General features: G+C 42.4%; 2 protein-coding genes, 1 long non-coding RNA gene and 1 other non-coding gene across 8 annotated transcripts; 1 reads left to right on the top strand and 3 right to left on the bottom strand.

The window, feature by feature from the left end:
* Window positions 1-17,771: 17,771 nt before the first annotated feature.
* SYNE3 (spectrin repeat containing nuclear envelope family member 3) lies at window positions 17,772-83,331 on the bottom strand. Of its 5 annotated transcripts, none has more exons than XM_048306341.1 (18): window positions 83,246-83,331; window positions 61,517-61,674; window positions 58,348-58,520; window positions 57,610-57,919; window positions 52,424-52,585; window positions 51,363-51,707; window positions 50,049-50,185; window positions 47,992-48,139; window positions 47,061-47,243; window positions 46,664-46,807; window positions 45,551-45,685; window positions 44,445-44,606; window positions 43,560-43,723; window positions 42,540-42,666; window positions 42,209-42,364; window positions 41,428-41,577; window positions 40,148-40,186; window positions 17,772-28,743 (listed from the first exon to the last, which is right to left on the bottom strand). In XM_048306341.1, exons 2-18 carry the CDS (start codon window positions 61,658-61,660, stop codon window positions 28,546-28,548), a joined length of 2,877 nt encoding a protein of 958 aa, XP_048162298.1. In that variant the 5' UTR covers window positions 61,661-61,674; window positions 83,246-83,331; the 3' UTR covers window positions 17,772-28,545. The 5 variants fall into 5 exon arrangements, with proteins under 5 accessions (XP_048162298.1, XP_048162297.1, XP_048162295.1 ...); XM_048306340.1 differs by lacking the exon at window positions 83,246-83,331 and adding an exon at window positions 82,802-82,971; XM_048306338.1 differs by lacking the exon at window positions 83,246-83,331 and adding an exon at window positions 81,756-82,159.
* A 7,489-nt stretch (window positions 83,332-90,820) lies between these two features.
* LOC125327489 lies at window positions 90,821-96,019 on the bottom strand. The gene is made up of 2 exons (XR_007204292.1): window positions 94,901-96,019; window positions 90,821-93,224 (listed from the first exon to the last, which is right to left on the bottom strand). It is a non-coding gene; the product is annotated as an uncharacterized LOC125327489 (long non-coding RNA).
* On the bottom strand, window positions 93,527-93,800 carry LOC125328230. The gene has a single exon (XR_007204612.1). It is a non-coding gene; the product is annotated as a small Cajal body-specific RNA 13 (non-coding RNA).
* Window positions 96,020-96,226: 207 nt separating the features above from the next.
* Window positions 96,227-103,062, top strand: GLRX5 (glutaredoxin 5). Its single transcript, XM_048306985.1, has 2 exons — window positions 96,227-96,545; window positions 101,668-103,062. The coding sequence occupies exons 1-2, from the start codon at window positions 96,242-96,244 to the stop codon at window positions 101,844-101,846; spliced, it is 483 nt and encodes a 160-aa protein (XP_048162942.1). The 5' UTR covers window positions 96,227-96,241; the 3' UTR covers window positions 101,847-103,062.
* Window positions 103,063-121,896: the final 18,834 nt, after the last annotated feature.

Raw genomic sequence — 121,896 nt, 5'->3', positions numbered from 1 at the left:
CATCTCATAGGGTTTTGCAAACCTAGTGTGGTTTGCATCTCCCTGAGGTCCTTTTCTCCCAGAGGCCCCAGTTCAACATTGCAGTTAAATGACTGAATTTCAAGCTCATGAGTAATTCCCAAGGCATTTCATATTTAATTTCAATTTAATTGTATTCTTAACTTAAATTTAATGATAAGCATAGATTTACTTGCATGTGCAGAGTTAGGTATGCGTTCATGTCCTTCTCAGGAGGAATATCACAATTGCGTGTATGGAAAAAAGTAATTGATTTTTCCTAATGGGTGATTCCGGTTATGAATTTATTTGGCTCATTAGTTGAGAGCTGATTTATTCACTCTTTCTCTTTACTGACAGCAGCAAGTTTCCTTCCACCTGGGTGTAACTCCAGGACACAGAACTTTCCACTTAACTCCCTCTGCCGATGTACTCAAACTCTTTCTTATCAGAGTTGGTCTTACAAGAGGGTTTTTGTTGCTTAAAAATTTCGAAACTCAGCAGGATCAAATGTAGGCTTTTAAATCTGCATTTGAGCTCCTCCATACACTTTGGGGGCTGTGAGCTTCCCACGTCATTGCCAGTGAGAGATAAAAAAGAAAACCTCTGAGTCTCTCCCTGTGACTGTGGGGACCAGAAGCACCAATTTGCAGCAGTCCTTTTTCCTGTCAGGCAGTGGGGTCATGGCACAATGCAGAGAACATCTCTGTAACCTTGTGAGGTCAGATGAGCACAAGTGATGCAGGGAACGATGATAATAATAGAAAAAGAAAGGTGAAAATAGTTGGGATTTAAAAGGGATTGCGAAGACACTCCTGGAATACTAAATATTGGTATTACACAATTAAGTGAAACCTTCTGCTGGTCTAAAATATATATTAAAAAAATCGGTCTGAGTTGAAATGTGATGCCATGCTGCTTACATTATATATGAATAGTAATTGGAAACAGGACATCTGCAGAAATTAACCATTAACTGTTGAGCACTAAAATCTCTAATTGAGTTTGTAAGCCCTTAATGGCACAGTTAACCTTAAACATAGCTCGGTGCACGCACTACCTGGTTAACACTGGTTAATAACTCTAACAGCTGATAATATTTCACACCCATGAGAGCACCAGATTAGCAAGAGACTTGCTGGAATGAGCTCAGCTCGCCGCTCTTTTGGACCACAGACATAACAGCTTAACCTTTCTGAGCTTAACCTTTCTGCTGTAACTGGTCTTTTTGGGTTTTCTTCCTTCCAGACCTGCGCGTGATGAGAGCACCCCTGCACGTGTGGCTTGGTGAACTGCACACACTGCTGTGTCCTTGGAGCACTTCGTGGCATAGCAGCAGATGGAAGCTGCATGGATAGTGATGGATAAATCCACCTCAGGTGGGCTGGAAGAAGCATCTATAACTTGAAGTGTCCTTGAGAGGGAGTGGCACTGTAAATTACACAAGAAGGGCAAATTCTACCCCAAAGTATCAATGAGAACTGGAGAGATCAAAGTTGTGAGGAACAGCCCACTACATGCTTGACTGGGGATTCATTCATAAATCTTAACCCCCACATCCTCTACCATTAAACCCATTGCCCAGGAAACCCTACGACTGTGCAGCCCAGGCAGAGCAGCTTGGGAAGGACAATTTCAAAAGTGTGCGTGGTTTAAAGTGACTGGTGCAAGGGGCAGAGCTGACAAGCAGGTGGAAGAACTGTTGTTGAAAAAGCACATAATTCTTTGTCAGCAATGGAAAGTAAAACTTGACAAGTGGATTCAAAGGTCTAGCACTGTTGGCTTTAGGTGGCTTGTAAACAAAAAATACTTTGTTACTGCCAACTTCCAACACATATCTAAGCAAATTAATTCTGTGGATATTCCAGAAGAAGTATGTGTATGGACATATATATATGTGTGTGTATATATATATACTTTTTTTTTTTAAGAAGCAAAACCCCTAAATGTGAATTGAATACATTTTTGAAGAGACTCACAAATCTCAGCTGCAGACTTGTGTAATTTGTAGCAAGAGCGTGTGCCACAGCTCCTCTGAGGCTGGCATTCATCTGGAGAAAACCAGGTGAGGTCTGCACCTTGGGTTGTCCTGAGGGCATCCCTGCAGAGCCCAGGCAGGACTGTCCAGCGCTGCCCTCACCCACTGTTGCTAGAACGAGGGGCAGCGATGAGAGGAGTGTATGCAGACCTGCCCCTCTGCAGCAGGGCGTGCTGGATTGCTGGCAGCAGGAGGATGTGCAGCTGAGAGGCCAGCCTGGCCCTGTCCTGTCCTGTCCCATCCTGTCCTGTCCTGTCCCATCCTGTCCTGTCCTGTCCTTTGTGCTCCTCAGGCAGCAGTGCAGCCGCGGCACAGCCCGAGATCGCAGGTCTTCGCCTTTCGACGGCAACTGCTCTTTTATGGCTGTGACCTGCAGCATGTGACTGAAGCCAGGAAATGAAAATCACCTTCTTTTCTCAATTTACTCGCCTTAAAAAATCGTGCTTGTTCTTATGAACCCTTCTTTTATATAATTTTCATTAACAGTACTTAACATGACAATGACTTTGACGATAATTACCCATTTTTCTGGCAAAACTATTATGGCTTTTGTGGTACGTGAAAATTCACAATAAGGGGGTACAGATCAAACCTTTGAGCTAGCAGATGTCTCTGAAAACAATTTTTCCTGTGCACTTATGATAGAAATTCTCTAGCATTTTTTGTACTTAACAAGAAGTTTTGCTGACCAAGATAAATAAAACAAAAACCGTAGCTCCGTGCAACGTGGGGCTTGGATTTAAAGTAAATCTTTCTCCCATGCAGAGATTTAGCCCCTCCGAGGCTGCTGTTTTGTCACCTTTTACATCCTTGTCTCCTAGGCACCCTCAGAGTTTACTGCAGCTGACATGGCTTCCTGTGGACTTTCGCCTACGCACTGCCTTTAGGTACCTGCAGGAGTTGATCACTTTGCAGCCATTACTCTTTTCCTATTTTCCCATGTGTTTTTACGGCAACTTGTGGTGATTTTCTAGACTAGCTGGGGTATCTGGGGCTTCTTTGTGCCTTTGTTAGATGTTTTGTTTTTCTTTCTTTTTCCCCAATGGCAGTTATTTTATTACATCCCAGCCTGTGTCTCCAGGCCTCACGCTCTGGGATTCTTGTTTGGTTTTCTCATGGAGCAGCCCTTTTCCCTTACCATTTCCCTGATGCCTTGTATTGCATTTTTATTACAGCAGAGGCTGTGTCTACAGGTCCTTCAGGCTATTTGTTCTGAGACTTTTATTGGATTCTCAATAAATATGTTTGCCATTGGGGGTCCTTAGCTGGTTTCCTTACCTATTTTTATTGAAGCTGTGATTCCAGACAAAATGTTAACCAGCTATTTCAACAGCAATCTGGTTTCTCTTCTGAGCCCTTGCACAGTTTCTTACATGTTTGCATTGGCTGAGCTACATCTCCTGCTTTTTTTTCCTTTTTTTTTTTTGATGTTTCCCTCATGTTAGGACCTTTTGTTGATGCAGTCTGGGTGCTTTTCTGCAGCCGTCTCCATTTTACCTGGCAGCACAACTACACCTTTGTGGCAGGCAGCAGGTGGAATGAAAACAGTTCTCTGAAAAGCTGAGAAATCCTAGGCTTTGGGTAAACAAAGACAAGCAGGTCACATTCCTGCAAAAAGCTGCTCTTTGCTAAATTGACCTGATGGTTTTTACTTGGGTAATCCATGCTTCACTGAGGTACATCAGGGTGCATCATCTTCATTAAGAGAGATGGATTTGGTGTCTTACAGGATGGTGAGTGTGTTGTCCTGGTGAGGTTTTCCTGTGAGGAAAGACTGACAAACCCTTTCAGGCATGTCACCAAAGTACTAAAGCTGGAGGCTCCCAGTCATCTCTGCCATGAGGATTTTAATCCAAATTTTCACAGAAATTCTGATCTGACATTTGGTTTTGTCCCATTTCCATGGTTATTTGTGGTATCAATACATAAAAGTTAGGGGGCAGTGGCATTCCCTGGAGAGACTGTGTGGAAAGGCTGATGTGGCAGCCTATATACACAGGGCAGGACTGGCAACTTTTCCTCCCTAAAGGCAACAGCTGCACCCCTGTCCTAGTCCTTTCAGGAATGGGGTTCGGGTACAACTGCCTGGCATTCACGTCTCAGAAACCACTGCCAGGGCTGGTGGGTTACCTTGCACCCCATCAGCGTGCTGAGCCCAGACAGCAAAACACTGATGGGTAATACTGGAGAGGGGAAAAAAAAGCCTCTCTCAGCCTAAGCCTAAGCCTTCATCTTTTAAAGTAGTTTTTGTGCATTTCATTGGTTTTCTATTTTTAACTTGGGTGAAAAGGCCTATGTGATCAATGGTTTTCTATTTTTAACTTGGGTGAAAAGGCCTGTGTGATCAACATATATGTGTGTGTTTGTGCATCTCTAACTGCTCTTCTCACAATAACTTTTGAACTTATGGGCCAGTTTCAACCAGATTTGACTGAGGAGAAATCACAAAGATAGGATGCTCCTGCAATTTCTGTCTTAAATAAACAGCTGGGTAGAGGACAGAGTATCAGAGAATCCACACAGGAAAGAGCCATTCTAAATACTTTAACTGCAGGAAAAGTTTAGATCACAGTCCATGCTTTATTGGACATAAAAATCTACCAATCATTCAGATTGTCTTTCCCAGATGAAGACCATATCCTGTGTGTAGTAAAAGGTAATTCTGATTGAGCTTTTTCTGGTGCTATGGACATTCATAAAGTCTTCTCTCACAAACACATGCTGCAGCTTTAGGCTAAAGCAGTTTTTAAAAGAGAATCAACTAATTCAAATTAATTTGAAACCAGGACCTGCTCCTTATGATACAGATAGACATAGATATATGCTTAGTGCTAGTAATAAAGCTGTTCTGTGGCATTTATTTTATCAGTACTCTAGAAAATATCAATAGATATTTTCCATTTAATGTGACACACACATTAATTGCCTTGTTTTTGAGAGGGAGTATTTATATTTTGGGACCAGAGGATTTGTCTCAGAACAGTAAGACATTGATGGCAAAGAAATTAAGACAGTCCATATCAAACAAGTCCCCTTTCTGACCTTGGAAGACCATTTCTCCTTCAGCATGAGGCTGTTTTCCAGGCATAGAGAAAGGTGGAACTATCTAATGCTACACTATATTTTACCTCAGAAAAGGAAAACTGGGACACTGTGAGACTGATAACCTTGACTTTTCTGGAGTCTACAGGTGACCTGACTGAATCATTCCCAGGTCAGCAGTAAGACTGGAAAGACCCTGGGAGTAACATCCACCCAGACGAAGCTACTGGGACATTATTAGTAGGGAAGAAGCTCATTAGAAAAACCCATTTGCCTGTTTTGGACATAAGAAGTAAAACTTGAACTGAACAACATAAATGAAAACAGAAGCTGTAAATTCTTAGTTTTTATCCACTGTTCTCAGATCAACAGGAAGAACTTCGTGATGTGCTGTTGGAGGCGCAGTGGTTCTTCAACATTTTGCCAGAAACCCTGCTCCTGCAGAAGCCATGGGGATTGCCTTCTAATTCCTTCAAGAGAGTCCAAAACCAGGTTTGTCCAAAACCAGGTTTGTTTTGCCCATGGCTGGGGGAGATGCAGGCTGCAGTGTGGTACAGGGGGCAGGAGGATTTGGCATCCAGGTGCCGTACCAGGCATCTCCCTAGAGCATGAATGGCCTGTCTCCCTGGGGCAACATTGGCTCCAAAGGGATGCTGGGCTCAGGAAAAGCTCTCCCACCCCAAAAACTGGATTTCTTTTGAAGGACCCATCACACCAGCTTGTCATTCTGAGGCCCTTGAACTGCCAGGTAACCCCCTGAAAGGCAGCCCATGGCTTCTCCTTGTCCCTCTGTAAGTGGGGACAGTGACACAATCCTTGAAGGAGATCTTCTCTCAAGTATTCATGGTTATTTCCAGGAACATAAAGAGCTAGGCATGGGTCACTCCATGTCCTGCAAAAGAACTTTCTGGCCCAATTTGCAATGAGAAGTTAAGAGAAGTCTTAATCATGCCAAAGCCTAATTATTTGCTGCTGGAGTGGACTGTTCGTCCACATCCAGCTTCATTTGTCCAGCGTGTTGAGTAACAGCCTTGACTTGTACTAAAACATGCTCAGATTTTGCCCTCTTTCCATGTGTCAAAAGGATGGGTGGGAGTTGAGGCTGGAGCTGGGAAGAGCCATGGACCTCAGCCTGGTGATGACACTGGACTTCTTAGGCCGGCAAAAGCCTGAAACATCTAATGTGAGTACATGCAAAAGCTCAGCTTTCTTTGTGCCAGAATTTGGGGAAACCACAAAATGACAGCAGTAACTGATATGACTTTCTCTGGGAGCATGGAGCTTGTGGGACAGCCATTAATGACCCTGGTGTGAATGTGGGGCACTCAGTGTTTCAGCATGATGCTGGAGAGGTGATTGTAACTCACTGTTCCCAGCAAGAAACATCTCCTTAAAAAATCAGAACATATTCCTGCATTTCTTGGACTCTTTTATTGCAAACTCTGTTTCTTTTTTTATTTTCTTTTGTTGCAAACCTGCAATTGTCTGATAGAAAATGCACCACACGTGGATGGTTGGTGTTCCATTCATGGGACTGAAAAGCCTGAATGTTTTACGGCAACAATAAAAACCTGAGTACCATTATGACTGAATAAAATTTGGGACACAATAACAGTAGCAATTTTAATTCTTTCTTAAATGAAAGCAAGTAGCAGTATTATTAAGGGCACAACTCCAATTTATGAGTTATTTTGAGCAAAAAAAAGGCTCACTCTCTTAGCCAAAATAGTGGATGCTTGCTCACTCTTAACAAAACTATAATCTTCTATTATTGTATCACTAAATGCATTATGAAGCAAAGCCCTCAAATCCAGGTTTTGACATCAGAGGCCAACATACTTACCTCAATTTGGGATTCTGAGGTGCATTTACAGTATTACTTTTTGCAGTGACCTTTCCCAGTGCATGGATAACCTGTTGGGATGGTCCATGGCCTGGCTGCAGTTGATGCCAACCAGCATCTTGTAGCTGGGCTAGAGGGAGGGCTGGTCACAACTGTCCCCAAAGGCACTGGGGTGCAGCCACCCCCTTTCAGATTGCTTCTAGCATTTGGGGGTTATTGTTTATCAGGAATTATTGTTGTCTGACTTTGGCCTAAAGTTATTCCCTATCAAAGATGCAGGTTTTCATGTTGTATGAGTTGTGTAGCAGTACAGCTGGCCAGGAGGACTTGAGCTATGATGAATTTTTAAATTAGTTTCTAACTTCTTGAAGTGCTTGTCCCAAAAGCTTACTTTCTTTTCACTGTTGATTTGTTGCAAAAAGACACTTCAGATGGTATGAATTAGAATAGCTCTGGAGAGACTTAGGCTCAAAAACTATTGTCTCATGCCTTCGTGGCCTCCATGAAATCAACAGCAAACCTCAAATGTATTTTAGTGAGAGAAGGAGCAAACCTAACACTTTCCTCACTGGGGAACAGGAAAGCAGTTCTCAAAGAACTCTAAGTTTTTCTTGCTGAAGTAAATTTGACTTGAACTACTGAACAAGCAGAGTCCTATGACTAAAGGCATCCTGAAATGTGATAAGGGAAACAGAAGAGAACTTACTGCTTTTCAAAAGAGCACACTGGAACTGCACAAGCAGAAAATGTATTACTTGATAATGGACACGCTTTTTGGCAGGAATATCTCATGAGTCTACAAGGTCATTTATGTTCTGCAATAGTTGCTTTATAATGAAGAGGGGGAAGAAAAGAGTAATTAGATCCCCACGCTTCAGGAACGCAACAGATCCCTCTTTACTGGCAGATTTCAGATTCTTTTATCCTCATGTGAGTGCCTAAAATCCTCACATTTCTTTTATATTCAGATTCTTCTCCTCATCCCTTCCACCTTTTTTCTTACAGGGAAATGAACACAGAACTTTTATCTGCTTTTGTCTGAGCTAAGCAACTTGATTTCATTTTTTGTACTACTGACAGCTGTGCGTGACACTCCATGGTTTTGGAGTGCATGGAAAACGAGGACTCCATCCCACAGATTATCTGTGACACTCTCAAGAATTAAAGTAAACACTGTTTTGCTTTGCTATTTCAAATGAAGGAAGAAATAGCAGCTGCTTTTGGCTGGTTGAAACAGAAGAGGTTTTTCACAATGTAATGGAATTTAAACACAAATGTTTCAGGCTGTGGTATAAAAGGGGCAGAGGAAATGGAGTCTGCCACCTTCCCTTGGGAAGCATGCACAGCCTCGTGTGTGCATGCACACACACATGCCCCAAAGGAGCTTCCCATAGCAACAGTGCAAATTAGAGATATAAACTAGGAACTCAATTGCATCCAAGGTCAGCACACGGGGCCTTCAAGGAAGGTCCTATCAGACAAGTCCTCCAAGCAAAAATAATTAAAAAATCAGATCATGTATTATTCTGCAGGTCATAGTCCATTCCCAGCTGCTCTCATCTGGCAGCCTTTTACTGAGTGCATGCCCAGCACTCTGGGATTACACCTCTCTGGAAGGGATCTGGGCTCCCAGGCGGGTGGCCCCAGTACACCGACCTCAGGGACTTCTCTGCTTGTGAAACTGCCTGGCTTTTCTCACTGCTGCCTGCCCAGCAGGCTCCTCATGGGTGAGATGTGACACAAATGGGTTTAAAACCAGAAGTGATCCTTTTTCTGCCAGCTGCTGGCACTCCTACCTGCACTCATCTGAGCAGGGAGCAAGCAGCATGGCATGCATGTCTGGCTGGGATTTTTGTTGGATTTTAGATATGCTTTAGGTGCCAGGAGGTAAATTCTGGCTTTCTTCTCTCTCCATTATCAATAAATTTCCACAAAAGCAGGAGCTCTCTGCACTCTAACCCAACTAGTGTCCATTTTTATGGAACCGAAGTTTTCCTCAATATAGGCAAAGACATCCAGGGCAATGTGACATCCAGACAGCAATAACATGAAACCTGTATTCATGGTAGCTACCTTGAGTTACCAGCTTGATCCAACACAGCTCTCCAGGATGTCAACTTCCATTTTCAGAGGCTGGGAAAAAGTGGCACGAAAGAAAATGCTTACATTTCTCCAGCTTATCACAAATTTTTTCCTCTTGACCCTGTTTTTGTCATAATAAATGAAACCATTTTTGCTGACCTGGAGGAATCACCCAGCAATGCACACATTGGCTGTTCCTTTCCTGCATGACCTATCTGCCAGCTCACAGGGTCATGCACTCTGCCATGTGAGGTGACTATGGGACAGCACTACCAACACACCACTGAATATTGTTCCACTGTGTCTGGTTCTTTCTAGTTGCTGCATTTGGCTCTTCCTACAGCAAAACCAAGGTGATTGACTAGTGGTTAAAATGCATAAAAATAACTCAGACAAGGCGTGGCTTTTATCAAGGACAAATACAGACCATTTGTCACTGTCTGAAAGGGCACTGCATACAAGAACAGGAATAGCTCTTTTCAAAATTTGGCCCCAGGAAGACAGCTGTGGCCAAGATTGCTCATTCTGGGGTGAAACCTCATGTTTTGGGACTGCTCTGAAGTGAAATAAGATACTCAGATTCCCCAGCTGCCCTTCCAGCACAGCAGGCAGGCACTAACTACTTTCATATAGAAATTTACCTTACTCTCCATCAAACCTTTCCCTCTAGCTTTCCTGAAGCTTTGCCTGGGGCCCTCTGGAGAGGACTGTGCTGCTGGAAGGCAGCTGTGCTGCCCAGCACTGTCAGAGGTGGCTGGAGACAGTCCAGGAGGCAGAGACACAGCCTGTGGGTGCTCTGTGGCAATGGGCATGACCAGAAGCCAATTTTGGTTGGTTTCTGCCTTCAGTATAACACTATCAAGGTGGTTTTGGAGGGGAAATGGGTGTAACTGCTGCTTATAAGGATGCCTGGCTATGGGTTAGTTCTGCCAAACATCTGATGGAGATCTGACTACTCACAGGTTCCCTGCCAGCCTGCCTGCACAAGGAGCTGGGGCCAGCTGCTGTGCAGCCTCTGGCTCCTCTGCAGGGGATTGGGCATTCCCCTGTGCCAGGAGCATTTTTTTCCCCACCAGCTGCTGTAAGAGAGCTGGAGAGCCAAGCACAGCAAGAGAGAGAAGATCAGTATGGAATTTCTTACCATAAGCAACGTGAGTCTTGACTGGAAATGTTATTAAAGAGTATGTCTAGATGTGATTATTAGCAGAAGGCATTTGGCTTTTCTGCTCAGCACCAAGGAAACAAGCTGAGGTGTGGGCAGCAGATCCCTGGCATGGCTGTGCCCCTCCGGGCTGATGGCTGTGCCCAGACTAGGTCTTCACTGCCTGAGATGCTGCCTTGCTGCCTCCTCTGCCCTTTGGAAACCCGGCATGGCTTCTGGGGTGTGAATTTCATAAGATCCATAGGCAGGTCTGACTGCAGAGCCCTGTTTATCTCCTTTTTGCAGATCAGCCCCTGGAGGTCTCACCTCAGCTGTACAGGGTGGATGGGAGTCGGCACCAGCATCCCCCAGCAGCACCAGGATGCAGCTCCCATGCTGAGTGGCTCACATGGTTGTGCCTGGGACTGCTCCTTAACTTCAGCCCTGCCTCTCGTGGGTCTCCTGCAAGTCAGGTACCCACAGCTGGTCATGGAAACATCAATTTCTCCCAATTCCTCTCCACTTATTTAAAGCCATATTCCCAAAGTGCGAAACTGCCATTGCATTGTGAAATGAAAGCAAGCCAAAGGGAGTTCTGGCTGTGATTCCTGGGGAGAGTAGGATTTGCCCCTGGTTTCCCCTGTCACCAGAAGACACCCATGACCCAGCTGGAAGCAGACAGGAACCTCAGGCCTGTCCAGTGCCTACACAAAGGGCGAGTTGTGTCTTCAGGCAGTTCTCTCTGCATCACCCTCCCACTGGACCAGCCCTGTGCTCAGTCATGTGTAGCCCTATCCTTCCTGCCCACTCCCACTCTCACTCCCACTCCCACTCCCACTCCCACTCCCACTCCCACTCCCACTCCCACTCCCTGCCAGGTCCCTCCTCTTCCTCCTGGAACAGCACTTTCATCTGCAGCTCACCCTGCTTTCCTCTTCTCTTTTTTAGAAAGCTGCCATTTTATTTGTCATTTATGGTTTTCCTTTTCCATACATAAATGATATTATTATTTGCTTTTAACCTTACTGCTGTATCTTTCCTTTATTTCCATTTTCTGGTTTAGCTTTGGACAATTTGGGTTTTGAATGATTTTTGGTTATCTTTGAATTTGATTTTAGTTTTCTGGGACCAAATTGCTGCCCTGTGTAAATTAAGTGATAATGCCAAAGCAGTCAGTCACATTTCTCCCCATTATCCTGTTTTTTGAAGAGTAGCAAGAAGGGCCGAGACAGAGAGGAGCCTACACTGGTTTCACTTACTAATCTCTTGCATAGACAAGCCTGACACTACAAATTTTGCTGATCATGGGTATCATGATATATATATATATACACAGGCACGCAAAAAAAGCCTGTTGCATAGATATAATTCCACTAATAAAAGCACATTTCTGCTGACATCTGGAAAATGCACATTTGTTGAAAAGATACAGTTCTGCTGTACCAAGTCCTGTCACTGAATGCTTTGCTAGTATTGCATTAAAAAAATACATTCAGCATTGTGGGCACACTGCAAAATATTTTATCTTCTATAGATGAGAAGCTGTGAGCAAAAAAGAAATACAATCGTCATTTCTTTATCCCTAGTGAGCTGTGATGATCAAGTTGAGAGCAGTAATGCAGCTGTATTAGCAGTATTTGGCTCACTCAGTCCCAGGCAAGCACACTTGGCTTGCTCTGCACAACTGAGGAGCTGTGACTCCTTCTCCAGAGGCTGGAAGCTGCACTGTTAATGCTCAGCTCTTCCCCAGCCCTTCCTCAGTTCAGGCCCCACAGTGCCCATGTCAGTCAGGCAAGGTGAGTGTGTTTGCCATCCTTTGAAGAAGAAGGAAAAGAAAGTGGTTGTGTGTGTCTTCTTCACTTCTGCACTAGCTCAGAAGAAAGATATTTGAGGGCCTGATGCATTAGGAGGAAAAAGTTGGTGCTCGTTCCTACAAGTGCAAGGGGCTGCAGGTGAAGGGCTCAGTGCAGCACATTACATTGATTTCAGACTGATGGCAAAGTAAGCTTCTCCTCTGGAGCCTTGCTCCTTCTCTTGCCTTCTTTCCTCTCCTCTCTGCTCCAACAGAGCCCCCCAGTTACTGCATGGAGGAGAACATTTTCCTCCTTCAGCCAGAGCTCTTGATCAGATATCTACAGAAAACAATTTTTAGAAGTTTGCAGCATTTCCCTCTTCTGCACGGTATCACTCTATGAAGAAACCCAAGACCTGGTGCAGAATGAAAACCCCTCAGTGGGTACCAACATGACCTACAGAGTAAACAAGAACCCTGCCAGCTGCCATGGACCAAATTCATTCCTGCTGCAGCTTCGGTGACATCCTTGGAATTACTCAGGGAGGAAATCTTATGCTTACAGCCACATAACCAAATGGCTGTTCATAAGGATGTGTTACTAATTACAGTTACTGAATGTTAACAGCACTACAGAAATATTGAGAGTGCCCTATATAAAAAAATATTTTTGTAGCAGCTAAAGTCATAAATGAATGTACTAATTTCAATTTAAAAGCAGAAGCCAAGGGTCTGTAAGTTCGCTGAGAGGCCTCTTGTGGTCTAACACAAATGAAGTAGGGGCTGCTGGCACTTGGAAAATAACAGATGAAGAAGAAAGGTAATTGCCAGTCCTGACCTGTCAATGCCGCTCCTTTGTGCACCAAGTCCAACTTCCCCTTACACTTCCAAGTTATCTACAGCAAATTTTCTTCCAAACTAAACAAAATCAGAGGCTTTTAGGAACTTAGAAATGTCTGCTTAATTTCAGTGTCGATAAGCCCCTGCTCCAACTCATTCTTAATGTATCAAAATTAAATGTTTTAAACACATTTATCTAGTTGCTATGGCTTTGCCTGGTGTGTCAGACACTTTATCCATCAAGTACGACAATTGAATAATATTTTTACTTTTAGATATGGATCACAGATCCTTCTCATCACACTATTCCCTTCCCCCTTTCCTGAGTTTTGAACTCACTGGAAAATCTGTTCCATAATACGGTGGGTAAATGAATTACAGTCACAGATGGCCTCGGGAGATTTCATACATGCTGCAATTCATTTATTCAGGAATGGAGGAAAAAAAAAGAGACCCTTGTCTTGTGAGGGTATTATCAGAGACAGCAGATCAGACACCGTAATGCTGCCTTGCACTCTGGATTTGACCCATTTCCTAAGCTTTTATGACTCGGCATTTACTATTCCTGGATTTGAAATTTTTTAAGAGGAACATCAAAATCCTCAATGAAAATGATTAAATGCAAGGAACTGTGGCTGTTACAAGTTACAATTTATTTTTACAGTCCTGAGTGAAACTCTTGTGTTCTGTTGTAGAGAGATGCTCAAGAACAGCAATCTTCAGCTCTGGCAATAATATTTCAGCAAAAAGAACTTAATGCACAGATGACTGTTGAGAATTAGTCAAACCTTGCAGTGGGCCTTGAGATCCTCATAAGGACAATGCTAGAAGAATAAGAAATATAATATAGGAAGCAGTATATAATGTTACTGTTTGGGTGTCTTGTTCAGTGTAAGTCATAAAGCCTATTTGCAGGCAAGCATTAGGGTCAGGCCCCAAGACTCACTTTTGCCTCTGAATTCAGGCCAGCGATTATGGGAGAAAGGGATGGGGTGGTTGATGCATCAGCCATCGGGGAAAAATTAATCCTGCAATAAATGCAAAGAATTTGCCTCAAGAGTGGATCAGACAAACTCATTTCTGTTTGTGCAATGATATAAAAATACTACTATGTGGTCAAATGTAGCATGGTGATTTAATCATCTGCACTGACACACAGCTACTCCATTGCAGGGTCAGGCTGCAACAGGCTGAAAGAAGGGACCATTTATTTTTTCTTGATATTTACTCTGCTCTTGTGAGACCCCACCTGGAGCCCTGTGTCCAGCTCTGGGGCCCCAGGATGTGGATCTTCTGGAGTGAGTCCAGAGGAGGGACGCAAAGATGATCAGAGGGCTGGAGCACTTCTCCCATGAAGACAGACTGAGAGAGTTAGGGTTGTTCAGCGTGGAGAAGAGAAGGCTCCAGGGAGACCTTTGGCACTTTCTAGTACCTAAAGGGGGCTTATAGAAAAGAGGGAAAGGGACTTCTTATATGGATAGATAGCAACAGGATAAAAGGTAATGTTTTTAAACTGGATGAGGGTAGATTAGATATTAGGAAGAAATTCTTTACTCTGAGGGTGGCAAGGCACTGGAAGAGGTTTTCCAGAGAAATTGTAGATGTCCCATCCCCAGAGGTGTTCAAGGCCAGGCCAGGTGGGGTTTTGAGCAGCCTGGTCTAGTGGAAAGTGTGCCTGCACATGGAAGGAGCAGGGGATCCTGGATCGAGATGATCTTTAAAAGCCCCTTCCAACCTGAACCATCCTATGAATCTATGAGTATTTAGCTCTTTCTGAGGGACATTTCACACTTTCATCTCACCCTGCAATTAGGTCTCACAGCTGACACAGCCCACTGGGTGCTCTAATGAGCTATTTGTCCCAACACCAGATAAACCAGCCAACGCTGCCACTCGAGTGGAACAGCATTGGCCAAGAGGCCTCGCTCTGTGCCTGGCGATGCTTTGGGTTGGAAAGAAACAGCTCAAAACCTTCTTCCAGCATGTCCACAGGCCTGAGGGGAGACTGCACATCCCAGGGTGACTCCTGACCCCCTCCCCACCTCTGCCCTGGGGATGAAGGTCCCTTTGAGGAGCTGGGTCACCTACATCCCTCTGGGACAGAGGCAGCACCTGCTGCTGGAGATGCAGAGTACCCACAGGAATGCCTTCACTCATCCACCTCAGCAGGACTTGAGGGAATCAGAAGGTTAAAATGTCAGCTGAATCCTCCCAGGGATGCCATCCCCCTCCTTGTAAAGAAGCAGCAATTTAACAGACTTTTTGCCCTGAGGTTTAATGGATGTCTCTGGCTGCAGTGCTTGGGGACCCTCTGACAGGGCGCTGTGAAATGGCAAGGGGGGACTAATAGCTGCTGTGTTTTCCAGCAGCCCCAGCCAGAGATAGCTCTGCATATAGCTGACAAGCAGTCAACGTCTGCTCCCTGTCTCTGTTTGCACTTCATCGAGTTATCTCCTTGCAAGCAAAGAAATCCCAGCTGATTGAACAGCACATTCATCATCTGGATTTCCCTCATATCTTTTCCTGTATCAATGGTGCCATAAAAAGCCCACCAGAAAAGTCAACGGAAATCTGCTCTATCTTCCATTAAAAGCTTTTGCAGAGATCTGAAGTAAAGAAAAAAATCAAAACAAACCCCAAACTTTTTTCGTCCCTGAAATGTCAATCAAGGAACATTAAACAAAAAGATTAGTTCTGCTCTTATTTGTTTGTAAAACAAAAAGCATGAAATATTTAGCAGTATTGTAATGAAAAGCAGATGGGAATAATGCCGGCTTTCAAGGCCGCTGGTAACCACCTCCTTTTCATGCCACAGCAGCAGCAGGACGAGGCAGGCAGCCCATTAGGACAATTTATGAACTGGACTTCCACAGAGGGAGTTCTAGCAAGAGGTCCACAGCTCGTACAGAGCAACCCTGATAACATCTGTTAGGGTTATTCATTGAAGAGGATTATATTACAATCCCTCTTAATACTACGAGTGCTACAGTAAAACCGGATGAGCCTTCAGTTTCATTTGCTCCAGCAATATGTGTTTATCAGAGCACTTTTCTGAAGTTGGAAACCTAGGCTGTACTCATGGTATGTCACAGAACGAAGTTTAGAAAACTTGAAATATTAACCTAGAAAAAAAACCTCAGTCTCTGCTTTTAGTCTCTCATGGCTGTATTGCTCAACTTCTATGTGCAGCATCAACACACCATCAGCCTTTTTCCATAAAAAGCCACTCCCCATTAACTCTCCAGGGCTGAGATTGATTTTATTTAAATAGTTCTCACTCGCTAACCTTGCTCCATCCTTTATTTAAGACTTTGCTAATGATGTATTTTTTTCCCCTTAATTTACCTAAGCATATAATGAATGCTCACATCCGAAATGACCTCATTATACCAGCAAGGACTTCGTGCGGATACGATTTAGTGCACAGACATAAGGCAGAGAACTCTCTAAATGGAGAGGTTTTAAACATTCTGGTAAATCCCTGTTGACTACAAGCCAGATTCTTACTGCTGTAAATTGACTTAGTTCCAACAGCTTCAATGAAGCTACACTGATTTACTCCACTTGAGGGTCTTACCCTACTATTCTTATTTATTGAACTTCCCACCTTTTGCTGCTACAACCTAAACTTTCATCCTCTAGCAGCAGGGTTGCTATCTAAAACAGGTGTTTCTCCAGTAATATATGACTTAAGAGATTTATAACTGCCTGGAGTATTTCATTGTCCCCTAAAAGTGTTCGTAATAATTCTTGTTGACTGTCCCAACTCTCACCAATCGGCTGTAGAGCTGTTGGCAGGCTGAACCTGGTCAACAAAATATCCATTCCCCATACGAGCATAAGCTGTTTTACCTGTTCATAGGCACTTTTCCTCCCTGCTGGACAAAGGTCTTTCCTGGTCTCTGTACAGTGTCTGGGACAAAATGAAGCCCCAATATTTTTGCTGGTTCCAGAAGAACCAGCAAATATACCCAAAGCAGACTACTTTTTGGCTCCACAAAAAACAAACTGCAAGATGAAAAAATGCACTGCAAAGGAAAAACAAAAACCTGTAAAACCAGAAATTTCTTTTGTGCACCAATTGTAGCCCTAACGGGAATGTCACTGTCCTGCCATCAGTCTGCTGCTCCTACAGCCCTGGGCTTGTTTTACCCCGTTCCCTCCTGGCAGGGATTCAGGCTGCTGCTCTGACCTCGACACAGCTATGATCAGCTGAAGTGTCTGCATTTGTACTTTTGGGGGCTTAGCAGGAGACAGCTCATAGGAAGGCACAAGATCACATGGTCCAAATACCTGGGAGAAGTCAAAGATCTGCATAAAGCCCAGTGTGTTCATAAAGCAACAGGGAACCTAACCCACGGATTCACCAAAAAGTTGTAGTGGTTTTCTACTTGTCCAGAAATAACTGCCTGTGGAACCCTTGGATATGAGGGATACCGGCAGACTTTGTCTCATAAAGACTCAGGAAAAAAATCAGCAATTACCTGGATGCTAATGAGAGTTGTGCATCCAAACACACGCTGCAGTGATTGCTCTTCCGAGAGATCAGCACTGGTTACACCAACAAACTGCTTGCTCACTACATGTGATTGGTGTTAACTTCCAACCCGAGGTTCTCAAAAAAACTCCCCTTTGTCTTACCAGCTTTGGGTTTGAGGAGAACCCCACAGAGAGTGTCAGGGGCCAGTGCCATAAGAAATCATACTGAATCATAATATCATTTAGCAAATTCACATTTTCTTCAGGTCCAGTAGAATTCTATTTAAACAACTTACAGAAAAGCTGACATTTTCTGTTAAATCTCAAAGGACTAGCATGAAGTAGCTACATTTAGCACAGCCATCTTCCAGTGACACCTGAGCAGAGAGGCAGGCAGCAGCAGATTTTATTCTTGCTTCACTTGTTCTGGTTTTTTCTAGGTCAGCCCAAATACTCTGATGGTAAGAAACAAGCACAGCAAAAATGTGCAACCACCACAAAAATAATCTAAAAGTCCTTAAAAAGAAATGCACGTGTTTATTTATTGCATTATAACTGCAACATCAAATACAACTATATTTTCATTTCAAAAAAGGACACATGCAATAAAATATTCTGATTTCATGATCTGATTCAACACAGTTCATTGGTAACAGTGGAGCATCACAGAACAGTCACAAGGCAAGGGCTTGGGGTGATGAATTTCCAGTCTCTTGATCCTACTTGCAAACAGCAAAGTCACATCATATTTTATTTGTCATCGAGGGATAAACTTTTGGAATAACATGGCTGGATCACAGAAGGTTCCAGCTGCCCCTTAACTTCCGGACAAGTCTTGAAGAATCAGATTTTTTTACTTGAGAAAATATTATGCTTTGACAAGAATGAGGAATAGACAGTATTTTCCAAGCAGAGAGCAGAAATCCTTCCATGTTACACCACAGCTGAGGTACAAAACAGGGGCCTCTGCTTCACAGGTGCAAAGAAGCCAAGCCTGTGAGTTACTTTAACTATTGCTCTGAGGAATGAAATCAGGCCATTTTCTGCAATATTTCACTGCAGCTTTCTATTATGTTCATCTGCTCATTGGGCTTCAATCAATTTAATCTGGCATTTCAGCTATGGAATAAATCCACAACACACAGGAGGAGTCCACAGCTCAGAAAAGAACACAAAAAGTTGTCCTGAAGTACTCAAAACATAGCCTCTTAACTACTTAAAAGGCCCTGTTCTTCATTAGAAAAGGTCCTTATTCTATCATAGCTATTCACACACCACAGGTTCTTATTTTTCATATTTCCCACGAAGTTTCATGGGACTAATTTGAAATAAGGTTCTAAACAGTGTGGAAAAACTACAGACTCAGGGCCCAAAATGGTACCATTTCTAGCAAAACTCTCCTGACTTTCAGTTGGGACTTTTTAGGAAGTGTGACATAACGCTGTCCAGCCTTTCAAAACAATGACCTGGTTTCTTTCTGTACATCTTGCGTGGCATAACACTAAGGATGACTTACTCTAACGATTTACATAAAAAACAAAGTCAGTCTTCTTATGCAGTTGCATTTTTATAGAATTTCACAGAGTCAGTATACAGAAGCTTACAGCTTTTTGAGCTAATTCTAGCAAATAGAAGGATTTATCTATGAAAACAAAGCATTCCAAAAGTACATGGAAATCTGTAGAGCAAAATATATATTTCTATATAATTTCCCAACACAAGCAATAGGCAGTTTAGAAAAATATGATTGTTACAGTCTTTCTGAACCAGAAAAGAAAGGATTTAAAAAATAAGTTCAGCTTTTCACAAAGCCATATCTTTAATAAGAAAATAGAGAGGTCTACATTTCCCTGAATAAGCCTGAAAGGTTAAAGAAAGGTCCAAGCAAGACAAGGAGTCTGACTTGGACTTGATATCAGCTATGATAACATGCACATGTACAGAGACAGCTGCTTGGCTCCAGTATTGTTTACCTTAGAAACGAGCCTAATTTATCACAATTGTATTTAAAAATCATAAATAACATGACAAAAGTGGAACTGGTCCCCGCAAGGCAAATAATTATATTCATACAAGCAAAAAATGACATCAATCCAGTTATTTTCTTGTGACAGTTAAAAGGCATTTTGTACCCAACTGTTACATTGAACAGCACATGTATAAACCCAGATTATTATTGCAGACTTTGCTATCAGCTACTATACATAAACAAGAAGAGATGTTCATGCTGTAATTGCCTCTAAGGTTTTTGTTCTACTTGAATATTAACATTTACAAGAAGCTGAGGTGGAGACCTGAATTCAAGCCAGGATTTCAACATGCAAAATGACAGGGTTCACAGGAAGGTTTCTGATCCTCCCCATTACTGACATTCAGAAGTGGATAAGAGCTCTGAAGAACTTTAAAACCATTCATAACATGAGTTTCTCTTGTGAACAGCCTTTGGTTTTCCCTGTGCCCAGAGGCGGGTGATCTAACATGGGACATGCTGATGAAATTTAGATTTACATCAATAAACCTCCTGTTAAGGAGAATACACATTTTAGTTTCAGGTCACTTCTAAAAGAAGGTGGCAAAATGTACCTCAGTATTTGCTGATTTTTAAATTAAAAGCAGAGCATAGTTTGATTGCAGAAACTTTGCTCCAGGCTGTTCTTAATAACTATTTAATTTATCAGTTAGAACTTCTTATTAATTCTGTTCAATGTGAGAGCAAATCCCTTCATTTTGTTGCAATGTTTGTGAAATATATGGGATATTTATTCACCCTATATGGGAGTCTTAGCACATTTCTTTAAACTTTCTTCTAGCTTGAAACTAAACAAAAGCACAAAAACTAATGGAAGCAAGATTGATGGAGTGTTGGTGAAGGGATCCAAAACTATTTAAAATCCATGCTTGTGAATTAAATTGGGCTCGAGACAGCCCACTGCTCTGAGGAGTGAGGACAGGTCCTCTGTAGGAACACTGGACATGGGTTATATTGCCAGTAAACAACAGTGCAGCTTCTGGGCCTCCTACCACTTTTCAGTGTCAATGGAGAGTTATGTCTTACGAAAGGCAGTGACAGAAAAATGCAACACCCACATTATTGCTTGTGTAATTGCTTCACAGTGGTCCAGTACAGTCGAGTAAACAAATGAGAAGAAGGTGTGGTGCTGGAAGGGAAGCTCTGAGGCTGGGCAGATGCAGTGTGCCCTCCTGGAATCACCCAATAAACTCAGTTAACACAAATCAAAACAGAAAAAAAAAATGGAAAGAGTCACACTGATCAAAAGGAAAACATCTACTGAGGCAAAAATTACCATCAGGGTCTTGGAGCAAGACAAAGGTGTGTCTTTTGCCTTCCAGCCAAGCCCATGTACAAAATGGAGGCTGGTGTTTGAGGACAGACACACACTTAGGATATGCAACATCCACATACCTTCAGGAACAGCCAGTGCTCAAGCAATGCCTCCTAGGTTAAATTCTTACAGGGTTTGATCTCGGAATGTGATGGAAAAATCATCTTGGGTGCTTTTTGCCCTAAAGACTGAAACCCAAACTCAAAGCTTATTAAATCTCATTAAAGCTCATTAAAACATGTACCTCTAAACTCTTCCAGCTTCCCTGTAAGACACGGTTTCTCTTAAAAGCTGCACTTGAAAGTTACATTGAAGTGGAATGCCACCTTTCTTTAAGTAGAACAATAATTATGCTCCCCATTACATATATATATACACACACACACATATATATATACATACACATATATTTCATGGCAACGGAAAGTACCATACAGAGGCATTCATTCATATCTGAAGTGAAACAAAGTCTGTGGTGTTCAATGCTTATTAGACTTGACAATAGAAATAATTTGATTTTGAAGGTGGGAGTGACTTCAGGAGAAATAACAGCTCCTACCCCTGAGTTCCAGCAGAAGGCCTCCTAGCAAAGAGCTGCTCAGGGCAGTGGCACTGCTCTCCAAACTCACCTCTCCCTTTTAACACACAGCTTTTCATGGAGCAAAAAGGAGCTAAAATAAATGGCTTGCTATAGGGCTTGATAAATGAGTTGTGAAATCAGTTTGTTAAAAGCAATCATTTTAGTTTTCTTTCTTTCTTTTTTTTTTATTTTTCCCCAGGTCAGAAAAAAGGGTTCTGGCTTATTTAGGGTGTATAACAATGACAGTGGAACACTCCTGGCAGCTCAAGGGCACAGACCCTGGCTGAGCAGCACCTGGGAGCTCTTACCCCAGTGGTGACAATGCGAGGATAACAGAGCTGCAGCTGAACCACCAGCCCTCTGCACTGACTGAGGGGCAATTTTCTGCACACGGTAATTGGATTACACATCAAAACCTGCTTAGAGAGGAGAAAAGAAAAAGGCTCTGGGCAGGCTATGAACAATGCTAATGGCGAGGCTTTCATTATTAATAATTGTTTGTTAAGTGACACCCTCACATTCCTGTCTGTGGATGTGAATATTAAGGGCAGTCTCTGAGCCAAAACTGAAGGCAGATGAGGGCAGGACATGGCCAGGAGATGGAAGAAATGGCTGGCCAGGACTGGAGTCCCCCCAGATAGTGATGAAGGTTGGTTTGACACAGGGGACAGCAGAAACAGACAGAGCATCTGCAGGAGGAACTGCAATGGGGGAAGAAATTACTGAATTTTAAACTTACTGAAACTGGACCAGATTTTTTGCTCTAGGTATTGACGAAGAACTGACACTGGAAATACTTAAGGTGATAGGAATCACCTAGGCTGTGGAAGAACTGCAACAGGAAAATAAGAATAAAAGACTGGGATAATTTACTTTGGAAAGGAAATAAAGCCAAATCTCCTCTGCTCTCGTAAAAGAAGGAAAGACAAAACGTGGCCTGGAAAGAGTAGTGCTGGTCTTTCTGCTTCCTTAGATTTAACACAAAGTGGCCAAAAGAAGGAAAATCAAACCATCCACACTCCCCAAACAAAAAATTTCTAATCCAAAATCAGTTCAGGGGAATACCTTTTTCACACAACTTGGAATATTGTGGAACTTGCTGATGGCTCTGAAGCCATAAAGCCACTAGCCTTCAGTAAGGCCCTGAATAGGCTCACCCTCAAAATCCAGAAGACTAAAGACAACACCTGACATTTACTTGAAAAGGAACAGAAAAACTCCCACTTCAGTTCTACATTGCATTTCTGCCTCCTGAGGATTGAACAGAGACCATCATAACTGGCTTTCTATCTATGATAGCATTTCCTGTATCTTTTCCTGGAGCATCAGCACCCACCACCTACCATTAACCTGTCACTGAGCAGTTTTAATTTAGCAGTTTCTTCTGTATTTAATTAAAAGAAAAAAAACCCAAACCACTTCCAGGGTTCAAATCCCAGCTTGAGTGAATCACCCCGAGGGGAGCCTCCTTCCACAGTCAGGGACATGAAACTGAACAGTGCTGATGGCCGCTGTCAAAATTTTGTCTGGCAGAGCAGGATGGCAAGCCCTTGTTCCTGTGTCATTAGTCCTGGACTGCTCTCATAATGCCAGACCTACATGCTCCCCTCTTGCACCGAGATATCAGGCTGCCTTTTGAGGCCCTAATGTCTCCTGCTGCTTCCGCTGGGATGCTGCACCTTAAGCTGTGCAGTTTCACCTTACCCACACTTGACTAGGAGAAGGGTTGTTATCTCACAGGTACAATGAGGTAAAATCTGGCAGTTGCTGAAGCAGGTTAGGGAACAGGAGTGCCATTTAGGCTACAGTTTGAACTGGCATATTCCTGATATATATTCCTTGTTTTCCAGATCGAACGACACCTCTCTAGAAGACACATATTCATATTTTAAATTGGATAGAAAAGAGAGAAAAAAAAATCCAACTGTATGACAGATTATTCCAGCCTGCTTTGTTGTTTTGTTTTGGTTTTTTCTTTAATGCAAGAATCTTTGTTTTGTTTGTTTTGCCATTTAACAAGTGCAACATGATCCCATAATTCTTAGAAAGACATGTACAAGTCAAAATGCCTTGTGCCTAAAACATGCTGCAGTTACCCAACACGTACAACTAACCTGTTTATATTCCAGTATAACCAATAGATATCTTTTTTAAATATGGCAAAAGTAATAAGACTGGTTTCTCAATGAATCATGTTGTCTGCACCAGAAATATTATCTTCAGTATTTTAATAAACTGGTTTCTGAGAGTTGTCAACAGCTGACAGATAAATTAATGCAATAAACTTGTAATGGCTCAGAGCAGGTCAATGATCTGGGAACTGCTAAGAATATCCTCAACAGCCCCCAGCAATTCTGGAAGAAGCTGATATAGGTTCTCTGGGCAAACGTGTTTTCAGCAGCAGACTAGCAAATGATACTGTCCAAGGGGTACTAAAATCTCCAAAAGCAGCTCTTACAGCCAGCTGGGTACACAACCTATGACTTGAAAGACATCTATGATGCCTGGCAAAGACATGTTTATTGGGGGTTTTATACCAGCCTTTCTTGAAAGGCAAAACTATTTTTCCAGTTTCCTATGGTGGATAATTTCATTTCAGTCTGTAATCTTTAGTTATTCCAAAAGGCTTTGTTTGCTCTGGGAATCCCTGTTGCACAGCAGTTTTGGGTTTTTTTCCTGAAAAAAAGAGGACAATGTACTCTCTTGTCGACACAAGTTAAAAAAATTATTGTACATGAACTCACTCTTCAAATCTCTTTAGTGCTAATGAGATGTGTATGCACACACATCAAAGTAAAACATTCTCTATTTAATATTGAAGAGGAGATCAGATGTAGCAAACTCCTGAGGTCTAGAGCAAGTAAAGGGAAAATACTATTTCTTCTGATGTGCAGAGATCACCACTTGTCTTATCTAGCAATGGCCATTTTTTGGAGACATTTCTTCTCTCCGAGATCTACAACTACTCCAACAAAAGGGATTAAGGAGAAGCATAAAGCCATTCTAAAAGCTCTCCAAATTATTCAGTGATCACTAGGTGGTTTTATTAGTTAGCCTAGTAGCTTTACTTACAGCCTCAAATATTTCAGTTTTTAAGCATCTCGGTCAGTACAAATAAAGTAGCACTTGGTAGAAATCATGACTGCTCTGGAGATCCAGTGCTAGCAGAGGAATACAACATTTTTAATGTATGTACTTAGAACTGAACATGTTTTTCATAACAGATTTCTGGAGAGGGCACATATAAGTAATATTTAATACCATTTAAATTGCTGGCTGGAATCAGAGAAGGGCTGTTAATAGACACGGGGCACAACAGCAATTTTCTACCTCAACGTATTGCTGTCATGGAAAATTCTCTGGAAAGCATCAGGCTTCAAAATCAATTACAGTTTACAAATGAGGCTTGCTTTCATGCCAAAGGTTGGGTTTGAAGTGTGCCTTTGGGCAATGTCTTACTGTAATGTGTGGGCAATGGAGTGCAGGATTTTGCCTTCAGCACTGCAGGGTCATTAATGTGGTCAACCAGCTCCTGGTCCAAGAGAGCAGGCAAGAGCTCGGACAGAGAGCTGTGAACAGCCTGAGTGTCTGCATGGAGCACAGGCCAGGTGGACAAACAATTCACAGCCTCAAACATATTCAATATATTTTAGAGGGTTTTAGCACGCTTTGACAGTGGCTGCATCTGGACTGGGGCAAAATGGTGCAAGTCCTCAGCTGCAGACACATCCTAGGTTCTGTGCATCCCAGATTTTGGCAAGGGAAGGCTTAAGGCAGTGGCCCCAGTCTGAACCTGAGCTGTAACACATCTCAGTTACATCTGGATGTCAGAGATGTATGAGCTGGGGACTTTATAGGCACAAAAGTGAGCATATAACCACCAAATCATCTGTGAGCAAAGATGAGGAACCATGCTCAAGATTTTAAGGACTGATTTGGAAACAGTATGATTTAGTTTGTGTTTTGAGGAATCTGAGCTTCATACAGTTTCCTGGAAGCTGGCCTGGGCAGTTTGTTTTCATTATTCCAATTACTAACTTGATTAATATTTACACACACTTCCAGGAATCAGTATCACAAGCTTTTCAGAAAAAAAACCCACAAGAGAATAAAAAAGAAAGTTAATTTTGCATTTACATCTCAAGTTCTTTTGTGGTTTTTTTACTTCTTTCTTTGCCAGAAAAATGCCACACCTGCCTTGGACAGGTGAGGTAAATGACATTATGGAAGACTTAAATTGTTTTCACTGATAGGAACATTGAAGTCCAGTGCTTTGGATAGTTTTCATTGCAAAGAAGTAGAAATATTCATCACTTCTATGAGATATTCAGATTATTTAAGTTAATGAGAATGGATTGACTGAGATTTAAAGCAAAACTTTCCAATATTACAGACAGGGGACTTACAGAATAAATTGATTGCAAACCCAGCAGCAAAAGTGTGTTTCTAATTATGTTGTTTGTTTTGGTTTCTTTTAAACCTGCCACAACACTGAAACATCAAGGTGATGATGCAGTTGTTCTCCTAAGAACCTCTGTGCAGAAATTTTTTCTCCCAGAAACTTCTTTTACACACTCCCGTGGTGTCAAATGCATTTGTGAACCTATACAAACCACCCAGATCAGAAAGGCTCAGCAGAAAGAAATCTATGTGAGATTTTGTGCTTTCATAGAAAAGCTTTTTTATCTCCCTATTGACTTCCATTTGCAGCTTTATTGTTCCTCATTATTTTTACTTTCTCACTGGTATTTTACATTCATCACCTGGAACAGCTCAGCAAAACCCAGAGAACTGCAATGTAGCTATGTCACAGAAAGGTGTGTGCACACCTACACACATCCACAACCACACAGAGCAGGATTTGTTACTGCCCCTCTTCTCCCACACTTCTTTTTTAAAGGAAGATTTAATTTGAGATGGAGATGTGTGTGATGATTAACTCCTTGCTGGGCAGCCACAGGGGTTTCTTTCCCCAGGGCTGGCAGCAATTTTTAGGGGAATGTGCATGGCACTTACACAGTTAATCAGGAGAAGAGAAGGTATGTCCTCTGCCCCCAGAAAGAATGGTTGCAAAGAAGGAATTAATTTGTCCCATTCTCTGCCAAATTCTAGCCCCTCTCACCCTCTCCATCTAGCTCCCTCATGAAAGAAATCACAGGCCTTCCTTCGCTTCCCCCACTGGAATGTCTTACTGCTCAGCACACATGGACTCTGCTCACCTTTCTGCTTCCAGTCCCTTCTGCCTGCTCTGAGAGCTCTTCTACTGCCTCCTGACAGTCAGGTTTTTAACCCACACCAGCTCAGCTCCTGCTCGTGCTCCCCTTGCACTTTGACAGATCCCTTCATCATCCCTGCTGTCTCCCCTTTAACTTCCACTCTTCTTTACACCTTACAGAATTTTGACATTTTAATCCAACGCTAGCAAACCCAGTGTAGTCAGAAGGATTATTAGGAACACAATGACAGAATCCTGGTGGTGGAAGTGTCTCCTCAGAACACTGGTAGAAGCCCTGTTTCTCAACCCATTTTAAACCTTGAAAACTGAAGAAAAGCTGTTTAATATGCAATAGAACCAATACTGTAGCAGGGAGGGGGAACCAAAAAGATTCTGAGATTTTTTCCTCTGTAGAGCCTGTACTCTTGTCGTCTGTGTTAATTGTGACTCCCTTTGTAAGGTTTTACAAATTGATGGACACCTCTCCTCTCTATGTTGAGCTGCTCCTCTTTCACACTGCCTGTTTTCCTAATCCTGTGCCTAAATTGAGCTCTGTGCTGTTATGCCTCCCCATTCTACATAAGTTTGCTTCTTTAACAGAACTTTAATGATTTTGTTAAATAAGTGACTTCCTCCTTCAGTCTCTCAGCTACTTTATTATTTTAGACCTTATTAGGAAGAAAACACCAAATACCTCATACTGATATGCAGAAGAGAAGTTCCTCCTGCAACATAGCCTGGAGAGGGAAAGTAACTGTTCCTTCTGTTAAATTTTTTTCATGATTACTACTGTAGCCAAAAACATAAGACAGTAAGGGATAGCTCTCAGAAATGGCACAAATTTTTTAGAAATTACCTTTTCTCTCAGGAATCAATTATGTAAAACACCACTAAGAATGGCTTCATCACTCTGAAGTGAGAATTGCTTTTATATTAAAAGGCAATGTTTAAATGTACATTCAAAAATTTGATAACTCAGGCATAGGGTTAGGTAAATAAATGACAAGTTGCCATAATTTTATACTACATGTTTGACTGTCTTTGATACAATCAGTGTACATAATTTCAATAAACCATTAATATAAAAGCATCCTAGATAGGAATCTTGTTTCCAGGGTGGTATTATTAAAGTACTTCCAACTTTTGCTTTACTGACACTGAACCAGGCTGCATCCCAGTGTTCAGGCTTTATGATCCGTTACCAAATGCCCCTTTATAAAGTAAAAAAACCCAACAAACCAAATCATAAAACCCCACAAACACAAAAAACCTAACAAAAAACCCACTCTTTTTTATAGACAAGATTGGTGATACAAGGTTTTGTTCAGTGCTCACAATTTTGTTCAGAAAATTATGAACTGATTTTAAAAGTTCTCCTGCTAGAGAGATGCTAAAAAAATATATTCTTTTTTTTTCTAGCTTTCTTCCTACTGTATTCCACCTCTCCTGATTCAGGTGGGCTGGAGAATACAGTAATTGGAAAAGAAATCTGGTAAAAAATAAGAACAAGAGGAGGTCCACCCCCACTCCTACTGAAGTCAGTAGAAACATTTCTATTAGCTTCTGCAATCCCTGTATCCAGATACTGAAAAAGCAGCTCAAGATTTCAAAGAGAATGGTCCAAATCTTCCTTGAGTGGAATGTCAACCACTCTACTCAAACATGATTCTGCTGTGCCTGCTCTCCAGTTTACACTCTGGTGCATGACCATATGTTGTCATACTTGCTCTGACTTCGGTTCAAACAAGAATCTGATAAAAATCACCCAGAAAATCCCACAACAACGCCATCCTTCAGTACTGCTTGCTGAAAGATAGCAGAAACATTGCAGAATTATCCTTAAACAGTGGATGAGTGGATGGTGGTTGTTAGTTTGACCACAGATATGCATATTTTTTTATATATATATATATATATATATGTACATACATACACAATCTCTATATACATATTACAAATACAATAGTAAAAAAATTGTAAAAATATTAATTTTGCTCAAATACCTGATTAAAGTGGATTAATGTCATGTTGCAATTATGTGATCTATCCAGTTGATAGGATGGCTGTGTTAGAAGCCCTACAATCTACAATAGCTGCAATTAAAAACAAAGAGTCTGCACTTCCACCAGTCACCTCGTGCCATGCCAAGAAGTTACGTTGGAGGTGGGCCCTCGTATCTCAGCATCAGCTTGAAGGAGCGAGCGAAGTTGTTGGCCAGTGTGCAGCTGTGGGTCTCTTCTGCCAGGGGCAGGAGGAAGGCCAGGAGCAGCAGGAGCAAGAGGAGCAGTTGCAGTGGCAGTGCTGCCCGGCACACGCGGTGCAGGTATGAGCACACGCCCCCAGAGCGCTTCTGAAACACACAAACCAAAGAGCAACTCAGCAAAATAAATTACTGGGGATGTCTATTTCAAACACATCCAACTGCAGGGAGAGGGTCAGAACAGCCCCTGTGGTCCTTTGCCTAGGGTCCAGCCTGGGTGCTGGGCACACTGAAACTGACTGAAGTTAAATTATGTCTTTTAAGAGAATTCTCTAGTTTCAAGAATTCACTGCTGCAAACTGTTGTCTTCTAGAAGGAAAACACTGCTGACTTTCTAGAAGGAAATGACTGCCTCCAAGTCCATTTCCAGTTACAAAGTGGTGGTTACAAATGCTCACGCCCAACTGGTCCCCTCACAGCCACCTTGTGGCACAGAAAGCCTGTGTTTGCTACTCTCCAGTCAGTAAAATGAGAGTGCTGGTGCCTGGAAGAGAGGAACAGCTTCTGCTCTCCATCAGCAGAAAGGAGCTTTGTTTGCCGCTCATCCAGCTTCTAGTCATCTGCCCTGCAGCACCATGCTTTGGCTTTGGGGTCTACAAGACTAGAGGTCAGAAAAAAGGCCCCACAGTGCAGCCTGCCTCAGTATACCTTATACCTTATCAGGCCCAGCTTAGAACTTTATGTGATGCAAAAGAGCGAGAGAAACACAACACTGATAGTTAAGGACACATTAAAGTCTCATCTATTTCTGCGCAGGTGGGGGACACACAAAGGAGTCCCATTACACCTTTCTTTATGCTGGTGCAAACCTAGAGTAGCTCAGTTAACCTCATAAATTTAATCTGGTTTAGCATGACCAGGAGAGAATATATTTAGGGCTACAGAATTCAGAAAAGATTAATTAAGAAGGGAGATTTCCACTGGCAAGACTCCTGGGTAACTCCTGCCAATGAGCTGAACTGTGTGAGTTTCCAAAAAAAAAAAAAATCAACTCTCTTGAAAAGAATTCTGATAAAAAGGGCTCAATTACCCACTTATTTCATCAAACAAGGATTTATACAACGAGCATAAATGAAGTGCTTAATGCACCAGCCTACATCACAAATGTCAGCATAGAACCTCCACTGAAGTGGGATCCACGTTTTCCACAAAAGGAAATTAATTTATTCAAGTCACAGGCAATGTCAGTCCTGCAGCAAAATTAGGGCTTCTGCCCACTACAGGGTGCTTAACAGGCAATGACTTTGTCCCACTATAGCACCACCATGAATAGTCCATGGGGAACATCAGCAGAGAAGACAAGGAGGAGATTGATGGTGGAAGAAAGTGATTATGCCTTTTGCTATTTTTAATGGTCTCTTCCGCTGCTTTCTAAATTACTCAATCCCTTCTAACTCCATATAAATGCTTACAGAATTAATTACAAAGGTAAATATACAGCTGCAGTTATACACAGCAAGACAGTCGTGCTGCAAAATCCTTCTGTTGTAGTTGGTTTGCTTCCATTATATTGTATGGCTGATGAGATGTAATTATTGTGTCAGGCAGATGTAGAGGCAGCAGAGCAACAGCTGCTTGCTCTATCATTTCTGGCCCACAGTATCTGGGTTGTAATTTGCTTGCTGTGGCCAAGGAAAACTCAGATCCCTGGACCCTGGAACTGTCAGTGGATAAAGTGTACATGCCAGGGTGTGAGTGGGACTGACTCTGGGCAAGTTCCTCAGGTACAGCAATGTCATTTACCCACAAAATCAAAGCTTCACCAACCTGGCTGCCTTGCAGAAGACATCTCCTACTGTGACCTGTTCTCAAAGTACAAGGCATAAGTAGCTGTACTAATGAGACTTTCCCTTCTCTAGTCCAGACCTGAAATCCTTCTTCCCCCCCCTGAATTTCATCTGCCTATGGGCTGAACAAAACCTGGAGGGTCTTCTATGTTAACAGTCAATGCTAAATCCATCATGCACAAGAGCAGCAGCCACAACTCTTGGTTGTGAGCTCTCTGGGCTTGTCTCTGTAATGCCACGAAACAGCCACTTCTTGGTGCGTTCTGCATAAATTAATGCACTGTCATTCACAGCTCTGTTTTCATTGAAAAGGATTTCTTAGTCTTAATTCTTCATTGCATCCAAAATATACAGCAATATGACAAATACATTTATCAGAGTGCCCCATCTATAAGGAAAAAGACCCTTGCCAGGTTCCAGAAGCCATGAGCAAGTTTGTATGTATTAACAGGTGTAGTTCTGTCAGTGGAAGATCCGATTCGAGTTAACTCTGCATTGGGACAATTCAAACCATGCTCTTTGTCCTACCACTAAGGCACAGTAAGTCTTAATGCTGATGTTGTTAAGGGGTAGGAACCTTTGAGTGACTGTTCAATAGTGCACTACAACTGGAATCCTCAAAAATATTCTCACAAACTCAAACGGGGACTTAGAAACTCACCTCTCACTGACACAGTTGTGAGGACCACCAGTCTTCCTAGCAACACCTAAAACTTTTGGTTTTACTGCTGTCAATCATTTAGAATTGGTTTTGAAAGCTACTTCAATCTGAAACTATTGTTTCATTGCCAGGCCAGCTGCAACACATCTCTTCCCTATGTGTTTCTGCCTATGAACTGGTGGAAAATGTGGGCTTTTCCAGTTGTGCCTTGTCTCTGTTCCTGCCACAGCCCAGGGAGCAGATGTCTGATAGTCACTCAAGCCTGTCGCTGGTTTTCTATGATGACCACACTGCCCATTAACCACTAATGTTTTTCCTACCCTAATTCTTTTACCAATCCAGCATTTGAGTCAGAGCAGTTCACTGACTCTGCCTTGATTTCTGTAGCAAAGACTATTAATGCAACTCAAATAACATTTCAATCTCATCCCATTTCTCAAAGTGCCTTGCTTTTATATACACTGGAAGAAGCTGTAAAATAGTAATGCTTTTCACAGCTCATCCTCCAGAAAGAATTAATGCAAAATGGATTTATTAACAAGCTCTCATTTGATCTCCTTGGAGCTTTCTGCAGAGAAAGACACTCAGGCTAATCACAGCAGATCCTAGCATTAGAAATATCTGTGAAGGGACATTTACCTTGGGGCAGAACTTCAGAGAATGAGAAATATTTTGTCTTTATCTGCTGCTTCTCCCCTACCTGCTTGCTGGGTTTATAGGTATTTGTGTTTGATGAACTTTTGTCTTTGATGCCCAGCTTCTCTGTCTTGTTTGATCACACAGCAAGGTCAGAATCTTGTATTTCTGACTCCATTTGTTGTCATGGGAATGACTCAGCTATTGCAAACATGGTATTATGATGTCTCTGCAGGACTGAAAATGAGGCCCACAGGAGCTCTAAAGGTTTGGTGTTTTCAGCAAATTTGCAATGATAAACCCTTAATAAATGAGGGCCTCAACCTGCACACACTGAAATCCATAGGAGATTCATCATTAATTTCAGTGTCTGCAGCGGGATTATGCACAGGCACAACTAAATAAAGTCATGATCAGGAACTACTTGTCTTTGGAAGTCAGCAGGTATCTTACAAATAGATTCATTACTTATATGCCCAAGTTGTTGTGACATGAAACCTACATTAGTTCCATTGCTTCGTGCTTGCTGGAAGAATTGGTGATTTCTTCTTTTATTTATTTTTTTTTTTTTGGTGATAGTACTTTGAGAGGTGTTAAAGGCTAAAAAAATTTGAAGGAGACACAGTAACTTTTAACAAGAAAGATGATACATCTGCAAAAAGCATGGAAAGTTTGAGGCACTGACTCCCTTTCTGAGTATGAAAAAACAGCACTTCAATTTTACTAAGTCAAGATATTTTTTAGATCTGTGATGTGAAAAAGAGATGCTTTCAGGATGTGGTGACCTGAGATTATGGCACCAACAGAAAATTCAGGAAGCCAAGGCTCAAACCTCTGCTCTACTGGACTCAAAGTGATCAGGGTCCTGGAGTCAGCACCATACTTCCAACCCTTTAGCACATCATTCTGGGCTAGAAAAGGACAGTCTAACATAGTTCCACCTTTGCAAGAGACAGTTTGAGTATATCATTTCATGAGATGGAAGGTTGATGATGAGAAAGATGAGAAGGTCAGAACCACAACCCTTGCTACACAGTGGAATTTCCCTTCCCCAATCACTCCAGCTACTGGCATCAGTACAGCTACTACCCAGCACCCACAGTGCCTGCAGTGCATGTGTCAGATCTAAGCTCCACTAAATATTCTGAAATCAAATCTTCCTCTGAGAAAAACTGGCAAAGCTCCAGTGAAGTCAACAGAATTTTAATTTCCACCATCTTAGAATAACAGCTGGAATACCTAGGTATTGAGCCAAAGTGTCAGAGACATTTTTGAAACACACATGGAAAAGGAATAGGTTGGCATTTAAAAAGAAAATATACTTTTAAAGTTCACCATCAAGAATAAATGTCCTCCCCCTTCTCCCTCAAAATACCAGGACAAGCAAGGACTGTCAAGGGGTGGACCGCTGTGTTTTGTGTAATGCTAAATGCATGCTTGTTCCAAATGAACTGCACTGGCTGTGAACATTCACATTTGTACTTGATTCATGTTGGGGCGTTTGAATGACAAGCATCGGTTCAGATCTAGGGAGTCCTCAGAACTTAAATCTGTTTGCAGTTAATAACTCCTTACCAAACACACCATGAAAAATCACTTGGATGGGAAACAGCAGAAAAGCACTTTAGAACTTGCTGCATAATATTCCTGTGTAAGTTGCTGAAGTGTTTTACCAAAAATCAGTGCCCCCCCGGTTTGCTATTGACCACATTCCAGGATATAAGAAAACACACAGTTAATCTAGCTATTTGAAAGAGCAGAGCAATATAGCATCTTAGACCAGACTCATTAGTGGGGTTTTGCTGCTGCTTGTATGTCACCAGCGTGCCTGACAAAAATCATACCTGCACCACTGAATCAGTGATCCAGCAGAGAAAAAATATTTAGTCTGGATTTATTCCTCTTACCTCAGAGTATTTCCTGAGAAATGCACTGCTGCCTGAAAACTCCTGCTCTCCCCAGAGGTAAAGCGACCAAAGACTTAGTGTCCTACAGACACTACACACAGACACCAGCAGCCATTCCACTTTGTGCCAGGACTGTACCCAGCCCAAGTTTCCTCTATTCTACAGCAGTTGGCACAGATGCACAGGTATTAAGGCAAGCATAAGTAATTTCTCCTTAATATTCTCACCCTTCAGCTACTTTCAGTTCAGGCAGTTTTCTGAGCCTGATGGAGCTTGTTCATCTGTTTAACATTCAGTATCTTTCTTCCAGATACTTGTCCAGTTTCCCCTCGAACCTACACAAACTATACTGAGTCCTCAATACTCTTCAGCAAGGAGTTCCAGCTGGCATGAAGAACACGTCCCTTGTGTTAGCTTTGAACCTAGCTCCTAGTTCATTCTACAAGAAGAGATGGAGAGTCAACCATCATCTACACTCTCTGCAAAATTCATGATGATGTGAAACCCTAAGTTACAAGCCCAGGCAGGATGAATCCAGGCCTACCTCCACAGTGGGTAAGTCACAACATATTGGGCTTAAACTATAGCAATAGGGACAGAGGAAGAACTTCCTAACAAGAAGAACAGATAAGCCTGGGAAAGGATCACCTACATAGGTATGGATTCTAGCACTTCCTTATTCCTCTGAGAATAAACAGAGCTGCCAGGAAGGCTGAAACAACAGCTTGCCATACATTCCTTTCATCCTGCATAGGAGTATGCCCAGATAGGAGTATTAAGCACCACCACTTGTTTTGGTGAAGCAGCTGCCTTATCAGTGGTATTTTGCCTCTGAGAGGCCCCATGTTTCTGCCACTTGAGATCTCACTGTGTACTTCTTCAGCTGTCACTCACAGAGGCAGGTTATTGACAAGAAGAAGAATTCAGTTCCAGGGGGATCATGGGCTGCTCTCTCAAACCAAAGCAGATTGGTTTTTTACCTCAATGTGAGATAGTTTGGAGCTGGGCTTCTCATCAGTTCTCATCAGGAGCCATGAGTGTCCCTCTCCAAGATAAACAACACATTGCAAATCACAGCTGGTCTTTTCAAGAGGGAAATAATTTAGGGGAGTTGGATACTACTGTCACCACAGAACTGAGTATTCAACATGCTCTTGGGCAACGCACAATCCCATAAACTACAGCAGGAACTAAGATCAGCCTCTATTGATCAGAGGTTATGTGGCCTCCGCAAAAGGACAGTGAGACACTGGGCTCAGAACTGTATTTTCCTAAAAGCAAACACTGCCCAGGGTAGGCAATCAGCAGTGAGGAATGAGTAAGGAGGGCCTGGGACCCCATTGAGTCCTGTACTTATCATTCTCCTTTGCATAAAGAACTACCAGAATGAACCACAATGCTGAAGAGAGGTTAACTGCAGTCATACAAGCAATTTTAGCTCTGACATTTTCCATCTTCAGATTGCTTGACTTTGCAACCTTAATGTTCCTTTCAATTCTGAAGTGCATAAACATATGCATGTAAATAGGTAAGTACACAGGCAAATTAAATACTGTTTTCTTCCTTAGGGAAGATTCTGGAGTACCTCAAGATGGCTGGGGGATAATCTAGAATCTTTGATGGAGGTTTCACTTACAAGAAACAGAAAACAAGGAAGAGCCAGCAGTTTGTATCTGAGGTTTCAGCAGCCACATATGATGGATATTTCAGAATTTCTGCTGCAAAGTCACTTAGAACTAAGCACTGTGCCGTATGCTACTGGGACACAAATGGATTTAAAAAGGTTAGCTTCTGTGTGCATATACAGCATGACATGTTTCTAGGAGAAGCACATCGCAGGACAAGAGCTACAGCCTGACCTGTTAAAGTAGCACTGATTTCTATAATTCTCCAGACGCAAGCAAGCAGAAAAAGACTTCAGCCTTCTATAATTATTCAGGAAGGCAGACAAGTAAAGCAACTTTTCCCAATTTCCATCTTCCACTCATCCTTACAAGTTGAAATAAACTAATTAAAATAAGCATAGTAAGAGTAAAAACTGAAAGAAAGAACGTCCTGGAACTTGTAGAAGAAGTTACTGACATCAAAAGATGGTTTATCATGTCAACAATGTATGTTTCCAGCTCCTCTGCCAGTGACTTCTCTCAAGTCAAGATCAAGCTTTTCTTAAACTTCAGCAGTCACTATACATAATTTGAATATTATTTGCATTTTATTTAGATAATTAAAAATGTGATGGCTTACTTTTAAAGAAATAATAGGTATAAAATTAGACGTAATGACTAGAAGAGCTTTTCTTACAGTATCTTTTACAGTTGTGTTAAAAACATTTTTTCAGACATATACTGAAAACTGGTTGCATTCTGCTATTGCTCAACAAATCTTTTTCTCTCTCTTTACCTTTCAGTTAGGATATAAAATTATATCTACTAAGAAAATCATTCTAGGCTGTCTTCTTGGTGAAAATCTGCAAATACCTCACAACATGGCAGGCAGCTAAAGGATCATCTCTTCACATAAAGCAGGTAGCACCGACCACATGCCTGACTAATACCACAGGAGCATGAAAAGAATGTAAGAACCAGGTGTCCTGGGAAGCAGGATGTCACCTTCTTGCACGAGCACTACTGTAGGCAGAGAGCATTGGCAGGGCACAGGTGTGGCAGGACCAGATAAACAACAAACAAAGAGCCCCAGATTTCTAACATTTGAGGGCACTGTAGATGTCCTCAAATGAAACCTACAGAAATAAGAGCAGACACGCAGGGAGTCTCACAGGTGCAGTAACACAAAGTGAGCCTGCTGGAAAAGGAAGGGGATGCTGCTGCCTGGCTCAGCGTATTTAACAGTGGTTCTGAGTTAGGAATGGGCAGTCAGGATTTTTCTGGAGGTGGGATTTTTTTGGGGTTTTTTTTGACTAGGTTTCCTTTCTGAGCAAACATCACTATTGGGAGAAAATAAGTCTATCTACTAATTTTTAATGCTAAGATGCCCTTCATCTTGTGTTTGAGTCATGGTATAATTCCAGGCTTGTACTTATACCTTATAAGTAATGGCTTATACCAGGTATAAGCCTGGTAAGCTCAGGCTTATAGGCAGAGTGATGAAAAAATATAATGGAGAGCTATTATCTTTATGTATAAAAGGGGTATTGAAAACTGAGGAAAAGGTACCTTTTTAATAAGTCTTTTTCATTTTACTAGGACTGTAATTGTACAGAAGATTTCAAGTGGGTAACACCTAGCAGAACTTGAGGAAAACAAACGGGCCACACACTTTTAATAAAGAGGCACCACTAACACACAATGCTGTGCTTTTCTGCCATGAGGAACTCCCATCATATCTGCACTTAGGCAGAGCAGACTACATTACTGTTTTCTTCCTGGCAAGCTGTGGCAGCTCTTGCTTTGCAGTTTCCTGAATGACTGCATTAATTTGATTGACTCCAGATCAATGGTGTCTCTAAATAAGATTAAATTACGTGTTCCTTCTGCCTGCATGTTACAGGAGATTACTCTCAGCAGAATCTCAAAGGAAGCAATTAGCTGACCACTGATGTAATGAATTCTAATTATTTTGTTTGTACAAACAATAAAGCCTGATTGTTTGTTTAGCAAGGAAGTGTAATTACTCTGAGCACTTGAGAAAATAAATCAAACAGCGCTACCTAGACCTGTAAATAATGAGGCTTCGACTTCGTATTTATGCTAAGAATACTCATGGAATATTTTCAGGTAGCTGGGAGCCAACCTTTGAAAGTAACATTTATCATAGTTATTATTGAGCACTTGCTTGATTATGTTCTTGAGTGTGCTAGGTACCCTGCAGAAATATCCCTCTACATTGGCTGTCACTGGCACCTGCTAAAAATTTGCTGCAGCCAGTGCAATTTCCTGCAACTGTTTTTTGTTAATCAACAAGAAGTCGCTCACATCACAATCATTAGGCTGTTCTGCTCCTAAGGGCACCAAGTGGCAGGGGCATGTCCTCAGCAATGGACGAATGACCAGAAAAAAACGCACATTCCTGTGAATGGAGCAGGCTCTATTCTGCCCAGCATTTGGCCATGTAGGCTAGAAATGGAATAAAATCAGAAGGCAATGGAATGAGAATGGTTGCAGCTGGACCTTCCCCTTCTCCCTGCTGATCTGCTGCTGCTGCAAAATATTCACAGCTCAAACGGGAGAGACAAGGAGAGTCACTAGGGACCTTGTGCTGCAAAAAGCAGAGATCAGTCCAAAAATACCTCAACTTCTGCAACTTCTGCTGATTTTGTGTGACTCAAGAGCATGAAGGAGCTGACAAATCAGAGATAACCTGATCCTATTTTATGCAAACTCACTGGTTGTTGCAAGCACAGTGATGCGGTCATTTGCATTTCCTGCAGATCCTAACTCCTCAGATCAGCTGATCTCTTCAAGGTAGTTGGCTTCCTTTACCACAGCTTTGAAAAAATATTCATGCATACAAAAATATTTTGCTTAATCTTTCTTTCATTTCTAGCCACATTTTATGTGTTAAATCTGAATTTAAAGTAAACTGCATAGACTAGAATTCTGCAGTTGGCCTGGTTTTCCTCTTTTCTTAGTCCAAACAGTGATACACCCAAAAGGGATAAACATTATTTTCTGGCTCTCTTAAGTGGTGCTCAAAAATCTTGTGGCAACACTGGCTTACATCCTGATAAAACCTGAATGAAAAAAAAAGACACTGCTGCTTACAGCACTTGGATTCTTGTTGTAGAGATACTGTTTAAACAGAGAATGAAAGCCCTGAGGTCAGCGAAATCTCACTGAAGTGAGCAGGGTGTAAATTACAGCAACATCTGTACTGGCTGAAGGGAAACTGCAAATCACTTGTTAGTGCAATGGGAGCCATTTCCCTCATGCTTATGAGGTATTTCAGTTCTTCATTCCTTTCCACCCTGAGCTGTTTCTCTTTGTTTGTGTTCAGTAGCTATTAAAAACTCACAGAGTGAGGTTTTTTTTGTGCTCTTGCTGTAGGCCTAATTGACAAATGTTTGCTGCGTGCTGTTATGTTAAGCCAGTATCTTTGAAAATTAACTGAAGACTTTAGTCTAATTTGGAGAATTTAAGGGTGAATAAATATCATGTACCCCAAGGCAGGTGAGGCAGATGAATTAAAAATGGCATCTAACTGTAGTGGAGACATGCTTATGCCTAAAGCTTTTGGGTTTTTTTTCCCTACAAACAACTTGACCCAACCAAACAACATGAAACCAGAGACTGCCTTGGACAGTCTTCTGGAATATCCCTTTGAGCCTCTTCTAGGGAAAAGCAGCACTACTAAATGTTTGGCTGCCTCTACACCAAGTATTAAAATGTCATGCTGTTTTTCCAGCCTTAAAAATTCTGGTGACCTTACTGGATGAAACAATTAATGCTGAGCCAGACAGGCAAGAACAGAAAGTCTTTGGGGGTTTTCAGGAAGGCTGAACTGCAGCCAAAACTATTGAGAAAAGTGTGAAAACTGCCTTAAAATTGGTCAGTATTTTTCTGGGTATAAATACTGGAGCTGCTACTCCACATATGAGTATTAGAGGAATATCTCATCAGAATGAGGAAAGCCTTGATTTCTGGCCATGCTTGAAGTGCACTGTACTGCCCCCTTTAAATATTGGTCTCTTGTACAGAGGTGTTGCAACAGGAGAAATCAAGGGTTTGATTTATCTTAAAATGACTACGTGATTATGATCCTGCAACAGATTATTCATCCAGTCTCTTTTGTGTTGGGCAAATAAAGCCTTATTCTGTTCCTTCTCAAAACAAATGGAAAGTGAGACGACAGTACAAAGTAGAAGAGCTTCTATAAACAAAGCAAATTGCGACAGAAAAATTTGCTGGCTTTGTGAAAATAGGATCAGAAGTGCTGCTTGGTTTAATAAGAAACTGTCAGTATTTTGTTTTCTTTTAGCTTCTCCTTATCATCTCCTGTACTGCTTCTGTTTCTTATGTCATCACTTCAAAAAGAAAATCCATCACAGGAGGAATTCTGCTGCTTAGAATAAGGATTTAGTCTAATAACATTAGACAAATCTCTTGACTTTCTCTGGCTTTCTGCATCAGAAAGAAGATGGGCTGATTGATCCAAAGCACTTTTTTTCAGAAGTGTCTAAAGAATTAGAAGTCCCATTTTCAAAATTATTTTAGGCACTTAACCACTAAATCCTTTACAGAGATATTCTGGCTCTTCCTTAGTCTCTTTTGAAAAATTAATTAAGTTTATATAGCATGTAGATATACAAAAACTGAGTTCCCCTCCTCTCCCAGGAGATGGATATTTAGCTTCTAGAGATACAGTAAGCCTAGCTCAAGAGTAAAAACTATCTAATATTTTTCCTTTTAAAAATCCGGAGAAAATCAACAACTTCCTTAAGAGTGGCTCTTAATATGCAAATTAATTTCAAGAATCTTTAGAAAAGTTTAAAATAATCTTCTGCAAAATGTCTGGTCAAACATTTTAATAAGAAGAAACTGTCATACCTTTCTGAATCTGTCTGGTTCCTCCAAAGATCCAGCACTCTGTTTAAAAGAAAAAAAAAATTTAAAAAAAAAAAAAAAAAAAAGGCATGAAGTTAACATCCCAGAGGAGCCTATAAATGAGTATTCACCACACAGGGGATGTCTCTTTCAATTCATGGTCACCTGCACAGAATGAACCAGCAGGAGATTTTTTTAATGAGCTTTTTAACAAACATTAGGCAGAAAGATGACATGTTTTTAGGTTCTTGACTATTTGAATCAGATGAGTAGTTCTCCCAGCCATAGCTTTGACTTTACTGACACCTACTGACTATACTAATGCCTACAGAAAGTTTTGGTTAACAAAGCATGAGTCATTACAATCAATGGCAAACATAGAAATATGCTCTTTATTAACAGAGGTCATGCTTACCTTCCATGCATTTTAAAAGATTCATGTTCTAAATAAGCTTTGGATTTCAAGTCAACATTTCCCAATACAGAAAATTTTAAAATGCCTCAAATTGTAGGTGTTCAAGTTCAGATACCTTTGAAAGCACTCGCATACAGAAAGTACCAAACGCAAACCTGTAAATTCTAGTCCTTTGATTATGGTATCTTGGAGTTGCTCAGATAATGTGAGTAGTTAAGCTAGAAAAATATTAATTAATAATTATATATGTTTATGCTAAGAACATGGGAAAAGCTTCAGCATGCCCTGGAATACTTTATATGTAATGATGCCATCCTTAGCATGCCTTACATATAACAACCCAGTAACTTCTTTAATAATTTGGTTGTTGCATTAAAATGCCTCCCCTTTATTTCATTCCAAATCATTAGCCTATAAAGACAGTTTCAAAAGTGACTAGGTCCTTCTGTGCACAGTTACTTTGAATCAGTTCAGTCACTGACTATTCTGTCCCACAGCAGGAGACACAAATAATGAACAGTGAACATATTCTTACTGCAGGAACAGTCAAAAAATAACTCTATGGAGAATGTTGTGTGGAGAAAGGGCAAAAACCATAAATCCATGTGCCCAGAACCAGGCATTTATCCGAACTATTCACACACACAAACACCTCTCAGTCCCCAGCTGCCTGCCTCTTTGCCAGTTGTCATTGGGGTTTGAACCTTCCATTTCAGGAAATATTTTGAGCATAGCTTACCAAGGGAAAAGCCCACAACTCTTCATTAAGCACACACACCTACACAGTTGGATTAAGCCCAGCAATGAGAAGCAACCTGAGAGTGCAATGACAGAGCTCAGCAGCTGGGGACTGTGTGTTGTCACCTACCGGAGAACTCATGGACTCTCTCAGTTTAGATTTGTAGAGCATCCATCGGTAGCGCAGGTCCTCCAGCTCCTCAGAGTTACCAATGACAGGATGAAGATGAAGGAGGTCCTCAAAGAGACGCTGACCATCAGGCACATGAGACTGCAGCTCCTACAGGCAAAGACAAGGGTCAGCAGCAACTCAGGATTCAGGAAGGCCCCACTTTTTAAATTAGCATTTGAAATAACAGTGGTTATGGAATAGCACATTTATTTTTGATACTGCTTTTTTGGCTTGAAAGGATATAAAACTCACCTGCAGGACTTCTATAGACTTAGATATTTCTGTATTTAATTTCTAACAGCATCCAATGCCACAGCATTTGGCTATACTCAACAGGAAGAGTGAGACCAAATACCAGACACTGATTTTAATCAGCTTCTTTTAATGAATACCTTTGCCATACCATACTGGAAATGTCCAGCCCAACAACTAGATGCCAGGTGCTCCCTTCCCTTCTACCACTCTGGCTCTGGGCTTCTTAGCAGAAAGGATGAAATTTGTCCTAAATTCCTGAGCTTCAGCTACTCTAGAGTCTCCTAAAGCAAAGAGCATAGTGTTTGAATTTTTTGTCTGTTTGTTCTTTGGGGATTTTTTTTTTTGTTTTTTTGGGGTGGTGAGATATTGGTTAGTTGGTGGAGTGGGTTTGTGTTTTATTGTTGCTGTTTGGGTTTTTTTTAATTCAGAAAGAATTTGCACTTATTGCGGTATTAGTATCTCCATTCACCCCCTGAAAACTAACCTCAAGTTTGCTCTGGTGTGCCTTAATTTCCTCTGTGGAAGATGGAGTCCCAGCAAGAACTTTGGTCAGTTTGGTGTTTTCTCCTTGTAGCCACTCTTCAAAGTCATGTAGGAGCTTCAAGTGGCTGCTTGTACTTTGCCCTTCTTTCATCTTCTCCTGGGACAGAGAACAACAGGGACAAAAAAGCTCTTACTGTTATGTCAGATGTTTCCTCTGAAGGCCTGATTGCAAGATCTTAACCTCCAACTTTGTAACCTGCAATATCAGATGAAGGCAATGAAATTGTTCTTGTGAAGCTGATATGAAGGCAGACACAGAGTTCCCATCTCACCTGCTTATGGTTGGGCTCTACATCAAAAAGGCGGAAAGCAGGTCTAGACATCCATCTGCTGTCCACAAATGCTCTTTTCTTCTTCTTATCAGCCACTGGTCTATTTAACTGCCACTTTTTGAGGAGGCTTGAAAACACAAAACCAGAGACATCAGTGCAGCAGACATCCACATTTTGACTGGGTCTGTGGGGGACAGCACTGGGGAAACAGCACTATTGTTGTTATTATAATATTATTATTATTACTACTAATAACACTATTACTATTAAAGTTATTCCCAACTGTGTCTCAAAGCTGCACCAGGACTCTAGTTCTAACATTTCCAAGTATTTTGTTTTCTTTTATTTAGGGGAATAAAAATATTACCTTGGCAATATACCTTCCTTTCTGGTTCCAGGAGGCAGTACAATCAAGCCTTCCTTGATTTTGTAATTTAATTTTTGTGCCTATTCTGACACTATGTATTAATACAATCATATATGCAGCACATCATTAAATATTAATACAGACTGGCAAATATGAGCAGCATTCGACACTACACAGCAGAGGCAAAATAAATTAAGTCTTCATTCCCTAGCTAAAGAGAAGATTTTTAGCTCTGCTTATACTTTCGCAGGTTTGCAAAAGGCAGAAATCCCATTGCAGATATACCCTCCTTGGAGGCATCTCCAAGGAGAACAGGAAGGTGAGACAGAACAGCACAAGTCACCCAGTCTATGCCAAATTTCTTCTGACAAAAACTGGCAGTACAAGAGTGAGCCAGGTCATAAGACACTGCCTGCTCCAACATGAGGTAAAGTAAGATTGACAGGCATTGGTGCAGAGTCTTAAAAAGGTTTCCTTGAAAATAATGATTTTCAGCTTATAAACAATTAAATAAAATCCCATCTTGCTTCTAGCATTGTGGTATGGCTGTTCACTTTCATAGCACAGAGCATAAAGCCTCAAATGTGTCTGTTCTTATTGCAGTAAAAGACTCCCCTTGAAGGGACATGAGGAAGACCTACATGAACACTTACCTAGTTGCCATCTCCTTCAGTGACTTCCATGACTCCTTCAGCTGATCCAGCTCTGCCTGGACATGGGCAGTCTCTTCTGGAGAAGAATTCTCCATGACCAGCTGGCCATGAGCTTCCACAAGGTGCAGTTGGATCTCCTTATCTGGAAACTCAGCTAGCCATCTCTGAAACGCACAGCCCTTACAATTACTCCTAGGTGTCCTGGGTAAAGCAGAGGCTATGTCAGACTGAAGGCCATGCTCAGTCCAGGACTATGCTGGTTCTGTTGGCACTAGCTAGAACACACCTAGCGGGAAAAAAATAGGCTGTGGATTCTTCCAAAGAGCCAACATAGGTCAAAGAGCTGATGGCAAAACTTAAAGGGTGCAAGCTGTCAACGCACCTCCTTCTGTAGCCTTCCCATGAAAGATTTTGGTCTCCCATAGGAAGGCAACAGCTGCCAGCTGAAGTAACCTACAGGGTGAATTTAGCATGCAAAGTACTGCTACCCAGGGAAAAGCTGGCAGCTTTGGGAACAGCTCAGTTCAACAGAGTGTAAGGCTAGCTAACATGGCAGGAATCTTCAATGTATTGATGAGTATAGACAGGCAAAGGCAGGTATTGTCCAGAGAGATCACCCTGACAGGAACAGACCACCTATCCCTGGATAACACTTAATCCATCTCAACTTCTTAGTCATTTTTCACCACTCTTGTCTGTTACGTGGCCCCACATCCCACAGCACAGGGCAAAGCAGCAAGGCAACAGCAACCAACAGTTATTGAAGGAGAAACACACCATCATTACTCTCCCAAATCAGGAAATTCTCACTAGAAACCCCCACTCTTAAAGTCTGAATGCTGCAAAGTAAATAATTAACATCTTAAACTAAGATGCTTTTCCCACCTCCAGGTCTTCCAGCCTGCCCTCAGTGTTCTGCTCTCCATCAGCATCCTGGTAGGAGTCAATCTTCTCCCTGGTTACTGAGATCCACTGCTGGAGGTCAGACAGTTTGTCATTATATGCCCAGTGCTTCTGAACGTGGTCTTCACTCTGCTGTATCATCATCTACAAATGATAAAAATATGTCAGCAACTAAAGACAGACAAAAAAGCACTTTCTTTACTGGATGGGTACAGAACCTCATGGGCAAAAAGGAAAAAAGCAGCTGTTAATGAGAGACAAAAAACCTATCCTTTTAGCATCAGTGATGTGGAAAACACCTCCAAGCTTCTGCAGGCCTGTATTCAACCACACGGGGGGGTATTAAGACTAGAACAGCTCCCTTTCTTAGCTGAAAGGGAATAGAGAATACACGTCTTGGGCTTTTGTACCCCAGTCAATATCAAATACATCTTACGCTCCCTGAATCAGAAAAGATTGTACAGACTTGTTTGGCAAAAGTCCAGTTCAGTGATAAATGGGATGATGGAGATCGAAACTAGAATTCCACAGTGCATGTTCAGGTAACACTTTAACACACATAGTTTTATAGTGAACTGCATAACTAAAGTAACTTTATGAGCTCTTCTTCTGAGATTGCTTTGGAGGTCATTTTATAGGTATGTTTGCAAGCTACAAAATGCCTCAGGACAAAACAAGTATTTATGCAATTGCAGCACTTTTCTCTCATTAACTTGTAGGACCCAAAGCCATGAAAACCCCAAACACTTTGGTACAAAACCCCTATCCAAGTAATCTGTGAAGTGCAAGCACGACCATGATAATATGAGTTCTTTTGGTCAGAAATCTCAGGCCCACTCCAGAAATTGTTTATATAGACATAAAATCTGTGTGGATGGTATTCTATCACCAAGGGAAATCACATCAGAGATAATCAGAGAATCCTGGAAGAGTTATCAAAGTCATAAGAATTCAGTGCCTTCTTCCCCTGAAATGAAAATATCTGTCACTCAAAGCATGTAATGTCATATGCCCAAAGATTTTTTAAAATATTTTTAAATAGAGGCAACTGACAACTCCCCAGGCAACTAAAAACTTTGTTATGTTACCTCCAGTGAACTCTTCAGGGCCTGAGAGTCAGATGAAAGTTGGTTCATTTCATGCCTGTGTGTGGTATTTGACTGAACAAGCTTCTCTACCTCCTCCATGTGAATTGCAAGCTCTGCCAAGTCATCTTGGATCATCTGCAGATGAAAAGACAGATTCTGTACGGGTAGTGTGCTAGGTATGGCATGGATTTTCAGAAAACATACACCAAAGGTAGCTTCATTTGACAGTGTGAGGACAAAAAGTCCCAGCAACAATCACTGTCATTAAGAAAGTGAATTGTTTCGATGCCCGGGAGTAAATGTTTCTTAAAAACATGGTTGGATGTACTTTACCTGCTACCGGGAGATAACAAAGAAGATAAGTTGAGATAAGCTCAGATAAACTGAGAGGTGCCAAAGGAGCCATAGTATAACCAGCTAAATACTGCAAAGAACTGTGGTGAAAATATCCCTGTGGTCACTGAGGATGAAGTGGCACAGTACAGCTGAACCATCATAGCTCACCGCAGCAGTCACATTCCCTCTCCCTTCTCCTCCTGCTCTTCTCTCCCCTCTCCCAGGTATGTAATCCCACTGCATGCCTTGAACAGGCTCTACTGCATGTTGGACTCTTTGCTGAACCAGTTCAAAACATTAACCAAATAAATTATCATCTTTTTCTGTTCATTTTTTTTTCTTATCTTGGCCAGCTGAATCACCCTGTGGAGTAAATCTAGCATGTGTCAAAGCTAAGTGACAAGGATAAGAGCAGAAAGAGGAGGATACAAAAGGAAGGGGAACTCTGCTGGAGGCAGTTAGATTGGTTCAGGTTATTTGCGCAGTTTCACTCCCAGTGGGAAGTGTCAAGATACATTTTCTTTAGCAATTAAACTAGCCCAAGAAGAAGGTACCACCAAGAGCTTCCAGCTGCTTCTTCCTTCCCTCAAGCTCAGTTTGCCAGTGCTTCATCTGCATTGCTTTAATTTCATTCACTCATCCTATAAACTGGACCAAATGAAATTATCTAACACACAATTGAGGGGAAAGGTACTGAATTCCCAATGCTAATAAAATATGAACAAACAGGATCACAGTTAGCTGAGGATAACAGGGCCAAACAATACTGTAATGTACCTGGAGTCTCTGGAGTTGTGTCTTTTTACCCAAGAGATCAGGCCGTGGCTCCTTCTCTAGATCTAATTTGGCTTTGATGGCAGATAATTTCTTCTGCAGTGGTGCAAAACCAGCATCAAAGTTCTTATGTTGCAATATCAAATTCTAGATGGAGAAATATGAAAACAGGTCCAGCATTCAAGATATATCCTGTGGCATTATCTTTTGTCAATACCCACTTCTTATTCAGAACAAACACTGAGCTACACTATGCAACAGACCACAAATTTATTTGAATGTATGATCAGCCTAGAGAAAGGGATTAGTACTGAATTTATATATATAAAAACTGCCTTAGTAAAGACTTGATCTTTGTCTTTATCACAGGCAAAGTCAGTATATGGGTTTTGTAGCTCACCTGGAGTTTGCTCTTGCTTTGCAGCAGACTTTTGTGGAGAACTTCTCTCTCCTTTGAAGCTTCAGCTGCTTCTTGAAGGAAAGACTCTGCTTTTTCCTCACCAAGGACATTGTTTAGCAAATCTTTCTTCAGCTGTAACATCATCAACATCTCTTTGAACTGGGAGCTTTCAGCTAGAGCAGCCTAAAGGAAGAAAGTTCTTCCAGTGAAATCATACCAAAGAAAATAATCATATAAACATATTATTCTCACACAAATTACACAAACAAAGCAGTATGACAAATTCAGGTAAAAACAGCATGCTGGGCCAACAAGGGATAACAGAAGGTACCTGGACAGTGCCCAGTTAAAGGAAAAATCTTCCTAATAATGTTAGAGGCACCAGGGCTGCATCCATTTTGTGAACAGAAATAGAAGTAAGCTGTACTATGGAAAGAGCTGTCTGTGCAGAGGAGAGGCCTAAACAACCAACAGAAAGGACAGCTTGAATGCTCATCCTGAGGATAAATTCCATCCCTGTTCACAGACACATTTATTCTGGAGATCACAGGGATGAAAAAGTAACAAACACACTTTGCTGGGCACATGCATAAATCATGCATTTTAATCCCACGTCTACATCACTACAAAATTCTTTAACAGAGTCCACAGATTTCCCATCCAGGGAGATCTGGGTTAATGCTAAACAATATTATCATTATTGTTAAAGATATCTAACATTTTAATGCAGCCTACTCAGCTGACAACTCCAGTTAACCAAATGGGGAGCAGCAAGTAAGACAATGTGCTAAAGCTGGAGCTAAGTAAAGACCTCCATCCCTACTGTGGGTTTTCCTGCCACACTGGCAGGACCTTCCCGCTGCTGCTGCCTGGCAGCTGTCTGCAGGCTTGGTCAAACCCACATTTCTGAAATTAGTAACAGCTTTGCTACCTCGATGTGAGCCAGTTCTGGCTCCGGAGTCTCCAGGAGCATCTGGACCGATGGCTTCCACTGTTCAAAACTTTGCAGGGGATTTTGGAAGATTCTCTTCAGTTGGGTTTCTGTATCAGTGCTCATTTTAGAAGTCTTGCCTCTCACACTGTAAGGATAAAGTGACAACCAAGAGAAGGATTATGAAGAAATCCAAGTCCAAACATTCTATTCTTCAAGGAACAAATTAACACAATACTCGGTGTAAATCATGTACAACACAAAAGCCTGTTTGCCTGTCTGAGCCTGGTGTTGCATACCATCAGCTGCTCTGTCAGTCAGAGACATCTGAAAAAACTTTATTTAGATGCTGTAGGACACATTTGTCTGTTGTATCAGGAACTACTTTGCTTTTCTAGTAGCCAGAAGTCTCCCTTTGTATACGATCCTTCTTGGCTGCTGTCACCAGTGTGATTTAACAAATCATATTATTGGAGCAGTCTCACTGACTGATGAGAAGAACAAGCCAAGAGTGTCTAGAATGTAACTGCAGTTGCCTGTAAAAAACAAGGTTTTGTTTCTTTAAAAAATTACATTAAAAAGTCTTTGATAACCTTATGTTAGCACAAAAAGTGAAAAAAACATTTTTATTTCAGATATAATTCTTTTAAATTTTGCAGAACCACTTGAATTTATATTAGTACATACAGGTGATTCTGATAAAAGCTTTCTATTTATGTATATGTATCCACATACATACACAGCTCTATTACTGGAAAAAAAAATTAAATCAGCAAACTTTCAATGAACATCCAGGCTTCTCTTAAAAAGGCTTATCCCAAACACAGCCGAGTGACAAGGCCCAGCAGTGACACACCCCATGCAGCTGCCTCCTGTTTTTCTCAGCTTGCCTGACCTTCCCAGTTTGCAGAATCCTGCCTGGTATGGCAAAATGCAGCCCAAACTTTATGTTCATGGGGAACAGTATCTTGCAAACTCACAAGACAGACAGATGAGAGGAATGCCAATCAGGATCAAATACTGCCTTTCTAGAGAAACAGAAACAACAATCTTACCTGTGTCACTGGGCCGTGACAGAGCTAAATAAAGGCAAGTTTGCAGAGGCCAAAAGCTCTGCAAATAGAAAGTTCTGACTTTACATGTCCACTGCCATTTGCTCTGCTGCCCCTGCCAGCAGGCTCAGTGTGAAGCTGCCAGACTTCCCAAAGCAGCTTTGGAGAGAAGCTGGCAAAGGAGCAGCTACCATTTCCTACTCAGAGGCAAGTCCCCTGCTTTCTTTGCTCCTCTTTCAACATTGTTTACTTGCTAGTTTTTAAACTGAAATCCTTTCCCAAAATGACCTATAACCCTTCCACCAGGACAGCATACTGAGCACAGAGGGTAATAAGCTGGGATACAGGAAAAGAACTGACCTTCTTTTTTCCCCTTAAAAAAATGATCCTTTCTTCTAGTTTGCAAAATTTGCTGCAGCTTCTTTACTTCCTGATTCCAGGCAGCCTGGAAACGGAAACACTGAAGTCTGGGGAGAGGCTAAACTTTCAGAGTTTCCAAACCAAGGCAAGTTGAAAACAGGAACATGCATAGAAGCTGCCAGGAGAAGGGGAATAGTCTGCCAAGTAATTGCTAAGGCTGGTGAGTCATTGCAACAAACTCAACAAGGGAGGGCCATAATTCTTCTGAACCGTTTACTACTACAGCTCCTGTCCTGATTTTCTAGTTGCTGGCATGAAAGGCAAGCAAAATACATAAATTATTATTATAAAATGCTAATAAGATCAAATTAGCTGCCAACAATCTAATTTTCTTCAAACCATACACAACATTAATGATGTAAGATCATTGCTTGAAAATGACCAGGAGCCTCCAGCTCCTAGCAAATGGCTAAAATTACAGCTTCACTGAAACATGGAGGCGGATGTAATTAGCAAAAGCTTTTTTTTCTACTCATCACTTACAACTGGACTGCATATCACTTTTTTCTTAGGCCCCTGACAATCCCTTCAGTGTCTGACAGAAGATTCCCCCCACCAGCCCACCACACTCAGACTTTCCAGTACCTTTGATACTGGTGTATTGCAGAGACAACACTCTCAGTGTGTGGCTGGACATCTTGGGAAAACCGTAGCAGCTCCTTAAGCTGGGCCTTCAGCCTCTCAATCTTTGACTCTTCTGCAGCCAGAGCTGCTTTGGTTGCCTTAATTATAGAAATAATAAACAGATCACACCTTATGTAGCATCTGGCACACAAAATGAAGAAGTAAGGCTGTGTCTCAGGGTATGCACAAATCCCCTTTGGGATTTTTTTTTTTTTGGCTTTTTTCCTGGTTATAAGGAATATGGTCTTTGCTAAGACAGAAAACATTCTCACGAACAGTTTTGTTCCAGCAGGCTCTCTCTCCTCCCCTCACACTGCCCAGCCTTTGCATCTGATCTGCAGTGTTCACTGTTTGAACAGAGTTTGAATCACAAACAGGCACAGTTTCAGTTCAGTGATTGCAGTACATAACATGAGCTGCACTTTTGGAGCAGTCTTAACGGCATCTGTTTGCATGAACAGATCTTTCTCAGAGACTCACATATAGAGAATGTTAATTCTAGGGTGACTCAGGGAAACAAAACCAACTAAAACCCATGCAAATGTAGCTGGATTGAACCAGTCTAAATTTTTTGGATCCTTTTTGCATATACTTTTCCCAGTTAGTCCTGCACGGTTCTAGACATACAAACAGCAATGACAGGCATTTTGAGAACAGATAATAAATGTAAAACCAGCCCTCGAGAGGAAATGAGCAGCAAAGATTCTTATCTATTTTATGTGTGATGAATTTTTTGCACTCATTTTTGCAGCAGATGGGTTTTGGTGTAAATACTGGATTGTTACAATCTTGGGACTTCTTAGTACTGATGATGTGTCTGCTAGTAAAGGAAGAGAGGTACCTACCTTACAGAGACAAAGGATACAATATAGCAATGGTCTTACCAAATTCCTCAGAAATATGTGTACTTGTGTCTGTGTATGCACTTGTGTCTGTGTATTTATATATACAGTGAGGCATTAGTTTCCTGCTTCTTTTTAAGTGGAGCAAATTGTGTTGTTTGCTCTGTATTGTGCTCTTTTTGCATATGATCCCTTTGAACTCTAGACACAAACTCCAGCACATCCTCCAACCCTGCTCCTTCTGCGCAGCATAAGATGGAGGTTGGGGCAGTTGATTCCATTGTTGGCAGTCACATTTTCCTCAGTCTGTTTCACACACACTCATACTCTTTCCTTATCATCTTTAACCAATGGGACGGGCATCTGTTGATGTGACTATGCATGCTCAGTCTATGGCTGCACTTGATCCTCCACACAAAGGGTAACAACTTACATTGCATTTTCTCCACAGAGTTACAAACTCATCTTCAGTCTTTTCCCCTTCCCCAGGATCCAGGTCATTTTCTAGTCTCTGTAGATCTTTTCTCAGCTTCTGGATGTCTGCTTCTAATTGTCTAGCTTGGGACTCATAGGCACTTTCAGACTGTTGGATCTTGAGCAATCTCTCCTCCTCCTCACTGCTCAGCAGTTTCAACTTCTCCAAGGCTTTTCTTAGCTCTTCAAGTTCATCTTTCAATCTTGCAGCTCCAAGTGGAGAGGTATTCTGAATCACCTCTGCACACTGATTTTCAAGGTGCTTCCACTTCTTTCCACCACTCCTAATGTCTTTGGAAATTTCCTGCAAAAAGAAGTTAAATAAAGATTATCTGCAGGAATGGGAAGCTAGGGAAAAAGCTGAAAGCAGTAGGAAAAAAGACCACCTCTCCTGGTTGTATGTATTTTGGTTTTCACTTCTTATTTCAAAATATGTCTTTTTTCAAGTGACCAGAAGCCAGGGTTAGTCATTTGACTGCCTTCTGAGTAATATTAATTGCCATTGATTCTGAAAATACTGGTTTTCATTAATGGTAATCACCTGAGATCCCTGACAAAGAAAACAGAAGCTGCAGGCACTAGATAATAGTTGGGATCTCAGAGATTTTAAGCTAAACAGTTAAAGCAGTGGCACCAAAATAAAGGATATTGTTCTCAAAACTGGTATTTTCATCACCAGCTCTTAACTCTCAAAAACTGTGAACCTTCAGGGTCCATTTGGATCATGTTTACCAAATCTGATTTATTTAAACAAGATTCTCGAAGAATCACATAATTGTTGGAGATCAGGCTGTAAGAAAAACAAACCAGACCAGTTTGTGACTCATACTGGAAGAACCATACATACAAACAGTTTCAGGACTTCATACAGATCTTCTGCCCTAGCCCATGCTAAAATCACCATCTATTTTGTACATGTAATTCTTTTCTCAAGTACACCCTTGTATGGTTTGAGCAACACATACAGGGATGAAAAATACACAGTCTTAACTCCTTGTTAGAGTTATATTGTTCAAGGACCTTCAGTGCCTTTAGCTTGTCCTCTGCTGAAGACTTGGTTGCTTCTCCAATGCAGCAGTTTAATCTCTCTGTGACACCATTCAGCCACGATTGAAACTGGTTGACATTAGCGCTGTACTGCTCATGTTCCTTGGTTATCATTTCAAGCAGTTTCACTCTGTTCTGTAACAAGAGACATGAGAAATGGTGAGGACTGTGCTTATCTGACTCTTTTTCCTTTATATTATAACCCAGAATTTATAAACAAGACTCCCTTTTCATGAGCCCCGATAACACTTGGCCTCCACAGGAATTCAAAGTTTACCTTGAGAAACAGAACACAAAAGTACACAAAGGCTTGTTCCTGTCTGGACTGTGCTGCAGGTTCTCAATGTCTAAGTCTCCAAGAACACAAACTGCAAGGCACTGTCAGATGAATTTCTGACTTTCCAAACCTTCCTACTCTCTCATTAGGAAAAGAGATAGAAGTTTGGTTCTGGTTTTCACTTTGAGAGACAAGTAGTTATGTTCCTCTTGTGGGTTAAAAATGAAGATGAGCACACCTTCCATATGTCTCAAAATGAAAATAATAGAGAATGCACTAGAGGCATGAAAATTGTTTTAAATTGTTCATTATTTAAACAGACTGCGTGGAAAATGACCATCACCTGCAATTGTGTAGTCCAGGCACTTCCCTACTTAGCAGATCACAAACTATTCTGTGGTGGTATCACAGACTCTGGAAACAAATTCAAGCCAATGGAAAGCAGACTTCATTTTCCAAGTTACTGCCTGTACACCCTGTAAGTAACAATCCCTGAATTTACAGGGGCCTGCACATCCTGAGTTGCTCCCTGCTGATCCAGTCTGGCAGTCCTCACAAGTCAGAGTCACATTTGCTCAGATTAGCCTTGTTTTGCCAGCCCAAGTTTAGGCCTGTTTGATTTTGACACAAATCACCTGCTCTGTTGTTTCACTAGTATAATATCCAACCTAAGTATTATTTTCTGCAAAACCAGACTGATTTTTTCTTGCCCTTCTCCAGCTGGCATGGAGAGCAGTTGAGGTACACCATGGTTACATTAGATAAAAAATAAATCATTCCCTGTTCAATCCATGCAGTGCTTGCAGCACGCTTGAAAGCACCCTTTGCTCTCACAGACAATGGGCCAAGTTTCATTCTGTGTAACACAGGACACACCACTGGCCTCTGAGCAGCTGCCCTCCAGGGCGACTAGAGTGACAGCTGCAATGGTGGGTAGAGCTGAAAAGTCCTCTTTGCATTTCCCTTGTCTCTGTGAGGCTCTGGACAGGTCCCCACACCTGCCAACCTGGCTGAGGTGGCAGTGAGCCCTGTCCATTCTGTCAGCCTGTTCTCCAGCCAGGCCAGCAGGAGGGTGGCATAAGCATCAGTCACCCCAGGATCTCCTGTGTACTGGAGTGGCAGTCCCTCTGGGACTTTGCCCTTCGCCTTTGGGACAGGTTATGCCCATGGTGCACTACAAAGCCACCATCCTGCAAGTGGCACACCACCAGTCTGTCTTCTCCACTGCCACTGCAGTTTCTGCTGACTTGTGCAATTCATGAGTGACTCCCCTAAAGTTAGCTAACTTGCTGTGGGACAAAAGAAGGACAGCTAAGGGACAATTGTTTCCCATGGAGGATGAAATGCTGCCCATATTAGAGCACAACCTTTAATAGCACCAGCCACATATGGCTTTGGATGAAACCAAAAGGTAGAATTATGACTGCTGACTTCTGTGGCAAAGATGCATCCAGCAGAACACTTCACTTGCTAAATCCCCATGTGTCAATTCTCAAATCTGCAGAGGCTAAACAATTCATGCCTCGACCTCATGTCAGGGACCTGAAGAAGATAACCTTATAGCAGTGTAAAAGGGCCACACCAAAGTGAGCCAAGTCAGGCCAAACTTATTGACTCCACGGAATTAGATTAGTTTGTTTAACTGGCAGAAGCTCCAAAGGGCATAAATCAGAATAACAAAGCAGAGATGTTATTAAGCTCAAAAATCTTAGGCTGATATACAGGGGATTAAAAAGGAAGTCAACAACCTACCCTTGGCCAAGGCTATTCAGCTAAAACAAAGGAATCTGCAGTTTGGGTACACTGCTGGTCTGTGAGGTCAAGGGATAGATGCCATGGATCTGGACAGACTGTGCCAGTTGTCAGACAAAAGGCTTACAAAGAGCTGGCTGAGCCCTCTCCCCCACAAGAGGTTAAGCAGGAAAACTTTCCAATGATGAAAAACAAGGTATCACTTGCTCCTGCTAGGTTAGCTGTTTGGGGAGCAGGACAGCGCAAAACTCAACATCCACATTCACTGGAGGAGACTGAAGCAAGGTCATGGCCCTGGAAAGAGTGAGAGCACCGACAGGAAAAGAATGGGTTTGCCATGGGCTGCAGAGAAAGAGATGTGTCTGGGCAGAATATGCCCAGCCCTGGGTACTCAAGGAAGGCGGACAGAGCCTTAGGAAGCCCTCTCCCCTAAGCTCCCTTCACAGTCAGTGAGGGCAAATGAGCCTCCTCTGGAAGGCAACCTAGAGCACGTAAAGGAAGTTCCTGCTTTAAATCCCTCTGCGGTGTCTCAAGGAGAGTACAGAAAGCTCCTGTAGGCATTTCTGGTGTTTTTAGTCTTAGCCCTAGGGTAACTTAGCAAACTGCTGTAATTATCTAGGTTTCAGTTAACAGAGACAGCATGGACTGAAATCAATTTGATGTGCTCAGAAGTATTTAAAATACTTCCTAAATATCAGCATACTGTATATCATAACTTTTCTTACCATCTTCAATCATCATTTATGCTAAAAGACACAACCATCTACCTATGTGTATTTTTAATTTCCTGGACAAGGAAAGTATGTAGGAAATGGCTGCCACATCTAAAGATATTCCTGTTGATGTAATTAAAAAAAAAGTATATGCTTTTAAAATTTGAGAATGTTAAAGACACATGTTAGCACTAAGAAAAAAAAACCCTCCCACCATTTGCTCATACCAGAGAAGCAATATCACAGGCAAACCATTTAAGAAGCACTGTCCAAGAGCCTGCCTTCTGACAGAGCTGGACAACTGCACAGGATCTAAAAATGCTCTTCAAATACAAGTGTAATCTACAAACACCAGCGAGCCTCCTCTGCTCAGGCATTCAGCTGGCATCTGCAAGTCACATTTAGTCTGGCCTCTCATCATGTGAGGGGCCAGAGCAATCCCCTTACAGCTCCTGTGTCTCTTTCATTCATTCCTCCTGCCCATTGGAAGAGGTGGCAGGGTTTCTCTAACTAGTGTTATACTTTCCAACACAATTTCCCAAGGTGCCAGTAACATTGGCATTAGATAATAAACTCCTCATTGACTTCAGTTGCAAAATCCAAGGCTTCCCAACTCCCTTCTTTGTTCCATACCTCCAGAAAGAAGGATTTCTTAGCTGGATTCTCTCACTCAGTCTTACTATTAAATGTGGTATTTATAACCAATGCCAAAGAAAAGCTTTTTCTAGTGTCTCAGTTGGCTGGAAACAAAAAGACATATTTTGTCTAACTAGTATGAGCCACTTCCTGATCTCATTTACACCAGCACATATCCAAGTCAGTTAGAGAAATCACACTATGTAAAATCAGTCTCAGAGAGGCCACATTCTGGCTTTGAGTATTCAAATTACTTGTTTGAAAGAACAGCTTTATTAAAATAACTAATGACTGTCTCTCACTTCAAAACCAAAGACAATTTTGGTGAGGACGGAGCAAATGATAATTTTAAATGCCAGTCTAGATAAACCCCTGAATTCCCAGGAACCTTCTTATTTGTATATCCAGATGCCTTGTAATCAAGATATCTACCTTTAAAAATAAATAATCAGTGTTGAGGCTCAAGTCTGCTGGTGGCTTCTCTGTGGCAGCTGCAGCTACGGAATTTCCAAATATACTCTAGATTTTGGAGAGACATTAGCAGTAGTTGTATATTTATGGCTAGGAAAGTATCTGAACTACATGCTCACAAAAGATGTCAGTTAAGGAGGTTTTTTGTCACTTTTGGGGCTCAGGGTATTTTACTTCAAAAGAGAAAAGGTATCTATGGAGCAAGCAGGACAATGGCACAAGCATCATAATGTTGTAGTTCTTCCAGTGTGATCTGAAGTTAGCTTTGTACAATGGCACCAGAGAGGGAAAGCATCCATCACTGTCAGGCTCCAGTTCTGCACCGGTGTGGGAATTAATAGAAGGCAGCATTGTAACAGAGGCAGACAGCAGAATCAAAGTAATGAAAATGATGTCTATTTGCACCACATAATTCCAGCCTATAAAATTCCTGGAAGTCACTATGAGCAAAAACTAGGTTTTAATTTCTGTAAGTTTGGTATAGATGTGTCTATATATATATATTTAAAATATCCCTTTGAGTATTTCTATTGATTTGGTCAGTAAGAAATTGAATTCTTCTGCCCACATGCAAATGTCTGCCCCTCAGCCATACCGCATTGTCTAATCCTGTCTTTGCATGAGTTTTAGAAGTGAAAAGTACAAGCATTTTCTGAAATCTTTACTCAGAAATAGGGTGAAAGGAAATCACTGATACTGAAAGATGAAGCAGGATGCCTTACACCAGCCTAATCTAGCAACTGTTCAAGATGGAAGATTAGTATTGGGCAAGAATTAGTATCTGTGTGCATGAAAATCTTTCAGATAGTGGAACTGGTCACTGAGCAAAGTGTTGGGCCAGAGCTGACTCCCACCTCTGTGTTTCCCAGTTCTGCAGGCAGGGAGTGCAGCTCTGGGTCTCAACTAATGCTACTTCCTCCAGCAAGGCTGTATTCATGTAATATTCCCTGGCTCCTGGAATGGGTACTCTGCATCTGGTTATACATGAACTGCTAATGTGCTGAAAGATGAGGAACAATTCAAACTTTATATAGAGATGACCTAAAGCAATATTCCTTAGGTCACAGCAAGCAGCCTGCAGTTACTTTACAACAACACACTATAAAGCATTGTGTAAGAGCATCCCAATTAACAGCTCATCTTGGGACTTGACAATTGTTTCAAACAGTCCAGTGACTGAAAGAACAGGTGTCCTCAGCTCTGTTTCCTTTTGCACTTCTACCAGGTAAGCCCCATCACTCAAGGGGCAAGTAGCAAACAATACCATAGATCAGAAGAATTTGAACACCTCCCACTCTTTATGAGTGTACCTGAGCTTCTTGTCTGATTCCTTCATATTCCACATTCATTTTCTTCTGAGCATCCTCATCAACGCTGGGGTCACCTATCCTGCTGAACAATGAAGCAGCTTCATCCAGCAGCCTTTCCAGCAGGACTGACTGATTTAGGACATCATTCTGCAAAACCTGAGCATGGCCCAGCTGCCACTGCTTCTCCTTTAAGCCAAGCTGCAACTCAATGTCAGGCTCCAAGGTCACCCTCATATTGTGAATCCATGTGTAAAACTCATCTTGGGCTTTCAGGTACTCACTCCAGTGCAGCCAGACCCACTCAATGCGGCTGTTGGGGAGAGCAAGAGAGAAGAGTTAGATGAAATGATGATGGGAGCAGTGGAGACCAACAATCTCAAAAAGCCTTCAAAACAGTGCACAAGGTTTGCAGCAATTTTAAGCTGCTCTGACTTGACAGAGTCTGGATTCACTTCCCAAGTCCTCTCTGCTTTGGGAAGGAAATACTCTGTATAAGATCCCCGTGCCTGACCAAATTCATCATTCCAGACTATGAGGTGGGTGGGCCAGGTTGTGAAGGCAGAGCACTGAGGTCTCACTGATCCTCTCTCCCCACACAGTCCCCAAAACGCTCATGGGACTGGGATTAGCAGGGAATTGCTATCTACAATCCAGGCAGCAGAGAGAAGCAGGAAGCACTTTATGAAAGCACTGGAGGAAACAGCTGCCTCAACACAACCAAGAGTGTGTTTGTCTTACCTGTGACAATGAGTAATGTATATGGCTGTCTCTTCCCACAAGGCTTTAATGTCTTTTAGTTTAGAGAGTACCTCATGCTTCTTATCCTCACCGATGCTGCGAAGAGCAGCATCTGCCTTCACAAGAACCAACTCCATTTTCAAGCTGCCTTCTGGTTCCAGTGCACGTATTTTCTATGAGAAAAACAAATGGTACTGAAAGCATGGAAAGAAAACAAGCATAACTGACAAAATGTAAACTTTGTTTTTACCCAGAAATCATGAACTCAGAATCACTTAGGTTGGAAAAGATCCTCACGATCATCGAGTCCCGTCATTAACCTGACACTACCATGGGATGGAAATGTTTCTATACAATACAGACAATTAACCCTTCCCATCTAACTCCCTGCTGCAGAGTTTCTCCTGAAAGGAAAATATGATGTTTTTTCAGACATGTTTACTTTTAAACATCCTAAAGGACTGAATTTAATTGCAAGCCATACAGCAGTTGAAAAACATTAAAGTTAGCTACAAAAAACCAGACCATCCTCTATGAAATGCCTGTGGCTGTGTTTCCATTGCTGTTATAAGGTTACAGCACTGTATTGCCACAGGCCAGCTGTTCTCCCCCACCTGCCAAAGCACAAAGAGGCAGTCTCCACAGGGTACACTGCAACCTCTCAATTTTAAGCTCTACTGTAAGAAATCATGAAGCATATTAAAAAGGCTTCCTAGCGCAAATAAAAGTTGGCTTAGAAAAGAAGCCAAGAGAAATTAACGAGTGGAATTTTCTGTCTGCTACCAAATTTTGCTTCAACCCTAAACTGCTAAGTTATGAATTGGTGAATATATGTATCTTACACAAATAGGAATGCCAGGAACTGATAGTTGAGTCATCTAATTTTAAGTATCCAGAGATGGAAAAATCAGCAAAAGTTCTGTACAATATAACAGATTAATTATGCCCCAATTCAGATGTCAGCTTTCAACATTACTTTATCCAAACTTCTGATACTATCAAATTAGCTTTTCTTACTGCTCTTCCATAAACTCCTGGCAAACTGCAGGCTTTCAAGCTTGAAGAAAAAGGCTTCTACAATGAAAACACCAAGATGTTCAAAATCAGCGATTACTTTCAGTAGAATTAGGCCTATGGCATTTGTTAAAAAAGAATCATGTCAGTTATTGCAAAGGTGAGACAAATAAAAGGCCTTTGGATTTCCAGTCTCACATTCTGGGGAAAGCCTGTTCTTTTGGCATGCAGGCAGCACACCTGCATGTGATGTACAAACAGGTGTTTGGAAAATTATTTCCTAAGAAAGGAGGGACTAATAGAATCCAGGGAAGCAGGGCAAAGGCAAGAAAATACAAGCCATAGCTATCATCCAACAGGAAACATGTAAGAGTAAAGCTGTATTCTGAGCCTGATATTTTTCCAGCAATTAGAAGCAAACAACAGCTGGAGAGAAAGGAGTTGCTGTACAGTCATTTTTCTTTTTCAAATCTGTTTTTTACATGATTTTTAGCATTGGCTGACATTTTCATTAACAAATTAACAGAAAATAAACCACAGGAAGGAAGCATGAAAAAAACTGGCAAGCCAGGTGCAAAAAAGGAACTGAAACTTGATCACTGGATTTGAAAACAGCCAATAGGTGAAGCAGTGAGCACATCATGAGGACATCCGAGCTGGAGACAGAAGCCAGGCCCAAAAGGAGGCAGGATGAAGGAGCAGGAGGCGGTTAAGGTACACACAGGAAGAAAGACACTTGTTAATCTTTAGAATGATGAATTTCCAAAGTCTGAGTTGAAAGAATCTCTTAACATGACTTTTTGCCTGTTACAGACCTCCTCTAAAGCCCACAGAAGTAAATGGGCTTCAGTTCAGGCCATATCACATCACCACGAATCTCCAGACCTTAAAACTTGTTATCTCTGCCATGAATGTTCCCCCTTTGCCAAACTACCACTCTTCTACTCGAGTTCCTGTGTTTCTTGTGTGTTTTTTGAGACTGCACATATCAAAGTTTCCCAGACAAAACAAAAGAGTGAAAATAATTTAAGGTCAGAAAAATAAAACTATAGACCAAAATAGAATGCTTCAGGTTTTTATGACTGACATGCATGTCTAGCAACCATCCGTCACTCCATGAACAGCCTCTGTATTATGCCAGAGGCAAAATCCATCCTCCAACAAACCCCAGTTAAGGAAAAAGGCTGAAGACATCACTGTAAACTACCTCATCATCCATATAAGCCTGCAACTTTTTTTGTTAAAACTTCAGAAGAGGCAGGCCAAATACAAGTAGACACACAAAAGGAGAGACTTGGGGTAAATAACAATGGGAAAGATTTTTGCCATTTAAATTAGGGAACAGATTACTTGGAATTAAAGGTAGTAAAAGTATAGAAATAGTTTTTCAATATTAGTCCTAGAAATATCACCACTCCCTCCAATCATGAATGGTACAAATGGGATAAACAGGAGTGTTTCCTTCTCTGAGATTACAAGACCTAGATAACATCTAATGAAACTGAAGTTAATGAATGTGAAATCACTGTAAGAGAGCAGTGACAATCTACAACAGGATCTCTGTGAGAAGAGTTATACAACAGATTAAATAAAACCAGGAAAAAATGAGAACTTTTACCTTTTCATTAAACAGATCATAAAGGGGATCTGTAAACCCTCCTATCATCAGGGTTTATGGAAAAGGAAAAAGCTATTACTCTAGAACAGCTCATTACCAGGACACTGCAATCTTTCTCTATCAGTGCCAGAGTCCTGGAGGAAATGGAATGCTAACGTGATCTGATTCTCTTATACTGTGTGCTGCTCGTCTGCAAATTGCTATGGTAATTGCAAGCAGCAACCAAATTGTTCCAGGCTTGAAGAGAGTGTAAACATTTTAACCTGCCAAACCTGCTGCTAGTGTTCCAAATCAATCTGAACAGCTTGGAAGCCTGTGATATCAAATTCCCATCCTCTTTTTCTACATCTGTAAACATTTTACAGATGGAAAAATTAGAAAGAATACTGATGTGAACCCCTCCACACAGGCCCAATCCTCCAACAAGCAGGGGCAGCTGACTATTTCCTAATGGAAAACTCTTGAGTTTACAGCAATAACTGCTGTAACAATGGCAGCAGTGAGAGCCACCTCTGAATTCCATCGCTGTTCCCTTACCTCAGTCTCTCTCAGTCTGGCTTCTAGGGCAGATCGAGGTCCTTTGGTGTTGTCATTGATCCTCAGTCTCTCTTGGATGGCCTTCATCCAAGCTTCTGCATTCTCCACGCTACTGTCAAATTCATCCTGTAGCTGCTGAGTCATCGCATTGGAAGAAGCTGAAAAGATAGGAAACAGAGGTAAGCAGATTTTGGGTAAGACCTAAACAGAAATGAAAAGCAATATAAAGGAGCAAGGGAGAAAAGCTAATGATATTGTGGCTTTCCTTTTGAACAATAATACCAAAACCTGCAGCATCGCTGTTCAGTTGGGCACAGAGAACACATGCACAGCAGCTTTCCCAAATGAAAATATACCAGGAAACAAAAAGAAGGTGGAGAACTGTGGGAGGCTCCATTACAGTAAACATTCAATTCAAAGCTTTTAAATTAGGTTAATTTGGTGTTTGTGGTGTATTCCAGATTAGCTACACCAAACACAAACACTTCCTGTTTCTTCCCAGAGCCATGTCAATATAAAACGCTCCCAATGCCCTTCTGGGCTCATGTGCTGACACCAGATAATGAAGTATTTTGGCACATGCTTAACTTAGAGGTTTATAAACTGCTTTTGTAGAGGTGTTAAAGCTGCTGAGAGCTGGATCAGATGCTTAGGCCCTCAGTTAACCTCTGCATGGTCTCAGCAGAAGAAGTTATCTGAATGCACATGCAGTGAGCCTGGGATACACAGACAACAGGAATTGGCCAGCAACTTCTGAGACAAACCACAAACAAGCCTTCATAGGGGAATATCAACACTGGTGGATGTCTTCTTTTGCCATCTCTTTTATTCCCTAACAGGCTCCAAGTTTTTAATTTTCCTCTCCCTCTCTCTTGTTGCCCATTCCCAATCAGCAAGAAGGTATGATGGTTGGTTGCTCTTTTGAGATCTGTTTAGAGCACAAGCTCTCCACTGCCCAGACAGCCTCCTTTGTTCCTGTACAATAGAGCAGAGCCATCCTAGGCTCACCACTAGGACTGCTGGACTAAACTTGACTAATAAGGATGAGCTGTAACAAAGCGCCCTGTAGGTCAGCTCCACTGAAGTGAACAGAACAAGAGCCACTGACATTCAATGGGTTTGGGTCACATCCTACAACTACTGCCAGCCAAGCAGCCAGTGTCCCGTGGAAAATAAAACATTCTTCCTCTTTGTTATTCATCACTGAAATATTTTTTCGGCACAAAGTTTGAGACTTAATTACTGAACCCAAGTTCATTGTGCAGAATTCAGTTCCACAGCAGCCCCACAGTCCCACAAAACGATTCATGTGGAAGAAAGCGCTCAGTGCCAGAGGCAGAGCACGGCTCCTGGTGAAGCTGGACCAATGCTGTTTTACAACCACCAGAGCTCTCAGCAGCTCAATCTTTTCAAGGGAGAGCCATCCTTCTGCTCACAAGCAGAAAGCTCCTCACCATCCTGCCAATGTTCCTTTCCATGAGGTAAAAGGATTCATGCAATATTAGAGGTCCTTCCCTGCAGCTCCCAGTGTATTTTCTTCCACATTAGACCAGATTAGACAAGATGTCCCCATTCACAACAGTCTGAATTGTTGCTTGCCAGCCATCAGCAGGCTTTCTACTCAACAGATCCCAGACCAGACCGAAAGAACTGCACTGCAGAGCAGCTACTGCACTACCCATGGGGACAGATGACAGGGTCAGACATCCATGTGCAGAGCAGCAGAGCTGCATCTGCATGAAAGAGCAATGAGACCTCTCCCTAAGTGAGACCTGTCAGACAGGACAGAATCTAAGGCTGTAGCTCTCAGAACTTGAGAGCAGCTTTAAAAAGAGTGACCTCACCTTGAAAAGATTTAAAAAGTAAACCAGGATGTACTGGATTTAATAAGGATGGTGTGGCACAGGGTTGCTACTCCCTCTCTCAAATATAAAAAATATGACAGGCTATATAATTAAAGCTAAAATCACTGACTTACATCACGAGAGTCCTAAAGATGAAGCCAGCTAATGGAGGAATGTTATTCTCAGTGGATTGCTAAGATAGCTGTGTCCTTCTCCAACTGTGACTGGTTCAGAACTGACATTATGAACTACAATAATCCAATTCTCTGAAAAGAGTACATGTTTCATTGCAGCTGAAAAATAACTCATTTTCGCATTAACATTTCTCATTATATCTTGCAGTTGTAGAGAGACTGTCCCCTAAAACTCCCCTTGTTACATACATACATTTCTAGGCAAACAGTTTCTGAATGCTCATGTATGAGCTGTGGTGAACCCAAGTTATGGTATTGTGAAACAAAAACTCACAGTGCATTTGCTGGATAGACACTGACGAGAAGTGGCATTCATTTCCTAGGAGAGGTTTCTATTCCTGGCAACATCCATATCATATTTAAAATTGGCTTCACTACTCCAGCCATGGAGTAGCCAATACAGAACATAATGTTATTCTAGTCCTAATTTTTACAAAAAGTTGAGGGCAATCTAACATGGGTAAGACTATTACAAAAAAACCTCACAATTACACAGCTCCCCCCATCCCACATACAGTCAATCCATGTAAGGAGTCAACACAGGAAACCACAAAAAAAGTTATTTCAATATTAAGATCACCAGCTTGCAAAGGAAGAGAAACACTTTTCTACTCCAACTGAAGACATAAAACATCACTGACTGATTTTGACGAAGCAGTTCCTGTATCTAGGACCACAAAGATTATTAAATTTAGCATGGACTCAATGCCCAGGTGGATTTCATAGTATTTACAACCTCCAATACCTGACATGGATTTGGGCCGCCTTTTGAGACCTCCTGCCCTCTCTCCACACAGGGCAGCCAGATGCTGGCTGAAGCAACCAGCGACAGTGCCAGCTTTTGTTCTGGAACCCTTCCCAGTCACTAACAGCATGACTGATACCTGCAAAGTAAAAGTATGATTTCTGACTTACTGTCTGCTTGGGAGGAAGAACAACTGCTGAATATTTGAGATAGGGCAAGATCTGTAACTCCTTTCCTAAGTCTTCTAAAGTTGGGATTAACGATTAGAGGATAAAAGTTAACCAATCAACAGCATTCACCCCATTTCTGTTGCATAATTGGAACTAAATGACTGAGCAATACTGCTGGACATGAAATTGAGCAATACTTCTGGACCCTGATCTGTACAAAAAGGACAAAGGAGACATAGCAGCTCCTGGAACAGACCTAAGCTGTAGAGCTGTGCAAAGCTATCATCCACACACCAACCTGTAATAGCAGCAGGCCATTAGGGCCACCTGTACGGTGGTGCAACAGCTCCTATGCCAGGCTCAGTCTCTGGGACCCACTGTGCCAGGGAAAGTCTTCCCTTAGTCACTGGTGCAATCCTCTGAGCAATTTGTACAAAATTGTTTTCATCACAGTTATTTTCAAATGCATCCAGCTGTTCAAAACTGCTTTTCATTTAATGCCATTTGAATCAGTGTATTAATTCATACTGTGGAAAGCGCATTTACACTCTAGAAATCACTTTGCATCTCTATACATGTCACTAAATGAGGGCAATAACTACGCATAAGAAATTCTGGCACAGATAATGAGATGCTGAGCAAAACCAAGTTTTATTTGTCCAGATGCAGTAACAGTTTCTTGGTAGAGGTAACAAAGAAGCATATTTCAGGGCGCTGAACAGAACTGACCCAGGACAGCTCCTGCAATATATCCACAGGTTATAAAAACCACATTTTAGGAACAGGAAAATGTAAGACAGATTAGGTGCAGAAACCTGTAGCTGAAACTCTCCCACAACACTAGTCTTCCTACCTTCTCTGAATCACCCTCCATGATCCCCAAAACACAGCTTGGCAGTGTCCGGGTAGGCACATGTGTTTCAGTGCCACAGAGGGATGATGCCTCAGCCCTTTCCCAGCTGCTCTGCCAGACTCACTGCACACCCACAGCACAACCAGGGCTTGCACTGGTTTGTCTGAGGCTCAGTTACATGCATGGGATATCTGCATCTTTGGAAGAGGAAAAGGTGAACACCTGACACAGCACACACTTGTCAGCATCACTCCTCTCCCGCTCTCTCATTCAGGCACAAAACCATTAGCAAGGAGGGAAGTCAGAGAACGGCAGCCTATCACCTCTTCCCAAAATCCTGGAGAAGAGGCAGCTGGAAGGATGCTGGGGAACACATATGCTGTACCCCCAGCTTGCCCACAGGCTGAATACCCCAACATGAACTAATGAGATCCAAAGCAACAGCAAGATGGGTTTTGCTTTTAAAATCTGTTCCATTTGTGTTGGGCTGGGCCGAAGAGATGCAGAGGCAGCTTTGTTTCAGCTGTGGTCTTGGAGCCATCTTGCTGAAAGAGCAGATAAATGAATTAGCAAACTGCTCTGCATCATAGCTCTGGGAGCCACTGCGTGGACATGTCTGGGTTTCCATGGCAGACCCTGACATAGACACAGGCAGAAGTCATCCATCATGCGACCCACGTGGCACTCGCAGGGCCAAATTTCTCTGAGCAGTTCTTCCCTAAGTACAGCCACTGCAGGAGCCTAATAACTAATCTAACTAACTAACTAACTACATCTAATAACTCTTCTGAGACACTCCAAGATTTATTTATTTAATATTTGTAATACACTACTGAGAGCTTTTGAAGTTATTTTCCAAGTCCAGTGTCTTTTTCTTAGGATTATCCTATTATTTTGCAATGTTTCCTAACATACTGTTTTCTCTCTGCCAGTCATACTGGGGTTCGGTTTTTTGTTTCTCTTCTTTTTTTAATTTAAATCTCTTAAAACGTTTCTTACAACCACTCCCATTTTACACATTCTTTTAAACCCTACATTTATAGGACACAGGCTTTTAAATGGTTTCAATATGTCTTGGATTCTTATATTCACGTACTACTTGACTAGTTTCCAGAACCCAGTTCTTACAAAAATAAAAGTACAAAAATGCTCCAGGAAAATTCAAACCACTCACCATTAGGGAGACTATTTTCCAATTATTGAAATACTTCAAACTTTTCACAACCCTTTTCACTTGGTTCTGGGATTGAATGTGGAAAAAAAAAAAGATTTTAAAAAAGCCCACTGAACTGTATCAAATTTTAGACAAATGTATGAGTGTGGAAGCAATTTTGGTTCTGGAAATTGTATCTGGGATAATTTAGTAACTTTTCAGCTTCCCTAGATACTATAAAGAGAGCTCTGAGGAGGCACAGAGCTGGGAGCTCTGACTGTCTGCTTTAGATCGGAGCAGAGGTCAGGAGCTGGCACAGACCACAGAGGCACAGAGCACTGACCCTTGTCTTTCCAAAATTGAATATTCCAGGAGGAGCTACTGTGAACTTTGAATCCAACCAGCCTTACCAGCCTTCCTGAAAGCCTCCATGATAGCAGCTGCACCTATGCACAACCCAGTTAAACTGCTCGAGTAGGTGCAGAAGCTCTCAAGGTTTCAAATAAAAGGTGTAGCTATTTCCAGCATAATGTTTTAGAAACTCAAAACATTAATCCTATCACCTTGGCCATCTTCCAACACAGTCCTCTCCTGTGTTACTGGCAGTCAATGTTTATGACAGTCAGCAATTGTTTGTTCTAGTTAATGAGCTAGAGTATGAATAGGGTTTTCTGGAATAAACACATCCATATCCTTGTTACAAGCATCCCCTTCAACTAAGGAATGCAGCATTCTGAGTACATACTGCACTCATCTATATCCTAAGCACTTCCTCTCCCTTACAAAACAATCCACAGGAAACCTATGGCACACGCAAGGCATTCTGCCACAACCTGATCAATGATCACACCTGACAATATTCTCTTTGTTACCAAAAAAAACTAAAAGCAGACACATGTTCTGTGCAGGCTAACTCTCAAAAAAATGCATGATTTTTTTCAGCCATTTGTTTAAAAATTAATTTCAGACTTTAGTGAGAGCCAGCACAAGTGGGATATCTTTTTGTTTCCTAAGACTGCTGGGGACAACATATAATTCCCAGGTCTAAAAAGCCATTTCCTTAAAAAAGGGATTGAAATTTAAAAACAGCTTTATATCCAAATGCAATCAATAGCATACAAGTGAGGCAGAATGGGGTCCCGGGGCCATCTTCCCTTCTAGGGAATGATAATCAATAGATCTGGTCACAGCATTTTTATTTTTTTATTTCAATCTTCAAGTCATTTGGAAGTAAAAAGAGTGAGGACTCTTAATTACAAATCTCTCCCCATTCCATATACTCCACACACAAACTTCTGCATTTCCAGGTCACTCTAGGAGACGGGTTGGTCTACCATGATTCCATTAGATAAGTAAAATGCAGGGCTTAGTTCTGGGCTAGAATTTTTTTTACCATCAAGGAGACAGAGTATCTGTATTAGCTGTCTGGTTTAGATTTTGATTCTCTATCCCCACACTATTGAGGTATAAACAATCTTCAGAGCATTTCAGTCAGCCCTCCTGGGAAGTAAGACTATCCTATCCCTTTTACAGATGACAGCTTGGGTTGAAAGGCACTTTGTTTCTTGCTTCTAAGCAATAAGAAAATACTTGAAAGGACAAGAACAAAGTTGAAGATTCTGTTAGTAAACGCTGCAGAGGGTGATTTTCAGCCTTTTCTAATCTGTACCACTTCAATTGTCTCTGCTGAGATGCAGATATCTTTTTAGTGACTTCAAACTGACAAGAGCCTTCATTTTCCTCATTACCATCCACAGACACTTTAGTCTGGGAAATCACAGGTTAAACACCTCTGCTCTACAACTTCAGCAGAGATTCCTCAGGTGCAGAGAATCTGATGGGGAAATTACCCCTGAAAGAGATCAGGTGTGTTTACCGCAAACTACATCTTGAGCAGCTGGGCACAAGTTCCCAAGTAGGTTTAGTTTCAGCTTTTGTCAGCTCCCCGAGTTTTACCATCAGTCAGCTAATGAAAAAGCCCTGCAAGCCAACAGCATTAGTTTCATGGTCTCTGGAGACTAGAATTTATGTATTTAATTATCTCCCACTTGTCCTCCACAGACTGTATGATCCCTCAGTACTGGGTGCCAGTCACAGCACTGATATACTGAGAAATAAACCTCTGTGGTATCTGCCCCTTGGCTAGAGATCAGTGAACAATTCAGAGTGAATAACATATCTGATAAATCATTCCTCTTTTGCTGGTCATATTATTGTGTACAGACAGCCTCATTTTCTCAAGGGTGTGGTTATCCCTAACTATTTGCCAAATACACTTTGCAAATCAGTTTTGCTCTGCAGACTATTCCCGAGAAATTCTTCTTGGCAATCCTTAATACTCTTAAGCTGTGCTGCTTAGCTTTGGTTTGGCATCACAACCCTAATGAGAAATTGCCCATCTTCCATGGCTAGCTGGGAACAGCTCTGCTTGTTTGTATGCAGTTTGTCACATGGTAGCTCCCAAGGGCCAGTGCCATAATCAGGACTCTGGAGCGCTAAGCCACGTACAATGAGTGTGCCGTCACAGCACCCTCAGTGAGCAGAAGTGCCCTACAGTTACAAGGATAACACCTCTGTCCCAAAGAGATTACAGAGGACACTTCAGAAGGGGTTTGGCAATGAAAGCAAGGCATCAGTGTGTACTCAGGGACATGGAGTGATGGAAGGAAGAAAGGGCTGTCAGAGCCTTCAGCTGCATTGCCACTGCTCTGTGAAAGCGGCAGTGTTTCCACCACCCATGTCCTCCGCCCACCCCTTGGAATCACAGATACTTAGAAAGAGATCCTCAAGCCCAGCTGGAACACATGGCCTCAGCACGGGCTGGATCTCACACCAGGAGAGGGGATTCACTGCACTGAACCACACACTGTTTGTGGGACACCCTGAGGTAGGAGCCCTGTGATTCCCCAGGGAGTCAGTGTGAGAGAGGGGCACTTCCAAGCAAGGAACCATACCAGAAGTGGGATAATTCACCTCCTTCAGGAATCCCATGTTCTCAAGAGGCCTACAGTTGTAATATGAGTGCTCAAGGGTACAGGATGTCAATCTGTCTCCAAGTCTATATTCTTTCCTATTCCACATCACTGTTTCCACATTTGGATCTAAGGAGTTTTCACATGTGCAATTTTTTCCCTTACAAGATCAGTGTTAAAATCTTATTTGACTATCATCTAACTATTTCACCTCTGAGTGATAGTGTGTAACTTGGAGTGCTAAGCACATGGCTTTTAAAGTAATAAATCTTTAAAATTAAGTATATACTGGGAATATTTCTTAGAAACAAGGTCACTTGCAAGTACTTTATAAGTATGCTCTAAGGGCACAGGTCTTTGTCCCATTTAGAACAGCTGAATGACTAACTCTACAAAACAAGATTTCTCAGATATGTCTTTCAAAACATTATCAGTTCAGTTATGCTAATGATATATTTATATGGTGAAAGTGAGACTTATGGAATTGAGAAAAGAGTAGCAAGTAGGACAATACTAATTTTAGATACCAAAGCTGTTGATTAAGAGTTATTTTCTTGGGATCAAAGCATATGGCTATGGAAAAATTAGCAGATTTTAATTTGCATGGAACAGAAAGATCTGTTTATTTAAAGAAAGATAAAAATGACCCCTGAAAAAGATGAACACTTGAAATGCTGTCAAGAACATACAGGAGGCTATACCTAAACAGTAAATAGCTATACCTAAACAGTCAGCACTCTGTACATAATTAAAAGTAATATTTGCATTAATCTGATAATGCCAGGCTTTATATTGCAAAACAGCACTGGTTTGTGTTCAGACAAACCCACAGGCAAACAAGGCCTGCCTATGTCCCAAACAAAATACACTATTGGAACAGTCAGCAACCTCATCCCCAAGCTCAGAAACAAAGCAGACCACTGCAAAATGGTGGTTATAAATTAATATTGAGTGGTTGAGAACATTTTTGGAATTGAATAAAACAGGCTGCTTTCTTGTGACTCATTTTTGCCTGAAGTATTGCAGTTTCCACATCTTCGTCACTCTCCCAAGTGTGTGCTGGCCAGGCACTGTGGGTTAAGGAGCACGGCCACATCTGGTTTCAGCTGCACAGACCCCTCCAGCAGGCTGGGAACAGCCCAGCACTGCCAGACTCCGGCACTCTGATCGCTCAGGACTTCACAACAGCGATGAAAAACGCCTTTTTAGCAGTCTTTTTAGTCTGATCAGGGACTGAAGTCCTGTAGTCTATAAACCCAGAGGGGATCTGAACCTCCTCCTACTGAGACTCATCAAACCTAAAGCAAAGAGTAAAACGGCGGCAGAGCCCAGCAGTGAGCTGCGTTTGTCAGCAGTCATCCTCCAGTGAGGAGGACCAGAGAGTTATTTAAAGCTGTGATCACAGATAATTACCGTGCTGAGCAGCACGAGTGAAGCCAATGCTTTTTCTTCTCACTCTTACGTCCTCCTCTAGCAACTGCCTTTTAGTAATGGAGTGCTACAAGAAACCAAAGCTCTTTTTTTCCCCGGAAACGTCTGAGGAGATCAGGCAGCTCTGTTCTATTCGAACCCCAAGGGGGCCTCAGGGCGTGCTGCTTCTCAGCAAGTATGAAAATGCCACCCTAAATATTATGGGACATATCCCTGGGGCTGCCGGGGAGCTAACACAGAGATACATTTACAGCAACAGGGGTCCATATCAGCCAAGGAATTGTACACACACACTGGCAGACGTGTCATAGCACTACCTATTCTCAAACACTTGAAAAAGGAAAAGGTATAAAGCTATAGATTTGTTTAACCCAAGTAACACATAATTCTTCTACAAGGAGTAATAGACATCATGGCACAAACTCAACTTTGGTCTAAAAGAAATAAAAATAATTCCCCACTAGTCTCCAAAACCATCTTCTAAAAGTAACACAAACACTTGCTGTATTTTATAGGCATTTCATATTGCTGAAATTTTTCTCCACTATTTCCCTTTCAATTTACAGATCAGGGCTCAGCAGGTACCTTGAAAAAGGTTGATTCATAAAACAGGAGAAGCCAGTTATCCTCCTGAAGAAAAATGTGTTTGACTCTAATTGCTGAACCACCACAGAGCAGAGCGTTCGATGACCTTGTCTGGGTTCAATGAGCACAATGCAAGCAACAGTGTTTGTGCAAACTATACTCCCTACTTAAAAAAAAAAATTCTGAATTTCTTTAATCCCCTTTTTTACCTTTTGCATACCTCCAGGTCATGTTTCAACAGTTATATATGCAACCTTAAACCCACACTTCAGGGAAGGGATCTCAGCAGTCCCAGTTCAGCAAACATTTTGGGGCTGTAAAAGCTGATAGCATGTCTTGAGTGCCAGCCACACTCCTGGCTCCCAACAGACACTCTCTCTCTATTAACTTCACCCACTGTCACTTATCTCCAGCCCTTCTGGTGCACACCACAGTAGGGATATTTTGGCTTCCTTTCTCCTGCCTTACATGAAGGAGTTCCCCATCCTGGCCTGCTGCTCACAAAACAATTTATCAGGCCTTATTTCATTGCACTGGGCCCTCACCCTTGGGCCCTCCCATCCTTTCCCCCAGCACCCTGTGGTGCTGGCACCAGGCAGGAGGGGAGGTGTGGGCTTGCTCCAGAGAAAAGCACGCGAATGGGCTCATCTTGGCGCCCTTCACCAGCTGGGTGCTGCCAGAACCCTCACTCATGGCTCTCCTGCAGCAGGCCACTGACTTCTATTTCCCCTTTCACTAGAATTCAAATACTTGAAATTTCAAGACACTTGATATCTTTAACACTTCCATGTCTCTGGAAAATTTCATGCAAAGCAAAAAATTAGTGCAAAAGTTCTTAGGAGCCAAAAGATACAGACACACTGCCGGTCCAACCATCTCACTACATTATGAAATAAAAGTAATGTTGTAAAAACCTTACCAAAATCCTGGGAAATCTGGTAAAAAGGGTAGGTAAAAGTCTGCGGTGATTCCATCAAAGTTCCCTGGGGGTTTGCCAGCATGGCAACCACAATCCAGCCTGGCGTCCACTGGGAGTTAGAACAGCGATTTGGCACAGTTGGCAGCACGAGCAAGTCTGGCACAAAGAGAAACCAGTGGCTTCCTCCTTACTAATGCAGGAGGAAGCACAGAACTTCCTCTCTGCCTCCTCCCATGCCGCAGGAGTGAAAGAGGAGACGACAATCCAAAGATTTATCAGTGCAGAAAAAAAAATAAAAAAAAAGAAAGAAAAGAAACCCAGAGCAGGGCATGTTGCCACTGTTTAAAATGTAGGTGAGATTTAAATAGCAATAATCCCCTGAAACTATCTAGTTCAGGTCATCAACTAACAAGCTGGTTAATACCTGTAAGGATTAATGCTTGAAATTATTATGCCTGACAGATGTTTGCTGAATGGGAATTAGTCAAGAATACAGGGGATGAAGACCAGCAAGAAGTAGAAGTGCAGACAGGTACGTTAGAGCTGAGATTTTAGAAATCATTAACTCATGCTCTAACATAATAGTAATTTTCCTTTATCTTCCACTTCGTTTTTTACTCCCAAGGTCTCTAGCAGGAGATTCCCTTCACAGACTGACACACTCATCTAGATTCTGCTCTCAGTTACAATTGTGCAAGACAAAAAGGAGGTTAGCTGATATTTTCAGGAAATACCTCTGCTGCATAATTTGGCTGAATGGAATACACTTTGTAGACACTAGCTGTCTCTTATGACGGAGCACATGAGGAATTCTTCCTTCCTAATTCCCCAAAACTATTAGAAAATATAAAGCAGCATTCTCTGTTGATTAATTAAGATCCTGCTGGGTACATCTGCTTTTAGACATTCAATAAAACACACTGGTTTGGTCTACCCACCCCACTACCATTTGCATCATCCTAATGGTGTAGATCTAATACACTCCAGGACCAAAACAGGTGCCACTTACTCAAGCTGGTGTAAATCCAAAACAAGTCCATAAGGCCAACAATCTCTCTACTTTTTCAGTAGTGTCATAACTTACACTACACTGAGCAGCATTTCTAGAATTACAACAAAAATATGGAGGAGAGGTGGAGAAATCAGGGAAAACAAAATATGAGGGGGAAAGTTGGTTCAAATTCTACCTCCAAATTAGAAGCTACAGATACAATCAGGGATAAAACTATGAGTCTCTGCACCCATTTCGGAATCAGGCAGCAAAAGGGAAGAGCATGGGGAAAAACTGAAGAGAAGAACAAAGATGGATGAAAATCTAGGTGAAAGAACAACACTGGAATAGAAAATGTTGATCAAGGTAACCCTGTGAAGTTGCTAATACATAGAATTAACTGAAGACCAGAAGCCTCAGTGAGGCTGTGACCCCCATGTGACCTCAGCACAGCCAACCAAACACAGAATTCAACCAGAATTTTGCCATCAATGGTGAAAAAAACCCCAAGGGACAGAAGAGGAGGAACATCTTAAGAGTTAGCAATGCTGATGGTACCTCTAGAGAGGGAACTGAAATACCAGCTATTTTCCAACTGTCTTGTTAGCCTTTTGCTAACATGAATAATCCTTAGAACTATATGAATATCTCAAAACACATCAGGATAAGAACATCTCAAAACACATCAGCCTGCAGACTAAACTATACCATGGCTGGGGATGTAAACTGGATATTGGACCACTTATCTGAAAGTCAGATCAGGGTTATTCTAAAACTGTGTTGTTTGAATGGGGGAGTTTTAAATGCCTGTAAGTGATCCCCTTCATCACTTTTCCCTTGTTCTCTCTCTCTTGTGGTGTATCCATAGTCACTGCAAATTTGCCACAGTCCTGCTAAAAAAATTAAATAAATAATTTTTAAAAAGCACTGAAACTAGTAGTATTGAGGAAGCAGAGCATATGTGGCTAACGTCAGCTATGCACAGCAGCTTCTAAAACAAGGTAAGAATCAGTCTCTTTGGATAACTAATCTAGAAGGCAAAGGAGCTCCCCTGGTGAGTACAGACAACCACAAGCTACAGGCAGCAATGAGGGGATCAAACTAATAGTGAAAAATGCAGCATTCCCCACAAAACTTTCTGTAAGTTAGTATCACAACATATTTAAAATATATAAATACCACATTACCACTTGGGCATAATTCCTTTTAGAGCAAACTTGATTTTATATTTTTCCATAGTTTTAAAGGAAACCAGGTTCAGCAAAATATTCCAGATGTTCCCACAACATCTGACCTGCCATTCTCTTCTTTCCCATACAAAGAAGTCCATTTCCAGTTTCAGCAAGGGATGAAAGAGTGTTTTTTCTGGCCAACTATTATTTCTGTTATGGCACTGGAAAGCATTTGAATGGCCCCTTCTTTGGGCTGACATGTCTATGCTCAAACATGGATTCAGTTACATCTGGAACTGTGGTAACATCTGTTGTAGCTGTAACTCTTGTAACATCTGCTGGATGATCTTAGATTACCTGGCAGCCATGGGCACTGCAAAGGAAACATTTCTGCAAAGCCAGTGCAGCCCAAGGAGTTAAATGACTACACTGCCCCACTGATTAACCTACTGTAAGTGATACTCTGGGCAGACTGGCCTCATTGCCCACTAATTGTCTGCATCTTCAAGCAGCCAGTGATGTATTTGTCCACTAACTGCTCAGGAGACAGATGTCATCACTGCAGCAGGGTTGCAAGGGTTATAAATTATAAAGTGTTGTCTCAGCTCTGACAAAGAGCTATGAAACCCCTCAGATATGACACAGAGCAGCAGGATAAAAATTTCTCTTCAACCATGGCAACTGTGTTATATATTCTTACTACTCTGCAGAAGCTTGGGTCCTAGGTGTAAACCAGCCCTACACCATGCTGCAGGGAGTGAACAGGCATCCCCAGTTCAGAGGGTACTGCTGAAGCAGAACAGAACAGAATATGGATACAAACAAAATATGGATATAGACAGAGGGGACACACATAGGAGCACTGAGGCAGTATTAGCATGAAAAGCCACAGGCAGAGCAGCAGCTGCCTAACCATGGCCAAATCTCATAGGCATTGCAGCAAAAACATTTTAAGGAGGAATCTGAGTGAAGGTCATGACATGGCTATGAGAAGGATTACGTGTGAGGACAAGACTGGGAGGAAAAGCATGAAAGAGCCCATGAAAGTCTGCTGAGCATTGGTGGAGGTTGGTATCACAGGCAGGCCAGAGGTGGAAGCTGCTCTCTCATTTACACAGGAAAGGCAGCCTGGGGATGTATGGGAATCAACATTTCCATTTTCTGGGGAAGATCATATTTCTAACTATATTTTAGTTGTGAATTAAAATAACATTGGATAAAGGGACTGTCTATGCAATTCCTACTCACCAAGGAATCTGGTTTGGAATTGCTGTGAAAGGACTTTTCAGAAAAGAAACACCCATCAAGAAATCAGGTTGTCCTAAGTACTGGGCTTGGAGGTACTGGCAAGGATAGCACAGACAGGTGTCAAGCTCTTGATCTCTCTTTCTGGTTTTACACAGTTTCACCCTGTGTAAATAAGGAATCATTATGCAGAACCTAATCATTATGCACAGCCTAATGATTCAAGTGTCCCACCTGGCAAGCTGAGCATCTTAAAGGTCTGGCTTAGGTCATCATTATGCTCTGTTCCATTCAGCATGGAAAAACAAAAAAAAAAGGATTTTGATTTACCAGTTAGCATGAAAAAAACAAAAACAACCCACACACCAAACCAAACTGAGAAATGTCAGATCTGATCTGAGCAAGACTAAAAGAATCAAGAAGTGGGTTAGCTGGCGATATAGTTGCTTAACTGAGAAAAACACCTATTTGCAAATCCCCAAACTAAGGTGTAACCTGCTAGTAGCAATAACAGGACTTCACAAATACCAGTGATAGCTGACATAGGAAGGGCGCTATAGAAAACAATTACCTGCGGAGCACTGAAGCACATCCAGGTAGATTGCTCAGCACTGACTAACCACAACTATTCAACAACAAAAGGACTTTAAAAAACAAAAAAGGGCTGTGACATTTTAAGTATTGGGATTAAACATGTTGATGTAATTACTTATAAAAATGGTTTTTATAAACACCTTCAGCTCTTTCATCAGACAGCAAATACTATTTCACTCTGCAGACCAGAATGACAGCACCAGCTCTCCTCCATCATGAGGTATTCACAGAATAGCTGAGCTTGGAAGGGACCACTGGAGTTCATCTAATCCAATCTCCCTGCTCAGCTCGGGTCCCCTAGTAAAGAATGTTACTCAGGACTGTGTCCAGATGGCTTTTGAGTATCTCCAGAGGAGACTCCACAGCCTCTCTGGGCAACCTGTATTATCACAATATGCAATAGCTGGACAAGCAAACACCTGAGGGGAGAAATAAAATAACATTGAAGATGAAAATACCTTTAGGGTTGCTGGTAGCTCCATCCCAGACAGGAACTTGTCTTGTAGAAAAAAACCAAACTAACCAATCAAAAGAACATCCTCCCAAAACAAGCAAGCAAACAAGAAAAACAACCCAAAGAAGCTTGAAATCTTTTCCTGTTTGTTAGGCTGCAGACATTTTCTATGGATTGGCATTTCACACCAACAGCACAACTAATGGAGTCAGCAGGTTTATAATCTGAGAATACAAAGGAAAATCCCAGGGTCTGGTAAAGCCAGGGGCAATACTGTCACAGAGCCAAGATTTCTACCTTGACTCCTGCGGACTTAAAAGACAAGGTAACAAGTAAATTCTTCCTTGGGTGCTCTCTTAATCTTGAGATCTAAATTAACGCACGTCTGTGGTGTCTACTGAGCCAGTGTTATTAGCCAGTGTTAAAGTCTTATACTTCACACAAAGCCTGTGCTTACCCTGCTGCACCTACAGACCAATTCTGCTGACTTACGTAAGAAACATCACCTACATTTGCCAACTGCTGTCATCTGCCATTCATACAAACACTACCAAAGACTCAAGTGCTCATGCAAAAACTCTTGCATTAAGAGAAATCAGTCATCTAAGCTAAAGGAAATATACAGCCTGGGGAAGAACTGACAGCTTCAATGATTTCTTTTATTTGGTCACAGAAACTTTAAGGCAGGGGTATATTTTCTCACATGCTGACTTGAAAATGCAGTGGGTACATCAGAGCTTGTACACTTTTCACCTTCAGCTCCTCTGAACTTCTTCAGGCTGCACCAACAATGGGGTACAGAGCCTGGATAAAGACCAGCTGTTGCATCTCTCAAACTGCTCCTCAGTCAGAGACAACACATGTTTTTGTGATACAATTGCCTCATTATAATGGCAGGAAAATAACACAAGCATGTAATGCTTTAAATCACATATCACTTCTATGTGAGGTGGAGAGAAAACACAGCCAAAAGTACCCCCTACACTTTTTTCACAGTTTAATTTATTATTGCTGTTGTGTCAGTCCAGATGAGTGAGTAGGCGAGTCAGTGTGTGAGATAATCTTTTAGGGTGAAAACTCCAATCTTGGTTTTTAAATAAAACCAAGTACCCAGATCCACCGTGGGTGGTTTACTCTGTTGCACCTGTGACACCCTCCCACGTGGTACCTGCAACACAGCTGCCACACACATCAAGTGTACCCTATGAGATAAGATGTTAGTGTCCCATTTCACAGATGAAGACACTGGTGCTCTCAGCAGCATCTGTGACAGACCCCACACACAAAGCATCCGACATCACTGGTCCCATTTCAAACCTCTGACTGTACACGCTCCTTCAAGATCACAGAGCAAACTTGTGGAAGCAAAGGCGCATTAAGGGAGGTTTAGACTGGATGTCAGGAAGCCCTTCCTGCCTGACAGGGTGGTCAAACACTGCAGTAGGCTTCCTAGAGAGGCGGCCAATGCCCCAAGCCTGTCAGTGTTTGAGGCGTGCAGTGCCCTTAATAATGTGCTTTAACTTTTGCTCAGCCTTGAAGTGGTCAGGCAGTTGGATCAGGTGATTGTTGTAGGTCCCTTCTACTCTTATTGTTATTATAATCATTATCAACCACAACGGGAGCAGCATGTCGCCTTATGTAAAGTGTGTCTAGGATTCCCTGGTGACAGGCACTGTATCTACTACGTGTAACAGCACAAGCTATCCCACGTGGGCCTCTCACTCAGCTTGTGCTCCCAAGTATTCCTGTCACGTTTCTCAAAAGGCTTTCTGCATAGCACAACTGTAACAGCAGTTATTTCGCCTTTCAACACCACTAAATAAACACTAATCAAGAACAAAACAAGCAAGCCACAGCTTGATACCTGAGCTCAAATCAAATTACAATCTTCTGGTTCTCCCTGTTTCCTGCTATCTCTTAATTTCTTCCAGTATGTTTTTTTATGCACCTGCTCAGTGATATCCCAAGGCTGAGACTGCCCTGTAATCCTCAGCCTGTTATAGTCAAAGCAGAAATTCCCTTGAAACCCCTTGATATGAAGGGCTTTATATCAAGTCCATGTCTTTTAAGTGTAACATAGAAAAGAAGCTTGTAACACCAGAGACATTAACAGTCAGTTGTGTCTAAGGGAAAGAAATGTTTCCACACCCCCTTGAAATCAATGCACTTTCCTTGAAATATAATTAAGCTGTGTGCACAGAGAGAGACGTCAAAGATTGCTTATTAACCTGATATGGTGTGTCAGTGAGAACCACCGCCCCTGTCAGACCTACCATCCTTTTCTCAGCATTGAGGTGGGGCCACTTCAGATACCTGAAGTTAAATTACCCAGGGCTCTACTCTCTGAGTAGTTTTTTTGTAATTCAGGCAGTATCATCCTGTGATGCAATTTATCAGCAATACAGGAACATATGATAAGCAACAGTTCATGAGACTTTAAGTCTGTGAAGCAGTGAATCCATGGCAATGGATGGCAAAGACAGCATATTGTAAAGCCATCAGTCCTTGTGGAAGGCAAGGACTGAGTTGAAGCTCCAGCTCTGCAGAAGAGTGTGTAAGGAGTGGTCCTTAGGTAAGGATCTCCACTTTCAGTTTAAAAGACTCCATTTCCCTAATACTCTGACTGTTATGCCCTCAACAAACACTAGAGAACAAACAGGAAGAGTAAACTTTCAAACAAAAGAACAAGACTGTGTTTAAGTTGAGGCTGACAACACTGCAGCTAGCCATGGAAGTATTATAAGAAAAGTCTGCATATGCCAATGTCAGCCTCAGGCAATGAAATTGTATTTCAGACCAAAATTTAAGGATGTGACACTTGGGGCCTATAACTAATCAATATCAGGCTGTTTTGAACTTTAAACGCTCCATTTGATGGCAACTGATGACACAATGACACTTTTCAGTTTTCCTTGTGTCATTTTAGACTACTTTAACCAATATTAACTAAAGGCACAATTCCTATCATTCAGTTGCTTGCAGAGCAGACTTGCATGACCAAAAGGGACCCTGACCACCTGTTTTGCATGTTTTAATTTCACAGAATTGCAGCCTGAAGAAGCTGAGACCTGAAGAAGCTACTGACCATCAGTAAGCACTACCCTAAAAGATATTTTCCTTCAGGGATAAGAGTATTCCACTTACTACGCTACAAAGACAGTGAGAAGATTTTCAGCCAGATTCAAAGAGGTATTGAAGGACCTGGTATTTATTCCTGTTGATCTCAGGTGCCTGGTACCTTTGTCTTCATACAGAGATGTACCAGCTAAAAACTCCCTTGCCAGTTAACACCCGCTGTTAACATTCCAGGAGCTCAAGAATTTTTCCTGTTACAATGTAGCTTTTTCCTTTCACATGCCTGAATTACCAGGATTCACACTTGGCCCAAAATCCTCAAGTGGACATACATGATCCAGTTATATGGGGACCCTTTCTAAGGACACCATTGCACCTGTCTATATGGCAAAACAAGTTTGAGAGGACAGGTCAAAGCTGTGCCACAAAAATCCTGCTGACAGGGACTAACAGTTAAGAAAACCCAAATCAAAACAGAAATCCAGTATCTTGTCATTATTACAAATGATCTGGGATTTGTCCCGCCAGAACACGTTATTTTGAGCCAGGATGAATGAGCACTGCTTTTGCTTGGTTTCATGGGCATTATGCATATGATGGCAATCTTGAAACTGTTAGCCAATTTTGTCAAAATAAATCTAAAGACACTAGCTGAGATCATAGCCCTTCTGTACTTGTACAAATGTGTGCCTGGCAGAACAAAGACAGGAGTTGTGCCCTGGAGATGCAGGGATGTAAAAACAAAGCACTCTGTGACCAGACCAACTCAGGAAAACAGATCTCCTAGAGAGCTGTGTTCCTTGGTTGATTAAAAGTATACACTGAACTGTATCAAGACTTTCTGTTTCCACGTTCAAAATGCAATGTATCGTATCAGCGTTATTTGTATTCTTTGAAGTTTTAAGGGAGATGCCAGTTCAGGGGCACTTACCCAGAAGATCCTTCTCCCTTGCTCTTTACAGCTTCATTTGCACCAAATATATTATTGCCAAATGGAGGCTGTCACATACAAATGTATCACCCAGTCACTGAGCTAAAAACTTGGGAAAACTAGCAAGTGTCTGATTTTAGACTTGCTTTTCCCTGTTGGCCCATTTCTACAAAATTTGCAGGAGCTTAATTACCTTGGAGCTGTTCTCCTCACGTCATACTTAGCTGAAACTGGGAAACGGCAAAAAAATATTACAAAAGAGACACATACCAAGACTCATGCGTATACACATATTAAGGGATGGCAAAAAACCTTGTTTCCAACAGAATTCTGCCAGTTATCTTTCTGAAGCTGCGATGCAGGTGTGGAGCATCCCCTCAGGCAGTGGAATTGCTCTCCAAAGTCATGTGGATGCAGGTACAGCCACATTCTGAGGCCAAGCATCCACAAGCGTATACAACAGTTTTTAGGATCATTTGTAAGCCACGGGTAAGTGGAGGAGCACAAAAAATGGCTTACTCCCAAAGAAAAGCTAGACAATCTTTTCAATGAGGTTAGTGCACAAAGGCCACACAGAGGACATATGTGCCAGGAACAGACTTGGAAGTATGGTACAAGTCTTAGCCAAGATGAGAGGGAAAGGAGGAGCAGTGAAATATGGCTGAAGGGAAGAACTGGAACTATCAGAAGGAATACAACAAGAGAGGCAAGCACCACAGTACTGCACCCTGAATGGTAGCTAATTCTGGCTTCCTTGGGAATTTGAAAGGACTCTGGATCTTATGATTCACAAACAACATGAAAACAGCACTGGGTGTAGGGGAAAGCTGCTTTTACGGAGGGACCATCGGCATTGTCAGACTCCACTTCCTGACAGCTAGTTTGTATGGAACAATGTTACTGTGACTCACCAAAACATGTTTGTTTCTTGTGGAACAAAAAGACTCCCCGGGACTGATTGCAATAAGTTACATTTCCTTGAGATCCAACTGGCTCACACATTTGGCAGCCACAGAGACTGTGCCAAGCTTATGTGCATTTCAACAACCGCAGATTTGAGACACTTTCAGGAAAAGAAGGAAAACATTTGAAGGCAACCAATCAGCTTTTAAAGTTTTGTGGCATTTTTAAAATTCTTTCCCCAGAAAACAAGCACTGTGTACAAAGATTTTCAAATTACATGCACCATGCCAAGGGCTGAAAAGTAACATCCAAAACTAGCAGCAGGGAAGTGGTAAGAGTAGCATAGTGATTTTATTTTTCATTAATGGTTCAAGACAGCCAGGCTTAGATTTGAGGCAAAGAAGACAGGCATCCTTGCTCTGATGAACTTGCAAAATAAAGCAGTGTCTTGCAACCATAATTTTCACAATTAGTCATCATATACATGCATAATTGCTGCAGATTTCAGTCTGTTAGCCTATTTGAGTAGATCTATTTCTACAAATTAAATTTTCCTGGACAAAGATCTAAACCCACTCAAGGCCAAAACAATAAGGATTTGGAAATATAAGAGAGGGCAGAAAAGAGTGTATGAGAAACCAGTCTTACCATACATTGGGGTGTGGGGGAACTTTACATACAGAAGTTGCACAGAATCTAAGTTGCTCTTATAATAGAAAAACATGAAACTTTCTATCAGTTTAGGAAGAAAATGTGAGACAAGGTCAGATCCCCTAAAGGGGAATCAGAGCCAAGCTAGGATATATCTAATAGGTTTGAAGGGGAGAGAAGTGGGAAGGGAGAAGAGGAACAAGGACCTTGCAAACCGCAGTAGAGTCCTGGCAGTAGGGACCTACAGATGAAGAAATGTGACAGTAACGCTGAGCAACCGGCTTTGGCAAGAGCCTGACATCTATCAAAGAAAGAAAAGTTGCAGAATGCAGATGAATGCTGAACCAGGCTGGCACTCGTTCGCAGATGCGATTTTCTGAGAGAAGCTAAATAAAAGGCTTACCCCGTTTAGCGTGTATTACTTCGGGAGATACGCTGCGGTTACTGCAGCTGCGATATTACGCGTATTAGGAGTAGACAGGGAGCTCTCGTAGTACCCAGGGAGCTGTCCTGGTAAGGACAAGCCCTGCCGGCGCTCCCGCTCTGCGGCCCCGGCGGTGCCGCTACCCCCGTTACACGGGCGGCCGGCCCGGGGGCCGAGCGGCACCGGGCTGTCCCGGCGGAGTTTTGCCCCGGCGCGCCGAGCAACAGGAGGCGGGTCTGGAGCCGGGCGGGCTGACAGCGAGCCCCGCCGAGCCCGACCGCCCTGAGCGCGCCGCGCTCCCGCCCGCCGGGACGGACGGGACGGTGCAGTCCCAGGCGCCGCCGCCTCGCCGCCGGTCCTTCCCGCAGCCCCCCAGCACCGGCAACAGGCCCCGAGCAGCGCCGCAGGCCCCGTCCCACTCACCGCCGCGGCACCGCCGCCGCCGCTTCCCCCGCGGGCAGCCCCAGGGCCGCGCTGTCTCTCCCCCGCCGCGCTGCGGCCGCTCGGGCGCTCGCTCAGCCTCGCTGGGGCGGCCCGGCAGCGGCACCGGCCCCGCCGCTCCGGGGGCTGCGCGGAGGGCCCGCCCTCACCGCCGCGGCCCGGCCCGGCGGGCGGTGTTATGTAACCCGGGCCGGCCCGCCCTGCGAGCGCCGCCGGCCGCGGAGCCCCCGCCGAGGGCAGCGGGGCTGGGCTGTGCTTGCGCGGCGGCAGCGGCGGGCGGGCGGCCGTGGCCGCGGGCACCAGGTGAGCACCCGCACTCTGCTATTTTTAGCCGAATAAAATGCAGCGGAAGAGGAGAAGCTGAGTTTCTCACAGTATCGTGTTCTGGGGAACTCGGAGCTCTGGGAGTCACCCAACATCAGGCGACCGGCGACAAGCCCCGGGCGATCCTTGCACGTGCCGGGAGCTCCGGCGATCCGTGCCAACACGTGGGAAAGTCTCTTGATGTTTCTTTTGAATGGCCACCAAAGCCGGCAGGCAGCCTGTATCTCAGCAGTTACACGTGCATGAAAACCCCAGCTCATCACTGGCACTGCCAACAGGCATTCATTTGGACGCATGAAGTGATATTTTGGGGAGAAAAATCAACGAAAACTTAGGAAACAAAACCTGTTTCCACTGTAGTACTGATTCAGGCACAAAGTCTATTGCATGTGCTCAATTATGGAAAAAATCAGAAGCAAAAGGAGCAGCAGTGGAGGTGCGTTGCCAACCACAGCATCGGTTCTGTAGCCCATCAAGAGAAGCCAGTCATCAACATCTTGTGCTCCATCTGCAGCATCAGAAAGTTGTAACATATGAGAGCCTGGATGCTGAGCCACAGGGAGGGAAGGAGGAAAGAATGAACAGCTTCTTCATATTTGAACAATTATACAATGTAAACAAACTGAATGAGCATGTGAAAAGCTTGTATTTCATAAAGCACCAAACCATCCTCTTTGGCAGGGGTTATATTGCTGCCTTCTGCTGCCGGGAAGTTGGGCGGTTCATCTGCCCAAAGAGCAGAAAAACGGGTTATTTGCGATAAAAATCTCTGATTACACGTAACAGTTCTGTGGCCAAGAGCCTCGAGATACATAGTTAAGAAGTGAAGAAAGGGTGAGCTCCCCCACCCTGCGAGAGGCAGGGGACGACAGCTCTCTAATGCTGGATGGGTTGGCTAACTCACACCAACCGTGTTCTCCGGCTGCAGCAGCCGCGGGAGCCTTCACGGATTCACTTCTGCCCACAGCCAGCAGGGTGATCTGCCATCCATGTGCCAACACACTCTTAACTGGAATAGCTCTGTATTTATACTGCTCCCAAAGCATCAGGAATCCCTATCCCGCACCAGCAGTGGAAAAGGTCACAGGAAATTTTGTCAGAACTTCATGGTAAGGAGTGCACTTTTACAGATGTTTCTGACATTGAAGCTTCGACTGCCCACAGTACTGTAGTGGTACAATTTGGGGCGACTATGACCTTAAATTGTCACTGAGAGGGCAACTGACTGCTGGAATCTCTTTGTGTTTCTGGACAAGCCTTTCATCTAACTTGGGAAATAATTTTTTCACTAGCTTGGCTTTGACAGATTATTTACTTGGAGGAAGTTCATAAAGACTGTAAAATTGAATCTGTGCCTATTCAGCTGCTCTTGCTCATGGTAATTCAGAGCTGATTATCTCTCAATGACCTTTGGAACAGTGTGAGGAAATGGATACAACCCAAAAGGGTTTCAATCCAAAGGAATGTGTCTAGAATAGGTAGATGACAGAGAGTATAAAATCTTGCTTGTGAATTTGCCTTGGGAAAACGGGCTCAGTTATCATGGTGGGTAGACGAACTACTGACAGCTATTAACTCCTTAGGAAACCACCCCCAGGAAGTTACTGTGCATACCTAGACCTTTTAAACTCCTTGCATTCAGAAAGCTTGCTGGTGGGGTTCAATGCTTCACTGTATCTAAAAATTGCTTGAATTAAGCTCCTTTTCTGCATTTCCCCATGTGGAGGCTTTCATTGCTCTGATTTTACTCCCTCAAACAGCTTGTACATGCTGAGTTAGAAAAATCCCTACAAACAGGCAAACAGCAGGCATTAAGTAAATGAGCATTCATTGCATTACCCAAACAATACAAAGCTGCCCACAAACCACACCTAAACGACAAAGGAGAGGTTAGAATGACTGCAAGCAGTGTGGAAGGGTGGAGGGGCTTCTGAAAAGGAAAGAACAGGAGCCCTAGCTCTCTTTCTTTGGAAGAAAGGAATATATTTTTAGAAGCGGCTGGCCCAACCTCTAAACCAAACCACAAGTATTTAGTCAGTGAATATATAGCATTTTCAGCCATTTCCTGTGATGAGCAGAATGCCCAAGAGACTGGGCGGAAAGCACCAAATACTGCAAAAGTAACAATGGTGTTGGCATGGTTTACTGCACAGGAGGGCCTGCATGACGTCTGTAGGGTATCAGAGAACCACTTAAAATGCTGCAGGGTAGCTGCTCTCTCTTGTTAGTGCAACACACCCATTTATTCATGCTCATAACCAATAACAAACAAGTATTACAAGATAGTAAGATGCTTTCCTTTATGTTTGCCTGGGTACAGCAGTACAAAATTGTTATTCAAATAATGAGTCATATGGCAGTCAGGGTGGGAGGGACAGCATTTGTTGGCAGAGGAACATTTCTGTGCAGCATACCAGTGACATGTCTTCAGCATGAGAGGTTTCAATATTGGAGCTTCTCGGCATTTTTTGTGTGTTGTTTTAATAGCTACTAGACATTGCACATTTCATGACAGCAAGCTTTTGTGGGTGGTGGTCGGAGTTGCTACAGAAGAACTCTCTCCTCAGATAGTGAGGAATCAAGAACTATAAACTCTTAAATGCTGATGCTGAAGCAGCATGTTTTCAGGAGCACTAGGCCAAGGACCACACTGGCAAACCAGGCTAACTTCCAGTCTTTTATTCACCCAGAGACCACATGGATTTAACCCAGCATTTCACAGTCTCCCTGCTGCATATGTTGGACTCTACCTTTTGTCTAATTTGGCTCCACACCTGAGCACAGACTGAGTACCTCCACAGGGGAGTGAGACTTTGTGCTACTGGATCAGTTCTGACACCCTGTCACTTTAAGAATACAGCCAATTTTTTTGTTGCATTAAATTTGGCAGAAAAATAACTCCCCTTGTATCCCAACTGGCCTCAGATATCAGAGGGGCTGGGGAAAGCTGGGCTTATTCTGAGTGATAGCCAATTCAACACTAAGGAACAGAAATGCAGGGCAAATGGGATGCTGTATTGAATTATATTCAGTAAGAACTACCACATTTTCAAATTCACAGATAGTGTGATACACTCTAAGTCTGGTCATATCCAATGAACTCTCAAGGCTGGCCTAGAAGTCCAGTCCTGTTCAATTACTCTCACAGCGAGGTGCAACACACTGTAGTTTAATGAGCAACACACAGGAAGGATCATATTGGAAGAGAAGGCTCCAGGGAGAACTTATAGCACCTTCCAGTACCTAAATGCGGCCTCTTCGATGTACTTTGACAAACTGAAGGAAGCAGCAGCAAAATGGAAGGCTGTAGGTTTAGGAGTAGGCAGTGGTAACTTTTGTAACTAACAGCAATGCCCCCACCAGCACTCAGCAAATGAGCCAGGGGAAGACAAAGCTCCATGAAAATCAGGATTTGAAACCAAATCTCCTGCGTCCAATTCCAATGGATTAAGGTTTTCTTCCTTACTACTCTCCACAAATATTTTTGGGGTTTTTTTTGGGTTTTTTTTGTTTTTTTTTTAAATTAAGAAAATATTCTCTGAAGTCCTCTGAATACAGAGCAAAGACAAATGTTGATATATGACATTCCATAATTAAAATTATTCCTTGCTTCCCTTCCACTAGTTTTGCTATAGTGATTTCCCTGAGACTCAGTAGTCTGGAGTTACTCTTTCACCTTTATTAGTCTCCCTTTTCCTAGACATGACAGGTTTGTAGAACAATTTGTTTACATCTAGTCTTTTAAGGGATGGGAAACACATGCTGCACCAAACAACTGTTGTATGCCAGTGTTTAAAAGACTGTCGATCTAGGAAGTCTTTAGTTTTACTTTCCTCCTTCCATGGCACACAGACCTTAAATCATTCACCACAGTAGTCAAGCGTGAAACTACAACAGAGCACAGATCTACTTACTCTGATTGTCTCAAACTAAAGTACAGTGACAGAAAGCAGCTGTGAGGCTGTGCTTTTGTCTCCTCCTGTCTCCCAGGGCTAGCAAGGATGGAAAATTAGTATGTGAACAAAGAGCAAAAGGGCTACTGATAGGAAAGGGAGTCCAAGGATGATTCAGAGTGATCTGAGTGCCACTGTGACAAGGAAAGTGATTGTTCTGAAACTCAGAGCTTTTCCCAGGATGAAAATGCATTTGTTTGTCTGTTTAAAATGAAGTCAAGCTGATTATAAAGCAGGCCTTTATACAAGCCCACGAACTGCTACAATTAAATGACACACAACTTTCAGGTCCAAGTTCTTTATCCTGCAAGCTGCTGGCTATGTCAAGGAGGCTGGGGAGCAATCTCAGCTGCCACGGATATTAGCAAGGGAAGAAGGCTACTATGAACTTAAGAGGAAAAGCTGAGAGTACTGCAGGATTGAAACTTCAATCACTGAATTGCAAGAAATTAACTTGAAGGGAAGCATTAGAAAGCATGCAATTATTTTAAAGGAAATTTAAGAAAGATGCATACGCTTGCATTTGTGGAGAAGCTGCCTGTTCTGCGAAAGAACTGCTTGCCCTCTAAAGTGCATAGTTAATAACCATCTCCAAAAAAACCTGTTTGTGTGATGCAGTTATGAGCAATAAAACCACTGCATGTGCACAGTGAGACTAATGAAAATCACTGTATCTATATGGAGCATTTGGAAGTACTCTTTGAAAACTCAGATTTTCAAAACATACACATTTTCATACTTCAAAAATAGAGAGTAAAAACATTTCAGAATATCAAAAAAACCCCAAACCTCCCTCATCTGTATATTATTATTTCCAGTTTTACAAGTTTTTCTTTTTAATTAACTGCAGCAATCTAAAATATCAAGTTTCTGGGCTCCCCTTTAAGAATTTGCATTTTTACCTCCCACAAGAGATACTTTGACTCTGTTCTTGATCTTTGAGTCCACACATCAGGAATACAAGTATGCCCAACACACCCACTCCTCCTCTCCCATTTTAAGTTTCTGCTACGTGTTTGGGTCTAATTTTCTTCACATCACATAAAAACTCCTCTGCAGACCAAGTGATCAAATTGATCCTACTGTACTCATGGACACTTTTAACATACACAGTTTACCTGTGACATCAGTGTCTGTGGTCAGCAGGCAGGGATGTAAACCACAGCAAGTTCAAAGCACCTGCTGATTTCACAAACTCAGTTTAAGACATCTAACTTTCCAGAATCATTTTTGCAGTACTTTGTATTTTCCAATTTCACATACTCCTTGCTTCATTGGTTCTAATTACAACTGCAAGGGCCAGCCAAGAGCTTTTCCTAGTCTGCCTTCTAACTACATTAAGATGAACACTCAGAGAGAAACGCCAGCAGTGAGCATTGTTGAGGACTGTACTTTAATTTTCCAGGTTTCCTTCCACAGTAGAGACTAAAAATGCATCTAAGGAAGGCATATAAAAGGCTTGCTGCTCTCGTCCTGCAAGCAGTTTCCTTTTGAACCTCAGGGCTCACCAAAATTAATGCCTGTGCATTGAACATGTAGGGCATCTGGGGAAAAAAAAAAAATCTCATGTCATAATGAAAACTTTGATTTGACCTGCAATGCACACAATTTTGAAAGCTGTTCAGCCTAAAACTAACATTTCTTGAGTGTCCTGTGTTGCAACTCTAAGAACATTCATTAAACAACTTAGATCCACACTTGTTCCTTAGAAGTCAATCAACACAAAACTTCACAACTCGAGTTCACATTGATCCTTGCACAAACCACCTCAGATCAGAATGTGACTCCGGTAACTTGTGCAGGGCGTGAATGTAAGATCACAAGCTTGTTGCCCTTCACCACACTGTGATCACCAAGGTGACATACAAGGCCGAGACATGCTCCCACTAAACTCTCCCCTAAAAGCTTTAAGGACTTGTTTCTATGCTCTTAGGAAAGCCTGTTTTGCATGTGCCACTAAACCTTAGCCCTTTCATTCCTATTCCCTCCATTTTCTTCATGGTACATTATTTTTTTTTACCCCAAACACTTGTACTCCCAGTTTTTTCTCTAGTGGTTTCTGCTATCTGTGCAATCAGACCTACTTGCTACAGCCTTATCCACACTCCTGGTCAGCCTGACTCCTGCTCCTGTCTCCATACTCTGTCTCAAGTGTCCCATCTAAGATTACACATCTGGTCTGAAAAGCCCCTGCTCTGAAGGGACAGAAACAATGACTGGAGTAGGCTGGGAAAGAAGACACTGCCCCATCCACCTGTAGGAGTAACCACTGCAGCTGTCTACGAAATACAGTTCCCTTCTACCTGAGTCCCAGCCTCCCACACCTTTGCACATTCTCCCCCGACTTTTGCTACTGGAAACAGGATTTAGCCCAGCCCACACAAAATCAGAAAAACAGGGACAATATCACATACACTTGGGGGAAAAAAAACCAAACCAAACAAAAAACCCCTAACAAAACAAATATACCCCCCCAAAATAAAAACAAACAACCCCCCCCCAAAACCCCTAGATACTTTCAGCTCAATTTTGTTTGTATATATACAAATAATTTTGCAGAAGCTCATACTGCAGCCAAACATGGGCAGATTTCCATACACAATTCCTGTCAAAGATCAGTTCTCAGTAAAGTTTCAAGCCCTCAAATTCCACACCACAGCTGTCTTCTGAGAGGCAATACACTTTACATCTGCCTCATCCAAATTCCAGTTCTCTTTATCAGAGCATAAACCATTGCCTACCTCCTGTGGGAAATTTTAGTCAAAACAACTCCAGTGGGCATAAAAACTGGAAAGTTTCAGTATACACAAAAAGATTTAAGCAAGGGAGATGAGGATCATTTTATTTTGCACAACACTTTGTACACCAGAGGAACATTTTTTTACAAGTATCATGGGTTGCAAAGACTACTTTCAGTTTAGCTACTCACTTTTCTTCATCCCTCCTTTCAAATATCCCCTCTGCACTTCCACAAGCATGCAGTACATAGCTAAGAATTACCCTCAACATTTTTACAGTAATGAAAGCTTATTTATATCAAATCTAATGTAAAACCACATTGAGAACAGTTGCACCAAAGACCTGGGTTTCGATTAAAAGTTTCTAGGCTCCCTGAATGACTTTTAGATTTGTCAAGTAAAGGGTAAGCAACAGCAATTCATGTGATTTAGGGTCACAACATTGGCTAGAGTATAGTGCCTTTCCAAAGGAACATTGCAGGAACTTAAAAATATGCTAAAATGTATACACACATTCCTAGAAAAAAAGAAAGACTAAAGGGTGTGTAGAGAAAAAAATCTTTATTGAAATATTGTAGTACCAAGCTTAAAAACTCTTTACAAAACACCTTATCATTAAGATTCTTCATAGCAATTCCATCTGTTTTACAAATACAGCGATGTGTGCAAAAGTCTTGAATTTTTACTTGGGGAAATAATAGCTCATACAGATGAAACTCACATGTGATGACACACTTGGTACTATCTGTCTTCTGCCACAAGAAGAGATCAAACGGCCAGTGCTATTTATTAAAGCTGAGGTGAGTTTTGGTAAAGTGGTGCATGTCTCAAAATTACACAGCAAAACACTGTAATTAGAAAAAAAAAAATATATAGAAGAGGTAAGGTAACTCAGAAGTGCTGAACAAGAAGGGATGTAACCACTCTCTGAGGCAGCAAGGTATCAGCCCTGCCCTTCCAGCGCTGCGCGTAACTCCGGGCTCGCCCAGACCGGAGCTGCCAGGGCCCCCTCGTGGTCACGACATACACGATAATCGCAGATGCTCGGCTGCCTCACGGCACCTGCACGTTTTGAAAACAAACTAAGCCAATGAAAGCTACTGTGACAGTGTGCCGGCAGACCTTAACTGGGGCACAAGAATCTTTCCTACAGGCAGTGAGTGCCCTGGGGTTCTCCCAGCCTTACTAAAGGCCGAGACACTTCCAGCACTTTAAATAAATTACAATTGTCCAAATTACCATACTCAGAGCTTAAGACTCTGTTTCTGTGACACTGGACAAGTGAGTGCACAGGAAGCAAAGAACAGGACATGTGTTTAGTTACAACCCCACTCCCTAGCCTTCTGTGGCTCAGGAATTGATACCATAATGGTGTCTTTTTATTTAGCAGATCAATTTTTTTCTTGAGTTTGGCCAGTCTTTTTCTAAGGCCCATGAAAGACTTTAGCATTCCTAACTCCTGGGTAAAAAGAGGCAAGAGGTATTCTCATTAGAGGTAGTATTTCTCAGTTCTGCATGGAAATAGATGCCTATAAAATTATGCTTCCTCCGTTATACTGAAAGACTCAAGAACCACTACCACCTGCAAATCAGAAACAAGGATCTAAAAGATTTTCATCATTCAGAACAGTTGCAAGCAACTTGCTTATCCCAAAGAATAATTCTGCTTCTCTATTACAGAGGTCGTATTACTTGTCCTTGCTTCACGACAGTGTCACAACTAACAAAGCAGAGTGAAAAGAGGTACACAGTGATATCAGTGTCATTAAGAAGTGAGCTTCAAATCTAAAGAGTGCCTCATTTAAAGATCTACAATCAAGCTTGAATGTGATCTTACATTCTTTTTGTTAAATGTGGGGCTCGGACATTTTCCCTTTGACGATTAGTATGACCCCCCTCTGCCAAAGGCATCCTTAGATAATTTAAGTCCAAAAAGTGCCTTAGGTCATGTTTATCCCCATCAGTTAAACTGACACAGGTAATTGTGTAAATATTTTTCACCTCTCTCATTTATGAAATGGACTGTTGTACTTTAAGACTAACACAAACACCATCTTGGGAATATGCCATAAATCCATAGATATTATTTCATTACCTATCCAGTTCAGAAACAAACTCACTTACAGATCTCCAGGTTAGATCCAGGACAGGAAGTTAGATACTGTTCAGATTCCAAAATGTCAATTTCCCAGTAAAACCCAGTAAAACTCCCACAGCATTTTTACATTTCTGCTGTTTGTTGCACAACTTTTTCAAACTAGTACATTTCCAAAATAACCAGGAACTTTTCACAGATGTGTTTTCAGTGTTCACAATTTAGGCAGCCCAGAACTGTAGGTACATGTTAAGCATTTGTAATGCTCTCAGAACTGAGGATATGTTGGTGCCTCCAGATGTTACCCTAATGGTGCACTGAGATGATTTACCTGGCATGCAGAACAGCTGGACCTCAAGCCATCCCACCTAAAAACTTCAATAAACAAAAAATCCCCACCTAAACAGAGCTCAATTGTTAGGGCACAATAAAGGACTTCATTTCCAGTCACTATCACAACCCAGAATGACACAGAGATATCGGACTTGAACATAAAGAAGTGTTCTGTTCCGATAAGCTGAAACAAGGCTTTCTTTCTCACTAACTACCTTAACCCTCCCCCTTTTAAAAACAAATAAAAACCTTTCTGCTGACAGTATCATTCTTGTACACCATATGAGAATAAACCACAAATTTATAAATAATAATTCTGTTCTGCAGCAGAATGCCTGAAGGTAACCCAATTTATGACTAACTGCGAGCATTTAAGCCCCGCAGCTTGAACACTGGTGCTTTTAATAATGTTTTCAAAATGAGGTGATAGGTCTTCTAACAGGAACATCAGCAAAATGTCAGGAATCTTATGGGAATCCCATTAATACTTCTTCTGAACAGATGATTTAAATCATTATCTGGAAAACACAAGAAGTTTCACTTAGACTAACGGAAGACAAGACCTGGTGACAGAATTATCTGTTTCTACAGCGTACGTGGACAAGTTGTTCTAAGTCTAATCAGTAGGTAAAAGTGTTTATCCACTAATTTAGTGCTGTATATTGCATAATTCAAAAGCATTTGACCATACTAAATATTTTATTAAAGAGCATTCTGTTAAGCTTTAGATGTCATAGGCCAATCTCATAAAACCACAGTAACTACAAATTCAGTACTTCTACTTAACCTAGTATACAGACTTCTGAGAAATTTTCCAGCATTTTATAGCAGCTTTTTCAGTGTTCAGCAGACATTACTCTATTTGCTAAACAATATCAGACTGCAGAATTGCTCTTACTGTTGATAGATCAATAATGACACGGGAAAAGTCATTATCTCCGTGGCAACAGAATGGCAGCTGTTGGAGGAATATTGCGCATGTTGCTGCTGCACCTCTGACAGTCATGCCTCGGCTTCCTCACACTGGTGCTCTCTCTGCAAGCCTGGTATGCCCAGAGTACCAACAACCAAGGGCACCTCTTGGACTACAGAGGACTAAACTACAAATGTGGTTACACAATTTCTTAAAGAACATTATCCTCACAAGGGTTTATTACACTTGAGTCTGATGTCTTTATGTTACTTATTTCTAGTGAACCATCCCTTTGCAGAAATAGCTAGAACAAAATTCAGGAAGGCAAATACCACTGTGTTCTGTGCATAGCCCAATATTTTGTTGAAAAAAAACGCACTTAGTTGTCTTTAAGACTAAAAAGGTATCTTTCTTGCCAATCAATTTTTATTAAATTCCACTTTGACCACCCAGGACCTAAAAGTGGCAGGAGTCTTTATACTTGATTAAAATGACAAAAGAACCACTTGGGCTATTACAGTTAACACTTGTTTTGTCTTTGTATATTGAAACAGTTCAACAAATAGGAAAACATACTTTTGCTCTGCATAAGTTACTGCAGTTCCATCTAGCATGAACAGGACATTTTTTTTTTTTTTCATACTGCACAACCTTCACCATGTTAATCACAACATATCAACCACAGAAAGCAAACACTTCTCTGTGTCTTGATCACCATGGCTGAGCCTGACTTGTGATGTTCTGTTGAAAGCAAAACATACCAACTCACAAAATACAGGGTGTTCATCAGCAACACAACTATGAACTTTGCCTTCAGCATAAACATGGAAAGTATTTCCTCATAAATACTTTTAAAAACTGCAGCAACATTGTACTTATTCATAACCTATGCACACGGGATGGCAAGGGGTAAGTTTGCAACAATTGTTAATAAATTTAAATAAAAGGCAACAGAAATTATCCTGAGGGTGGCTTCAAAAAAATTAAAACAAAGCTCTCTCAAGCATCAGCTGGATTCCACATAAAATAAGAATTAGGCAAGCACTCTTCTGAATGCTGAAAACAAGCTGGGCTTGTTTGCAAAGTTCTCACAAGAACGGAACTGGATGGTAAAAGCCCTTTTCATTACAAATATATGTAAGACAAATGGTCATTAATATACCAGAAGTCCAGATGCTACAGCCGCAATATAAATTAGCACTCAAAATACACTGTGACTTGTTATCTGTGAGACTGCATTTTAGCACAGAGGAAAACTCCTCAACATTTTCTTCTACTTACAGGACAGGCCCTGCTGCTTTAGGAGACCGCCACGCTCTGCGCCAGGTTCTTGGAAAGCATACGGCATCTGCCCAGGAGATCAAGCAAAGCTGCCTGCACGCACGGCCGTCTGCAGGACACGTTCCAAATCCAGCGCTTCTCTGGCTAACATCAGGCACTTCTGCCCTTGTTCCAGCACCGACTAAACCATCCTTTTGCGCAGGCAGCCAGCCCAATCTTGCTCCCATCCTTGCATCCCGCTGCCACCCTTACCCAGCTCAAGCTGGCAGGTCAAGCTGTGCAAAGCTACTCGGGTCTCCCCTCCCAGCACTAAACCCGAGCATGCAAAGCACCGCTACTTTCTCAGTGAGATAAACCGCCTGCTTTATCCCGTCAAAAACCAACCAAACCCGGACAACTGAACGCAGACAAATCGGTCCCTGAACACAGCCAAAGCCACGAAGGAAGACAGACCCATGCAGCCCTTTACCAGCTGCCCACATACAGCTCCGCTGCCTACGGAGACAAAAAGCGCCGACTGAACGGCGCTGCTTTTCTGAGAGCAGCTTCCCCGCTGCCACCTGAAAACGCTTTAGCACCGCGGCTTCACCCCGCACAGCCGCCCGACACTCCAGCGCAGCCCGGCTCCCTCAGTCCCTTCTCCACGGATTTCCCTTGGCTCTTAAACAGCCCCGGCCCGAGGGAGCTCCACCACCGCCTGCACCACCAAAGGGCCAGCGGGATAAAACCCAGATCCCGCCCGAGGGCCGGCAGCGCCGGCAGGGCCCGGGGGTGTTCGGGTCCCCCCAGGCCCGAAGGGAGAGCCTGAGCACAGTAGCGGCCACCCGGCAGGGCCCCCCCCGCCATGCTGTGCAGCCCTCCCCACGGCCCCGCGGAGGCGGCGGTGGGGGTGCGGGAGGGGAAGCGCGGCCCGTCCATCCCGGGGATGGCGCAGGGCCCAGGCGGGAGGAGCAGCAGCCCCACGAGCGCGGCCGCTACCCGGAAGCGAAAGGAAGCCCAGGCCAATCGCCGGCCCCCCCGCCCGGACATCCAGCGGAAAGCCCCGCCCCGCGGCAGCCTGGCCAATCGCATCCCCGGGGGGGCGGGATTAACAGATCCGCGTTAGATTGACAGGTCCCTCTTCCAGTGCGACCGCAGCAGCTCTGTTCCCTCCACTAGGAAGGCGAAGCACCTCAGGGTTGCTGGGCGGGACAAGTCTGGCTGTATCTCAGCGCTATTGGCTGTCGGTTCTGACTGGCGGGTGCCTGCACCTATGCGAGGGAAGCTCCCCGGCGGCCCGTTCCGCCGTGCGCCAATCGGCGGGCGGTGCGGGCGCGGTGCGGCGGTGCTGGCGGCGGGGTGATGAGCGCGGCGGTGCGGGCGGGGTGGCGGATCGGGGCCGCCGCCGCCGCTCTGCGGGGCCGGGCCGGGCGCCCGCTCAGCCAGGCGACCGGGGAGGGCGGCGGGGCTGAGGGCGGCGGCGGCTCGGGATCGCGGGAGGCGGTGGAGCGGTTGGTGCGGGAGCACCCGGTGGTGGTGTTCATGAAGGGCAGCCCGGCGCAGCCGCTCTGCGGCTTCAGCAACGCCGTGGTGCAGATCCTGCGGCTGCACGGCGTGGAGGATTATCGCGCCCACGATGTGCTACAGGACCCCGACCTCCGCCAAGGTCAGCGCCGGGCCGGGCCGGGCCGGCGTCACCTCTGGATGCCGCCTCCCCGGGGCCTGTGCAGCCCTGGGCTGCTCCTGGTGGGGGACGGAGCCGGGGCCGGTTCCCCGGTGGGAAGGGCCCTCGGGAGCTGCCGGGAGGTCGGGCTCGCCTTAACGCCGCTGACCTCGAGCACTGTGGGAGCGGCCCCTGCGTGCTTGTCCCACCTGTAACTTGCTTCTTGCTTTATCGGGTGGGCTGGGTTGGGCTCTGGGTTTTTTTAAGGAGGCCAACATCGTGGGGAGAAGAGCAGCGGAGCTGGGGAAGGGTCTGCGGCACATGTTCTGTGAGGAGCGGCTGAGGGAGTTTGGCGGTGTTTAACCTGGAGAAGAGGAGGCTCACGGGTGACCTTATCACTTTTTACAATTACATGAAAGGAGGTTGTAGCCAGGTGGGGATGGGCCTCTTCTCCAAGGCAACAAGCGATAGGATGAGAAGACAGTCTTAAGTTGTGCCAGCGGAGCTTTAGGTTCGATGCTAGGAGGAGTTTCTTCACAGAAAGGGTGATTAGACATTGGGGTGGGCTGCCCACGGAGATGTTGGAGTCACCAGCCTTGGAGATGTTTAAGGAAGGACTGGACATGGCATGTAGTGCCAGGGTCCAGTTGACAAGGTAGTGTTCAGTCATAGGTTGGACTCGATGATCTCAGAGGTCTTTCCTAACCTAATTAATTCTATGATTCTGTTTGGGTATTAGTCGAACTGGAAGTTTATTGCAGAGATGTGCCATTGAGGTTGCTATCAGTTTGTTGCTGCCCGAACGCCCTGGTTTGGTTTTTGTGACCCTCCCTGTGTCCAAGAGGTCTGTTATCAGCAGAGCACAGCTGTGTGTGCAGGGTGATGCTTGGAGATCAGGCTCTTTGTGCCACGCTGCCTTGCCTGGTTCAGAGATAGAGAGCTGCATTAAAGACCCCTGAAATTCTTTGTTATCAGGTTTTGTCTTTCCTGTGAACAGTATGGTGAAATTTCATGTATGGCTTGGACTTGTACTACTTCATTCCCAGCTGGTACTGCCTGCTGGGATTCTCTTGATAAAGTACAAAATTATGCTAGTCATTTGCATAAGAAATATTTAGTAATAGTTTCACCATTGCAGTTCAAGTGGTAGTAGCTATTCTATATTAGATTCTTTTGCCAGCTGTGGAAAGCTAGTAATCTGTTCTGGTAATGCTTTTCATCTTTCCCTCTTCAACGTGCACATCTGACTGTTGAGGTTCTATGTAGTTATTTGAGAAAGTTTTAAAACCAAAAAAAATATATACAAGTACATAATATTTAGTCTTGCAGGTGCATGGCATTAACAGTTCTTGCCCAGAATGTACTAAAATGTGCTGTAAAGGCACATGCTGGCATGTATCAGGTGACTTTGTTCTCCTTTGTTTTTGGTGTCATCTGACTGATTCTGTTTTTCATTAGCTTTTAGCTAAAAGCCTGATTTTTCCAGTCCTTGTTTGCTTTTCAATTCACAGCTACAGTTGGTATGGTATAAAAGCTTAGATACTTGAATTTCTATGTAATGACATCTTTTGTTAATGGAGGCTGGTTTTGTTCAAATAAATCTTCCTCTGCCTTTGGCAAGTGAACAAATCATGGTAATTTTCTAAAGTCTGTTTACATATCTGAATGTATTAATTGTACAGTTTACTAGAACAAACTCATAAACTAAAAAGGAGGAAACAAAACCCTGAAATCAAACCATCAGCATTACACTTTTGGTTGAGGGGCTTTTGTGAGCCTGTGAATGGGCAGTTCATTTATAAGTTAGAGTCTCTGAGGACTTGACCATGTGAATAGGTAGTGTTTTCTTCCTGTGTCACTTAAATTTTTCCTCCATATGAACTTGGGCTTGTGCTAGGTGATCAGAGAGGTTATTGCCCTCCTGGCTACCAGAGCTTTAAATTGAAATTAGTGTTTTGATCCAGCCCTCCAGTGTCTAAGCTACATAGCATGAAGTTACAGAGTGTACCCTTGCACAATATTCTGCTGGTTCTCAGGTGCTTAAAGAAGTTGTTCTGTTCCTTTCCATGCACCAGCTTTGGCACCTGTCCAACTGTGCAGAGGGCTAGCTCAATTTATTAACTGGGTCACTGGGCCTGCAAGTTGAAGTAGCAGTTTGTACTGTGAGCTGAGTGCCAGAGCCAGCATGAAGAACAGAGCCTTGAAGGCTTGGGGAGTGACACAGGTGTTCTCAAGGGCAGCAGAATTCTTGTATTCTTGTACTGCTTCAGCTGTATTACCTACTGCACACTAAAAAGCCAGGAGGTGCATGCTTCTGTGGGTGGCAATCTCTGACAGAGGAGAGGACAGGGCTGCTTGAAATTGTATTTCTCTAAGTTGCCAACTGTATTTCAGCAGTGACTGACTGAAGGCCAGATCTGGCCTCAGGTGTCAAAAAGTTAGATATGCAGCATGTGAGCCTTTCTTAGGCCCTCTCTGTGAACATAATCTGCACTGCATGTATGGGGGGGGGGCTGGGGTGTGGAACCTTTAGCTGTGAAAATACCAAGTACATGAACAAAAGACTGACCTGCAAGGAGATTGCTGTATGTGAGCTGGCCACCAGCTTTGTGTTCACCTGAACCTGACTTAAATGTTTGAATATATATGTGCTTATACATTTGTAGTAAGGGCAGGCTGTTGGAGAGAGGCATGTGCCCATCCTTCATTAGTGCTAATGCTGGCAAGAGAGGCTGAGTATTGGTAGCTGGAGCTGGGGAGAGGGGTGGGAGTGTGCTGGGCACCCGTTTCAGTAGCTCTTTGCACTGATGCTGGTTTCATAGTTACCTTTAAGTGAGCTAGCACAGCTGTCAGACTGATCCCCTGACCTGTGGAGTGTGGTTTTCCAAAGCAAACAGTAGTTCAGAGCACAGCCTGCAGCTTCTGAAGCGCAGCAAGGAACCAATCTGCAGAGAGGGAGATGGAGATCCCTTTGGATGTTGTGTACCAAAAGAATCATCACAAATGTGCATCCCAAGTGCAGCAGGTGTAGCCAGGCTAACTTGCTTTAACACCACTGCAGCAGTGTTAGTAACTGCTGCCCCGAGTAAGGCTTGGGTGGCCAGTGGAGGGAGTGTTCAGTTTGAGCCCCAGCACGGAGGCATTTAAAGCAGCTTGTCCAGCACATGAAATGCAGCACACAGAGCAACTGAGCTTGATTGTATTCTTACTTTTATCTGAAGGTGGATAGGTCATTAAAAGTACTATCAGTGCTTGTATGTGTGTGCAGTTGGGTCCTTGAAGAAAATATTTCTGTGGAAGAATTACTGGTGTAAATGTTACCTTGGAATGCTTGTTAGCGATAGGTTTATTATGCAGAGCCCTTAGTTCTCAATTCATGTTTAGCATTGCAGTATCTTAAGAAAAACAGGCACTATTTCATATCTGCAGTGGCTCTTTGACCAGGGTCATCCTTAGGCATGTCTTAATCATGGAACATAGGTTTTCATTGAAACTTTGATGGCTTAAAAGATACGTAGGACAGTTTAAGCAGTTTTGGGTACTCAAAGGCCAAAAAGCATTTAAGAAAAATTATTGTTAAATCAAGTTGACATCAAAGCTTAAAAGTTCTGCAAACTAAGGAAGAAGTTACAGGTGGTGATGATGGAGGATGGGTGGTTATGGGTTCCCTTTGACCTTGATTTATGTGCTAAACTTGCTGTTTTGGTCTTACGAAACATTGGTTGCCCATGCACAAAATCTGACATCAGAATAAAATCTCTTAGCTGATGTACTTTGTGGTTAGGAACACTTTGTCACAACAATCTTTTTTTCTAGTTTACTATTACTTTAGTGGATTTTTAAAGCATGTTATATTTTGCTAAGGGGAGTTATTAGCTATATTGCATCTTTTATACATTAAAGTAATAATCCCATTGTATATTTTTGCACTTAGACATATTTATTAAAAAAGAAAGTGGTTTAAGTTCTAATGAAGTAAGCATAATTTCCTTATATGGTTATTTTTTTAGCTTGAGTATTCTGGGTTTTGCCTTTATAGTCTCTAGAGACTAAAATGTTTTCTAAGAGGAAAACAAGTTTTCTTGTGCTGTCAGCTATTCAGGTCTAATATTTGTTGATGGAGGGTTGGCTTCCAAGGTGAGTGGGCTCTGATGTTCTGAAAAGGTACCTCTGTAGGCTTAAGTTTGCTATATGGGCTTTCGTGCCTTTGGCAGAAAAATTCCAGGCACTGCATTTTGAAAATACATAAAAATGTTGAATTCAAAACTTGTCATCCAATCAAATGCTCGTGGTTGTGTTATAAAAATAGGTAGCAGTAGGTTTTAGCTATTTCCTCTGCTACAGAAATAACGGCTTTGTGTGAAGGGTCATTTAAAAAGTGGCAAGTTAGATACAATGATTCTTCTGTGTAATTTTTTGTGTGATATCTAAGTGCAAGCTGGTTGCAGTGTGTATCAGCTGATCAGTTTATATTTTTGGGTGGTCTTACATTTGCCTTCTGTGAAATACAGTTTTAAACTTGAATTCTGTACTTAGTAATTGACTTGAACTGTGTTTTGTTAAATGAGTACTTTTAAAGAGACTTCAGTCTTTGTGCCCCTCCCATGTGCTGTAAGGTCTGGCAGTGAAAGATAAAGCAATTTAAAATTCATAAGGGCGCTGCAGGGGCAAATGTATCTTGCAATGGAAATTGCAGGAATAAGTGTAACTGTATGAGTTCAGTAAGAACATAAAATATTTTAAAGTCGCTCTGGGAAATATAACAGAAAGTAAACAGTTCTCAGTATTTTTCAGTACTTCTCATTTCTGTAATTGATTGAAAGAGTCATTTATTGTTGGGAGTGAAAAAAGATGCTGTGTTTTTCCAGTTCCTGCTTGAAGTCAGTATAGGAGCTGACTCCATATCTTTCAACCCACATCTTTGAGTTGGAGTGAGAACCAAACCTAACTCTAACATAATTTTTTCCTGATAGTGCTCATGTAACATAGATAACTTTTTTCCTTAATGGGAAAGAAATTCAAATATCAATGGTAGAGTCAGGTGGAAGCAATGCATTCCTTTTAAAATACTATTCTGTTAGGAGAGGGGGGGGAAACCTTTAATAATTTTTTTTTTCTTATTCAGGAATAAAAAACTACTCCAACTGGCCTACCATCCCACAAGTGTACCTCAATGGTGAATTTGTTGGCGGCTGTGATATACTCCTCCAGATGCATCAGAATGGAGATCTTGTAGAAGAGCTGAAGAAACTAGGAATCCGTTCAGCGCTTCTGGATGCAGAAAAAGACCAAGAGAAAAAGTAAAATGAGCAAAAAAAAAATGCTGTGACAGGAATAAAGCAAATCTTTGATAAGAACTTGTTACCCATAAAGCCTTACGTACTCTAGGTTGAAGAAGGCATCTGTTTGAACTGACACTAAGTGAATGTCTCTTAGCTCATGGTAAATGTAAAATGTCGTGATCTTGGTATTTCGATTTATGGGTATTGTGAAAATTTGAGTATAACCACTGCACTGTAAAGCAAACGTTTGTGAAAATTTGTGTTTTAAAAAAGAAAAAGTTCACTTCTAAAAGCACTCTTCTTCATTGAGGTGGGAGTAAACCAAAAGAACTAATAATATTTTTATGGATTTTACGTATGTGATTCTCTGTTCTTTGATACATGAACATATACAAACAGCATTTGCATTCCCTTGCTTCTCCTGAAAAAGCGTTTGGTAATAGTGCATCTGTTTTTCTGTTTAACTCCTGGTGATAAGACTTCTGAGAGCCTGTAAAACCTGTGTAATCACATACAATGTAGGAGAAAAACAGTTTTCCAACAATATAGGAGAAAAAAGATTATGTGAGAGTGCATGAAATATACTTTTATTCCAAAGGATAAAAATAAACAGAACTTGTACAAATACATTTATAATGGTCATTATTACTTTGTAACTTTCTGATGGCTTTTAAAACTGCTAAGAATTGTGCCTAAATATTTTATAAAACCTTTTCTACCTCTTGCAAAACAGCTTTTCCCCCTGCTTCTATACTTTGCGTATGGCAGTTCTGTGTCAGTGCTAAAATGTGGGAATTGTTTAAGGCCTCAGTATTCTAGCTTGAAATAGTACAGGAGAACAGTTATTACTGTAATGTTGTATTATTTGCTTGTTATCTTTTTGTATTTGTTGTGTTTCCAAGTGTTTTCTCCTGGCTGATGTGCTCAGGAGAATACAGTCTTTAAACATGGGATTTACAGATGAAATGTTTGTGTGGGTAAGATGAGTGCAGCACAGAGGTTACTGAATAGATAAATATTTCTTTGTGGAAAGTCTCTGAAGTGTTCAGTACCTACCTAAGCACATTTCTCTAAATGAAAACAAATTCTATTAACCAGTGTAGCTTCAGCTCTATAGCAATACTGCTAAGGTTAAAAGCTAACTAAGCTATTTCTAAATGCAGTTGAATTAATATAAACCAGTTTGCATGTGAATTAGGCAAATGGTTGGAAATAAACTGTGTTTTATGTTGATTGTCTACAGTAGTTGCTCGTTATTTTAAATGACTAATGCAACTGATACTGCTTTTGATTTGAAGCCTAACATGTTTTCCACTGCATAGGATGGAAAATGTGTTCTGGAGAAAGAAGAAATTATGAATGGTCAGTGAAAGAGAACAGGACTGGAACCTGTAGACAACATAGATTTGATGCAAGTTCTGGTTCTAAATCTCTCCTGCTCACTTGAGCAAGCAGTGGAGAAACTTTACTAGAACATTCTGCACAGGATTTGCCAAACTGTTAACAGTAAAGTTGCTGTATAGTTGTAACGCAGTCAGTATCAGCAGGATTAGATACAGTGTGTGTGTGTTGTGTGTATTCACTTGGTCACCACAGCGGCTCCCTGGAGGTCCCTGAGTGACCATGGTGTAGGAGGAAGTTCCACTCGGGGCAGTCACTTGTGGCTGTAAGGCATGGAGGTGTGAGTGCAAGATTTTCTTCTGTTCATGTGCCACATCACATTCATGCAAAGCTTAAGGTATTGATGAAGGTTTGTTCTGAGCATTTGAATTCAAATTAAATGAACTTTCTTATGGCTAATCACAGGTAGTCTTTGCCATTCTGAATGTAAAACAATGTTCAGAAAAAGAAGTAAATTTCAAAAGTCTTTGGTTATTTATGTTGACCTATTGAAATGAATGTACACAGTAAACAAAAAGGTAATGAAGAAAATTATTTTCTGCTTCACTGGCTAACTCTTAGTCTGGCTACCAAATAAATCTATTAAAAAAACAATCCCCCAAACTTGGTGTGTCATAGATCTTTAGTCTTCTGCACAAGCTGAATATTTTAAGTAGTACCTGCTAGTAATTTTAGATAAAGGGAACTTCAGCATTGTCAGGTAGTCTTTATGCAGCAAAATTTTTCTCCCAGTATGGGTTCCTGCTTTTAACAAAACATGGAAGTTTTTCTACTTTCTCTGCTTTCTACCCCTCTTTAGATTTTAATTACTCGATTAAACCTTTGCATAACATATATAGTAGTGTTTATATCAATCTCTGCATGACTGAAACATGTTATTGAGCAGGTAAAAGCAACAGTGATTCTGTAAAGTGTGTGTGACAAAGCCACAGAGTGGGGAATGAAATTGGGGCTTTTGCCTGCATTCCCCTGCAAGCCATACATTTCCTCTGTGCATGAGCAGTTGTTCTACATTTATAAAAATGATCATTTTAATCCAGCTGCAATTAAAAAATGACCATCTACTTAAATTGTAAAGCTTCAGATGCTCACAAAGAGCTTTATTTTGTTGACTGGGAGTATTTTCCCCCAGAAACTAGTTGTAGGGGACCATTTTAGAAGGTGGGCAGTATTGTGTGCTCTGCTCAACATCCTCTGCTGTCCCTCAAACTAGAGGCAAGAGGGAGCATGTGCTTCCAATCCCAAAGGGATGGCACAGGTAAACTGATTTTTTTGAGGAAGAAACCCATGCCTCTCTTGAGAGACTTACACCTGCTTTTCTCATGCTCTTAGGCAGTGAGAGAAAGCAACTGATAGTACTGGAGTGTGGGGTGGCAATCAATGAGCGAGCTGAGCTAATAGTGGGGGGCTGGTGCCAGCTGGAAGGATCCATGAGGAGTCCTTGGTCAGGAGGATGTGACAGATTCTGTGGAGGAAAGGGTGACTTTTTTTCTCCCCAGGAGGAGCAGCTTGTCATGGTAGGTGAGGGAGAGGATGGGGGTAGCTGGTACTGCTGCTAGTTCTTCCCTGATTCCTCTGCCATAAAATGAAGACCAAAGAGGTAGTAGTGGTCAAGAGCACACCATGGGAAGGCCGGCTGAAGCTGCTGGGGACAGCCAAGAGCAAAGATGGGGACGTGCCTTTGCCATCTTTGGTGAAGAGAGAGGCAAAACTGCCTGGTCTGGAGTTGGGTCTGCTGTGGTAAGGACGGGGCAGGCGGCAGGGCTGTGCAGGAGCGTTGCCACCTGCAGGGCGTCTATGGATCAAGGTTGGGTGTGTGGAGCTGCCAGTCCCTTTCCTGCTCTTTGTGTTCTTGTGTGTGGTGCCGGGCAGGAATTCCGGCTGGCTGCTCCTCTGGTGAGATGCTGCTGGATCCATCTTAGTTGGATTGCCCTGCTGAGAGCTTACAATAAGATACTTGTGAATGCATGTAAACTTATTTAGGATTATTACTCTATTATCAGGTTGTAGTATGAGTATTTGCCAAACTGGAAACCAGTACCCTAATTATTTACTTTCTGAGGATGCCCTTGGTGTTGCTGCTGTGCTAAAAGGCTGAACTGAGTGAACCAACCTATTCACCAGATCATAAATTAAGCTAATCTTTTGCATTTGCTAGCACTTCACACCTCTTAGATATAAAACAAGGTGCTTTGGTTTAAGCAAATGAGATAGTTTGTATTCCAAAGCTGATCTACTGTGTTAAACCTTCACCGAAGTTGGGGGTGGGGTGGAGTGGGATAAGGTTTCTTTGCTCCTCTTGAACTGGTTCTGGTGAGGAGCAGAAGGAGGCAGGTTACAAACACTTGCTATTGTTCTGTTAATTTTGATTTGGGAGCATTGAAATCAATTAACACGAAGGTTGTTTCCCTGAGAAAATAGCAGTTAACAACTCAGGGCATATTAATGGGTTACACATTAAATGTGTTTCTCAGCCCTAATGAGTTCCTTGCCTTAATATTGCTAGTGAATGTTTGGACACGGTCAATATTCTCCATTGCTTGTCTGCTCCAAAAAAAAAATTTTATACCATCTAAATGCCCTGAAATACCTTAGTGTCTTTATTTTAGGTCTGACAACATGTAGGTTTATTTTCGTGCTCTCGCTGAGTTCTCTAGTTCTCTTTAAAAAGTGGGCTAGAAATCTTTGACAGGACTTTTCTGGGAACCTGTCAATGTGCATAGAAAACAATCAAGCTTGGGAACATGGAATCAAAGAATTGTACCAAGGAAAATCTCTGAGCTGTCACCAAGAATCCCAGTAAGACCCTGGCAGTGCCTGCATCTAAGAAGGGCAATATTAAAAAGCAGAGCTGGCAGCCTGATCAATAAATCCTGTCTAATCTGATTTGCATGTCCCTTCTGCAGAAACGAGATCTTCTTACACAGGGGTGTTCAATATCCATATTACAGGACTGTGTAGGAGAAAACCACTCATTAGTTACAAGATACGTGTTACCTGTAAGGAGTCTGCGAGCAAAGGTGGAAAGACAATAAGCAAAGGTTAAGAGAGTGGGAAGGGTTTATGGTGTTAGGTGTTAAGGTGTTATAGTGTTAAGGTGTTAATGGTTCTGGGTGGCAGGGTGAGCTTGCTTTTTGGCTGAAGGGTTGAGAGGAACACACTGGTCTGTAAAGGGCTGTGGTTCATTTTCTGGTTCTGGCTTTCTCTTTGGAATGCTGCTTGTTTTGTTTCATAGCTTGGTCAAAGCAGTGCTGTCTCTGATGTGACCTGATCATGGCTGTAGTAAGTCCTCACTGATTTAACTACTTGAAGTTTTTCCTGGAATCTCCTAGGGAAAGCAGGCTTTAATTACACAGAAAATAGGACTAAAATAGCTAAGTGGATTCAAGTTTTATTTCCAAATTTATTTATTTTTTATCATCTGGCTTCTTGTTATGCCTTGTTTCTCTAGAAGTAAGGGAGCAGGCCAGGAGCAAAGGGTTTTAGTTAGAAAGACCTTGGTACTCCATAAAATCCATGGTTGTCATAGGGTGTAACTGAGATGAATTCGCAGTGCTGCATGCAATCAACAAGCATTTGTATCTTCCCAGTTTTGAGGATCACGTCTCAATTGGACAACAGAAATGCTGACAGAACAGCAGGCTGCTGGCTTATACTCCATTTTCAAGAAAAGCAAAACCCTTTAAGGGTGACTTTTCTTCTCAAATGACATTAATTTTTTAAGACCTTTAGAATCAAAGTAAATAAACAAACTAAACATCCTTGAGGATGGAGGGAGTCTCTAGAAACTTTTTCCTAGCTGTAGAAATACATGTTGTAATTTCCAAAGGAGCTTGTTTACCTTAAGTATGTGCAGGTGGTGATGGTTTATAATTACCTAAGAAGAATCTAAAGGCCAAGTTCAATATGAATTTTGAAACAACTTTACCACTGAAAGATGTTAATTTAGCAAACAACAGGGACAATTCTATTTTTCTTTTCACTGTTGCAGTAGTTTTACATAAAAAGCCATGAGACTACTCCTGCACAGGTGCAGGTGCATGTGTCTGTATTTATAGTTACGTGTCGTCCCTCCTAACTTAAAGGATGCACGAGGGACCTACTCGGCATTTTTTAAAGATGAGCTTCCGTAAAATTTTGCCAGGCATTTAACGGTAAACTAAGTTAAAAGGGGCTTTGGAGGAGTGTTGAATTCGAAGAAAATATCATTGACTTACACTTTTTTTGCTTGTTATATAAGTACAGCTTTCAAAGCCTGAAGGACTTTATGTACAATTTAGCCTCAAAGCAGTGGAACAAATCTTCACTTTGCAAACTAATGGAAAGTGAAATACAGAAGTGATTTGTTACTTGTATGGTAATAGCTATAGAGAGAATAAAGTTTTGGAGCCTTTAGTCTTAAGCCTATAATCGAGTGAGTGAAAACCACGTGCTTTTATGGGGGGTATCTCAACAAGCATTTTAGAGCTTTCAAATACACACTACAAGGAGTATCTTTGAAATACTACTTGTCAGATGGTATTTCCCCTTTGAATGGTAATACTATGAAATCTACCGTTTCTGCTCTTTCCCATAATTTCTCTTGTCTAAACCCTAAAAAGCTCTTCAAGTAGATTTTTTATTTTTTTTTTTTGGGAAGGAGATATAGGTAGTCTCTGAGAAGAAGCACTTTTTAAATACTTCAAAGAGGATGTGCTCCATGAAGACTGGGTACATATTTAAACCTTCACAGCTCAGGAAGAGAGCAGATTTAGGGCTGGTATTCACCAGTGTCTTGTACTGCTGATTTAAAAAATATACAGATTCTAGAATTATTCGGTATATCATTTATTTACTCATCCATCTGTAATACTTCATGAGAGGCAAGCAATAGGATGTGAAAGGAAAAAATTGCAAAAATATTGATAGTGCCTGAAAGGAAAGCAAATAAACTGAACACTTTCGTTGATGGCAGAAGAAAGCAGTGGGGGCTCTTCTCCGGGAGATGCTCGGGGATGGGCCGCCGGCAGCCGAGCGAGCGGCCGAGGTTACCCAGGAGATGGTGCTGTTGGACCGGGAAGCGGCACAGCCCTGACCCAGAAGCATCTTTCAATGCGGTCCTCCCTGTTTTCCATCTGTGTTGCATGTTACTCTTTGGGGTCCTCGTATTCTTTTGGGAGAAGAAGGTGTCGGTGCTAACCAGGCGCGCATCGCGGTCCGGTGTGCGATGCCATTCCCAGCCAGCCAGCCCTGCGCCCTCGGTGGAGATGACGGCAGTGCTTGAAGGCGATGTTTTTCGCCGGGACTGCGTGGCTGGCGAGATGGTAACGCCGAGGCGGGGAGCAGCTTCACAGCTCACTGCCCTCACCGGAGCCACCGCCTGAGCAGCGCTGTGCCCCAGCCAGGCGCTCGCCGGGCGCCCGCTGCCTCGCGTGGGGAGCAGCACGCCCGCTCCGGGGGCTCCTCGGCGACCCGCCAGCTTCCTTGCCAGCTTCCCTGCCAGCTTCCTGCCAGCTTCCTGCCAGCTTCCCTGCCAGCTTCCTGCCAGCTTCCTTGCCAGCTTCCTGCCAGCTTCCCTGCGCCATCCTCGGGGCGGCCCGTCCCGCGCACACGTGCCTGGCAAAGGTAAGCGCAGGGGCGGCTCTGCGGCCGCACGGCGGGGGCGCGCCCGGGGCGGCGCGGGGCGAGTGCGGGGCGAGTGCGGGGCGAGTGCGGGGCGAGTGCGGGGAGCAGCTCCCGGGCACCCTCTCCGTGTCTCGGCACACGGGGCACTCGCCTCCCGCCGGCACCTGGGCACCTGTGGGCCCTGCGAGTGCGAAGATCTGCGAGTAGTTCAGGGTGGGAAGATCTGAGGTGGCGAAGGGGAATTTGGGTTTCTTTCGGTCCAGAGTGTCTCAGCAGAGCAAGAGGTCAAATGGTTGTGGTGACGTTTTCTGTCGATTTGCTGTTTTAGTAGCATCCTCTCATCTCATTTGGTTCAGAGGCTTCAAATTTGGCCAGAAAAGATCAGCAAGAACTGGAACAGGTTAGTGGATGCCCTGGGAGCGACTGTAGCAACATCAAGTCACCAGACTGGGTACTTGAAGAATATTTAATGGAAGGGAACATCAAAGGCCTTTCCCAAGTTGCAGGAGGGCTTCTGTCTCTGAGTATTTCTGCGTGTGTAACCAGGCAGTGACCAGGCTTTTATACGTGATATAAATCTAATTCCCCAATTCTTCAGCCTGAGGTCTTTTCTATCTGAATGGGTATAACCAAAATAAGATCTTTCTACATGCAGGCAGAGACGCCAAAAGCAAACTTCCTGCAGGTATCTGGGTGGGTTACAAGGCTTCCCTAATTGCAGCCACCATCATGCTATGAGCCATTTTGAGTTTATTGAACCCATCTCTCTGTGACTGAAGTGAGCATGGCCAGTGGTGGAGGTGAAGTGGCTGATGAGGAAAGAGCCATCACAGAGAGGATGGCCAAGCCTCCCTTGGAGTAGATCCCCTGGGGAGGCCAGTGGCATAAGGATTTGAGAATTATGTCTGTTGTGCTGCATTTATTCTCCTGTCTTTTAAAATCATGAACAGCAATTCAGTGGCCAGTGGTAGGATTCTAATTTTTTTTTCTTAACAATAAATGTTTTAAAGATCAGCTGACACTTTGTGGGGGCTTTTGCTACATGAGCAATGATTTGGCATAAGCTGGGTAGGGAAGCAATGGAGAAACTCTGCTGTCCAGCCATGCTTAGGTATGTCAGCAGAAGGAAACCAGAAGAAAATACTAAAGAACAGCAATTCAGGAAGAAGTATAACCAGCCCAAAGCAAGCCTGTTCAAATTCCTTTGCTTTTCATGTGAACTTGAGGTACAGTTCAGCTCACTCTGCTGAACGAGTGTCAAGTTTTCAGGCAGGAGCTGGATGTTCCTTGGGCCTGAGGAGTGTACTGTGAGCAGGAAATGGCTCAGGGCTCAGGCCACAACTTTAATGTGGTCCTGCACATCTCTGTCTCAGAAAGATAAGCTCTTCCTACATACTGAAGAGGAGTCTCAGCAGGCACCAGACAGGAAGTTACATGCTTTGTTTTAGGGACCATTTTGCACTGAGCTTATGGATAAAATAAAGTACTTAGCATCAGCACACTGACTCAAACCTAGGAAACCTCTCTGCTCTAAGGCCCCAAACCAAGCAATAGTGTCTGGCCTCCTTTCACCCCAGAAGCTTTGCAGTTCTTTCTGAGACAGGAACCCCATCCCAACAAGTGGAAGAGTGTGCCCTCTTCCCTCCTAGTTCCCTGCCAGGTGGCCGAGTGCTTCGTTTGAGATGGGCAATGATGGCTTGACCTCCCTCCCATGCAGCCTTTCCATGTCTGGAGGAAAGTACTCTAGTCACTGCACTATTGCAGACACAAGCAGTTTCCAACACCACTGGTATGGATTACACACCCCAGGTTTGCCAGCTACTGTCTGATTACTGCCTCTAGAAAGTATTAAAACAGGGGGTAGGTGCCTTTTTTACCAGCTTGGGCCAGAGACAAAAGTCAGTATGAAATTTCAGATCAAAATGCTGTCTTTTCTAGATGCCTACATCCTGATAACCTGATTTTTGGTTCTTAATCGATATTCAGGAAGGAATTCAAGACAAGACTGCATCTGAGACTTCTAGCAGACATATTAATGTAATATAATCCTGTAGCTTAATGGGAAATAAAGTACAAAAAAGTGACTGAAATTTCAGAGCATCTGGGTTTTGGCTGTGTTGAGAGGATTTGTCAAGAAAGCTCCTGAGGGAAGAGTGGAGAAGATGCCATGAATTCCACTTAAGAACAATAATAGAGTCTGGAGGGCATGTATGTTGCCAACAACAGTAATACTGGGCAAGCAAAGAGGAAGTCAGTACAACTGAGTGTCAGGAAACCCTTCCAAATCTGAAAATCTAACCTTAATTTTCCAATACAGTTATTTATTAATTAGTGTAAAGATGAGATGAAAGGGAAATAAAAAGTAAGTATGGTGGACTGCAAAACACTAAAATTGTAAAATAAAAATGCTTCAGGTTTGTCAGTCAGAAGAGCAAGAATAATTAACTAGTAGTTCAGAAACAAGATCACCAAAGATTAAAGGCAGAAATTAAAGAAGATAAAGACATTGCTGAGAATCTGAATGATTTGTTTGCAGCACTCTTCAGCACAGAGAATATCAGAGCGATACCTACTGGGACTTGATCTTTTCTGGTAATCAAGATGTGTCAGAAGGAAGAGCTGGAACAAATCGATAATTTAAAAAGCAGCAAATCATCAGCTCCAGATGGTACATTGAAAAGTTTGAAGGAGCTTAGTATGAAATAGCTGATCTGCAGCAAAAATATGCCTTCTTTAATTAAAACCAGCTATTTCTCTGGAGAAGTGGAAGGTAACAGTTGTACCCAGAGTTAAAAGCAGGACTGAGATAATTTGAGGAAGCACACACTCTCTATACCCAGATATACACTTCTGTTTTATAAGCTGGTTGAAGACAGAATATAAAGTAGGAAAAGAAAAATTATAGTAGCTAAAGAGCAAGTTTCTGCAGGAAAGAGTCATGCCTCATCATTGATCTGTTTTAACTCCAACCAGGGCAGGCTTGTCATGGGCAAACAAGAAGGAACCACTGTAATTTAGAAAAACCTCAGAGGACCTTTGGCCATACAGGATACTGTGAAACAAAGAGAGGGGAGCCTGCTGGGAATGTCTTGGCTGATGAGACTGTGCCGGGGCTGCATGTCCAAAGAGCTCTGGCCATCCTTAACATGTCCGTGCTGCATCAGGCCTGTGACTTGTTCCTGCTCTGTAATGGTGCTATCCCACCCACCTGATGCCAAGCCCTGCTCTCAGCTGCCCTGGGAGGTGAGGAACCAATGAGGGGATGAGTGACCTGTTTCCAGCCTCTGAGAAAGCTTAGCAGAGGTAGTTTCAGTGTGTCTGTCAGGCTCATGAGTCTGAAAAGATGAACAACTGTTGAGAAAGCTTACACACTGCTTTTAAATTTTAAGTCCCAGAGAGGATGGAGAGATTGCTCTGGGGAACTGCAGGAAGGCAGAAACTAGGAGCTGAGGAGTATCAGTGGCAGCTGTGGTAGGAAGCTCTTCCTTGGGTACCACCAAGGTAGCAGCTTTGTGGCGAAGTCATTCATGGGGAAAGAAAAATATGACAAAAAAGTTAAGACCCTCCAACTTGTTAGGTAAAGGCAGGAGCTGACTGGCAGAATGCTTTTTACCACTGTCACTCACTAAAAGCATGTCTAGTACTACTTAAAGAAAAAAATGAATTTGGTTATAGTGAAATAGAAAATGAATATGACAAAGCATCTAATTTCAGAAGAAGAAACAAGAGGGAATGTATTAATTTTCCCTCCCAGTGCTATGCATGAATTAATTAAATACAATGTCAATGTCAACATTGTTTAACAACTCTGTATGTTTATAATGAATACTCTGGATGAGCTGAGAGGAAAATCCATACCTTTTCCCTTAGAGGGGATCCATAAGTATCCATAATTTTACCCTTAACAATGTAGCTTTTTCCTATCTTAATTTTATGCAGACTGGGACTATTTGTGGACTCCTTATTGTGTTCTTTGTTCCCCCATCCTGGTTCAGAGGTACCTCCCTGCTTCTGTGCTGTCAGTGAAGGTTGACAAACTGACAACATCACTGGAAAAAAAATTTCAGTAGGATTCTGTGGAAGAGCTTAAAAAAACCCAAACAACCAACCACCAAATCTTTAACAAGTATTTCATGTTCAGAACCCTTACTAATACAAATGTATGGTTTTCATCAACTTCAACCAGAGGTTTTTGCTCACTTAGGCAGGCAACAGAACTACCACCTTCTTCTTTCTCATTTGTTTTTGCCTGTCTCCATTTCTTCTCATCTCTTTTTCTATGTATTCTTCCCTCAGTCCTAGGCTCTTCCCTTCCCTGCCTCCCTCTCACAGGTGTATAATGCTGCTGTTGCTCGTCTTCTTCTATACCTGCTCCTGCCTCCTCACAGCCTTGTCAGCTCACAGCTGTACCAACTCTGGTGCCCAGCCAGAGTCAATTATGCCAGCCGAGCTAATTAGAAGGCACAAGATGCTGCGCCTCATTCTTGAGACTTGTACAGCTCACCATCTCAGTGTGCTCTGCTGATTAGGAAATACTGATTTATAGTAACAAAAATTATAACAAAAAAATAGTTTAAAGGCTTCTGGAATAACCCTGCTGGTTTTCTCTTTTCTCTGTTCTGTGCAATTATTTTCATAGTAATAAGCTCTAGTATACAGCACTTCTAGGGTTTCACTGGGTATTTTGTGGGGAACAGCATCAGACAGGAAATGCCTGGAGAAGTGCTGTATTTATGGATGATAAACTAGGCTGTAGATTTTAGAAAGACTGTATTTTGCCTTTTCCTTTAAGTTTTCTTATGCAGTCACATAAGGGAGGAAAGGATGGTGCAGAGGTGCCCAGGACACTTTTAAATTAGCTAATTTAGATGCAAAGTCAGTTTTGCCGTGGCAGCATGGAGCAGAGCAGCATGGCTGATTCACTCAGCTCCCCAACAGTCCTGAGGGTCCCACTGCTCAGCTTTTCCAATGCTCTTTTCTGCAAGAAAAGTCTCCCCTCTCTGATGCCATGGGATGCTGTGGTTCATGTCATCACACAGTAATTCAGCTGCTTGATGTGACAGTTTGCTGATATACAGGCTTGTGGGCTTTTCCAGATGCAAGATCCTCAGCAGAGTTGAATCGCTAATGCTTCAGGGTCAGTAGGTTTGGGTCCTTTCTTTCCATTTATGAAAACACCCATAACTGTCAAAGCTCAAGAGAACCAAGACCCTACAAAAAACCTGAACCACTTGCACATCAATGCCATCAGCAAATGTTTCTTTGAGCTGGTTTTCATGTCTGAGACCCGGACCAACATGCAGTGATCTTGTTATTTCTACATCAGCAGAAGAGCAGACAGCTCTGACATCTCTTCCCTTATCAAAAAGTACTTTGGGCTAGAAAAAACAATAAGATCTTGGTGATGGTTGCCCAGGGCAGTTCTCAAAACCACTTTATTCATCATTAAGACAAAGAAAATTGTTCTCAGTTGCAGGACTATGGAGTATGAAATAGAGATTATAGATACAGTCTGGGGGAAAAGCTTTGTGTTAATTATCATTAATGTCTTGTGAGCTCCTCTAAGATGTCTAAGTTGTAACTGTTCAGCTGGGCTCCACCTAGCAGAAAAATACATCTGTTTTCTGCTCATCCTACCAGAGTAAGGCAAATTGTAACTGTGCAGTTTGTGATTACTTTTTTCCTTCCTGTCCCCTTCCCCCATGGCTAAAGGGTCCTTAGGTTGGTGGGCAAGTTGTTTTTCCTCACAAAAAAGCTGTAAAGGGAGAGTGAGACTTCAAATCTCATGTTGAGGAGAATTTATTATATAGTTTTTTGTTTGGAGAAGCCAAAGTTAAAAGAAAATTAAATCAAATTTTTCTCAGAAGAGGCACATCATTTTGTCTGGTCAGCTATTGTGAGTTTGTTTTTCCTGAACTGCTGAGTTCAGCTGGAACTTTAGGTGCCTGGTCTCTTTGAAAATCATGCCCAGGGCTTTCAAATCCAGGCAAAGGGCCATGGTGGTTTATATAGTAACTCTGGCACAGAGGATGAAATAGAGCCTCTCTCTTTCAGAGGGACCTTCTTACTTCAAGGACTTCAGGGACTATAAGTACTGAAATCTTGCTGTTAAAAGTCCCTTCTGCTTTGAGGTGTTCCACCAGGGAGTGCAGTCTCCAAGTTCAGCACAAAATGATGCAGTCACAAATAGGACACTGCATCTGAGCCCACTCTAGATTATTATCTGACACTATTATTTTTTCTTGTGGAGATCATAAAGAGTGCATGATGGAGCCCAACAACATCTTTTTTAAAGAGTACTGGTATCCTGAGAATATGACAGGAATCTCTCAGTTTGAGGTTTAGTAGGTAGCCAAATCCATGTTTCACTGTAGTGTAGTGGGGTTAATACTGCATTCTGTTCACTATCCTGCTTTGATTGGAATTTCAAATGCTAAATCTAATCTGACCAGTGTAATTTTACCTCCTGGTTTTTATATGTCTGCTTCTAGTTGACCATTCTATGTTGCCATCTTGCTTTTTTGTTTGGATGTCACTTAGATTTTCTGAAAACAAGTTTACTCTATTCTGGCATGCAGAACTTTCCCAGCGAGTCCCAGAGATTGATTTCTGGAGACTTACTTGACTTTGAGATCACATCCTGGAGGATGGTGGTATTGAACTATAATTGGTTTCTCAGAGTTGATTTTCTCCTCCTATTAGTTCACAGAGAAGATGAGCGATTCACTCACTTAACTCTAGATTGGCTCATGAGATTGAAGAGCCCGTCCTTGCACTCATATTTTAAATATCTCCTATCATTTCTTTATAAACAGGCAGTTGAATGATACTAAGTTTGAACCCAAAGTACTTATTTGCTTTACCACAGTGATACACAGCTGAGAGCATCCAGTCTGGTGTAGCTGTTAAGAAAATATGCTGTTCCAAACGTGCTGCTTTTGCTTATGTGCCCCACTGGAGCTCAGCAAATATGTATTATTTTTATTACCATGATAATACAAGTCCATATGGTTTCTGATGAAATTTGAAGAGGCACTTACATTTCTCTTCTGCTTATAATTAGGGCAGAGCAGACAGTTCGGGAGGAGACCCTGACCTTTTACAGTAGTTTGTAGGGGGCTGTGCTCATGATGCCAGAGCAGGAATCATGAGACTCTTTAAGCTTTGTTAATGACTCTGCTGGAGTCCAGGGCTCGGGTTCTGTTTCCTTTATATCAATGACTTAACCTAATTTTTTTAATCAATGGAGTATCACTGATGAACCCCCAGAGTAGGGTTTGTCCTTGAGCCTGTTTCTGCAGTGCCAGTGAAAAGTGACCAGAGACACTAGGTTTGTTTGTGCTGTCTGCGTGTCCTCCTTGGGAAAATGGGGAGTAAGCAGTGGGACACACATGCTGAAAAGCACTTTGCTATGGTGCTGCTGTGTCCCAACCAGTGTGTAAAACCTGGGTAGGTTTAAATGTGAGTTAGGCAAACACTGGCATCTGCACGGAGTTGTCTACATGTGAAACAGCTGTCTGCGCTTGGTTTGTAGTCAATGGTGGTCGGTCAGTCCTGCCAGAGTTGTCCAGAGAGGTGTCCAAGCATCAGGGGCTCAGTTACTTAAACTGACTTGTCTGGTGTCATTTGAGATGGCCTGGAGTAAGTGGGACATCCCCAGAGAGCTGAAGATTTACCACAGGACTTTTGCTGTCCTGGAAGCTATAGGCCACACTAGACACCTCCAGCAGTCAGTTTATACAGTCAAACCTAGTTGTCTGCTTGAGGGTAGCCTGAAATGTTCTCTAGGGTCTGCTCACTGTATCAGCAAACTCTCTCAGTGATTGCAGCCTGGACACAGCACTCACATGTAGACACCTGGATGGAAGCACCTTCACCTCCATCTGCATCCAGTCCCTTATGGCTGAAGATACAGGTCTGGCTTCCAGAGACATTTAGAGTTAACTATGTAGGTAAGCAACTCCAGAGAGCAAGGTATCTGGCCTATTTTTAATGGCTACTGTAGGAGCAAAAGAAGTGCCCTCTGAAAATGCCTTTCATCAAACTGGCTTCAGAGAGACACTGGGCATGTAGCTATTTAACTTTCAGGTTTAGAAAGTGAAAAGCATCCCACCTTTAGTTCAGATGCAATCCTCTTAACACCACTGACCCAGAAACTGTTTTCTCCAGTTACCTGCAGGAAGGGCCTTACGGGAGACACAGTAATGATATTCTGAACCTCAGGAGCATCTTGAATGTTTCTCAACTTTGCAAAATGATGTTGACTTAAAGATAGTTGGAACTGAGCTGTGCACAAGCTAAAAGCTTACTGTTTTTTCCCTTCACCAGATAATACTTTGCACCTTTCAGCCCAAAAGATCTGTGGAAATGAGCATAGTTTCTCACTCTATTTCCCTGGACAATTTCAGTCTTCACCACCTGGGTGGCATTTTCTTACCCCTTCCTCCTATTTGCATTCTTTCTGAAAGATGAAAAGACCACACTTTCACTTGGGTTGTTCTGGGAGGCATACAAACCATGATGGCTGCTGTGGGATTGATGGGAGAAGTTTAGTGTGGGAGTAATGACATTCTCAAATTAAGGCTGGCTGACCCAGATGCTCTTTATAGAGGTATCTCATTTAGAAGCTTAAGTGAATTATATGGTCAAAGTTTTAAAAGGAGATGTGAGAGGAAAAACTGGGACAACTAAAAAAGTGCAGCAACAGTGAATGTCTGAGAAGTGCAGTAGAGGCTGTATAAATCCACAATTCATCACCCTGGGGACATTTGAAAGTGGAAGTAATTGTAGAAAAGTAAAAGGTAAGTCTTCAAAGGGTGTAGACTAAGTTAATTCCAGTGGGATTAATTTTACTTGCATCAATGAGAATCCAACTCTCACCAGTGTGGGCTGATGGCTCTGGTGAGAAGGTAATAGTGTCAACTTGATATATCATTAAACAATATTACTTTGCCTCTGTAATTGTCCAAAATCTAATATTTTGCAGCTGTTTTGATTAGATTTAGCTTTTTATCTGTATCTAGGTGGTGTGAATGACTGAAACTTTGAAAAGAGCCCACTTCTTTATTCTTGATTTCCATGTATGTATATATATATATATATATATATATGTATGGAAAAGTGCACATTTATATATCAAGTAGAGTCCATAGAGGTATTGGGATGACAGAGCTAAGCAGATCTTGGCAGTGAGCAGTTTCCTCATGGTCACTACTCTATGCTTAGATCCCTGCAGAGGGGCATGTGTATTTGTTTGGACTTCTAAGATCAAGCAAAAAAAGGACACTGACAATTTGATGTCTGTTTCATGTGATGCCTTGTTCCTAAAGATCCTTAATGACCTTAAAATGCATAATGAAGAGAGGGTCAAAACACATGTGATGCCAGGAACAGTACCAGGCTGCTGCAGTCCAGCATGGGCAGGGGATTTGCACAGGAGCCTGGTGGCAAAACAGGAACAGAGTTGAGATTCCTGGGTCTCGTCTCTCCACAAAGACAAGGCTCTCTGTAGCAGTCACCTACACACTCCAGTTTTCCCTTCACCCATGCTGGCTGCTGCAGTCAGGAGTGCTGCCCAAAGCCATTACCAAGGTTTGCTTTGTGCAAACAAACTGCAACGCCATCAGTGCTTGATCTGCTAGGTTGATAGGGTATGACTGCAGCATGAGCCCAAAGTGAGCGCCACTCCAATGGGGCCAGCAAGTTGCTGAGCTCGTGTCCATTTGAGGAATCGTCTCCTGTTGGATGCCATGTGCTCTTGGGAGAGGCCCTGGCACTCCGTGGTCAGCCACACCTAGTGATGGACCCAGCTGTGTTCCCTGTCTCTAATTGTCATGACCTGGAGCTTGGAACGGAGCAGAGATTATTTTGCTGGATGAATAGTATCCAGTGTTCTTTGGGGGAACACCTGGGAGGGTATTGCATTCCAGAGAAGCTGCTGATGGCAAATGCCCAGAGGAAGGCAACAGGGATAGTTTTGACAAACTGAAGTGGGAGATAACTTAAGCAGGTTTTGCAATGTAATTGAAAGTGTGATACTTCAAGTGAATTCCTCCATGAGTGTGCCTCCCTCAGCTCAGCCCTCTATACTTCTTTCTTTCTTTGAACCAGCACCAGTATCTCTTACTTGCAAATTTTCATAGGCAGAGTTTTATTGAAATAACCAGAAATCGAGGACCTCTATCTTCACATCCTCTTTTAATGCTTCTTGTAATCATTTGAGTTGATTTTTGCCCTCTCTTTGCTCCTCCAGATGCTGTCACAGTTTTACTACGTCAGTACAAAGCTTAGGCAACCTCACCAATCAGTCATCCTGCCTCGGGGCAGCAGGTGCCTCAGCAGGTGTTATTTGCTGGAAGGAGAGATTTCACTTGGGTTAGGATGATGGGAAGAACAGCTGATGTTGGCAGTGGGATTGGAGGAAAATGATGGTCCCGTGCACATTGGGGTTGGCTAATGCTGTCATAGAAAATGTCCCTCTTTTGGAATTCATCTGACTAGCAAAACCACCTTCACTATTAGTTCGGATCATGACAGGAAAAGAAACTCTCCTATATAGAAGACACTTCTTGTCCTTTGCTTATGTAAGTCAGAGCTATGGCTTCTGGGCTCTCACTGAATGCCTCCTTTTCTCTGTACTTTTACAGCTCATTTGATACAGTTTTGAATTGTGGGTTGTTGGGGTTTTTTAAGGTTTTTAAAAAAAAGATATATTAATTACACAAATGCTTGGTGGAGAGCAATGCTCATGTCAAAAGGTTTAAGCTTTGGGTTTAATTTGGATGAATGCCTGAAATTTAGCTCTGAACCAGTGGCAGTCTTCGAATTTATAAAACTAATATCCACCTGAGATTCTGGTCCAAAGCAAGAGCAAGACTTTTATTCTGTTCAGGTTCTTCATCTCTGCTTATCACCATAGTAAATTAGGCCTTTTCAGGCAAGCAACAAGTGGTATGACTAACAACCTTGTAGTGCTTATTCTTTCTTCCCAGCAGTTTCAATGAGAACAGCCAAGGTCTGGCCATTCTGGCCAAGGACTTAAAAAAGTGTTTGATATTTTTGAGGACTCTTACAAATGTTAATACAAATTATTTTTGTTTGGGAGTTTGTCTGCTCTTGGCTGGCCCAGGTTAACCAAGTATAGGGAACAGGTTCAGGATCCTTCCCATTCCCCAAAACCATGGGGTGAGTGAGTGTCCATAACAGGTATTTAGCCACAGAAGTCAGTGCCTGGGAACAGAGTGATCAAATAAGATAAATTGGAGTGATAAATCAGCTGAAGCGGTGACAACGGGATAGGAATAACACTTCAGTTATGGTGAAATTGTAGAAGTTAAAATAGTCATGCATTTAAAAAATAGGAATTTATGTTTTCTTGCCATCTTGAATAGGATTTAGAAATGACATTGAACAGTTAAATGAAACCCGGATTTAGGATTTTGTATATGATAAAGTCAGGTAAATCAGCAGGGATTTTTTCTGACTAATTGGTAGGACTGTGGGTGGAAATATCTGTGGTACTGTGTGCTGTGTAAGCAAGCACATCTGCTTGCAGCACTCTGCTCTTCCCCAAATTCATATTCTTATATGTGTGTGCTGATTCCTGTTCCAACACAGATAAAGCCATGCTGCAATCTCTTGGTAACAGGCTGTCTGGGTGGACTTGGGAATTTTTACCCTATGGTAAAGTCGGAAATGTCACCAAGGCAGGGCTTTCTGTGCTAGTTGGAGGATTCTGTTTCCAGTGTAAAGAAAGACAAGACAAACAAAATGTCACCTGTGTGACACCCACACACACTTGGTCTGAGCACAGGGTTGAAGGTATCCAGCTGTACTGTAGTCTGCAGGAACGCTACTTTCACCTGCAAAAGGTGAGTAGAATAGGGAGCTTCTTTTCTTAACCACACATAATTGAATACTGTTAGTATTTAATAGTTGTATCTCAGATAGTTGCTGAAGTGCTGAACTGCTGTCTCAACTTACCCACATGCAATTAATAATATTGATCACCCTACACTGACCTTGAGAGTTAATAACTGGTTTTTCCCTTAGTTTCCCTTGATGAATGGTGCTTTGTACATGCCAACTTATAATTTTGTCAAGGTGTCAGATCACAGGGTCTGATCCTGCAGACACTGAAATGCAAACAGTGCTTTCTGCAATGGTTGTTTCTTTGGGACCAATAAGAATATTTATGTCTAGGCTGAGAAAAAGAAGTACTTTTTTATTTTTACAGGATTTTGCCTGGGCGGAAGCCTATACAAATATTTGTATATGAACCGAACTACTTGAAAGCTGTAGTAGGATACCTGCACAAAGGTTTGGGTTTCCAAAAGTCTAGCCTTATTTTCTCTATCAAGTAATTAAGTGGTTCTTTTCTCCATCTAATGATAAAGCGTTTCTGTTTTTCCCAAAAAATCCTCTCCCAAAGTAAACACCCTGGTTAAGACATAGAGAGATAATTGAAGCAATTTATTTGTCTCATCTCATTTGGAGAGACATTTAGAAATCTTTTTGCTCTAGGTAATATGAACAGCATCTTTTCCCTGATTACCTTGAACAAACTGAAGAATTTATTTATGGTTATCTTTTACTAATAGGCTTCCCTGCTTACCTAATCCTCATTTTACTAGTATTATCTGATAATGAATCAACAGTACTGCTCTCATTTTGTATGACATTTTTTTCTTAGACTCCTGCTGTACTATGTGTCTTTTTGCTTGCACGTATCCCTCTGCTGATATCCCTAACAGAAGGATCAGAACTACTGCAGGCCTAGAAACACTGAATCTAGCAAAAAAGGTTCTGCTAAAGTCTCTGAAATATTTTTATTCTCTGCTGCAGAGAAAATCAAACAGATTTGGAATGTGTGAAGTGGCACTCCCAACCCAGAGATTGGCATCTCCGAGGAAAGCTTTGCAGTGCTGTATTATCCAAGAGACACATAGCGAGGGAGTTTGGGGGAAGAAGTCCTCCCCCACATCGGTTTTCTCACACCAGCACTAACACTCATTGGTGGAGCAGTATGTGGGAACGGTGTGTGATAATCTTGCTGCTCCCTCCGCAGA

Source organism: Corvus hawaiiensis, chromosome 6 (genome assembly GCF_020740725.1).
Source record: "Corvus hawaiiensis isolate bCorHaw1 chromosome 6, bCorHaw1.pri.cur, whole genome shotgun sequence".
Lineage (NCBI taxonomy): Eukaryota > Metazoa > Chordata > Aves > Passeriformes > Corvidae > Corvus > Corvus hawaiiensis.
This window is presented reverse-complemented; position numbering and strand designations above follow the sequence as displayed.

Coding starts and splice junctions, on each gene's coding strand:
- SYNE3 (XM_048306338.1), bottom strand. CDS start 81,846: ATGTGTGAGCCAGTTGGATCTCAAGGAAATGTAACTTATTGCAATCAG. Junction 48,140..50,048: donor GCAATACACCAGTATCAAAG/GTACTGGAAAGT, acceptor TTATCCTTACAG/TGTGAGAGGCAAGACTTCTA. Junction 47,244..47,991: donor CAGAACTGGCTCACATCGAG/GTAGCAAAGCTG, acceptor TTCTTCCTTTAG/GCTGCTCTAGCTGAAAGCTC.
- GLRX5 (XM_048306985.1), top strand. CDS start 96,242: ATGAGCGCGGCGGTGCGGGCGGGGTGGCGGATCGGGGCCGCCGCCGCC. Junction 96,546..101,667: donor GGACCCCGACCTCCGCCAAG/GTCAGCGCCGGG, acceptor TTTCTTATTCAG/GAATAAAAAACTACTCCAAC.